The sequence below is a fragment of the Sander lucioperca genome, chromosome 15 (assembly GCF_008315115.2).
Source record: "Sander lucioperca isolate FBNREF2018 chromosome 15, SLUC_FBN_1.2, whole genome shotgun sequence".
Classification (NCBI taxonomy): Eukaryota; Metazoa; Chordata; class Actinopteri; order Perciformes; family Percidae; genus Sander; species Sander lucioperca.
The window spans coordinates 23,751,095-23,895,273 of record NC_050187.1 but is presented as its reverse complement, the minus strand read 5'-3'; the positions used below and the strand labels follow the sequence as shown (position 1 = coordinate 23,895,273).

Here is a 144,179-nt window from a genome sequence, read left to right as displayed (position 1 = left end):
ATGCGCATCTTTCTGTCTCAAAACCCCACTATGGCTCACCTCCCTCAATACCTTCATATTGTGTCCTCACCTTCTCATCCTTAGAGTTCAACCTGTCATGATAACTCAACCAGGGGCCAGAATGAAAAGGTGATGGGTCAGAAACAGGAAGTCTATGCCTTAATGGTTAATATAATATAACAATGGGGAAATTGGCTTCAAAATTGGACTTTAATCAGACTAACCACTTAGGGAAGATGGTGAAGTACATATTTGAAGACATCTTTGAATTAAAAAAGACTAATAGTCTATAGCTATGCTAGCAGCTCTGTGTGCTTTGAGTTTAAGCTAACATCTTCATGCGCGTGTTAGCATGAAGATGTTGTCACAATGACATTGCTAACATGCTGATATTTAGCAGGTATAACATTTACCATGTTCATTATTATACTTAAGTCTGTTAGCATGCTAAAATTTGCCAATTAGCACTAGTCATTAGTTTGGTAAATATCTGGTTATAAACCAAAATATTGGACAAAGATTTTGACCTGATGACGGTGCTCGATGAAAAGTCAGATGATCACCAAAGTGACCTTGAGGGGAACACAAATGCCTGTACCAAATTTTCATGGCAGTCCATCCAACAGTTGTTGAGATATTCAGTCTGGACCAAACTGGTGGGCTGACCAATAGACCAACAGACAGACAGTGCCACCTCTAGAGCCATGATGCTAGGATGGCTAAAAATTAAAGTGAAAAAAGTGAGAGTGACTATGACTTCATTAGATTGAGAACTATCTTACAAAAATACACATCTTGGAAGACTAGATAGGTATTGCAATAGTGTTTAACCTCATTAGCTTTTAAGGTAGTGACAGAAGTGACTGCCTAACTTGACCTCACCTTTATTTGGATCCACACTAGCTTACCCAACTAGCAGATAAATAGGTTACCAGTGTAATTTAATTAGCACAACCACAGTCCTGTTAGCCTAGCATTAGCAACGCTGTGGGCAGTTGTACAATAAGTAGGTCTTCAAACAGAATCACATGACATGTAAAAAAAACATTCAAGTCCATGTGACTGTGCTTTTAAACTCACCCTTTCAACTCCTTGCATCTTCAGTTAATCCTGACCGTCTCTGACATTGTCCTCAAGTTCATTAGCTGCAAAAAGGGGAAAGTATCGAAGACCATGAACCAACTAAGGCCAGGACAGTAAGTGTGTGCATCAAGCCTTGCCCAACCCAGTTCCACTACAAGTGGCAGCAGGGGTTACAGGCAGTTAATCAGACAAGCGATAATCTCGTTAGGAGATCAACAAATGAGCCTCTCAGTGCTGAAAAGCAGGACACAACCCCACAGACAATAGAGCAGGCCAATGCCATTGTCTACGAGAACAACAGGAGAGATGGCAAGGGAGTGTTATTGGAATAATTCAGATCAAAATGAGGGGCGAGTGTACAGCAGGAGCACTGTGCCTGCTGGTGGGAATTTCTACTGGGATAATTTGGACTAATAGTCATGGTGACTTTATGTCTCATGGCAGCATGTTTGAAGTTGTCTGAAAGTGACAAATTGTGAATGTGTTCATTTGTGTGAGTTAAAGCATAATATTTGACATTTTAGACATCTTAACAATATGAGTAAGGGCACTGGATGTGGTCTAGAACTACGACAACCACCTGTTCTTTGTAATTGGCAATGTCAAGAAATTGTACCTTTGCAAAGCGTCTGGCTGTGAAGGGTTATAAGGAGGTAAGTGGTGGCGGCTGGCAGCACGTATGACAAATCCAGTGACCACAGAAGGGCTTCAGGATTTTCCACACCTCTTTTGGTCTCCATGGAAACAAGGACAGGAGTGCTCAGGCACATGGGAGCCACGAATAGACAATCACAAGGGAAGAAAAAAAAATGCATCCAGCTACTGGCATTTCACAGACTCCAGTCCAGATGTTTTCAAACCCCCTGGAATCACAGTGTCGTTTATATGCTACTAATTCAGAGTAGGCCATCTCAGTGCACACCTGATGCCTCGTGTCTTTCACTGTTTGTCTTCTATACAAGCCTACAGCCGGATAAAAAATGTGTCAGACACAACTGTGTCTGACACATATTTATCTACTTTAGGGCGGTGCTGCCAGTCATTTTAATCCATTTTTAAGCCAACACAGATAAAAAGGGGTTCATAGTAATGCCCGTTTAAGCACATTTTGGCCTCAGCTAAGAAAATAAAATTGATTTTTTTTGTTTTTCTTCAGTTCCAAAACAGGATATAGATGCAGTCTGGTGATGACTCTGTGCTTATAACTGTAATATTTCCCATGAAGAAACTGTTATGCTTCCACGAAGAGCATCTGTAAACTTGTATAAACACACTAACACAGTGTTTGTTAAACTTACTGTAGCCGTTACAAAAGTGGGGGCTAAGAGGCTTTTGCTGTCAAGGACATGCAAACAGTGGCTGCTCTGCAACAACCAAGCGCCCGACCCTGGCTTAAATTCCAACGCATTAAATTAAAATGTGCAGTTTTAAATCTATTTTTAGAAAACAAACAGTTTTAACATAGTGATAAAGTATTTCATACCACATTTTGTACAAACATAGCTCATTTGTTTAATATAAGCTTTGTCTCACGCAGCCATATGCTGTTGCAGTTGCAGACACATAAGCTGATGAATGTTTTGGAAGGGAACAGATGATAAAGTATCACTGGCTGACCCAGACAGAGAAGGTGAGCGTCTGAGACAGGGGCACAGACAGATAGAGAGACAAAGACAGAGAGAGGTCTTTCCTCGTCAACAGCAGGAAACACCATTCTCTCAGCCTGACCTTTATCAGTGCTAATGCTATCTGCTGTACTTTAGAACCAACATACAACATTGGAACAGTAGAAATGGTAGAAATGCACATTTGCAGCCCAGATGGACACACACACACACACACACACACACACACACACACACACACACACACTGGGGGCCTTGTTAGGGTGTGCTTGCATGCAGGTTTCAGATGCCACATGCTGGGCTGAGTGGATGCTGGCTGTGCCTAAAGAGGAAATAGACATAGGACTCGGCATATTAACGCACACATTTCCACAACAGCTTTGTGAAGCACATACAAGTATGCACATAGTGATGCCCAGACAAACTAAGACCATTTTACATTCTGTCTCCAGCCTCTTACTCCCTCACCTCGTCTTCTACCTCTCTCTCTCTATCTCTTTCCTAGGCTGCCCAGTGATTGTCAGCAGGCAGAGAGTGACGGGAGCTTTGATGTTGAGACAGTGTGTGTGTGTGTGTGTGTGTGTGTGTGTGTGTGTGTGTGTGTGTGTGTGTGTGTGTGTGTGTGTTAGTATGTATGTGTGTGTGTGTGTGTGTGTGTGTGTGTGTGTTACTAGGCTTCAGTCAAAACTCTATCCTCCTTCAGGTTCCTTCCCATCACACTGAGGCAGCTGCGAGAAAACAAGGAGGCTGACAGTGAGGGAGGAAACTGAAGAAAAAAGAAAGAAGGCAGTGTGAGAGAGAGAGAGAGAGAGAGAGAGAGAGAGAGAGAGAGAGAGAGAGTCGTGCAGTGGGAGGCAGCAATTGTGAGGAGAAAAGCAGGTCAGATAGTGGATAATGTTTTATTGCACCGAGCCAGAGAGTGTAAACGCCTGAAGGTGGGAGGTTTCACTTTGGTTTGAGAGGCAGATAAACATGGGCAGATGGATGGATGGATGGATTGAAAAAATTGGTACAGTGTCATGAAGTACATGACTTGAAGATGTTGTTTAAAATAGATCCTTTTAAGCTACTTCTACTTAAAGACATCGACAGCATCACACAAATATTCTAATGCTGGGGCCTTAGAGCCCCAGGCTGTCACTCTTTTTCTTATGCTGAGAAATTGAAGCCTTCTAAAGTGTTCAAAGACAGAAAGAAAAAGCAGAGGATATTTCTTGAATTACCAATCTATTTCATTACATTTTCTGTCAGATAAACTACTGTTGAGTTTGTTCTTTTCACTCACAAGCTGCATGATTTTGTTTTCATTCTTTCTCCCTCCACACACACACTCTCTCTCTCTCTCTCTCTCTCTCTCTCTCTCTCTCTCTCTCTCTCTCTCTAATCATCTCTCTTAGAAATGTTGAGGTTGTGTCGTGCCTTTTTGAATGACACACTCAAATACAGATTATCAGCAGCTTGACAGCTCCAATTAGTTGGTATTATAGATGGAATAATAAGGTAAAGCCCCACTGTAGAATGTAGATCATTCCTCCTCTCCAATCTCATACCCGTTGACAGTGGAGAAAATCCCTTCAGAATTTCACATGAAACACTTCTCAGTAGGCTAATCTAACTACAAAGTTGGAAATGGGTATTTCATCTGAGAGAGCAACTCTCTGCTTTGGCTTCAAATGCCTCTGCCTTTTTTCCCTATTGTTTGCTGTGATTTATCAAACAGTTGAGTATAAACCCAGTTAGGTGCTGATTTTAAAAGTGGAGCAGAAGTCACGTTAACTTAATTTGCTTCTGTCTACCACACAGTCAGCCACATCCCTTCAGCTCTCAGCACATTACTCAGTCACAGGCCTATGTAGGGTCAATACTAATGCTGTCTTTAACCAATTTCAAACTGTGACTCTGCTGGTATAGCAGACAATTAGTTGCCAGTTTCAGTTAGGAAATAATATTTTCTCTGGAATTTATGGGACGTTTTAGCACACACTGAGGTCCGTTATTAAAATGATGCTAATCGTGTTGATGTTATTGAATTAAAATACCAGATTAAGAATTAAATACCAATATTTTATTAAATTCCAACAGTGTAGCAGTAATATGGAGGATGACACTTCTCAGAGATCACCTGATAGATGATGTGTGGATAATTGAAATATGCAGCTTGAAATGTCTTTCTAGCCATGCTTCTTTGGGTAAGTAATACATTTTTTTTTTAAATTTTGCCATCTGGACGACTCAAGTGGGGCACAAGGGAACCCTGGAGACACTTCAGTAGCCAGTTGCTCAAAAGGATGCCTCAAACGTCATGTCTTACATACAGGGATGTAGTCGAGCACAGTAAGTCAAGTCCGAGACTAGTTCACTGACTGAGCACAGCCGGGTAAAGGCACATTTAGACGAGAGGTGTTATAACAACAATCCTACAAGTTTATTACATGTCACACTGTGTGAGATGGGTCTAATAAAGTGTTGGTTGCAATCTGTGTCAGACTGCACGATATCGATTTTAAGGCATGTCAGGTGGTTCAATTATGCCTAGTAAATTATTGCACTACAATATAAACAGAAGAAGAAAAAAACAGATGCAAGCAGAAACATATCATCAACTCACATCATCAATGTGTGCCTCTCTTGTGTTTTGAAAATGTATAATAAACAAGCTTTTATGCATCCAAAAAGGAGAGTGTGAACGGAAGTGGAACGTGGAAAGTGGATATAGACTAGTTTGTAGTTAATAGCAGCAGTCACATTATGGGACTTGGAATGACATTTCTGACACAGGCAATCACTGCAGCTCTAAATCTGCAGTCGGTGGACTCAGATACTGTGTAAGATAATATAAGACCAGTGTTTTTGACTGAGTACCAAAATTTTATGTTTCTCTACAATTCTCAACTTTCGTCTGGGACAGCCCAAAATGGGCCCTAAGTCAAGAGTGAGACCAAATGGACCAAATACCAGTTAATACCAAGAGTCCTCTCTCAAAATCACGGTCAAACAGTTTGATCATTTTTAATTCTGTTATTTCAGAGTCAGTGTCAATGTAGCTTTACTTGTAAACACAAGATGATCTTCCTCCAATTCTAAGTCAGCATGCTGCACATGCCTGCCATCAACCACAGGAACTCACACCAAATCCCACCTTCATTTATCTGCCCAGATAATACATTTGGTATTCTATACTGAAGAATAAAAAATTAGCATGTAATCTTAGCCCACCTCGTCCACTTCCTTCTCCTCCCAAGTAAGGTGTTCAAACACTGAATTACATTGACATTTTAATGTTACTGACATGTGTAAGTGTTTAATATTAATATATTTTAGTACATTATGTGAATATGTTGTGTTTTAAAGAAGTATACTGGGACAAAGACAGCTAGGAAAGACACACCTCAAAATTGCCACTATAACAGAAGAAATATTAGAGATATTATTGCTCATATTATGCTCTTTTCAGGTTCATAATTGTATTCAGAGGTTGTACCAGAATAGGTTTATGTGGTTTAATTTTCAGACAACACCATATATTTGTTGTAATGCACATTGCTGCAGCTCCTCTTTTTACCCTGTGTGTTGAGCTCTCTGTTTTAGCTACAGAGTGAGGCATCGCACTTCTGTACCATCTTTGTTGGGAGTCGCACATGCGCAGTAAGTACTGCTAGCTAGTCAGTTGCAGAGTATGAGGGTGTGCCATGCTAGCAGCTAGGTGAACATTATAACGTGTGTTACAAAGTGACGCACGTTTGTCACAGAAGTAAAGGCTGGACTACAATAGAGCTGTTTGGAGCAGTTTGTGAACAGCGTTTTTTGTTGGAGATGGTAAATCCCTTTGGGGTGGACTTTGGGCTTTTTCACTTTTTAAACCTATAACATGCACAAAGATATATAACACAATAAAGGAAAGGGGAAAAGCCAAAAAGCATAATATGAGCACTTTAAAGAGATTTGTTTCTTCGCTATTGCACTTGTCTTTGGCTTGACAAACTCTACTCATGTTACCTTTCCGGCAGAATGACAAAAGGAGATTGTTGAGCTGTGGTCACTGATCAATAGATAATCATATCTTCCAGAGGACTCAAGAGGGTTGAGGCTTAAGTTAGTGATCCTGGGTTACATGTTTATATTACATTCTGACTCTTGTAAATCCAGGATGGTGTTAATTACTACAGATGCAAAGAAAAACAGATATTCTATCTCTGACGCTCAATTGTAAGTTCTGTCTCCGTCTTTGTTTCTGTGCCTTTTACATGCATCTGTAATAAAGAAACATTCAGACCCGCATACGCAAGCCATGACAAATAACATTATCAATCACAGTCACACTGAAACATAGGTCTTTCCAGAACCGCTCAATCCCTCTCTGTCTTGGCCAGCGAGGAGGATGTCTCCATTGTTTAATGACACTGAGGGAGGAAATGGTTTATCCTTGTTCCCTTACAACTCCATTACTGTCTGTATGGGTGTGCAGTACTGTATGGAGCTGACAAGTCTTTATCATTTAGTAATTGTGACTCAATTTTTCTTTTTTGGCGCTGTTCTTTTCTTCCCACTCGCTTTTATATAACACTCTCCTCTGCGACTGTATTAAAGAGGGCAGTGCTTTTTAGAATGGCATTTTATGTTTAATGTTAGAGGATTCAGGTGCTTGTACTGTAAAAAAGTCACCAAAAGCTCTGTATACATACATTGGCAATTTCTTGGCTTATTTAAATTTATAATTACTTACTTTGTCAGGTTCATCTATCTCCCTTTAAACAGTATTTTTCTGCTGTTCAAGCAGGTAATATTCAGTACTGGCGTTGTCCACATTGTTACATTTTCCCAGCGTACTTTATAAGTGTTTGAGTTCAATTTTGCTGGGTAATTGATGATGGATAAAGCAATCATAATGAATTATAAAGAGTCCCCATCTGGTAATTTACGACTTGGCTTATTCTCTGTGGGTAAACTAGGCCATCTGGGATAAGCTAAAACTATGAAAGCATACTGGTCCATGCTGGGCTAGACAGCAAGGAGATCTCAGCAGTGATATATTCATGACACAAGTGGGTGAAGATTTAGCTATCCTCTCTCCTCCCTGCTTCCTCAGCTCCCCCTTTTCCCAGCTGCCTCCTAGACATCATAACATCATCCTCACGTCCTCTCTGCTGTATCCCACCATACTGCCCACATGCCCCCTCCTTCCCTCCCTTCATTTTCTACCTACTCATATTAATCATGTGAAATCACCCAGAGTAATTCATTTTCACTCCCCCTGCAATATACTGAATGTGTATGAATAGACATTCGTGTGAGCGGAGACTATTTTAACTGCATGATCACATAATGTTTTTAAAAGCAGATATATTTAAATGTATTTATTCAAAACTTTGAAAGAATTCTTGCTTGAGAGGACTATTTGGGATAAATAACTTCCTGCACTCTCCGCTGTTGGGAGGCAGATTTGTTACATTTACCCCCTTTTATGTTAAGCTTAGCTAACTGGCTACTGCTTCCTATTTAATCAGAATCAGAATCAGAAATACTTTACTTTAATTCCCAGGGGGAAATTATTTTTGTTACCACTCCAGGTATACAAACAACATATACAAACAACATATATTATCCAGACTTTTAACATATATAATAAAAACAAATATACAGTAATAATAAATAAAATATGAAATGTACAGTGTTATGTGCAAATAGTGCAATAAAAAGAGAAAATGATTGTCTATGTCTAGGGGATTAGAGTGGTATCAATCTTCTCATTGAATTCTCGGCAAGAAAACAAACAAGCTTATTTTCCAAAACGTTGAGCTATTCCTTTACCTTAAAAGCAATATACTCTGAATTAGCTTTTATTACCAATTTTCTTTATGTTATTTCATTAAAATAGTTAGCAAGACCCATTTTAATTGAATTACTAGCACAATAATGTATCTGCAGCACTATCGTGATGTTTGGTAGGGCAGGTAATGACAGAATGGTTTCTGTATCACCTCTTGTAAAATGTCCAGGTTGTTACACACACACACACACACACACACACACACACAGATCCAGAGGGTATCTCATTAACAGGCTCACACCCTCACAGCTGAAGGTTGTCATGTTGTGTGTACTGTCACTGACCACAGGGCAGGAGAAACCCTGTGACTGTGAAGAAACCAATCGACACACCAGCTTCTGCAGATACAAGTTCCACAACCTGCACAAATACAAGTAAAACTAAATGCAAACACACACACACACACACACACACACACACACACACACACACACACACACACACATACACAAGCCACTCTGCACTGGGGCCTTGATCAATGATTTAAAAATCCATAATTTTTTTTCTGTTTCAGGTAACCATTCATACTAAAGTGGTCCTTTCCAATGCAAAATGTCAGAGTCATGAAGTTTCGATGGAGAAAACAGAGCTTTTCAAAATCGCTGATATGACTGTCAACCTTCACAGACGTAGTTGAGCACTCCCACGTAGCAGCTGTGATTTGAAGCCAACTTCCTGTCAAGGTTCTCAACACAGCTGCTAAGGAATTACTGTTAGTCGGTTAGCAGGAAGCATTTATCAACTTCAATTAAATCACTATCTAATGCTTGTGCCGTCACCTGAGGACAAAACAACTAAAATGTCAGTGACAACATCATTCTGTGTTCAGCCTTATTGAGACACAAAATAAGTTGTAGCTTGGGACAAGATAGTTACAATCCCAACTATCCTCGGGAATCAGAATCAGGATAGTGAAATTTGGCCCACTGGCATGCAGCTTTTTCATTTAATGGGCCATTACAGTCCTGTTGTTTGTACAGTGGATGTTGGTCAATCAGCAATAATGTCTTGGGATGTGTGTCGCTAAGGGAAGCAGCTGTTTTGGAAAAATGATGGAGCATATATTACCACTGCCGGTTCCTCATTAAAGTCAATGATGTGGGGAATGGATGTTGTGTTGGAGAGCGAAGAGGATGAGGTAAGAGGTACCCTGAAGGTTTTCAATATTAAAATTGTCTGATCATTAATAATTAAAGTATGCTTGTAGCATTAGACAAAGTAACTGGTTCAGAAAAAGACCACAAAGTCTCCGGCCAGATAAGTAGCAAGCAGACAGGCATCTTTTACTCCATCCCCGAGGAGCATGGCATATCATCAAATCAAAACCACATTGGTCTGTCTGCAACAGAAATTGAGTTATTAATACCAATATCAGGCAAATCCCATCTGTCTGGCTCCTCTACTCTGTAGCTGTGAGAGGAAAAGGAGAGAGAAAGGCAGAGTGTTACAGAAGAGAAGAGGTGAACATTTTTGTTCTTACACTGAAACCTGACAAATGTCATAGGGGAAACTGTACCGGTGCCATCGCTGTCACTGAAGCCTCTGGGAATGTGGATCTCATGCATGCCTTTAGGGATTTATTTTAGGTGTACACATGTGAGCATTCACTTGCATACATTTGTATACTCATCCACTTCTCCTTTAACTCCTCTCCTCTGACACTTTACTTTGCTTAACATCTCACAATCCCCTGTGGTTTGACCTGTCATGCTTCGCTCACTTGTAACTATGTGATTCTCCCAGACTTCTCCTGTCTCTCATCCATCATCATCCTCTGCCTTGCCTCTCCTTACCTACATATTCCTTTTAATCCTCTTCCCCAATGCTACTGTTCCATCTGGCTCAGGTGATGTTGCCTTGGGGCTTGCATTACGCTGCTGTCATCCCTAAACTGAAATCTAAAAAGGGGAGCATTTAACATGGTCCTCCCTGTCGGCATACCGCCCTACACCCCCGCACTTTTTCTCTGTTGCTGCTTCAAGATCCCCACCGATAGAGTTGTCCTTGTCTAAAGCTACCAGACAGCTTCGGAAAAAAAAACATAAAACCATGAACAAGGGAACCGTAACATTGCGGAACCCCTGCTGAAGCCTGACAGAAATCCTACTGTTTGTGAAAAATTAGGTTTTGGAACATATCAGTAAAATGATCAATGACATCAGATTTAAGTAGTTTCCCTGCAATTTCCGCTTTTGCAATACAATATCAGCTTGTAGCGATTAAAACATTATTTAACTTATTAACTTAATTTAAACTTTAAGTAAGTAAAGTAAGTAAAGTTTATTTGTATAGCACCTTTCACAGATAAATATCACAAAGTGATTCACAATAAAATGTAATACAATACAACAAATTGAAATACAAGAACATTTAAATACAAATAGAAAACATAACAAACAAAAAAAAAAACCTGACTAACTAAAAGCCTGCTTGAATAGCAGAGTCTTCAATTGCTTTTAAAAAGATTCGACACAATTCACACAACATAGAGAGGGAGGCAAGTCATTCCACAGCCTAGGAGCCACTGCTTGGAATGATCGATCCCCTCTAGTTTTAAAATGAGTGCAGGGAACCACTAATAGCCTCTGACCTAATGACCTCAGACTATGGGTGGGAGTATGAAGCTGTATCAAGTCAGAGATGTAGGGAGGAACTTGACCGTTTAATGGTTGTATTTGTAGGTATTCACGGCACGGTTAAGGGAAAGTCTTGTTTTATTATGAAAAAGGTCAACTAAGACGAAAAGCACAAGACACATGATCGATTGACTGATCTTTCCTGGGCCTTAAAGTGCTTTTGTTGCCTAAACCTAACCAAACACGGGACTTCTGATGTGAACCCCGTCTCCCCTGTGCTTTCTAACACACAATCCACTCTGACCACCTCCAGGCAGCAAGCATGTCCAGGCATCAAAATGTAACTAAAACAAATAAGTAGTATGTAAATGTAATTTCGAGGGGCCAGTGTTGGTTTGAAACATGCAAATCTAGACACTAACACTAGACCATGAAAAGCATCAATGAATTACTCAAAAGAAATACTGCTTAATACAGCATGTCTCCAGGATGTCTCCCTCACCTCACTCACCTGGATTTCCGGCAACAGTTTTGCATGAATAGTGCTGAATTGGCAAACTGCTACATTTCAAAACACAGACTCAGTTCTGTGGCGATCTGTCAGACAATTTGAATTTCAGAGGAAGCCAGATCCTGCTGTTAAGTGCATCTTCAAGCTGAGAGCCAGCAGAAGGGTCTAAACACATGACCTTTTTTGGGAGAGACTGCAGTTATCTCCTCTGCCTGGGATTACACAGTTCATTTTTCATTTCATTTACCTATTTTATTCTCAAGCAAGCTTTCATTCTTCATCCCATGGCGGAAGCAGGGGTGAGCCATCTGGCTTGGCTTCACTATGGATGTATTCCCAATCTCACAATACATGATCTGATTCAAATAAACAACACCTGAGAACCAAAGCAACAGTGACGGATGCAGACCCCCTTCTTTTCAGTTAATTCAATTGTAATTTAAGTTCTTTTAATTTCAGCAACATTGGGTTTCCTGTCACTGGCACCATTCAGGTCCTGGTAGGACTGCTCTGAAATCTGAAACTGAAATCTAGACTGTTTTCACCCACCACAGCTTGCTGTACGCATTTATTGTGAATAAACACAATCAGCCTGCACATCAAACATGAAAAACAGGAATTTACATCACGTGACAAGAAGTCTCTTGCCCGATGCTTTACTGTGGGGAATTAGTGTGGGAATAGTGTGATCTTTGTCAATTCTCACACAATAGTTTGGATGTTATATACTCCTTGCATCATGACCAAAGCATTATTAGCAACTCATACATCCATTTCTGTTGTGCAAATTTTTGGGGGAGAACAATTAACAGCCAGTGCTTCTGTGACTCAGTTAATTTAAGTATGGACTAAAAATAAATCAGTAAACTTTAACTGTTTGCATACTGTGTTTTTGTCAATTTTCATACAGTCACGAAAGCCACAGTAAAACCACTGATGTTAAATAATTGAGAAATCAGGTGAGACACCGCTGCGGTCACAACAAGGTCAGCAGACAACACAGTGAGCATAAACCACTGTTATTGCTTTTGGTACAGAACAAAAAGCTTTTGTTGTCGTGCTCTGTTGCATTTAACAGTTGCCATGGTGACACCGAGCCAGGAGAGGCTTAAGGAGGATCCCAAAGTCGATAAAAGGGGTTTCTAAATCTGACAGTGGAACTCTCGATTTCTCTTTTTCTCTCTTGTTTTCCATTACTTACTCGCACTGTGGAGTCTTTTAAAGAAGAGAGGAAAAAGAGGAGAAGAGGAATGGAAAGAGCACAACAGAGCGAGATGTAAAGAGCCTTCCGGACGGAGCTGTGGGAAACGGAAGAGGCTGCAGGGTTCAGGCAGCAGCGACTGCCAGCAGAGACAAATAGTATTGGGATATGAAGGCACACATTATAACATTGTAGACATCTCAAAGCCACTGCAGACTGGGTCACCAAGCAGCCAGGGTTGAAAATGTTAGGCTTCTTTGCATTCAAATTTGGGGGTGATTCAGCGATTTCATTCATATTAAATGGCTGTTTTTTTTGTAATTCTGTATTTTAATTAAAAGCACTTCCAAAATATTATTCAGCACTCTGGAAGTTTAATTTCCAGACTAAGGTATGACCTTTTCTTAATTACAAAGGGGTATCACATGTTTTAATAGACAGAAGCATTCCAATACCTGATAACAGCCCAACACTGGCTCTAGCTGTTTCTTAGGGTAGAGAAGCTCATTTTGAATTGCGCTGAGCTCTCACTGGTATTGATTAATTCTCGCCTACAGAACATAAAAAAAACTCACTAAGACATTTCTTCAAATTGCTTGCTGTTGTTGATGAGGGGGCGAGTTTGGGGGAATGGAAGAGTGGGGAGGCCTTGTTAGGCCTTTTTGTTGATTACGTCTGTTAGTTGGTCATGGCCTCTCTACTTCTGTGGTCTCTGTGAGCATGCACATTTCTGTTTGTGTGTACTGTGTACTTCATACCTAAGCCTGCTCGAGCGTATGAACACGTCATGACAACAGCTGCCTCAGCTTTGTATTCAGAAAACTGACTTGTGATTAAACCAGCGACCCATTAGCAAATCAGTCAAATTACTGGTTAGTAAGCAAGTGAACCAGTCAACCAGTGAGCCACACATTCATACAGGACTAATAAGGGTTGGGGTATGCTCAAAAGGTTTGTACAATGTGTCATTGGACCACATCAGAAGGCAAAATGTTTATAGCTGTTCAAAGGCAACACTCAAAGGTGTAGTGAAAAGCTGGCCGTCAAAGAGAGTGCTGAAACGCAATAAATATTTAAATATGGGGAAAATGATGCACATTCTCTCCTCAAAGACATTCAGGGTGTTGCATTCATCAGTACACACAAAAAGTGACAGAATTGTTGTGTAAAGAATGAAAAAGAAAGCTTAAGGGAGAAGTTCAAACCCTACTAACATTCTCACCTGAACGTACCTGGCCAACCAATGCGTAAAGTGGGCATGAATCAGAATGTCAGATTGTCTGTTTTGGAAAGCCCTCCCAATTTCGACGGAAAAGTGTTGAGGAAGGGGGTTTCTGAAGCTGTTAGTCCAACCGACAACCACCCCTGATTAGGCATACTGGCCCCACAAACCTCCCCTACAGCAGTCTCCAGAGTGACAGAGACAGAAACACTCCTCCTTCACACCTCCTCTGTCACTCCGCAGCTCACACCTCACTCGCACTTCTCTGTCTTCAGTCAGTCTTTTCAGCTCTCTCTATTTCACCTCTTTCTCTACCATCCATACCCCTCTCTCCCCTGGCTACTTGTCTTCTTCTTTACCTCATCCCTTTATCCCTCCCTCCCTCAGAAAGAAACAGAGACAGTTCATCTGAGAGTGATGGAGCTCTAACAGGCTGATCCCTCTGCCCTCTCCCCAGGGCGTGCAGCTGTGCCCGGGCTCTGTGACGCCTACCTCCCCAAACACACATCCACACAGAAACGGCAGGAATACACCCACCTACACACATGCATGCATACATTTATAAACCTACAGAGGGAGCACACATGTGCACTTGCTCACACCTCCACATTCTGAAGCAGCATGTGCATGTGTACAGTTTTAATATAAGCCATCTCATTTATATGGTGCACCCAGGATATGCTGCAGAAACAAGGAATGTCAAGGAGGTGATGTGATGGCGAATCCAGGTTACAGGATTTTTTGGGGCCCGATACCAAAATCAATATTTAAGTTCAATATTTTTTTCTTGTGTTCTATGTGTGTGTGCTACTGCAAAAGGTTGTGGAACAAGCTTGGCATCATACCCAAAACAAGTTAAATATAGTTCGACATTTATGGCCAGGGTCTCTTTTTGCACGCACATACATTAACGTGCCGGCCTACGTTGGGAAGCAACATACAGGAACTTTACTTGGGTGTTGAGGAGCTGCAGCAATTTTTTGTGGACAAACAGAAACATACAGTGTACATTAACTACCACCTAGTCCTGATTGCCAGACCTTCCTTCACAGCACTGCAGAGGAGTGTCAGGCTAGTCCACACAGCATTCCAGGATGGGAGAAAAACCTGCTGTGGTTTATTGGCATTTCTTGAAACCAATCACAATTGTCTTGGGCGGTGCTATCCGCCGCACGGAGCAACAGCGCAAAATAGCCTCGGGAAGGAACTTGATTGGGTGGAACGTGTACGTTCAAAGGTTGTTTTAGTCGTGCAAGAGAAAACTCAGATTGGACAGATAGTCTAGCTAGCTGTCTGGATTTACCCTGCAGAGATCTGAAGAGCAGTTAAGCATAGTCCTCATAAATCCACCGGAGTTTAAAATGCCAACACAAAGAAAGCGGAAGGTGAGGGACATCCGGTCAAAATAAATTTTCTGCCGGCACCTGAACAATCCCGGAAGTGGAACGTCGTGGATATAGACTAACTATCACCTGACAACTTTACTGCTAATTTCTTCTCTGCTCTGATCACCACCACCTGTCTGCCCTGAGCCATCCACCGTCGCTCTCTCTCTCTCTCTCTCTCTCTCTCTCTCGCTCGACAACACACACTTATTCCTTCAAAATAAGTCTTCGAAATTGACACGCAATGTAGCTGGTGAAGTTGATACAGTAACACGTGGGTGTGTGCACACTTTTTTTTATTGATGGTTATTGTTTAGAATTCGGTGAACTTCGACTGTCAAAGCAGTTGCAAGCAACTTTTCATATGTGTAGCTCTATCCAATCATACGCCAACCATACTAAAAATGGCAGATGGCCATGATTTGCCAACTATTTACCCACATCTGGCAGGTGCTAATTTCAGACCCTGTTTATGACATCTGAAAAGCTTTTTCATGTGTCATTTTGACATTTTGACATGATTAATTGGTTATCAAATGTTTTTGCCAATTATTTTTGTTTACTAATTGTTTCAGCGTTCTTTAGCAGTATACTGTATTTATTGTAATGTGTAATGCCCCCTAAAGCACACACATTTTCTCTACATACTCTCTCCCAAACTGCCCATGAAGCATTACCTACCCCTCTTAAGGATTTGTTCAGTGCCAAGTCCATTAGCCTAATCTGAAAAACAAAAGCAGCACTTTGTTTGCTCTCTCTTAGTCTCTCTCCACACACACATGCACTCACACGCACTTCACATCTTCCATCAGCACATTCACCAGTGCCCTGCTGTTATCTATGGGATGTGATGTGCCATTTCTCTTTGAAGGCACTATCACAGAACAGCTTATTTCACCAGTCCTCCAGACGCGGGGCTCTCCGTTTCTGGCAGGGTTTTTCCATCCAAGACAAAGAACAGAGCTGCCCAAGCCTGGCTGCCTGGTTGTCTCATTAGGAACAAGACAACAGAGGCAACACAAAAGAGACGTGTATACAGTCCAATGAAAAGATGAGGTAAATGAGGTAAAGTCATCGGTCCATTTTTGCTGCTGATTTATCTGTAGTACAATACAACATTTCAAATTAAACGTTCAGTTGGGGAGCAGCTGGCTCATAAAAGCTTCCATGTCACTTACAGCAAATATAAAGCAACAAGTGAATGAACTCTCCGTGTCGTTTTTAGCTGTTTTGTAAGTGTGAAATATACTGTGAGGAGTGGCAGCAGAATCTACTGACTGTGGAGAAATATGAACAGTGGCTTGTCTGATACCACATTTCTCAACTGTCTCCCTCCATCAGTATGTTTGACAAAAACACTAAAATCTGCTCTGCTTGGATTTTCCTGACGGACATCTTGCAGTTGAGGGCATCTTATTTTTGGAAGATAGAAACGTGGAAAAACAATGGTGCTTTTAAAGCTGTGTTTGTAAGCGGCTCTTACATAACTTACTTTGCTGAGAAAATGTATTTAGAAAAGACAGTGATGTGGGCAAACTGTACAGTTATCTTTGGCACTATCTCTCTCCATCTAAGTTTCATTTCAATCTAAATCTAAATCACAAACTCACACCAGATCCACAATAATCAACAACCTTATACTTCTCAGTTTATTTGCCTGCTCTTTATTGGGTATAGGCTTGTACATAAACATATTGAACAGTTAGATAAGTCTCTAGATCAGGGTGGATGATATTTATTTGTGACCTGATAGTATAACCCTTTTCTCTCTTCCTTTAGTCAAGCAGATGAATTTTGTTGAGCTTAGTTATAGTAATCAGGATTCTGGAAGTGAGATACTTCTCTACAAGTCCCCTGGGGCTCTTTTTTCTCCCTTATTGTGATCTTCTTTTGTGCTAGAAAACTTTCCTATGTCCAATTTAACTACACTAAAACCTAACAGAGCACAGCAAACCAGATGTCCAGAGACAAGAGTGTACTTCATGCACGCACAAACCCACACACGCTACAAATATTCAAGAAAAGAGTTTCTCTTGACCCAACAGCAGCTTCTGTGTGGTGGGAATATATACAACTGAATTCCTGTTAATACTATGTGTGTGTTTGTGTGTCTGCCTGTTATGTAAACCTCATTATCCCTATCGCTACATCAAATTCTTATCATTAAGCTTCTCTGAGATCATGGAGCATTTGAAGAAACATCAAAGTGCTACACAAACTCTCTATCAAATACAAATACACAGATGCTTGTCTTAAACACACTCACACACAAACACACACACACACACACACACACACACACACACACACTCACACACACACATACATAGATAAGCACAAAAAAGGCAAACACAATATGGTGTCTGGCGTTGATTTACGACCCTCGTCATAATAAGTCTGGGACCTTCAGTCAAAAGATGTTTGATTGTATCCTTGAGCTTCCCCCATCAGCAGCTGCCTCATGAAAAATATATTTCTGTTCTAGCCAGCAAGTTCACCAGTCCACCCCCTCTTCACTCTCTCTCTTTCTCACCTTCGACATCTTTCGCTCAGAGCAGAAACTAGTTGCCATAGCTACAATCATTAACACATCTGGCATAGATCTGGCAGGCACATGGCACTGAGTAAAGCACTCACACACACACACACACACACACACACACACACACACACACACACACATAACATTCATATTTAAAAAGGATTAATATGCATTGTTTTGCTTCGCTGTTTTCAGTTTCATTGCTGCACTCTGGAGCTTGTGTGGGAGAGATAACGGGCCAAGGCTGGTTGGGGAAAATACATCAACGGAGAACTTTTGGTCTCAGTGATAATCCTATTGGTGAATTTAACCCAATCTCCTTCCAATGGAAATGGAGTTGATGTTGAGAAGAATTGAGGTTTCATAATATTGGGATGTTCCAAACTAATGTTCTGCCTAAACATTATTCAAACTTACATGTCTCTGTGTAATGAAGAAGAGCCCAATCAATAATGGATTTCTGAGGCTTGATGTCGATACTTCGATAATACAATCTGAATGTTTTAATATCCAGTTTTTTTTGTGTAAATATCATTACTGTCAAATATAAATCTAAGCACGCTGTAAATACCGTCATGTCCACCAACCTCATGTATATGAAAGCAACCTGTTACATTAAGCATCCCATAATTATTCCAGCACCCGTTGCACTCTGCACCATTGCACTATTGTCTTACTGTCTACAAATACTATTGTTATTGATATATTATATTGGACCTTTGTCCAGCTTTGTTGTCCTAGCTTTTAGCTGTATGTCTATTTCTGTGCAAGTACATCGAGAGCATCAGAAAAACTGGAGTCAAATTACTATGTGTACACATCTGATTCTGATTGGCCAATATTCATCAATTTTTTCTTTCTTTCTTTCTTTCTTTCTTTCTTTCTTTCTTTCTTTAAAGCAGCCATATTATGGTCATTTTCAGGTTCATAATTGTATTTTAAGGTTGTACCAGAATAGGTTTACATGGTTTCATTTTCAAAAAACACCATATTTTTGTTGTACTGCAGTGCTCTCTCTCACTGCTGCAGCTCCTCTTTTCAGCTGGTCTCTGTTTTAGCTACAGAGTGAGACCTCTTTTCTTCTTCTTCTGTACTATCTTTGATTGCACTCGCACATGTGCAGTAGCTCAGATGTATATCATGTCAGCTAGCTAGCTCCATAGACAGTAAAAGAAAGGCTGTTTCTACAACTTCGATCAGTTACAAGGCAGGATTAGCTGGGAGACTTCTAAATGAGGGCGCACGTGTAAGTAGTTCTTTTGTAGATTATGGTGAACTTGTGTGTGTTGTAGCAGTGCTTTGCTATTGAGAACGAGGTAGCATGCTAACGCTAACGCTAGCATGCTAACGCTAACGCTACGAGCTAATGGTTGCGGTTAGCCTGCTCGTTTCAGCTTGTGACATCACAAGCCGTGCCGATTTTGAACAGCTCACCCAGAGACTGAAGGCAGGACACATTCAGAAACTGTATCTCACTCTAAACAGCATGGATGGATTTTTTTCAAAGTTTGTATGTGTGTGGAAGCACCAGACACAACATAACACCCCAAATCCCAGAAAAAGTGATTTTTTCATAATATGGGCACTTTAAAGTGGCTATATGTAACTTTCAGTTTGTGTTGATTCTAGCGGCCGCTATGGACAAAAGCGGTAGTGTTTTTACCACACCTGCTGTCGTAAAGGTCTTTTCTTTACGGTGCTGTATAGATTACTGAGTTAGCATTACCGAGAGGTCATATAGTCGCGATGAATATTTTGCTCTGACAGAGAAGAGAATGCGTTACAGATGCATCATTGCATTTCAAGTGTTACATATGATACTACTTTGGATGTATCTAAGTAGCTAAACCGGGTATCACTCTCACTGTGTCACGAGCCAAAGCATTAAGAGATTGTTATAGCAACCAATGTAGTAATAACTTATATAGCGCATTTCATTAAACCCATGGACGCTTTACACAAGTACAAGGGGACAAGGGAAAAGAAATAGTAGGCCAACACAAACATGGATTGAAAATAAATAAAACCAGGCACAAAATGGAAGGGGGGCGTAATTTAATGTTGGCTACTGACTAGAACCACATTGCGTATTGTAAAGTTATTTTATGAATGAAATAGACATATTACATACCTGAGGGCCAATTCTGGGACGTTTTTGAATCATTCACAATACCGTAATTGTCTCTATCTGTTGAAAGCCCGACCGAGATTGACTCGGGTTTCGCCCGTTGTCTTTCACTTTCCCTTTTAGCTTTTGGTTGTTCTTTGTTTAATTTCCTTCTATTCTGTGATGGTCCTGCCCCAGTATCAGCCGTAACTACAGCAGATAACTTCTAAAATCAAATTTAAATACAATTAGGCCAACATAAAGACATCTCCTGCTACCTTTTACCTGACTTGATACACTAACACAGGCATTTCCGGTGTTCAGCCAAAATCAGTGACCCTTCACGATGTGTGCTCTGTAGCACCGTCTACCTGCCGTAAATCATTTTGTGACTTCGCGGGAAAAATCGGACCCGGGCAGAGGCAATAATAAAAACTATATAAAATAGCGTTCTTTTCACTGTTAGTCTCGTTTGCTGTTACAGGTCATTTATGATCATTAGATGGAACATTACACAGTTTCAGAAACGTGTAAAAGTTACATATAGTCACTTTAACATAGACAAACATAGACACATAGACAAACATTGTACAGTGTAAAAATCAAGTTGTGAGTGCTCAAACTACGTATTAGACAGTTTATACAGTATATTTAAAATTAAACATCATTTCTGTAGTACCATTTTTTTGTTACTGTACTTATCGGCGACATTTAGGCTTATACGCAAAATAAGCTCATAATCCTTTTACATATTTTATTATTTGTATTTTAATCATACCGTTCAACTTTTTCTGTTCAACTTATGTACATTTCAACAGCCTTACCACCACTAACTGTGTGACAGTCTTTTGAGTCAACATTTCATTACTGAAGTCAATACTTTGAACATCTTGTCTTTTGCTGTCATTGAGGAACCAGGCTGACAGCTTCACCACTTAGGGTGACACATATCACAGCAGCTATAAATTATTTAATGGCAAACACAGAATCACTTTCTTTCTCAATGACTCTCTGCTTTGCTTTGGTCTTTCCTTTTCCAGCAAATCCCTGATCTCAAGGGCCACCTCGAAAGTAGCTCCAGCCCCATCTGAGCTCAAATGGTCTAGAAAATACTCTGTGTGTGTGTGTGTGTGTGTGTGTATATGAACGGGTGTATTTTGTGACATTGTTTGTGTATGATCAGTGGCTTTCAGCACAAAAACACATTTATCATAAGCTAGCCCCACTGACAGAACAGCATGGGAGGCACAGGAGCAGGCCAGAGACGTGCTTTAGTAATACTTATACCACAAACTTACATGCTAAAGGTGTTTAACTGTAAACCACAAGCTGAAAATCATATATAAGTATACACATGTGAGCACATGCACAGACACACACACACATTCCATTTCATAAGTCAAAACATGTTTCTGTGGCTCCAAACACCTTCAATTAAAAGCCATAATAACAACCAATTGCAACAACTCCTGAGGAAAACAACTAGAAAATGATGCATGTCTCAGACGCACACACACACACACACACACACACACACACATACACAGCTGTGGAGGAGTTTGACAGTAGAACAGATGCCTGTGCATTGTGTGCATTCAGCTGCCCCCACCCTAACCCCTGAGGACATCCCCTTGCCTACCATTATACACACTCTCTCTCCACTTTACATACCACTGCTCCCCCAGCCAATCACCCACAGCAAAACAACCAGACCGACCAGTCGCAACGTCAGGATTATAATAATAACTGGTGACTGACAGACGGCTTTTCAACGGGCTTAATTGCATTCCAGGTGAGGCTAAACAAATATTTCTTCCGCATGTCATAGACACTTGCAAGCTTGTGGAAGAAAGATGTTTAAAATAAAATAAAAACACTTGACAGAAAAACAACCAGGTGTACAGGCTGTGCTTTAAATAAATTGTCTCTTATATAATACAAACCCACTCAATCTGATATGTGCTGATAAATCAAGACTCGATCAGTATGAATAAAAACATGGTCAAACACGCCTTCAGTCACTTTGTAATGGGTTCATCAACCTCACACATTAATCTCACCTCATCCAACAACCTCTTACTTCCCTTACAAACACAAAAAAAAACATATTTTGCTGAATCTAAGCAACAACTAAGTAAAAAGCAAGCACACCAAGACAAAGAACGCTCTTCTTCTCGCATACCTTTTTGCCTTTCTTCTTGCGATGGGCTGCTTTCCCACCGCCTGCTTTCTCCTTAGCTTCCTCACTCATGTTCAGTGATCTCCCCCTGTACCTCTCCTCTCCTCACTTTTTTTTTTAATCCAGCATGTAGGAGCATGTGGAGTGGAGCGACAAGCAGCTGCTGTCTTCACTGTGAATCGTTGCCACAGAAATGTCCATTTAGAAGCTGTGAAGGAAGGATTGTTCCATGCAGAGTGGGAGTGCGCGTGAAGAGAGGAGAGACTGGGAGGACTGTGCTGATGCTCTCTCCCTCCTCCTCCTCTCCTTTTCCTTTCCACGTTCACAGACACACACTCACACACGCTTGCGAGCTAGTTCGCCGAGGTCCACTCCCACTTGCTGCCTTTGCCGTGCGCAATTGGCGACTCTCTCCAGCGCACTCAGAGGCAGGGTGTGGAGGCAGGAGGAGAGTAGAGAGATAGAGGTGGAAAATGAGAAGGTGGAGGAGGATGTTGATGTGTATGATGAAGGAAGGAAGAAAGAAAGAATAGAGAGACTGAAGGAGTGTATTCCCGGCTGGATGTGGAGCTGCCTACCTGAGGCTGAAGTGTGGAGACACTCTCCCAAAAGAGAAAGAGACAAAGACACAAAAAAATGGGAAGGGAGATAAAAACAAAGAGAGACAGAGTGAGAAAAGACAGAAAGAAAGTAAAAGAGGGAATAAGGGAAAAGAGTGTGAAATGGTGTTAGTGAAAGAGAGAAAGAGCGTAAGGCTGAGACAGAAGAGGGAGGCGTGATCCACACAGTCTCTTCACTCAGCCAGCTGGATTTCTGCTGTCGCTCCCTGCTCAGACGTTGTGATATGAAATGAGACTCTCCTGTAGAGAGACATAGACAGAGGGAAAAAGAGAGAGGGAGGAAGAGAGAGAGAGAGAGAGAGCGAGAGAGAGAGAGAGAGAGAGGATCATTAACATGATGCATCAGGTCCTTCCAGAAAAGGAAGTCTTCCACTAGCCTCTGCCAGCAGGATCAGCTTACTGGAAACTGGAACAGAACAGCACCCGGCACTGGCTGACTGACTGACTGACTGGGTTGATTGAGGTGTGTGTGTGTGTGTGTGTGTGTGTGTGTGTGTGTGTGTGTGTGTGTGTGTGACAGGCAGGCAGGCGTAGGGTAGAGAAGACGTGCACACAAGGTTGATAATATCCAAACAATATCCAACTATCTGACTCAACAGACAGAGAGAGACTTCAAAAAGACAGCAAGACAGCTCCCCACTGATGAAACATCTAGCTAATGAGGCAGGAGGAGAGCAAGTGGATCAGGGAAAAAAGGAGGAAATGGGAATGAAAAGCTCTGGGTGACACAGAGGGAGAGATCAGGAGGAGGGGTGTGAAACAGACAGGAGAGAGGAGATGGGAAGGAGTGAGGTAGATTGGACGAGAAGAAGACAATGTGATATCAGTGAAAAAGACAAACCAGGGAGGCATGGAGAGGATGAAAGAACAAATGAGAAGCAGACAGAGGCACAGAGAGGCAGGGTTTGTTGTGACTTCCCTCTAAACAACAGGTTCTTTATTCTGGGGGGTAAATTGCTGTTAACCACCCATCCCTCCTTCCCTCCCTCTCTCCCTCCCTCCTTCCCTCCCTCCTGCTCCTGACAAGCTGTATGCCATCACCACCATGCTGTTTGATGTCAATAAGGCCTTGGCCTCAAAACAGAGAGATAAAGGCCAGTATCTTTAGAAAAATATTTTTTTAATGGAAAGACACAAGCGGACACAAATAGATGCAAAGATGCACCAACTTATGTTCCAACTTAAGCAAAAAAACAGTGGCCTTGTAATGTCACAACTCCACTTCAAGAATGTACAAAAGACAAAACACAAAAAAATCCTGGTAAGTGCCGAGCTGAATCAAACACATACACAGACACACTCCCAAACACAGAGAGTTAGTTACTATTGATAGCTAGCTACAGCAAGTATCTGTATCACATTCATCTGCTGGTTATGGCCAATAAATACTGACTGCCAAAACACTCCAGCAGTCAAATTCACACAAATTAAACTGAAAATGTGCTTCATTTTCAGTCGAAACACACTTAAAATCCTGCAGCTGACATTGAATGACTTAAACAATGACAAATAGCGCTAGACCGATAAATCGGCCAGGCTGATAAATCGGCCAGGCTGATAAATCAGCCGATATTAGCTTGTTGCAGATAGCTTGTTATCAGCGTATTGTCTGCCGACAAATAGCAATACATTTCAGTACAAAAATGCTAAGAACATTTTTAACTTAGAGACATGGGGCCCTATCTTGCACCCAGCGCAATTGACTTTGTACACCAACGCATGTATCAGTGCTATTTTGCAGTTTCAGAAAACAATTCCGCCACAGACTAGGAAAAACCTAGTCTAAAGTCAGTGGCGTGTAATTCAGATGCTATTTAAAGGGCTGTATGTAAGCCGTAATGTAGAGTGTGGACACCACGCATACACTTTGTTTCTCTCATCTCACGGACACAGCAGTTCCCATTTTTGCAAACCATACATAAATAAAAGGAAAAATAGGACCTTGTTTTACACAACATTTCCATGAATCATGGATGTGTTGATGACATAAATGAGCAAATATTAGAGGCCTTAAGGAGATGTGATGTTGAACTGCATGTGCCGATGCCACTTAACCCAAATGCCCCAGCAGCAGCACGGGAGAGGAGAGACAGAAGAGCTGCATTGTCTATAGTGAGGTAATCTCGGTCTGATATAAATATCACCATGCATTCATAACCTCGTGATTTAGTGAGAGTGAGCCCAAAACATCGGAAAGTATGTTTTTGTGACATTTCTTTATTTACATTTTGTCAAAAAGAAAAATCAATAGCAAGCGTTGGTCTCCTGCCCATGGATGTATTAAGGGCGTGCGCCTAGCAAATCTGCCATTATAATAGCAATCTGCCATGGAACAAGCACGCCTGCTTTTAAAGGGAATGTGAGATAACGTTCTGATTGGTTTATTGCATGTTACGCCCAAACCACACCTATGAGTAATGTAGCTACTTCAGACCAACCCATTTTAGATTTGCGTCGGGCGCAAGAGTCATTGATCCCGCTGGTATAATAGCAACAGCACCCGAGATCCGCCCACAAAGCTACGTGCATTTGGCGTTTGATACTTGCGTTTCAGATCGTTAAAATAGGGCCCATGGTCTTTTATTACATAGATTGTCCAGTAGAGAGCACTGACAAGTTTATTTTTAAACTGTAAAATCAACTGACAGAAGCCTACACAGTCCACAAACACTACTGGCAGGGCACTTTCAAAATGAAATCAAATTAGAGACATGCTCAAATGAAGGATTGAGCATGAAGTATATTGAACATGAAGAATGAAGTATATTAGCACACACCCTTCGTAATGCCACGGAAAAAGGCTTTACTTTCTGAAATATTTATTAATCCATCCTTTACTTAAATAGGCAAGCTCCATTGAGATTTTCATTTCCTCTTCAACAAACCCTGGCTAAGAGACATAACTAGAAACAACAACTGTGATATTGGGACTATTTCCATGTGATGACTGGGTAAATGTTTGTAAGCTTGTCTGGTAGCAAACAGGAAACATCTCATTAGAGAAGGAAGATGGAGGGAGTGTGATGAATTTAGTTTTCTTCCCCATCACCACTGGCTTTGCTGCTGTTTGTGTACAGAAACACTGTTCTGACTCTGTTACTTTGCTGTCTGTCTGGCACATGCACAACTTCAAACCACTAAATGAAATCAGACTGAACAAGTACATCATAAATTACAACTAATGCATGAATCAAACTAGTTAAATGGGTGTTATTGAGGTTTTGTGTATGATCATTCTAAATGTAAAGCAGACAGTAAAGAAGACAATCAGGCATTTACAATCACCATATCGGGGTGTTGCCCAAATTTGATTTATTAGATTGCACTGTTGATGCCATACATTTTACTTGGCACCAACATATTATTATTGAATGAATAAATAAATGTGGAAAGAAACTGAGATTAGGCTGATTCACAAATTCCTTTAAGTGTAATATATGCACACATTAAATCAAAATATTGTACCAAAGTTGTCAAAGCTATCAATCTATTTGACTCCAGGATTTACCTTCTATAAAGTTAATCCCAACGCTGGGCTCTACCCAAGTGAAAGCTCACGACAGATTACCAGCTTTAGCACCAGTGACATATGATGTTCTCCAGTCGAGACCATCATGCTCCTCTCTGTCATCTTCTCTTCACTCCACCTTCCTCCATCTACAATAACCTCAGATTGAGAGGAGAGAAAGATTACCAACTGCTTCACACATTAATCTGCAGCTGGAAATGTCCTCTCTCTACTCCATTGTGTGTGACATGAAGTGTGCATGTACAGTATAGCTGATGGGGATGTGTGCACATGTTTGATTTTGTGGGTGCTTACAGCTGATGTTCGCTGTGCATGCATGTGTGTGTGTGTGTGTGTGTGTGTGTGTGTGTGTGTGTGTGTGTGTGTGTGTGTGTGTGTGTGTGTGTTTCAGGGTGTGGTTCCTCTGACTTAGTGCCAACAGCGGTTATTATTTATTGTGCCAGGAGGCAGCTCCATCAACCGGATGCTAATTAGGATTTATAAGCCTCACACCTCGCACTGGGATACACCACAAAGTCGTACAGAATTTAAAACCATTCACATCTGTTTATCTCCATTTATTAAAACATATTACTGCAACCATACCCCCAATCAGTCAATTCTTAATATAAACATTAACCTGGTGGATTATAAAAATATTTGAGGGTTGCTTCTTGCTTGTACTATTTACAGCATGAGAAACTCTTTTATATCCAAGAAAATTTGATATTATAACTGAAATGTTCTCACCTAATTCGAATTTAATCTAAAATGCAATCGAATCAGTACCTTGTGATTCTGAATCAAATCGATTCGGGAAATCATTGCCAATATCCAGCTCCTAAAATGTATGTTTATTTATCCCATTGCTTTGTATTTTCCTTATAAAATGTCAGCTATTACCTAACTGTGTTGTCTATTCTTAAGAGTCTGCATTACCCACTAAATAGTACCACTACTTTCAGCTTTATTTATCTTTGGACACACTTGGCTTGGCTTACTTGGTGGCTATAGCTGACAAAACTTATAAACATGTGCCCACACTATTCCTGCTACACTTTTCAGCGGGGGAGTTATATTTGGTGGGGATGTTGGATTTCCATATCAAAAGGAGTATTTCTCTCCTTGCAGTAATCCACTAAAGAAGCAGGGCATAGCGCCCCCAAACCATCCTAATCCCTGATAATATAGCATCAGGAAAGAGAGGGAGAGATACTGATAGTTATCTGACTGACAGATGAACAGAAAGAAAGAGACAAATATGTACAGTCAAATGTGTGTCATAGTTTCCTCTTTCTGCTCCTGTTTAGATACCAAACACTCTACTGAACCATTTTTATTTTTTGCCCAATCTGTTATTGCATTTTCTCTGGCTAAAACACACTTAGTAAACTCTAGCCAGTCAAACAAGCCCCATAACCTGTATGTAAGATTTACAGAATATATACCACATTCAGCTACTAAGCAGACCTAAGTGTAAATCTAAAAATGTCAACCTGTTTGGTGGCGCTAGAGGTAAAGTCAGGTGATCATAAAAATCACTAAGATACAAAATTTCACAGCAATCTATCCAATAGTTGTTGAGATATTAGATAATAGAGCCAGGCCACTAGCATGGCTACAAATATTGAAAGGTACATTGATCCAAGAAGCCACACTAACCGAAAACCTCCACTGAAATGGCTTTGCTAATGTACATGTAAATCTGGGAAGGATTCTCTGCCACGACTGTAACTCAGACATGTCAGCTACCCAGACTGTGACTAAAGCCACCCTATAAGCCTCCGCAGTGAAGTGTCTTCTCACATCCATCTTGCTGGGGATCGAACGTCCCTGATCAATGAGCTGTATGCAGAGGCCTAATAGGTCCTGACAGACAGCTCTACAGGGGGTTCCCATCCCAGGCTCCTGATGGGAGGGGCTCCATACAAATCCAGTGCCCCATCCACTAGAAATCAATCATCACATAAGATGAATGCTGCTCCCTCCATGAAAACAACCCTCCAATAAATCATACCAAGCTAAGCATCAATTCAATGACGGCCGTGCACAGAATAACAGCAGATGTACTTCTTTATCTCATTTCAATTTACATTTTGCAATTGACCGGTATGTTTACCTGCAACCAATAATTGCAAGTGCGGCCATTATTACCCCAATCAATTTGCCTATGACACCAGCTCTTGTTTTACTGCAGTAATCTATAGATAATTTGCCAAGTCAAGCTGCACCATGAAAATGTGTTTTTAACACCCTGCCAAGCAAATGTTTAAAACTGCATTTTCAATTAAAGATAAATATGTTTGGTCATAGCAGCATAGATGGATAGATTAGATGATTCAGCAAAGATTGACTAGAGAACTTGAGAAAAGCTTAGACACACCTAAAACAATGGTGTACTTCTACACTAACTCCAGCCAAGTCCTGAGTCACAAATGGCCCTGAAAAGAACTGAGCCCAGATCCAAATGGCCACTCAAATTCGCAAAACTACCCACATGCTGAGTCTCTAAAAGACAGAAATACAGGACCAACTATACTAGGGCTGGGCGATATGGAGAAAATCCAATATCCCGATATTTTTTACCAAATACCTCGATATTGATACCACAACGATATTTTAGTGTTGACTGGTGCTTTCACAAAATATTTACAAAATGAGATTTTTGATAAATAATCATCAGTAATGTGGATAGTGGGTAAAGGTAAATAATAGAACAGTTACAACAGTCTGGTAAGTTCAGAAAATGACATCACACATACAGTATAATGCAGCCTCTAAAACCAGGAAAAGACAACACTTATGCCATATTACGATATTACAATATCCAAAATCTAAGACAATATCTAGTCTCATATCACGATATCGATATAATATTGATATATTGCCGAGCTCTAACGTATACACATGCTCACAGTTTCTTTTTAACTGCACCCAGCCTGTTCAGAGAAGAGTGAGGGGCTCATTTTCAGCTGTGTCCTTTCATGTGTGACAATAATGAGGGTTGAATTCAGACCTACTTTCCTCTGTAATCAGGTCAGGTCCGGACAGGTGTTCCCCGACTGATAAAGAGCTCTGAGGGAGGAGGGCTCCATTTTTACTGTCGGTTTTATTCTAACATTTGGGGAGTCATTTGTATTACTGACCAATATTAACACAAACATGAGCATAACAAGCGACCCGATTATCTTCAGCAGGGCTACAATACATTGAATCTGATTCATACGCCTATTTATTTAGCTTTGATCATTTAGGATTTATTTAGATTTGAGGAGAGGAACAATTTAGTACATTTTCTCAAATTCTGTCAAACACTAGCTTCATTAATGTCCATCTGATCTTTTTCTTTTTAAGGACATTACATACATTTAAACTCTCCTTGTTAAAAGACTAAGCAAACCACAAAGCAAAAACTTTACAGTCTTCTTTATATCTGCACACCTTGTACAAATATTAGGAAGTACAACATACTTGACGCTGCACAATGAATCTTACATTGTTGAAATATTCATGAATATTTACGTCCATGAACTGAAAACAACAACTCCAACAAGTCCTCCAGATGAAATAACAAATACACCACATTCTCCAGAACGACACATGTAAGTGTTTTCTGATCAACGGCTGTTTAAGATGTTTGTCACCTTAACATAAACAAATGTTGTTTTTGGTTGATTTGCTGAAACGACTTAATGTTGCCGTTCTTTTCGGGTGGACAGTCACAAAATCAAGAAACACACTGAAATGCATCTTATAAACATACTCATGTTTGTATCCCTTCATAAAATTATTTTTGCTCGTTTCCCCATCTGTGGAACTGTATAACATTGAGATGCTTCCTTACAGTCGCTTAATCCACTCTGCAAATACTGTAAAGCCCATTCAAACACATCATCCTAGAGCAAATAAACATGATGTCTTTTAATTGGCAGAGGCGCATTCTGCTTTCCAGTGTGCAGTGTTCTAAAAAATCAATACTGTTGTATTGTATTATTCAGTGCACTGTTCCTGGTACCAAGCACTCCCATCACTACTGGCTACTTGTTGTGAAAATTAATGCAGCATGCTATGCAAACATGACAAAGAGCCGACTATTGATTTTTGCGTTTAGATTTTCCTCCTGAGGCATCTAGCAGTTTTATGGTCGGGGTGCTGGTGCAGAGGCTTTTCACACGTTTCAGAACATGCACTGGCAAATATCTGTATTCATCTGTGTGTGTGTGTGTGTGTGTGTGTGTGTGTGTGTGTGTGCGTGTGTGTCAGTGTCAGTGGGAGAAAGATGTGTATTTGTCCTATTGGCCTGTATCTAGTGAGCACAGTGTGAATGGTAGATGTGCTTAAAAGTCTTGCACTTGCCTTGCTGTTGCTGACATGGCAATGTCCAGAGGCTGCCTGATCTCTCTAGTCAATCCAGTATCACTGTGCTGGAGCTGCCAGAGAAAGCAAAGGAAGGGAGTTACTTAAAGTATGAGAACAGGCAGATAGCAGACTTACGCTCTTTCTTATTTCTTTTATTTCATGAAATAACTACTTTGACGTAAAAGTGACCACTACCTAAGCAAGGTAATAACAGTACAGTGATGATGAGACGGCACATAGAAACCCATATTCATCCTGAGATTTACAGTAAAGTGTAAGCAGGTGAGGTTTAGTGCCTTTAAATTTAAATGGAGAGAGGTTTAGGTTAGGTTAGGTTTTCATGTGATGAGAGTGATGTCTGAAAAACGTCATGAAAGAATCTACCAGAGAACTTTTTCTTTTTCTTTGACATGCTTCCTCGGACAGGTGATGAAACCTGACAAAAACCTGTTCTCCAGGTCAGGATTCACCTCAAAAACAGCCACAGATCACTGAAATGTTAAGTACAGCTGGAGGGCTTTGACAAACAACAAGAGCCTTTGTGATCAGTCGGTGCTCCCTTATGATTGATGATCTGTCTTCGGTCAACTGTTGCAGTAAAGAAAAAACTACTGAGGCTTCTGTTATGGAAGTCAGGTTCACTACAGTCTCAAAGTGTGGCTTTACATTGAGTAAATGTCTGTTCATGTAACGGCTCACTTCAGGTAATTTACAAGATTGTTATGGCAGCGGGTTTTTAAAATGTAGCTAAAATTCAAACATTCATCTCTACTCTTCTTCAGCCTAAACTTGTGTTTATCTTATCTAGCCTTACAGCTCAAATCAGTATGCCAAAAATACATACAATAACACTCTCTATCTAGGAGGCAAACAACAATTAACTGGTGGGTTAAAGTGCAGACCATTGTATGATAGTACTGATATGGCTTTGGTTTATTCCTATTATTGCATAGTCATATGCAATAATGCCTCTTCTCTGCCGCAGTTTTCGAGTCTAATCTTTTTTTCCTATCCAATGCAGCAAAAAACATCTCTGTAATCTTTAGATCAATCTGTGCTTAGAGTTCTGGCTTCATTTAAACATCTGTATTTACACTGGGCTACAAAAGAAAGCTCACTAGTTATATGTTATCACAGGGATGATTAAAGTCTAAACGATCATAATGATCATACTTTACTTTTAAAGACAACTTTTAAACCTCAAAAGATTCCATGTAATGTGAAACTCGTAACACAATACAACACAACACATCTGGTAACACAGTTACATATTCCACACATCCCTTACAAATAAAATGTTCAGCAGGCACTATACAGTTTGTGTTGTGATTGATATCTGCACAGTTTTTTTTCCAGAAGTAAATATTTAATACATTTAAAGTATTTTAAATCCTTTATATAACATTCCCAATTCTCACATGTGATAAAACTTGAGAATGCAAAGAGCGGAGACACATGGACTGTGCAACTGGGGGAAAAACAAACAAATTACAGTAGTTAGCGTTATTATTGTTCACTAGACGTGCTCTATGATCTGCAGTGTCACAGCTCTACTGTTATATGAGTACTCAACATGCTGGTTGTAAACAATGCTTACAATCAACACTGTTTTGTGATTTATTTGTTCTTGTTGACTCGTGGAATGACTGAACAAGATAGCATCTGGATGCCATTCTATCCTGGGAATTAGATAACTTATTCCAGTGAGTCAGCACACAGACAGAACCATTACCTACTATTACAGCTTGCCATAACTTTGTTTGAAACAGCATTAAATTACATTTACCTGCTTAAATGGGCCATTAATGTCTGGATGGCATTCCCAAAAGACAGAGAACCGGTATGAGAGATCTGTTTTTTTCTATGTAGGGCAGAGAGAGCAAAACCAAAGGCAGCACTCATGAATGAAGTGATGAGAGGAACAAAAGGGGAGGGGGTAGGTCTTGTCATTTAGGACCAAAATTGGCACCATACAAAGTGATTTAACTCACAGGACAGAATAAAGATTCAATATGTATCATTTTTGGATCGGAGAGGAGAAACACCATATTTTGTTTTTTATGGAAATACAATTATTAACCCATATCCCTTTGAATGACTCCTGTTTGGATATTGTAAATATTATATGTGCTTTATTATACTCAAAATGTGTATTAATATGAATATTATGTGTATAAAATGTAATTTGTTTCCCCCCGAGGCCATGCAACTACATCACTATGTCCTCATGTTGAAGTGGCATGTTGAGAAATATGATTATGCTAGAAGTCTGTTACCCCTCCAGCTCTAAACGTCACTCATTGTTGTCTTGGTTAATTTCATCATAATGTATTATGCTATGTTATCTCCCTAAGCAGCCCTTCAGCAAAGGAGTTCTTTTGCTGAGCTAAGTCGTCTACACATGCTCACTCTGGCAAACAGTGAAGTGAGGGCACAATAGAATCAAAGGCATTGCTTTTTTTTAAGAACAAATCACTTTAGGTAGGCTATCTGCTGAACATCTTGAGATTTTGCTTGACATGATGTTAGTTTTAAAAGGAAAACCCCAGTGTAATTGGAGGTTTGGATTGCAAAAAATGCCAATAAACCCCCAATGTATTGTTTTTGCCACAGTGTTGATCAGAGTGTTGATCAATGCATGGTGCAACGTCCATTGATGCTCTCTCTGTTTGTAAAAGACAAAGTGACATCATACAATTTGTATCCTGGAGCTGTCTCACCATTATCCCTTAATACTTATTTAATTTGTTACAGCTGTCAGTAGCTTATCTAACTTCTTACTATGTTGCTTTTTGAAATATTAGACATTTTGACTTGTCAAAGTATGAAAAGCACAGGTGTGGTGAATGGCGTTAATGATCACTGTAATTACACCTGGAGATTGCATGCTTTGACTTCAACTTCTTTTGATGTAGGCTACACACAGCGTTTCTTGGTATCTAATGTTATATGTTCACTTTTGCAGTGTAAACACTTAACCTAAAACATGTTAAGAAAAAGCGTTAATTAGATTTCAATCCCAAAGTCAAATTATAATGAGTAGTACCTCAAAATGACTTTAACTCCAAATAATGAGAAACTTTCTCAAAATATGTAATGACTTAGTATCTCAAAATAATGAGATAGTATCTCAAAATAATGAGAAACATTCTAAAAAAAAAAAGAGTTAATATCTCAAAATGAGTGTATGACCTAGTATATTTTGAGGAAGCTTCTCATTATTTTGAGATATTAACCTTATCTCATTATTTTTTAGAAAGTCTCATTATTTTGAGATACTATCTCATTATTTTGAGATACTACGCCATTATTTAAGTCATAATTTTGAGAAACCCAAGTCATTATTTTGAGAAACCAAGTCCTTATTTTGAGAAATTAAGTCAATATTTTGAGGTTTCTCATTATAATAATATTACAGCAATGGGCATTTAGCTTAATGGCAGATTAACATTAGCAAAAAGTAGAACCAATATTTCATGGTGGGAACTGGGAACAGGACTTGCGTGCTACCTTCAAGGACTTTGAACAAGTTGTGACACGTTTGGCTGGTTTATATCTGTCTTGCTGCTTTTGTTGTCTGGTTGTTGTCCTTCAACCTTCAACAAAACGTTGTCTTTTCTCTCGGTGGTACTGTTAGCAAACACCAAATCATGGCTAAACAGATAACGTTAGTCCCTGCACCTTGAGCCCTCTAACGTTAGAGTTTTTTTGTTTGTTTTTTTGCCCTCCAGAGGTTCATTACAAACACTTCAGCGCATTAACGTTACGTTTATGGAATGACAAGCTAACCCTGCTGTAACCATAGTCGAATGTTTCTATGTAATCGAACAGCCCAGGCGCAGCTAATAATAATGCGTTACATATAAAACATGTTATATATATATATATATATATATATATATATATATATATGAGCTAACCTAGCTAGCTAGCTCACTTGCAAACCCAACCCTCTTTTTGAGTTACCTTCTGTCTGTTAAAAGTAGCTAGGTCAAGCAGGCACAATAGGTTATTCAGCTTGGGACCTTATGCATTTTACTCCTCCTCCCCTTGTCTCCTGTCTGCAATCAAATGCAGGCAAAAATTGCAACAACCCCTCCCCCCAAATAAAAAAATAATTAATTAATAACAACCTGAAACTGTGATTCTATGTCTGTGTTAATCTAGTTGTTTAGTCCTTAGTTGGTTTTGAGAAAGACCTTATTAAGTGGTCTTAATGGGTTTAAAGCAGTAAAATAGCTTACTGTTTTTCTGTTTTTTAATCTTAAACTGTTTTTAAGGGGTCTGAAGTCTTAGTGTTAAGGTAGTCCAGGTTTATCAAGTCTAGGTAGTGTTTTTTTTTTTACTAGAACATTATCTGGATGGAGAAAACAGTGAAATAACTCATCTGTTTTCACAAATCTAAAAGTGGGTTTTAAACAGCCTTAAGGCATTTATTATGATGACTAATACTACTAATACTTTTCACTACTATAAGTGGTGGAAAATATCATTTAAACGTTTATCTTAACCCAAGCTCCAAATTGGAATCCAACTTCAGCATCTTGCAAGGGAAATGTAATCTCCTTGGGGCTAAAGTCAGACCTGATACGCAAAAACAACTTTAGAGAAAACCCTTATTTTGGCATTCTACCCAACTAAGTGTCATTCACTCATGTCTCATAAACACACACATGTCATGCTAAACAATGACTAACCGATCCTCCCCCCTACCATTTCCACCGCCTTCTAAAATTGCCATTAACACCTCTCCATCACCATGGCATCCAAAGCAAGAGTTTAATTTTAGTGATGTGGGTCACAACAGGTCAACGAAACAAAGTGGCAGATACAAAAGCTGTCCTTTTTGACTCAACACCTGCATTGTACCACATCATCATCATCAACTGTCGTGACTGCAACTCTGTGTGCAACTGCAAACTCGTGGCATTTGCAATAATTACTGCAGAATTCAACTGGATAATTAATGTGACCATATGCCATACTTTCTCTGACAAATACAAAAAATACTCTCAGGTACTGAGAATCAAATCCAGTGCATCTACATCTTAACTGCTTTCTGAAATTCCAGTTCTGTAGACATATCATTTGTTTCTGGTACAGTATTTAAGTCGCTGAAACAAACACCACTATTAACTATCAAACTAGATTTCCTGTAATTTTGTGTTGCTAAATGGGTTAGTTGTTAAGTTCCTCTGAAATCAGGCACTGGGAAAAATTTTCAAATGTACCCCTCAGACTCCTCATATCAATATCCCCCTTTTAAACGGTACATTCAAAGGAGAGGAAAAATTGGGCCAAGCCTTCCTATTGACATTTTAGCTTGAGTTGTTAAATGTTGCTTCGTTTTTCTGTGTTTCTATCTACAATCTGAATATGTGAGAATGTGAGAATTGTTTGCACTCTCTGCTTGTCACAACCTGTACCATCAATCAATGTTGAGCATGCCTATACTTCAATACAAGCGGTTTATTTTTATCCTCAGATTTGACAGGTCACGTAGTCACCCTCTGACTGGATAAAAGCTATGTTGCATGCAACGCTAGACAACCAAATTACCTTTCATTCTTAGATGAAAATATAATCTTTCCCTCTCTCTCTCTCTCTCTCTCTCTCTCTCTCTCTCTCTGTTTGTCTCCTGTATACCCACACATCCACACAAACACACTGAAACACATGGTTGATTCGGGACTGCTGTTCTGCCAGCAACATCATCACTCTCCTTCCCACCCTTGTCTCCATGGAGACAAGCTTCCAGAGCTGGCTGGTTCCAGACCGTCGTGAATCAGCACAGACTAAAAAGGGAAGGGGAGGGGGGGGGGGTCTCTTTTGTGTTTAAACATGACTTAAAGAACACTGTGAGCTCTGTGTTATCTTCTCCCCAACACTGAGGTGATCAAAGTGTCCAACCATTCATGCATGCAGGTATGAAAAGGAATCAGGAATGTTCTGATAAATGATGTCTGTGTTTGAGATTGTGTGTCATCAGTGCATCCCCATGGTAAAGGTGCCAGCATCTTTCTGTGCATATAGTGCACTGAATATTTCCACTTTGTCACCATTCATTCATCCATAACTACAGGATATAATTTTGATCTGGTGGCTGTTCATTTTCAGGCACATTTTTTTCTCATTCACTCAAACAGATGAAACAACATCATGAAATGCAACGAGTGAACATAGTTTTATTGTTGTTGTTTTTGGCATGATTACCCTTTAGTAAAGCTTATTGCATGGCTTTGTTAACAGTGTCAGGGACCAAGCATTGAGGCAATGAGGAAAACAGTTTTTGATTGAAAAAGAGGGTTTTTTATTTACCCAAGAAAATGTTAAACAATATAAATCCAGAACTAGGCCTATAAAAGAGGTCAACTAAATATAACTATACTCTAAATAGCAACAACAAAATAGAATGTGAATTAAACAAACTGACCTATGTGAATGAGACACAAGGGGATACTGGCTTGGCCAAACCAAAGGGTGTGTGGCTGATGGCAATCAAAGCTCTAACCTGTGTACTTAAAGGTCCAGTGTGTAACGTCTTTAGTTGTTCATTATCAAAATCTGTGTTGCCCGTCCCAGCCCCGGCAAGTTTGAAGAAGGAAACATGGAGGACCACACATATTCAAAATCCAAATTTCAGGAACAGGAGTCTTCTTCTTCGCCCAGAAAAAGAAAAAGGATATTGAAAAGAGCAAGATACTGGCTTTTTGAAGCGTGAAGGCTACGGTAGCTGCAATACATACTTTGAACTGCGTGGTGCGAGAGAGTTGATTGCGATATATGATCTCAACGCTAGATGGGAGAAATTCCTACACATTGGACCTTTAACAGATGAGGTGAAACAAACAGGATGTCGGAATTTTACCTTTTTCACATCCCTACCAAATAAACTTGATCTGTTTTTATGACATCAAAGTAAATCCCTTGCTTGCATATGCTCTTTTCCTTTACCATGGGACCAGGGGCGGAAACAACTTTGGACATCTATTAAAGACAACAGAACATATATTAACCATGCTAGCGACATAGAATGGCAATGTCGGTCTGTGGGTCGGTCAGACACTAAGTCTTTTGTTCACACTGAAATAGCTCAGCGACTGTTGGGTGGATTCCCATGAAATGTGGCACAATTTTGACATTCATGTTCCTGAATTTGTATCTAGTGCAATCATCAGGTCAAACATTTTATTTGTCCAATACTTTGGTTTATGACCACATAACCTGCAAAACTACTGCAAGCTACATGTAGTTCAGGCAGTCAACTTGGGTCCGCATGGCGTTCTCCTCTTACCGCAGCAGACAGCATTAACTATTGTATGTGTATGTCATTTGGAAGCAAGTGGTGACATTGATTGTGTCACCACTTGTCTGGTTGAATGTTGTTGTTAATGTTGTCACTGTTCATATAGCATTTCATAATTCTCACCTGCACTCCAGCATCTACCTGTAGGGTCTAAGTCTATGTTCACAGTGGGGGAACTTATTATCATCACTCCCAAATCCCTGCCCATGGTGAGCTTAGTCCTTGCGGGGAGTGACAACATCACGTATACGCCAAATATTAATGCTGTACATATTGCACATATTAGTGTGTTAGATGACTGAAATTAGTTGATTTTAGCCCTTTTTCTGTCTTTTAACTGTAGCGTACACCCCATAACGTAATACAACAACCATTCCAAAAGAATTGAGAATTTCTAAGAAGAACAATGGCCATTCTGACCCCTTTAAAAACCCATGTAGCTGATGTGCTCAGAGGCTGCAATGACTGGAATAGGATGTTGAGTCCATGCATTTTAGAAACAGGATGCCCAATTAGCACTACTTAAAAAGACTGATGGAGCACAAAAAACAGGTCGGGTAAGGTCATGAGTAGGCAGAGAGCAAAGGAGAGTGTAGAAAGAAGATGAGTCGGCTAAAAAATGTCTCTCTCCCAGTTGTTGAGTCAAGGAAGCATCTTCCTGCTGTGTGTCAGCAGTGCAGACAGACAACCAGAATCAGCTCCAAGCCTCGATGATAAATGCACTAACAGCTGGACCCTTTCACAGTCAGAACAATGTCGGAAGTATTTAGTGAAGTCGGTTTAAGACCGGATGTAATGGATCTGCTGAAGCGCGTGTGTGTATGTGTGTAAAGTTCACTTAGAGGAGCAATGGAAGAGAAAGCTTTCATCAGCTTAACACCTTCACCTTAACTAGAAGTCTGAATGGGTACTCTGTGTTCATCACATTTATAGACACACTCACACACATACCCATGCATAAAAATAAACGCACCCGTGCATGAAGTATGCGTTCATGCCATACCGTGTGTGTACAATTACAGAGGAAGTGAACCTTATTAAAGGTCAGAGGACACAGAGATCCTTGGGAGTGTATTGAGTGCCATACATGGGTACAGAAAGAGCAACGTATAGTTTATGAAGGAGGGAGAGAGCAAAAAAGGATGTTTCTACTCCTGTCAACATTCTGCACAATCAAGTTTTACTGTGAGTGTCTGTGGTGTATCAGAGTACCAGAACAGGAAATGGAGTGAAAAGGAGGGACAGTGAAAGAGTCTTAAGGCCAGATTGGCTCATTTTTTCAGATGAACTCTCCTCCAAAAACAATATTTTTTGTGACTTAGGCATCATCTCAAATAAATCTCCTCCTGGTCATTTCAGCACAAAGGTGGTCATCACATTTTTTTTCATAACATACAAATGCTGTTTATGTGGTCCCGATGGTGGAAGGACCACTACTCCTAAAGCTTTCATAATTTGTAGACACAAGGATGGGTATATGCTTGGGGTCAGTGACGGAAGATGGTCAAGAGTGATGGCTGCTTACTTCACAGTAATACTGATTAGAGAGTTTGGGCAGAGAGTGCTTTTTTTTGGAAATGCCAGGGTTGCAAATGACTGTTTTCCAAATGTGCATCTTGTGGGATTGTGGGTTTCTTATAATTGAGCTCAGGCAGGTCTAGGCGCAGATCTAGTGAGAGATGTCAACAAGCAAAAGGAAAGGGAAAAAAGAAAAACAAGTTGCCCATCCACAAGCTGTTATCATTGCTGAAAGATGAAAAACAGGTTGAAAAAACCCACAAATTCTAAAGTGAACCCAGCCAAGCCCTGATGATTAAAGAAGATTACTCTCCTTTTGACGTAACCGAAGCAAGCACAGACTAAACAGACCACAAGTGGCATACAGGAGCCAGCACACAATGGAAGTGAAATGCCAAACAGCTGAATGGCCTAAGGGCAGGTACATTGTTTTGGCCCATTAACTATAAAGTTCCTCTGAAAATGACTAGGGGAAAACATCAGTGGCCTTTGCCGCTCGCTCTCTGCCCTGAGAACGGGATGCAAACATTCACACACGTGCTGCACAGTGGACTTACGCACATACAAGTGGACACATGTGGACAGACAAACATGCAAGCACACACACACACAGCACATAAACAAATTATGTCACTATCTTAAAGCACACTAGCTTCAATATTATTACCATATCAGTGGGAGGCATTTGGCATTCTTGCCTTTCATACCTTTGGGCACACAAGTGAGATAGAAAAAAGAGATGCCATTGTTCTGAATTATTCTAATGTCGAACATGCAATGTCACAGTGAGAAAATCATTCAGCTGTTTTGGTATTTCTGCCAACCACTAAAACCGGATCAGCAATACCTAGATGTGTTTCTACAGAAGGCAATCCCTGAGGGCACTCCCATGGCCGCTAATGTTTTTTTTTAAAGCATTGGTGTACAGGAAGCATACAAATGATTACGCAGAAACATGATGAGAGCAGGAGGAAGGCTGTAATACGTAGGTCCCCATAGCAACCACACAAAACGGCATGCACTCACCATGGCAACAGAGCTGGCGAGGGAATATACCGACAGGGTTGGAGATGGTGCTGGCCTCTGGCTGTTTGAAGTGATACATGCAAGCCAGCAGCACAGCATCAGCAAGTAGGACACTCACACTGAAACATAAACACGAACATGTTACTTCTGTGAATAAATACTGATACTGATTTCAAAACATTGAAAATGATTGTACAGTGGACCTTAAAGCTACGTTATTCAATATTTTTAACAGTGTTAACATGTTTGGTGAAAAGAGACAAAGCCACAGAGAACTAACACCTAACTCTGCAGTTCCCTTTTTAGAAACGTTTCAGTTTTTTTCTTTATTATTGTGGTTCATTCTTAGAGTTGTCATCAACCGTGTTACTTCTTTGCAAAAAAAAAGCTCTAAAAACCCACTGTATACTACCTTCCCAGCACCAAATGGTAGACAGACAAAATTAGCAACTTGCTGGCAAACAGTGAAGCACCGAGCAGCTAAAGAGACAGATATTTGTCTCAGGATTCAGGGGAACAGAGCTTAGGAGAGGGAACATTGGAACGTGTCAGACATGTTTCCAAATGAATGACAACGTTGCTCCATGTCAGCTGTTGTTTATCATAACTTTGTACATGATAATGTCAGTGTTGTTTTAAGATCTTGTTCCACCCTTGGCAAGCCAATGCATTGTGCTTTAAAGGAGTAGTTCAACATTTTATGAAACAGGCTTAATTGCTGTCTGGCGGAGAGTTAGCCATCAGTTGGTTAGCTTAGCTTAGCATAAAGACTTGAAACAGGAGGAAACGGTTAGCCCAGCTGTGTCGGAGCGTAATCTGCATGCACCTCTAAAACCCACCAATTAGCATGTTATACCTTGTATGTTTAATCCGTAGAAAAACTGAAGTGTATAAACGACAATTAGCTGTTTCACGGTGGGTTGCGTGCCACACTATTTCTTGGTTGGGAGCAGTTTCTGTCTGACTTCAGGTCAAGAGCCAATAGTCCCAATAAATAGTCGGTTTTTGTACAGATTAAACAAACAAGATAGAACGTGTTAATAAGTGAGTTTAGAGGTGCTGGTAGGTAGGTGGATTTTGTTACCTTCCAACAGAGCCAGGCTGGCTGTTTCCCCCTATTTTTCCATCTTTATGCTAAGTAAAGCTAACTGGCTGCTGGCATAGCTTTGTATTTAACAGACACAGATGAGAGCAGTACAGTATCAATCTTCTCATCTAACTCTCAGCAAAAAGGGTTATAAGTGTATTTCCCAAAATGTTAAACCATCCCTTTAAGCTTTACCTCTACATTCTTCTCCTAAACCCATTTTAATTTAATTTATTTTTTATTTAACCTTTATTTAACCAGGTTAGTCTCATTGAGATATAAAATCTCTTTTTCAAGAGAGACCTGGCCAAGATAGCAGAACAAGTTTGTTACATATAAAAACAATTTACAATCACAAAACAATCACAAAAGAGGCAAAGACATCTCAAGTGCATTTCAATTAAATAAAAGTACCATTAGTTAAAACATTTGCACGTGTGGATGGACTCATGTTCTATGGTTTTAACATAACCTTTAAAATCATTTAAGGAAATTAGCCTAATTAGCCCTAAATAAGTCAAAAACTCAAACTTCTCCTCAAAAGGACAGAAGTACAGAAGCAGAAACACACACAGACATCCCCCCAGTTCCTATACAGTAGAGGTACATACAGTAGTTTATAGAGCTACAGACGGCTTACTGAAATGACAAATAGCTAGACACAACTGCTGCTTCAAGGGCACAGCTGGCTGTACTGTAAAAGAAAATGGTTTCCCCGCCAGACAAGGAGAAACCCCCAGAACATACATCATCATTCTGTTACTGTTGCTGATGATCCTGGTAAAACACAGGGAAATGGTACTATATTTCCACACAGTGGTTTAAATATAAAGACATGCTCGCTCACACATAAAGTCAAAATGAGACGTTCACTTATGTACAACCATCATGATACATAATTTAACCTAATTTTCTACATTAAATATGACTAAAACGACCTCCCAACGCTCCAAAAACAATCTAAATCATTACCTCCAAACAAGGCGTGATTAATGCTTCACATTAAGTGGGCATTTCACAAAAGAATCTCCCTAATGAGGTTGGTTGTCAGTAAAGTATTTTTTCTTTCATCAGTACCTTTAATTAAACACTGTAACACAAAGAGACACACAGATATTAATCACTCTGGTTTAAGCTGCTTTTCAATTCAGCAGCCATTAAAAGGTGCACTGCTTGACTGGGTTCAGCGTCAGCTGAGTCTGAATGGAAATATGTCACTGTGAACTCAGGAGACCTTTGAGTAAAATAAAAACATGTCTCTTGAGAGTCTATGGGAGTTCAGATGTGATTTCAAGTGCAACATAATGCAAGATGGAAAACATAGGCTGCTCAAACTATTGTTGTGCTTTGTGTTTCAGGGAATACTTGGCAAACCATATGCTTTTGGAATTCTTTGACTTGAAGATGTGCATAATTTCTCTAGATTGATATTCAGCCACCCTGGAGCGAGACGGCTGGAGCTGTCTGCTCTGTCGAATAATGGGAGCGGGTGGGTGTGGCAGAGGGCTAACCTCACTCACTGTCTCCATCTAGTGACGAAAGGAAACTTAACATTAACAACAACAGCGCAATCATGGTCATGTTGTTTTAAAAAGTATTTCTGTGGCCGGGTTAGCTCAGTGGGTAGAGCAGGCGCACATATACTGAGAGGTTTATGCCTCGACGCAGAGGTCCAGGGTTTGACTCTGACCTGTGACGATTTCCTGCATGTCTTCCCCCTCTTTCTCACCTAGCTGGCCTGTCAAATTAAAGGTGGAAAAACCCAAAAAATAATCCTTAAAAAAATTCTCAAATCTGTTATGGCATGGTTGGACTTTTTTTAATCTTGTATTGTCTAATGGTGTTTTATAGGCTGAACAATTTATACTTTCCACTGGGATAATGCAACCCTTTAAATGCCCATCAGCCACAAAGCAAATCTTGGTCAATATAATTATCTTTGCTGTAATATCTACTGACTTTTCCTGAAATACACAGATTACAGTGTGGAGGATTCCTTTAGCACCTAGAGATATGACAAATATTGTTCCATTTTTAGAGACATTTCTCTTGGTTTTAAATTAGTTATTATTACTTAAGAGTTTTTGTCCTTAGCATGCAATGTTCAGGAAATATAGGTGTTGCAATAATAAACTGAGGAATATTTCTACAGTGGGTATCTGGATTCCAATTTAAAGCCTAAAAAAACGAGACTCTCTAACAAAGCCCTTGGACAGACACTAAAAAAAGGCAAACTAAGACTAAAGAATAAGCATGATGGTCCTGTTGTATGTACACTGGTTTCTGCCTGACAGATCTCTTGTAGTCTTGGAGACAACAGACCACTCAAAAGAAAGTGGAAGAATACATCTGTAAAACAGTGGCAGCTGCTTTGGAGTTTAGGGAAAGTTGCTGGAAAATACTGTCCTCTAGCACAGTGGTTTCAATTATTGTTTTGGCTTATGACAGCTTAAACTAAGATGTATATTTGTGAGGTTCATGTCTCTCAGATGTTAGCAGTCTTCCCCCATCAAAAACTTCTCAAATTGATCAATTTGAACACTTGTTAGAGGCATTAAATGACAGAACTATCTATCATTTCACCCCCAGGAACAACTGCCATTGAAAATATAACTGACCTGAGTCAACGGAATTTATTTTCAAAAAGTAACTGTACTAAACAAGTTTTCCATTTTTTTTCTCCCTTTTAATTTTCCTTACATTGCTCATGTGTTGTGAGATACATTTTCTCTTGATACCAATGAACCCATGTCTTATCACGAGAGTGCCATCATGTGTTAACAACTAGTATCACCACAGCATAGTGATTCCCTGTATTGTATTGTATTGTCTTAAAGCTAGAATTTCACTCAAATTAGAAAGCTGTATTTTTAAACGTTTTTAAATAATAGCATCATTTCTGTTAATTATTATATTTGGCATTGGCTGCATGGGAAACATGTAGAGAATAATCTTCCAGCCCAACAGATGTTTACATTTCTTCCTCCACATTGAATATTAGAAGTTGGGGATGGTGGTATCAGAATAAAGAAATACTCATTATTAGCATGAAAGGTATTAGATTGCGATTAGTAAAACACTGTAGACTGTCATTTAAATACATGCTTGACATGATGAGTATCTTCTATGCGTTGCAAATAATTCCATCTGCAAGTTGATTTATTCCACAGATCAAATATGATTCATTACAGTTCATCAGAAAGTTGTCCATGCAACAACTCCCCCATCACACCCATATGTTATTATATCACTCTAAGAAATACATACACACAATGACAGGCTCATCTCAGTGGTCATATATTATCAATATTATTACTCACAAAATATAAAACTAGCATCTGTCTTTGACATCAATACATAGTGGCTGCAATGTTACTTCTCTTGCACAAAATGTTTTCATGTTTACAGTATATACATAAAGTAGTTACTATGCAGTGCATACTCTCCATACATGTATCTTGTCATGATATTGTATAATAAATATCATCTGTCTTTTAGGACTTGCTATAATCCAGACATGTGTGCTGGCAAAAAAAAAAAAAAACACTCAAACTCAGTTAGGACAGAATAAATAAAACCTTGAGGAGTGTGTTAATGAAATGATAAAACATGACCTCCTCCTCGAAGGGCTACTGTGCATGTGTGTAGGGGCACTCATGTCTGTAAATGTGATTATGTCATTAACAGAAAAAGGCGCCTCATAGACCCTGAGATAGCTGTCTGTCACCAACAATGTACTCGTAGAGTTACAAACGGAAGAAACGTTGCTCCTACAGTAGCTGTCAGTCAGTAACTGCTTTGCTAAAACATCTCAAGCAGGAAAGAGCTGAAGCCTGCTACTTCCATGAAACACTGCCAACATAAAGAAATAACAACCGTGTAATAAACTCATGGTAAAGTAGGTTATATTGCTCATGGAAATCATACATTCTGAAGTTGTAATCATGACCTCTGCAACTTCTTGTGGAGTTAAACATAAACCTCTAGCAGGTGCTGCATTCCTAATTTCACTCCTGTTGTCTCGGTAAAAAAGAAAATCAAAAATAATACTCATGAGCACACGGCTTAAAATCTAAGTCTTTTACTCTCTACTTACTATTATCCAATAGGAGATGAAAACCTGACAGATGACATAATGTTCTCTGATCCATTGTCTCAAAAACCTTGTGCCCCTTTTTCTTTATCTTTCTTCCTTGTCATACTTATCATCTGAAACCAGTTATGAGGGTCTAAGATACTGGTTACGTAGTAGCCATTTTGGAAGTAGAGCAGCAGTGCATGACAGTGTTTTTTTTTTTTTACAGCTATAAGTTGGTATCCCCGTGGAGAGGGTGTGTGGGATCTTAGCTGATGTGTGTGCTTAAGCATCAGTTTTGTTTTAAAAGAAATAACCCACTTTATATTTCCTCCACTGCACTGAAGACTCCTGTTTGGTTTCTATATATTTTCGATAGGGAACCCCTTGGAGTTAGAGGTCTAAGTCGTCCGCCTTAAGCAACGACACGTTTCACACCATGACGGCCATCAGAAAGCTATGACGCAAATGTCTTCCACTTTGTGCTTCACACCTCTTCATTAATCAGCCTGCTATCGGGCTCAGTTCAGGTTGAGGCAGCTGCTTCAGCAAGCAGTGACACAGACTTCACATTATCTGTACAAATTCTCCATCATTAACTGTCTTTCATTTTCTATCCCTTTTGCTTGTTGTTACTCCTGTTTTTTCTGTCTCTGTCCTCATTCACCTCTGTTGTTCTCACTGAGCTCTCTTTCAGTGTTGCAAGAGGAAGTTGGTTGCCATGTTGATGTCGTTGTTTGTAGCTCTGAGGGCCTCGAGGGCATCAGTCCTAGAAAAGCCCATTTCCACCAACAGTGCAACCTGAGGGACAAAAAGAAGAAAAAAAAAAACATCAGCTAAGACAGAAGCAGTAGACAAATCATCACTTGGGACTATATTTTTACAAGGGTGCCCTGCACAAACTAAGTTGTAGCGGAGGGCAAGATAATCAAATTTTGTTGAACAAGAGTTACTGTAGCATTCCTCTGTCTATGAAGATTTTGAGTCATCCAGGTCATAAAATATGTGAAATATTATATAGAAATTACACAAACAAATACTACCAGTGAAAAATGCATTGAAAAGAACAGGTTCACAGAGGTGAACACCAACCTGCTCCTCTGCGACAGGAGAGTTGTCCAATAGAGGTGACTGTGTGGATGGCTGTGGCTGAGCCTGGGGGCGGGCCTGCATCGGGGGTCGGTTCTGTCCTCTTTGTCTGAGGGAGGGGAACAACCTGGTCCACTGTAACAACCCAGACTACACACACACACACACACACACACACACACACACACACACACACACACACTTCTTTGTAAATATGTAGCTATTGTAAACTGCAATTACTGATGCTTGCAGTGATTAAGTTCTGACATTGTGTGTGTCCCTCTACCTGTGGCTGTTGTCTAGTGTTCCTCGTGGACTCGTTGTATTGGGCCAGCAGCAGCTGCTGATCGAGTATGTCCATCCTTTGCTGCCTCTGGATGTCCAGAGTGGCACCCATCCCCAGGGGCGTCTCACTGCTCGGTTGGGAGCCTTGATGACCACAGATGTTAACAACACATTAATAACAGGAAGACAAAAAAAAAAAACACACACACAGCCCTGTGTGAAAGTTGTGTTGTCAATTGTCAAAGTGTAACAAAGGGTGACAAAGACAAATTCTGTTTTTAAAAAGGATCCTCCTACGCATCTGCTTCTTATGAACACCATCTAGAATTCCTCATGGGGGCGAAATAAACTACGCACTATAGCTTTAATCCTAATTTTAAGTATAGCAAACATTAGTTTTACTTTTCCTCAAGTTTTCTTTTGTATTAAGGAGAATTAATAAATATGTAAGACAATTTAGCATACGTTAATGTTGTAAGTCATTCTGCATCATAGCACTGCACAGAGAGGAATAACAACTCCATGCCAGGCCCTGCAACACCGGTCACTATGCAAAAGGATTTGCACTGGATTTGTGTATGTGATTATTAACAGTTGGACTCACTTGAGAAGAGTGGCTCCAGAATATAACGCCCAATACAAGACACCCAGGCAGGTACAAAGAGGAGCTTCTGCAACCAGAGAACATTGGAGTGGTAGAGTCCGCCTGAGATCTGAAAAACACATTAATAAAAAAAAAAAAAAAGGTATATCATATTAAAGTCCCAAGCCAAACCTGTATTAAGCAATATTACAATGACTTAAATTACTTGAAATACGTGAAATGATAGCTCACAACCTACAGCAAATTAACACCAAAACCAGTACAATTCTGGGATACACAGTAGTAACAAGAAGAATTTGGCTACTCACCAGTCCACTGAGTGCAAGGAGCCACATGAAGGGACCAGAAGTCAACAGCTGCACCACAGAAGGAGGAAGAAGACAGAAACAATCGAGATCACACAAGTTGGAAAGCAATGTTTTCAAGAATTCATGAACAGTAAAAGAGAAAGAAAAATAGATACATACATCCCCACACTAGCATAACATGGGCTTACCTGCAAGCCTACTATGTAGACCAGAGACTTGTTGGTGATGTCAATGTAGCCCAGAACCTGGGTGACCGGCATCCTGGGGATCAACCGGTAGAAAGGCACAAATAGAGAGAAGACTGGTGCGAGCCTGTGAGAGGAGAAAGGGAAAAGTAAAGGATGGAGAAGACTGAAAATGAGACACGGACAGAATTTAAACAAAAATACCTGCATTTCAAACTTGAATTTTAAACGTGACAGTGTAATGTATTGGATTGTATTATGTGTGGCTTAATAATCACTGAATATTGAACGGTTCACCAGAGATTGGCATAAAAAAATGTTGTCAGCAGTACTAGTAATATTTCAGGAAATCCAGGAAAGACAATGTTAGGCTTTTGGAACTAGTTACTTTCTCTTAATAACAACAACTTATTATTTCACTGAGTTTGTCAAGCCATTTTCATTTCCCTGTTTTTTGTGGAGGTGGATTGTATGCAGCTGTCACAGTCCACCACCATCTAAATACCGTATACCCAAATATAGTGCATGCAGGGGATTAGGAAATGAAAATGAGGGATACTGCCCAAGGCTTACATGGTGATACATGGTGAAAAATGAAGATTTTCCACTTAAGTGACACATGATTTGAACATTGCTTTCACACAACATTAACCTAACTACCAGACAAATTATATTTTAATTGTAGGATCCTCAGTGTCCATAAAAGTGATTAAAAAAAAAGCTTTTCAAAGATGCAGTACATGCATTAGTGAAGCGTATTGTGTACTATGGCTACTAAAGTAATCAAGCTACTCACAGTCCTGCAGGCAGTTCCTCCACCTCATAGTCAAAGAGAAACTGGAAAGCCTGGGCCAGCAGGAAGTCCATCAGCGCAGAGAGACCCCAAGTGCCCAAAAGGAAGGACTAGAATTAAGAAGAGCACCATATATGATGATTAGAACAACACTAGAAAACAAAAGTCTTGTCCCTGTCTTCAAACATTTCACTACATTTCCACAAACACAAACAAACACAAAGTCAGTGTAAAATGCTAGTTATACAGCAAGTTAGTGAGAAGTTGATGTCAACTTCCCTAAAAGACGATACAGAGGTGAAGCTAATATTGATACTGATTGATGATCGTATATATAATCCTGTTACAAAATATCTTAACATTTTGCTTTTGTTTATGAAAGTAACTGGAGTGTGAAATGGCAATTCATCACATTAATTCCATCCATTCTAGATTTTGGGAGAATCTAGTTCAGCTAAGAATATCAGCAAGTTCATTAAATTTGTATCCATCTATGTTATCCTCTTTCAATGGCTTTTGGTACTTACGGCAAACTTCCTGGTGCCAAACCTCCTCTCAAAGACTCGAAAGTTGTAAATGAGCAGGCTGCTACAGAAGGAGTCCTTCACGTCTAGACAGACCAGCCTGCCACACAACAACCTCCAGACCTACACAAGCACGAAGGAGAACACATTTTTACACACAAACCTATACCTAATGTACAGGGGACGATGAACGACATTGCGTAATGATGCCTTTTCTGAATAACACAGCGTATATATACATATATATATATATATATAAGATATAAGATATATAATATATATTACATATCAGACCCACCATAAAGCACTACATTTCAAATATTTTTTTTAAACTGTTTGGCAAAATAATATCAAAATCAGAATCAGAAAGGGCTTTATTGCCAAGTATGTTGCACATACAAGGAATTTGTCATGGTGTTGTTGGAGCATGTCACATATTCAAATATAAGAAGGATAAAAAGAATATAAACAATATAAGTATAAACATATACACACAGTATGTATTAATAACAATAAAATAAATTTAAATAAATAGTAAAATAAGTTAAACAGTAGTAAAAAGGAACGCTACAGCAGAGTAGGTACAGTGGCATGAGGAGCCAGAGGAGTAGTTTGGAGAGAGTCAGGGTGGATTCCGGGCCTTGTTTAGAAGGCTAGTGGCGGAGGGGAAAAAACTGTTTATGTGGCGTGAGGTTTTGGTCCTGATGGACCTCATCCTCCTGCCAGAGGGGAGTGGCTCAAAGAGCTTGTGTCCGGGGTGGGAGGGGTCAGCCACAATCTTTCCAGCACGCTTCAGAGTCCTGGTGGCGTATAGGTCCTGGAGCGGCGGCAGATTGCAGCCAATCACCTTCTCAGCTGACCGAATGACACGCTGCAGCCTGTCCTTGTCCTTGGCAGTGGCAGCAGCGTACCAGATGGTGATGGAGGATGTGAGGACGGACTCAATGATGGCTGTGTAGAAGTGCACCATCATTGTCTTTGGCAGGTTGAATTTCTTCAGCTGCCGCAGGAAGTACATCCTCTGTTGTGCTTTCTTCACGAGGGAGCTGATGTTCAGTTCCCACTTGAGATCTTGGGAGATGATAGTTCCCAGGAAGCGGAAAGACTCCACAGTGTCAATTGTGGAGCAACAGAGGGTGATGGGGGCAAGTGAGGCTGGGTTCTTCCTGAAGTCCACAACCATCTCCACTGTCTTTAGAGCGTTGAGCTCTAGATTGTTTTGGTTGCACCAGGTCACCAGGTGGTCAGCCTCCCACCTGTAGGCGGACGCGTCTCCATCAGAGATGATTCCGATGAGGGAGGTGTCGGTGTCGGTGCTGATGGTCTGTGAGTCGGAGACATGTTTCCCCAGCTTCACATGCTGCTTCCTGTCAGACAGGAAGTCAGTGATCCACCTGCAGGTGGAGTCAGGCACGCCTAGCTGGGAGAGCTTCTCCTGAAGCAGAGCCGGGATGATGGTGTTGAAGGCAGAGCTGAAATCCACAAACAGGATCCTGGCGTAGGTTCCTGCGGAGTCCAGGTGCCGGAGGATGTAGTGGAGGGCCAAATTGACTGCATCATCTACAGACCTATTGGCTCTGTAGGCAAACTGCAGAGGGTCCAGGAGGGGGTCGGTGATGGCTTTGAGGTGTGAAAGCACAAGGCGCTCAAAGGACTTCATAACCACAGAGGTCAGGGCGACGGGTCTGAAGTCCTGTGGTCCTTGGCTTCTTGGGGACAGGGATTATGGTTGAGGTCTTGAAGCAGGCTGGCACGTGACATGTCTCCAGTGAGTTGTTAAAAATGTCTGAACACTGGAGACAGCTGGTCAGCACAGTGCTTCAAGCTGGATGGGGAGACAGCATCCGGTCCAGCAGCTTTCCTGGGATTCTGTCTCCTAAAGAGTCTGTTGACGTCCCTCTCGTGAATGGACAGAGTCATCACTGAGGTGGGAGGGGGGGTGGAGGTGGAGGGGACCTTTAAGGAGGGCATTGGTGGGGGGGGCCAGGACCCTGTTGAGGTGGGGGAGGTGGAGGTGATGCACAGTGGCTGTAGCTGTAGGGAGGTGTCGTGGGGGATGGTGTGTGGTGTCAGGACTGTCCTTTTGTATGAAGTCAAGGTCCACTTAATAGCTTTTTCAGAGCTTTCAACTGCATCTCATGGTCTTCATCGGCAAATGGAAGTGGCTCAACAGGTGGTTGTATAGGGCGGTAAGTGTTATCCCTGTCTTTGTTGTCAGATTTGAATGGATTTGATCTTTCTCCAGCCAAACACTGCCTTCTGGTCCATGACCTTTTGACTCCTTCCCCAGTGGATGCTGCCACCAGTTTTGGTCATCTCACAAACAGCTGATGTTGTCAGTTTCTTGTGTTCCTTCAGCCTTTTGTCCAAGGTCCTTGCAGTCTCACCGATGTAGTTCACACTACAATGCACCGAATCTTTTTCTGGTATCGTGCGATCAAAGTTTCTCAGGTTTCTTAGTTTTAAAAACTTGGGTTTTTTTTCTGAAATAATTGTTTCTTGTTGGACTGGGTCTATGCCAAAGTGAATCCTGGGGGTTTCAAAAACTCTTGTCCTGATGATGGTTAATGTATATGTGTCTATTAAAAATGAGCCAAGCACCCAGAGACACATACACACCATACTGGGTGTTTGTTTTTAGTCCCTCACTCACAAACACACATACTGGAGACATACCTGATGCTGCTGTGTGATAGCCTGCAGGTTGTATACGAACAGTTCTTGGTACTGTGGCAGCAGGGTGAGCATCACAGTCAGCCCGTTGAGAACCAGCAGGAGGCCTTTAGACAGGGGAGCCTTGTCTGTGCAGAACATACAACACATTTACGACGGGACAGTGACACTGTCGCCTTCTTTAGCGAGCAGCTTTGCATGTTACGGTTTATGCGGCAAAGGTTTTGTTGATGGAAGAGAGGGAAGCGACTAATGGGGGCAGGGGAGACACACAGTAACGTAAAATAAATGCAGCTGGCTATTTAGCTATTCAGAAGATGACATGTTCACAAATTCGATTAGTTTTAACGCACACCTTTGCTGAACCAACCGACTTACAGTTAAATGGAAAAGCTTTAATTAACTAAACGCAGCTGTAATAACTGATGGATACTGCCTCGAATAAATAAATTACAGCGCAATTATACCTTGTCGGTTGACTAAGCTAGCTAGCTAGCTGTCACCGTTGGAACTGACAGGAGAAGCGGCGAGAGGACTGCCACAGTCCGGCTGTCGTTTAACGGCGGATCCGGGATACTTACAAAGGCCCCGAGAGCCAGTGGAGGTGAACATTGTGTCCAGATGAGTTAACGAAATCCAGACGAAGACCGTTAATCGCAAAGCAACAGAAAACTAACACAAAAACATCGAAATAAAGTTGGAGGAAGGACCCATGGTGTGACTGTGAGGAGAAGAGACAGGGGAAGGGGATCTCCTACAGAAGCCCGACAAGCCCAAAAAGTGTTCATTCGCAGTCCGCTGACATTAGAATGAAACTGACCCGTTGAGGGCGCTGTTGCTCCGCGTTGAAAACGAGATGAGGCTCCCTAGATATTTTACTGATAATCTTATCTAAACAACTCATTCCCATTAAGGTCTTTAATACTGAGGGAATAACAGAGAATTAGAAATATCGATAAGTTATTTCTGTATGATCAAATGCTGAAGAAATGCAACTAAATAAAAAACAATTTTCACCTAATGTATATAATGTTTTTTTGCAAATGAAAGTACTTAGTACTATAATAGACAAAAAATAATGAATAAGATAAAAAAAGGAAAATTAATTTGTTTCTGCAGTTGTAAATTGCTACTACTACTACTACTACTACTACTACTACTACTGGGCTGCTACTACTACTACTACTACTACTACTACTAATAATAATAATAATAACAACAACAACAACAACAACAACAACAACAACAACAACAATAATAATAATAATAATAATAATGATTTTTTTAAAGCAAAGCAGCAAACAAAACAAACATGATCAAACACAAAATTAAATCTAAATAAAACAAGTAACATTAAACAAGAAATAGATAACAGTGCAGACTGCACCTTGGCCCATAAAAAAAACATAACCCCTCTTTCTCTAGCTCTTATTGTTTTTAAATGCAGCACTTAACACAGTAGCATATTTGCTGAAGTTGATGTACTTGCATGATTTTTGCAATTGTCACATGATTGAATGCACTTATTGTAAATGAATTTGGATAAAAGCATCGGCTAAATAAATGTAATTTATTATACTATTATTAATACTACTACTACATCACTACTACTACTACTACTAATACTAATAATAATACTACTAATAATAATAATAATAATTTATTTTCAAAGCAAAGTATAGAACTAAACAAGCAAGCAAACAAACAAAAAATAAAATATAAATGAATAAAATGAGTCAAAGTAAAAATAATGAAAACATACATATAAGAAATGAAAAGAACACCCTAAAAAGAAAATGTAGAGTAAAAAAATAAACCATGGGAGAGGTGAGGAGAGTACACTATTTTTTTTGGGCTTATCCACCTTTAATTTGACAGGACAGCTAGGTGAGAAAGGGGAGAGAGAGGGGGAAGACATGCAGGAAATTGTCACAGGTCGGATTCAAACCCTTGACCTCTGCGTCGAAGCATAAACCTCTCAGTACATGTGCGCCTGCTCTACCCACTGAGTCCACCCGGCCACACGGGAGAGTACACTATTTTAAGAAAACCTGTAAACATGTTTTATGACTGAGCATGGTCCCTGAACACCACATCACAGTGCATCCACACAGCGGTGAGAGCAGGGTCATCTCCATCTATACACACTTTCTCTGCGTAGTGACCACTAAGAGGTCCGTATCAACAGATTGGACGAAGGACAGTCTCCTTACCCACGATGCCATCCTGCTGTTATCTGATGCCCCTCAGACAGGGTAGTCCCAGGTCCTGAAGCACTGGTCTAATGTTTGATCTTTGTCATTTATGACCATTTGCTCAGTATGCAATATGTGTTTATTGGATATGCATAGAAGCAGCAGACAGGGAGTGCTTCATGTCTTGAAGCCATGTGGTCAGCTTTCTGACAGAGGTAACAGTGTTAATTATCCTTGGGGCCTTGAGCAGGATGTGGCTGCACAAAGTCCAGATTAATGGCTTTTTCGTATGTTCCTCTTGGCCTTATGCACACAGTGTCATATCTTGTCAAGGTCCAGACTTCCTTTGCAGAGTCCCTGCTTTGTCTAACACTACCGGCTGCCAGTTTTTCTTCACATCAAACCGTGTGTATACCTTCATGCCTGGCTGTGATTGCTCCTGAGCCAATTGATCCAATGCTTATGTTACGTCCAAGTACATTTGAAAAGATATGGCGAACATCTGTCTAATAGTGTTGCATTTCCCCATCATCCACAGATGCATTATGCGTGTTAGTTCCCATTGGTTAGTTCCCACCCATTAAGTCTATTTGGCTGCTTGTAGTCAGATGTGACTGCAAAGCAGAGCTCAGGAACAGCTTGCTAATTGTGTTTCAGACCTTCTCTGTCACTGATGTAGGAGTGAGGTCTAAAAAGGTTGCTTTGCCCCTGTTCTCAATCAAAGACAATCAGATTAAACAGTGCAGAGATGTGCAAATGTGTGTGTGTGTGTGTGTGTGTGTGTGTGTGTGTGCTTACCAATAAAGAGACTCCAGATTTGGAGACAGCCTTGACTCCTGCTGTTTGCTTTGTTCATTAAGAGGAGATGAGCAGATGGTTTGCTGGTCTGTTGTGCAGTACACACAAGCGGACACACACACACACACACACACACACACACACACGCAGAAACACACACATATGCAAATACACATACACACATGCATGCTCGGTCCTGTCACCTTAGCTTTATCCTCCATTTATCTTTTCCATTACACATCTCTCGGCAGGACAATGCGACTCTGTGAATTGTGAGGGATGCGTGTGTGTGTGTGTGAGAGAGAGATACAAGGGACTGTGAAAGAGTAGAGCGGTGAGCTGAATGAAGTCACAAACCTTTTTAGTCAAGACAGCCTCTGAGGTGGTCATCTGAAAAGCTGATGACTCATTCACACATTCATGTATGTGAATCATTGCTTTTCACTTGTCAGCCACTCTGTATTCAGGAAGAATTGCTTGTAACAGAGGTATTGTTTTAGTTCTGCATCACAGCTTATCTGCCTGTGTCCAGGAAATGGCACACTGCACATTTACACAAGGTTGCATGAGCAAAATCTGGCATACTTCAAGGATTTTTTGGCACAACAAATGGCTTCAAAACAATGTGAAATATGTTATTTAAGACTTTAGAAAACTTGAGCAAATCCTCAGCATCTTATGTAGAGGAAATTATCTGCTTAAAATATTTAAAAACATTATTATTATTATTATTATTATTACATACTTATTCAATTTCCCTCAGCATCTGTTGAGGATAACTTAAAGTTTATGATGCTTTCAAATATCTCTAATATGTATGCAGAAATACTTTTTTTTCAAATTCTAAATTACAAGTTGAGCAACAATTGATTTATATGCCCAGACAATTTCAGGGCCGCAATCCAAAACGTATCAAAAAAGGCCAGCAAAGACTATAAAAGAGCCACAAATTTTCACACAGCAAAAATGTCTCTATTTTTTTTCTTTACAAAATTCTAATCTAATCTAATTCTTGTCTCATTTTTCTATAAATTTACCAAATATCTCAACTCTTAACTATTAATTGACCCAAGTATAGCTTTTGAAGTCCCTCACCCCGCTTTATATTTTAAAGAAACATGACAAAAAAAACGAGTGCAGCCACAGAGAAAGAGAGTGCATCGTCATCATGTTTTACTGAAGGACAGCTTACATGTGACCCCGCTCACCCCCTTCCCTTCTGTCTGTCGATACTTACGTGTATGTTTTTGAAGATGGTGCAACAATCAATGTCACATCACTACTCACACGCTCACATATGTATAGACATGCAAGCACATGGACCTCCCCCTCCTCCACACCCACAAACAAATCTCAAGGGTTTACCATACCACAGAATGCAAAACTGTCACAAAAAACAACAAAACTATAATATAAATCCACATTTTCAGAGGTGTGATGTATTTTAGATAAACAAATAGTTATTCAACAGTTAAACAAAAGTTGCATTCAGAGACTGCACTTATGAAACAAAGAAAGAAGCACTGACACAATTTAATAAAAAGGATTTGTATTGTTTGTATTGTCAAACTGCACTACTGCATAACATACACAATACAAGTCATTTACTGACTGTACAACATGCCATTATGTTTGTCTGATAATAATAATAACAAAAAGGATGGCTATATATATGTACAGAACTCTGTTACAAGATATATTCATCACTTGTTGTATGATAAACAGCACTAACAAAAAAACAAAAACAACTATGGTCATCTTCATCTAGGATAAAAACCTTGTTTGAAAGAAACACAGTCAAACACATCTTTAGAATAAAGTACTGTTCCCACTACGGCCAAGATTCGGTGATAACTGCAATAAATTAAACAAGAGAACAAAGAAAAAGTTCAAATGTCACCCTTAAAATGTAGGGGAGTCCTCTCGAGGAGGCGGAGATGTGTATCTCAGATGCCATTGTGTGACCAAGCATGCCTGTTTTATTTCTCATAAACGAGGAATGTTCATCTCTCTATTCTTCCATTCATCTATCCATTCATCCATCCATCCTTCCACCTTGTCTTCAGTACATCCCAGTGGTCTGCAGGAACACTCTGCCCTCTGAAATCCAGAAAGAAATCCAGTCTAATAAAACACAATCAAAATTCTATAAGTTATAATGAATTTGGACACATTCTTAGACCACAGTGACTGTAACAGTAGGAGGACAAAATGATGTATGCTATTAATTCATTTGCATAAATATTGAACAAGGCCCCCTACAACCTTGACCAAAGACCATTAATAAAAGATCATTATTAAGTAAGGCTCAGTTGAAAGTGTTTTTTTCGGCCCCTGATCTCTGTTTTTGGCGATAAAACTTCCTGGCACAAAGGAACCACATCCTGCCCTACTGTCTGACAGACAATTCCCCTTTAAATGATTTATTACTGGGTGTTAATTATGCAAATTATGTCCAAACAAACTCGTCACGAGGACAATTAAGACAGCCGTTAATTAGTGGCCAGTTCTCTTCTTGCTTCACTGACATTCAATTAAAAATTGGCTTTGAACAAGCACGCTGTCTGGTACGGCGGTCCTGGCACGGCGCGGAGCAGAGGTGGGCTGGAACCATGCACTCTTTTGATGAGGCCGGGCTGGAGATCACGGCCATTTCTTTTTTCTGTCTATTTAAGACGTTGCATGTGGGACTTTCTCACATCTATCTTTGTGAAGACAATAATGTTGGCAAAATAAATATATTAAACGCCCATCTCCATTAAAATGGTAGCCCCAGTGAACTGCCTCATGCTTCATTTAATTTTTGTTCAACTTCTCAGGAGCGGTCTCCCTGTGAAATCTTTGAAAACCCTTCCAGTAGACTGGTCAGTTAAGCATCAAAAGCAGTGGGTAATAATACAATCTGTTGTCCCAGTTCAGTTGATAGGAGCAAGATAAACCCCCAGCAGCAGGTATATGACTGTTTATTCCACAATTCTTACACTGAAATGGCATTTTTCAGTCAATTTACCACTGTTAATAAGTAATTTATTACCACAAACTTGGTACCTTTACAAATATTGGTACACATATCTTTTCTTTTAAACAAATTCATTCATACTATTTTTAAGAACTAGATTGCCAAGAGAAGAAAAAATAAATAAATATACATATATATATATATATATATATATATATATATATATTTCAAAACTCTGTAATAAGATTGTTTGTTTTGTTTTAATTTCCTTTAAGGTGTCTGTTGGTGAGAGAACATTTTACCTGTGACAGCAGCTTTTCTACTTTAGTCTTTTCCGTCTAATAGTTGCACAACTATAACATTTCTACTGATCAGAATATGAAGCTGGTTTTTCACAGCAACACACTGAGGAAGCTGTATTAGTTATCTGGACACCTGTACCTTGTACTGTTGCCTTGGTGTCCAGCCTGTTGTCATCGTGATTGCTCCCATCCATGTCCTGGGTCACGGACTCTGTGTGAGGAGGGGCTGCTGATGATTGATGGCCTGTAGTTTGGTCAATAATTAATAAAGACATTTAATCAGAGGCAAATGAACAGTCGAGGCTATGTTGCAACAGAAGGCTTGGTGACATTTAATATGAAAATGAGAATTGCGTTGGTTGTGATAACTTTAGGCTCACAAAAGACTATTCTGAATGAATAAAATAATTCATTATGTCCAAAACAGTTTCTGTTGCTGTACCTGTGTGTGTGTTGGCAGTGTGCAACAGGGTGTGCTCTGCCTGATCACGCAGTTTGACCTCCTCCTCCAAGGCCTCCTGTAGTCTCCTCTTACTCCTCTTTTCCTTCTTCAGGCGCTTCTGGATCAGAACTGAATCGAGAGGAAGAAGAAATCAAGAAGAGGAGGAACGACAGATGACAACGGATGTCAAGTAAATGTGTTTAGCAAATCAAATTATGCAGAAGCTTCGTCTATATCTATGGACTTTGAAGGTATTGTGAGCTTGTTGTGGTTTCAGTGAGATTTTAATTTTTCGAGTAATAGTCTGTAAATGCTCCTGGTTTACAGTTTGCATGAAAATCAAATTGGATGCTTTCACAGAGGACGTTTGACAGCAGAACTGTCAGTGTTTAGATGTAAAAATTAACACCATGCCAGCGTTCAGAACAGAAAACATATGATAGTTTTGTGAGGGAATAAAACATCACTCCAATCAACACTTGCCAACCAAAATAATTTCCAGGTAAAAATCTTCATTTAACACTGTTGAGGGTTTACACTGCATTTTCTGCAAAGTCTACCTGAGTATCTACTCCCTAAGATACATTATGTGATGCTTGATATGGTGTGGCCTACCTCTGTTTTTCTGCTCCATGCTAAGCTGTCTCTCCAAGGTCTCTCTGAGCTCCCTCTCTCGGACCAGCTCCATCTTCAGCTCCGTCCTCTCCATCTGGTCCTGCTTCTCCTGCGCCCGGGCATTCTCTATGGCAACCCTCAGCAGACCCTGCTTGGAGACACACAGGAACACATCAACAGGTTACACACTGATCAGAAGCCAGGAGAGGCGTTTGTCTTCTTCAAAGACTTGCACCAGAGACAAAAAAACCCTTACTTCACCTAATTCTAAGTAAATATTTCTGTTTTTATAACACTTTAAACGAAGGCAGTCTGTTTTTAATGTAAAAAAAAAAGGAGCATGTAAATCATCTTACTGTTAAAATAAAAAGATTACAAAGAATTTGGCTCTTCCTAAGACAATGTTTCGTCTAATGTTTTAGTCAGGTGTATAATTCCTGGATTTACTCAAGCAGGAAAAGAAAAAAAGAAAAAAAAACAGATTTTAACCTCATGAAAGTCAACGCTGATCTTTTAACTACATGCTAACTGCCATCACATGAGGGTCAGATGAGGTTAAAGACATGTTTTTTTTTTCTTCCTGTGAAAACCCAGCCAGTCAGTGCTTTCATTGTGACACTGCTATAACAAAGACATGTAAAATCGGAGAAGCAGGTCAGCACACGCCCATCCCAATTACTGCACATCCTAAATGTCTGCCTCGTCTGCTATTTACCATTTCAGGAAATCCCAAAGAGTGTCTCATCTCCCTTCCTATTCATCTCAGAGTATAATAATAAGAAAGCCCCGGCAGAGCCTCACCTGGATGTTCGTGAGCAGGGTCTCTATGGAGGACAAGCCTTCCGGGAAGATGAAGGGAGTGTGGTGGAGACCTGCTGGGAGCTTCTGTCCTGCGGGGTAAGATACCCTCTCACAGCCTGATGGGGGTTTGTGGTAGACTTGTCTATCACAGCTCTCCCTGGTTGTCTGAGCGGCCAAGGAGCTATTATCTGGAGGGCAGAGAGACATTTGGATGTCTAGTCTGTTGAATCAATTTAACACAAAAGGCTTACAGTTTATTCTACTTTACCTTTGAAGACGTATTCTATATTTTTCTTCCCATGAAAAGACCAACAATGAATTGATCCTACCAGCAAGTATTTTGTGTGTAGCCAAAGCCTGGTGTAGCTGACTCTGTGCCATACACCTCCATTGTTGTCCAAAAAACTATTAATCAGTGAGCCACATTTTAGCTCTGGGTAACATCCCTTCATTACCCTGAACATGGACACTGTAGTTTATTTATAAGTCGTTCCCACATACACCATTCTGCTATTGTAAATAATCAGAAGTGCACCAAATCTGTGACTGAAAATAGTCTGCAACAAATGCACAGTTTACTCCTGTTTGAGTAACATCTGCTAAAAACTAGTGCCCAGGTGCTTTATGAAATAACTTGGCCGTTTAAAAAACAAACAAGAAAGTATATATTCATGAGCTGTTTTTTAAGATGTATGTCTTCAGTAGAAACAGATGGGCTTGGGGATGTGCACCAGGGTAGGGAAGTCAAAAAGTATTGGGAGATGGACTACACAGAAGAAGAAATATACAGAATACCTCCCAGCCTTATCCTTTAAACACTGATGTACAGTAGTTGACTTTACTTTCTTTTCTGAGATGAAGACACCTTCAAAATGAATATTTTTATAGTTTTAAATGTAAGTGTAAAGTGCATTTATAGTCACTATAGATGCAAATGAGGGATGATTGCTCCTCAACTTTAAAACAAAAGCCTTGTACGAAGTCTCAGAGATGCCAATTAATTAACAGTCACCTGTTTTCTTTGTCTTGGTCTTTTAATTTTATATTTTGTGCTTTTCACATTGTGCATCTTTATCTTTGCTCCCTCCTGTGAAGGCCTTTAAAAGTACTGTTTTGAAAAGTCTTTTCTTTTCCTGTGCCACTGACTAATTTACACCATCACCACCATCACCAACACCACCAACACACAAATTATTTCCTGTTCAATATATTGCTTCCAAGCATTCATGTGCCATGTTTGTTTCAAACCTGCAAACGGATCATCATTCCAGCACAATACATAATCAGGGTTGAATGCAAATTTCTATAATTTATAGCATACCAGTAAACATATCAAGCCCAACAGTAAATAGGTGTTTACACTAATTACTGTGTGTGTGTACGCATATGCAGAAGTTCTGGTTTTGGGTTTTGAAAATGTGATTAGCCTTTATTAGATGGCACTCTGCCTATTGATAATGCATCACAGCTTGACATCTCCCATAAAAACAGCTAAGAAGCTGCATTATGGATGACCATCTGTTTGTAAACCTGAGAACTGCGTGTTCCTGATTCGTGACAGTAGGGGAAATGAAGATTAGCAATTTTTTTCCACATCAGGCAGTTGCTCACTTTCTGCATTTACTGTCATCCGAGCCACTGAGGACGAAGACGTCCTGGGAGTCCGGCAGGTACTGGAGCAGAGACGAGTGTGAACGTGCGATGTGATATCTGGCACTTTTCTCTGTCTGTGACAAATGACAGTGTTTTCTCCACTTAGCTGACCACAGCATCTTCTGCTCCAAATCCACCCACCTCCCCTACTCTGCCTCGGTCTCACGTCTTGGCAACTGTCACATTCAAGGTGTTTCACAGATGAGAAGCAATACTCCCCCTCCTCCTCTTTCTCCCTCTTTCTTGCTAAAAGCATTGCTCTGTAGAGAAAGGTAATTAGCAGGTGCTGGCGAGCTCAGCGGAGGGCATCCAACTACACTCCCGTGGCTCACACACAGACACAGACACACACACACACACACACACACACACACACACACACACTCGTAGCCGGTGAAGTGCGTAGTCAGCAGCGTGGGCTCCCTAGGCTCCTTGGATGTGACTGATCCTTTATTGAGTTACTGTTTTACGCCTACTTTACTTCACACTCACACGTTTGGCATAAATACACACACACACGCACACACGCACACAACCACACACGCACACATGCACACACACGCACGCACGCACGCACACACGCACGCACGCACACACACACACACACACACACACACACACACACACACACACACACACACACACACACACTGCTGCCAGCTCGTTTGATCATTTACCCATCTCCCTAACCAAGGTCACTGTCTGTTTTTCTCTTTTCTCCCAAACTTCATCTCTCTTTTTCCCCTCTCTTATTCCTCTCCCACCCGTCCCCAGGGCTAATGAACTTCACCACGTGAAGACTGCCAGTCAGCGGAAGAGAACAGGAGGTAGGAAGGGAGGGAGGAAGAAAAGGAGAGAGACAGACAGAGAATAAAATTCTGCTGATGTTTGGTTAATGGGAGTGAGGTGTCAGGGATGGCCTCTGATCTTTGCTGCATGGATACGTTGTTCAAAGACCACTGAAACAGCACACACAGCCAAAACTGACTCACATACAGTAGCCTTCACACACACTCAGAGATTATCATACAATGGATTGGCAGAATGACAGCGCTGAAGTGCTCTTTGAAACAACAATCCATGATTGTGATGTTGTAGGTCGAATACAAAAGCCTGCAATCTAGCAAATGTACATGCGTTTCATTTGCATGCAGCAAAATCAATTTAAAATCAATTGCATAAATGCGATGTCTGATGCATGGCATTCACGTTGTTGGTGCCATCACTGCTTTGTCAATATGTTCACAGATACCTGACAGCATCTGAAACCTTACCTGGGAGGCCTTTGTGATTTTTAGATTCGATTACTGAATAATGTGATTCAGTATTAGAATACATTTACACAGGCGTGTGCACACACATACAAACTCTCAGTTTCTCCCTCTCTCTCTCTCTCTCTTGCACCGTAGATTTCTGCTGACTGTTTGTCCTTGAGCAGTCCTCATTAAGCTAATGCAAACCTCCCTGACAGAGAGAACCAAACAACTGACGTTGCAGCACCGTGGCAACGCGGGCCCTAACGACAGGGAGGCGGTCGTTATGCAGATGAGGTCCAGCTGAGAGCGCGGGAGGCCGCCTGGCTCGTTAGGCCGTGGCCCGGCAAATGGCTCGCTAATGTAACACTGCTTCCTGGTCTAATGGAGCCCTGTTTTGCAGAATTATTTGTCTTTGCTCTCTGCGGGAAAACAGGGGGGCCACCGACAGCGAGAAGGAGAGGAGGAAGAGGAAAGAAGCGATGAGACAGTGAATCCTTATCGACCTGTTACTGAGATATGTCTTTCTTGTCGCACTGTTAGAAACCCTTTCTTTTTTTAAATAAAATGTTTTAACTAAACCATGCCAAACACTTGCCACAAGTGTTTAAATACACAGAGTGTAAATGATGACACAGATGGATGGATTGGATTTGTTGTACTGTATTGACAGACTTTGTTCAAAGGCAATTGATTCGTCAGATAAATAATCATTACTGATTAATAATCAGTAAATGATTAATGACTGTAACAAGACATTCTCAGAAAACAGCAAGAACTTAAACTTTGAAGTGAAGCCGACATATCATTTGACAAATTTGAGTAATGTAAGACAATTCACATTACTTTTAAAATAAGACTAAAGACATACACATACAGCTATACATAAATAACAGTGTATCTTACCTCTGTCAGTGTGGCCCCTCTTGTTCTCCTTGCTGTACTCCACTGAGGTCCCATCTGTCTCTCTGGTCCCATGCACCACACCAGGGGAATGCCCCAACACATTGTGACTTGATGGCAAGCCATCATCATGTGGGTCTGAAACAAAAAAGTAAAAACAGATCATAACTTACAAATTCCTCACAGGGATTGTTATAACTAAAGCATCCTTCATTTCTGTGAGAATACTTTCCCACAGGTGAGTACGTACGTGTGCTTTCTGCAGTGCGTTCTGTGTGAGACGGTGAACTCGACACACTGCTGCTGTGATTGGATGACATCTGAGCTTCGTCCAATGAGGGAGAAGGGGAGGGGCTGTCACACACTCGCTCCTACCAAACCAAACCAAAAAAAAAAGAAGCTTATAGTGACAAAATCAGCTGACGATTATAGCTTATAAAGTACAAAACATTCAAAATAAACCACAAAACATGAATCACACTTTACTTTGGGAGCGATACTTTCCTAAAAACTGTGTAACACACAGAGTGTTTGTCATACTTTTTATGCTTCCATTTGATGCCTTTTGAGGCTGATTATTTTGCCGAAAAAATAGACAGATAGTAGATACTGAATTCTGGGTTGGATGATCTTAAGTCTAAAGTTTAAATCTAAAGAACCCCTCTGCCCCGTGCATTTTTGGCAATATATACTGTAATACTTCCAAACCTCCTTTAATTAGTCTTGAGAGTGAGTGAAACTACTGAAACTTAGGACTGTTTTTCAGCAAAGTGACCAACTTGGTTTTGGCTAAGAAGGCCAGCGTTTCTGTCTGTATGCAGGATATCTCAAGTATTTATAAATAGATATGTGATTGGCCTTAAGCCAAAGAACAAGAATTACATTCTGGTAGTGATCCAGAACTTGGATATCCACCAATAGACAATTACCGTTTTGTTAGCCATACCCATTGGATGAAAGAGAGATAGAAACTCGATTCTAAATTCTGCGCAAAAATGATCAAAAGATCTTCAATTCAAGGGTTACAAAAAATGTCTTTGGATGTTAAAAGCCAGTTATTTAATTTAGTGTTTTGAATTTTAAAACAACACTTCTATGTAATTAAAACTCTGATTTCATTTCAGGAGATCCCGGGTGTCACATCGACTCTGGCTGGTGGTCAGATCCACCGGGCTGATGGGCCTCTGAGTTCACCTTAATGACGGAGGTGGGAGCCCTGGCAGGGGGCTTGGCGTGGAGCTGCGCCACGTTGGCCATGCTAGCCAGCGTGCTCAGTCGGTTCATCTGGCCCATCGCCATTGAAACGGAGGCCGGCGCCAGGCTGGCAGGGATCAGAGGATGTGACATCATCATGAAGGGCAGCTGATCCAGAACTGGTGGGGGAGAATAGAATAAAACAGAATAAAAAAGAGAAGTATTGAAGGAGGTAGAGCACAGTAAGAGTATGTTGCTTCTCATAGAAGGTCAGACCAGCAGATATGTTTAAAGGCCATCAAAGCTGCACTATGCATGTACCCAACATGAAACACGTCTCGTTTCTCTCTTTTTTCATTTTTGCTTCAGTTGTATTCATTCATCACAACTTAAAGGCTCTGCTCAGTCCTGTGCTGCGTACTGAACTGAAAGCACACAGCGTCTCTGGTTCTCTGATGACAGGATTGAAACTGGACACCAATGTCATTCCTCTGTGATGTCAATATTACCTGGATGACTGCTCTGCTTCTAAACCACGACTCAAAAATATGTGTGTATTTGAGTGTCAGGGGTTTAGAGTGTGGAAAAAGATAAGAGCAGAAAAAAGGGGAGGGAGATGGAAGAGGACATGGCTAAGACACACTCGCCCCGGCTCATTACAACACAAAGATGTAAAACCAGTGATGGCCTAAATATGTTTTTGTGATGCTTAAAAATGCTTTCAATGAGTGTCACCTGCAAAAACACAAACACAGCCTCTCTGGAATTAAGAAAAAACGGATAACTTTTCTTTCAATGCCCCGATATTTTTGACGATAATTCAACACGTTTTCAGCGGTTCAAACCAAACTCTTATTATCTTGGCCAATCTGTTGTTCGCACTCCTCTCGTTACGACAAGCATCCACTATCTTTAAAGAAAATCCTTCCTCTCAACAGTACCCTAGTGGGTTGTTGCAGTCCCTCTATTCATGAAACAAACAATCCTGTTGGGGGGGGGGGGGGGGGAAAATGACATAAATATTTATCATTTAATAAAAGGAAAAACAAAAACAAAAGAAACACAGGGAGGAAGTGGAACAAAAGAAGCTGATGGCAGTCCTGGTGCTGGGCCAGCAATGCACGCTGGGTAATTATAAACACAAAGGAAAAAATCTTGGACTCTATTCCGCACAATTGTCACAAATAATAGAACGAGTGGATGAAAACAAAAAAAGGCTATCCAAAGAGGAGAGATGAAATAGAACAAATAATGGAGGGAAAGGAAAGAAAGAGAAAAAAAGAAAGAGAAAGTAAAGAAAAGGCAAACTTAGAAATAAAGAGTGAGGCGTTGACTTTATGAGTCGGGCTCGCTGGACATATGTGCAGTGCTTTGTGCATTTGGCAGATTAGTCTCTCACTTGCCCAGAGCAGAAACCAATCCAAACAAAAGATCTGTCTGAATGGAGCTAAATAACCAGATGCTCCGACAATCAACTAGCAGCCAACTCCAAATATTAAGCCTTGGTTAGAAACCAGTGCTCCACTTTTGTCACCCCCACCCCTCAAACCCCACCCTTCTCTATAGTTTCATTTTCACTTAACTCTGTTTTTTCCCCTCTCTTCACTTTCTTTGCCCTCCCATCACTCTCTCTTATGTTTCATTAAAAAACATCAAAAGTCAAAGTGCCTCTCTTATGTTTATCCAAACAAACCATTACTGTAAACAAACAGTTACTGTAAATTTCCCAGAAGATCTTGTTAAATGCAGAAATGGCTGCTCCCCACTCCTCCCCAGCCCATAAGGTGTCACACTCAGCATTTGTGAGTGTGTGCGTGTGTGTAATCTGAGATTGCCTTTGTAGTGGTTAAAGCTCTGGTAGGGGCCTATCCTTCCCATAAGGCCGTGGGTGGCGGTATGGAAAAAACACATCGTTCTTATGTGTGTATGTATGCCTGCGCTACGTGTTTGTGTGTGTGTGTGTGTGTGTGTGTGTGTGTATGTGTGTGTTTCCACTTGACTCTATCATTAACAGTGATTAAGCTTTACAGGTTTATAATAGCTGGTGGTAACCATGCCACCTAACTGCGCACAGATGCTGGCAGTTGTAACTGAGTGTATACAATGGTAAACAATGCTTAAGACTGGGAGTGTTTACAGACACGGGTAAAGAAAAAGACACATGCGCACACACACACACACACACACACACACACACACACACACACACACACACACACACACACACACATACACACACACACACACACACACACACACACACACACACACACACACACACATTTCTAAAAAACACAAGGACACTTTCTTCCTTTTCATTTCTGTCCTAAAGCCTTGCAGTATGCGCTACATGGTAAGTGTGTGTGTATGTGTGTCCCAGGTTGATAGCATATTCCACACAGACCCCCATAAGCCCTGTCATCTGTCTAAACACACTGATGTCGCTTTAACCTGTCGATAGCAGTGGGGACGGTGCGTCCCATTTGTTTTTGTGTGTGTGTTTGTGTTAGTGTGCGTGCAAGTGTGTGCGTGTGTCCGTTCCTCCATCGATTGTCCAGGATTTGTCGTTTGCATTCAGGATAGTGAATTACAGAGAAGACTATTGATTTGGCTTCAGCCTCTCATCTTATTCATCTCTCTATCTTCCCACTGCGCTTGCTGTCGTCCACCAGTGCTCCACTTTTGCTGGCTACCCTCCTTTACTGCAAAGCCGGGGGTCAGTGCAGTAAAAGTTTTTGATATCATATGACTAAATTTTATACCTGCACAAGTAGCCAAAGGGATGAGAACACACTGCTTACTTATCTTTGAAAAGTAAAGACTTTTCTTTCCAGTAAATTCTGATCTAATGTTCGACTTAATACGACAGACCAATGCCATGTTGAGCATGAGTAACAGAGCTGGTTTGGGTCCACGCTCTCTTGATGTGATGACTAAGATGTACTAATGATTTGCCGGCAGCATTTTGGGGCCACAGAGCGGATGACCAACTGTGTTTTTCAGGATACGTTTCCTGAATCTCATCAAATCCCACAAGTATGCAAACAAATCCAAGCTGAAGGAAATATTCACCCGTACAGGCATTTATCACAGCCTGAAAACAATGGAATAAAACCTACAAAACTGGTGATAAAACATACATCTCCTCATGGTCCTTATGTTGTGATGGTTTGGATTACCTAACCTAGATGTTTATTTCTAATTTCATCTGAAGAACTGACTCACTGCTGCTGTAGTTTGTTTTCCATTCACAGCCTCTTAGAGGAAACATACCGGCAGCAGATATGGTGTCACATCCTGGTTTTAATCAGCTTGCTTCAGCGGCCGCACATAAACACAGCTGCTCAAGTCATATTGACTTGGGATCGTAGATGCGTAGAGACAACAACCGTGCGATGTGTTATATGACCGTAATTACAAATTTCGCACAGACGCATATGTGTGTGTGTGTGTGTGTGTGTGTGTGTGTGGATGGATGGATGGACAAACAGATAACACTCACCCAGTCCGTGGTTGGGGTCACCGTTCTCTCCGTTTGGCCCGCCATGGTTATGGTTGCTGTGGTAACTGGCCATCGCCTCCAGCTTGATCTTCTTGGCCAGGGCAGACAGATCTGAGAGGGAGACAGATATATAGAGAGGAAGAAAAAGAAGGACAGAAAGAAAGAAGAAGAATCAATAAGAGCCAGATCAATGGCCCCGGTGGAGGATTAGAGCAGTGGGTAGGCAGGAGGTTGTCATGGGAAGACAGAGGCCAGCCATTCACTCTGACTGCACCGCTGCACTGGCCATTTAGCCTGCCAGGGAATCAGCAGTGATAGGAACAAGCCAAGACATTCATCTCTCCCACACAGGGACATCACATCCCACAGCACAGCACACACTCAGCGGCGGCAGCAACTCCACCTTTTTGCCCGACAGTACTTCTTTATCAGTATAAATTAGAAGCATTACAAAAAAAGTGATACTTTTAGATAAAAGATACTTTTTAATAGGGGTTGTGAACTTTGGGATAATACGAAATGGAGAGTGACAAAATGTGGCAGGAGGGCTGAGCCACATTTTAATTTGTGTCTTGAACCTCAGAAGGTAGTTTGACCCCCCAGATCAACCTTTAAAACTCTCTTATGCCACAGAAAATTAAATATCTCTCGTACTAATACAGACAAACACAGCGAATTATTAAAGTTGGACAAGCCATGCAACTGTGCAAACAAGCCATAAGTCTTAATTTCCTGATCTTGGATACATATAAACATTTGCTGCAAACTACAAACTGCTGAGTGTTTTTTCTTTGTTACACAAATGGTTTTCTAAGATGAATGTCTGCCCAAGACGTAGACAACCACAACAAATTGTTCCTTTTCTTCTCATCTTCTCTCCTTCCTTTTCCTGCCCTCTTCCCTGCTCTCCTCCCATCCCCTCTCCTTACTTTACCTTTTCAAATGTCAGCATCACAGCGGGACATAAGCCACCGTGTTGCGTGTGTGTATGTGTGAGTGCACGAGGGAGAGAAAAAGAGACTAAGGAGGATCACATCAAAGATTTCCCCTGCCTTTTACGCTCAAATGTCCTCCCTCTCTCTGTCTCTTTCTCGCCTCTCATGTGGCCAGCTCTAATCAGTAGCGTTGACATTGCTGCCGTGCCCTCTCCTTTGGTGGAAAAAGACTCTTTTCCCACTGAGAAAGATGCTCTTGAACACTCACGCATGCACAACACACACATATACACACACACACACTCAAGCAGCTTTGAACAGTGAGAGGAAGCGGAGCTAACAGAAAATGGCTTCTTTTGAGGCGCGGAATGAAAAGATCAGGTTGCAGTGAAGAGCACAAAGCCAAGGGCAACTTTGAGAGCAGTGAGGTGCCAACAATTACTTCTCTCCCTTTCTCTTTGCCACACACACACACACACACACACACACACACACACACACACACACACACACACACACACACAAACGCACAACTGTTTGTGACAAGAACAAGCAGCACTATGGCCTTTAGCAGGCAGTTGACTGAGACTGTTCAAAAATATAAAACAGATTCTGACATTACAAATAACAGAATGTCCTTCAGATATTTTTGCTCATCTTTTCACCTGCCACTACATTCAAAATTGTTTAATTACCCTAAAACTTAATTTCATACTTGAAGAGACAATTAATGGGCTAGAGTGTCATACACAAGAAGAATGGTACATTTTCTAGTAAAAAAACAACAAACAAATTAAACATATTTTAATTCCTATTTATGTTTTTAAGCAGGAGTTCTTACGGAAATTATACAATTGATTTCAAAGAGGTTTCAGAGGCCTCAACATTATGAATCTTGCTCAACTTAACAGAGGACTTTGTGTACTTATAATTCAAGAAAAAAGGCCAAATTGCAAAATATGAGTTGTTTCTCGCTTGTCAGCAGTTTGTATGCTAATTGTATTAATCAACACACAGGTCGCCTCTCTCTGAACCCCTCCTCCTCACCCCATTGATGATGGGTGAAATGTGTCATTATGGGGTTCTGCAGGAAAAGTAGAAAACACATCCTCTGCCTATTCTGCATAAGCAGCCTGCACTTTTCTTTAAACTGATGGAAGTAACTCAGCTGGCTACTAGGTCATATTTTCCGACAGCTGAAAAGAGAACAACATTTGAACTTTGCCAGCAGCTCCTCTGAGGGCTGAATCTACATTGTGTCACTAATTCACTGTTTAAAGCAGCTCACGGCGCCAAAAGAGGGATTTCTAATGTGACTTCTGTACAGTTCTGAAGACTTACAAACCTTGACCTTATGAAAAAGGAAAAAGGGGGATTTAGAGAGTCAGAGAGGCCTACCCTTTTTAATGGCTGACTGATACAGCATACACCGGCAGGTGAATTGAATGGATTTGGCCATGTTTAATGCCAAATGACTGAAGTCTTTTACAATATTGTCAAATGTTGTATGGTGTCTCCCAAATAGTATAGATATCAATTATACATTTTATTAATGAATGCATTTATATTTGAGTCAAAAGAGTACCTTTTTCTTATATATATATATATATATATATATATAAGAAATAAATACATAGTTATATAAATAATAAAGCAGATAACTTCTGTGTGATTCAGTACACTGATGTCTGTATTACTGCTGCACATCTTCTCCCTGAAAATGTTCTTAATAATATTCAGAGTGAAGACACAAGTTACTGAACGGACTGTAGCGAGCCTGATCGAGAATATTTTTGTGACTTATGATTGTGGAGCAAATAATTATGAAGGCATCAGAAAATAGGGAACACGAATCTGTCAAAATTGAAGGTTATTAATTTGCCCATCAAACAAGGCAAATAGGAGAATGAAAAAAAAGTGAAATTGTGAAATCTAACAAAACAATACAACTGTAATTGGTGAAAAAAAAAAACCCACTAATAAAATATGTAAAACCTTTTTGGAAAGTGCAAATTCTGTAACTTGAATATGATGCCAGACTAGTCAATGTAAGATGCACACTGGACATCATCATTATATGGTGTCAATCATTCCCCTAAAACAGTGGTAGTTTATTATGTCTGTGTGCCTGTGTGATATTATTTCTACAGTACACGTGTGCACATGGGTACATATGTACTGTATGTGCGTGGTGAGGCCTGGGTGGTCACCTGCAGGAGGTATGATCCCAGCGTGCATCAGACCGCTGTGGGACAGCATGTGGTGAGTCCCACCCTCTGTCACACTCTGCAGCCTCTTGGGCGGTCGTCCCGGCCTCGAACTGCAGGCAGAAAAACACAAGTTAACATTCGTTATTAGTCAGTTTAATACTTAATACTTCCTCAGTCAGTCTGTTTTTCATGCTGAGACTGAGATGGGTGGCCTGGTTAGAAAACTGCCTTTCAGTCTGTAACCCTCTGATCCTGCTGAAGTGTCAACAAGCAAAACACTGAAACCTGACCGGTTCCAGGAAGGCTGCTGTACAGCAAATCTGACCTCCCTGTGGATGCGAGCAAGCAAAAAAGGAGTTTCCCTATATGGCATCAATAAAGCACCTCATTACTGTTCAGCTTACTCATTTGTTTGCTTATTAAATGTGTTTGCTCACCTTCTTCCCTCCCCATCCTTTCTTCATTGGTCATTCATTCCCTTTTTTCCCGCCATGTCACACATTTCCTTAATAAAGGCTGCGACTACAAGCAGATTCACATGGTTTGATTGAGCAGGGCATGCTCAATCAAACCTTAAGGAGGTATGTGAAAAGCTGTCAGCCATCACTTTGGCTCTGACTAAACGTTGTGAATGTCCTGACAGGGGAAATGACACGGGCCACATCAGGCTTAATGACAACCAGCGCAGCTCATCTCCTTTTATACCAGACTGACATTGGATAACATGAGTCTGTGGGCGAGTGCATGTGTCTGCGAAGTGTGTGTCTGTGATATTAAAAGACAGAGTAAATAAAAGAGGGAAAGAAGAAGGTGTGACAGAGCAACGTAACAACACAAAGATGAAAAAGGGAGATGGATGGAAAGATGAGGAGATGTAAAGTAAAGAGAAGTAAAGAGGAGAAGAAGAGAAGAAACATATCGAGGGAGAATCCAAGAGAGTGAGAAAAGGTGGGAAAGAGTAAAAAAGAGAGAGGGAGGGATAGACTAGCAGCAGCAGCAGCTTCCTAGCGTGGGGTGTCTTTGAGCAGATTTTAATTAGAATCTAATCCAGCCGTCATTAAGGCCCCATAAACGAAGCTGTCAGTCAGGAGATTAATGGCGCCTCATTTGCATATTGCATATAATTCATCAATTACCCAGCAGAAAGGACCAATCCCCTGTTGACACACCCACTGGCTGAGATGGGGTGGGGGGTGGGGGGTGGAGAGAGACAAAAAGACAGAGAGACAGATTGTGTAGTCACTAACTGTGGGAGAAAAACAGGTAGCTTGAGTGCGTGTGTGTGCGAGCATGTGTGTGATGATGTCTGGTATGCGTGTGGTGTGTGTGTGTACGAAGTGTTCAAAGGTTAATTTGATGAGCCGATGAGCTCCACAGTTCCTGCCCTCAGTTTTAATGAGTTGTTATTATTGTCTCTTATTATGGGCCCAGACCGACTGGGATGTGACAGCTGACATCAGATATATCTCTCTCTCTCACACACACACACACACACACAGGCACACAGGCACACAGGCACGTAGACAGTGAAAGACACACACTCAGGTAGACATACACATATTCACACCCACACCCTGACAGACAGACAGCAGGAATGTACAAGAGGGATGAAGTTGTGAATGTGTGCGTGTTGGTTTTTCGGAGGCAAGGGTGTATTCACATCACACAACATGTTTTGCAGTGCATATAGAGCAGCATACTGTGCTTAACAAAAGCAGGAAATATATTTTTAGGTCTCAAGTTTAAAGGTAAAGCAACACAGTTGAAACACATTAAATACACAGAGACCAAAGACCGTGGTTGGTTTTTACAGCAGCCGCTTCCCTTTCCCTTACTACTGTTTATTTGCACACACTAATTAATGGCCTGTGTGTATTGTGTGTATCGTGTGTGTGTGTGTGTGTGTGTGTGTGTGTTGGTGGGTGGGTGGATGTGTTGTGCCTTTGTATATGTTGCATTTAATTTCGTAAAGAAATGGAACCTAATTTTGTGTTTAGTCTGCAAGTGTGTTGATACATCAAAGTGACCCGTAGAGGGAGATCTATGTGTGTGTGTTGTGCATGCAAGTGTGTGTGTGTGTGTGTGTGTGTGTGTGTGTGTGTGTGTGCGCGTGTGTGCGTGTGTGTGTGTGTGTGTGTGTGTGTGTGTGTGTGTGTGTGTGTGTGTGTGTGTGTGTGTGTAGGTGTGTGTATGTGTGTGTAGGTGTGTGTGTGAGGTTGGAGAGCACCGGTTCCCTGAGGTAGGATTAATGAAAAAGCCTTTCATGGAAAAGTCATCAAGCTGAGGGGATGGAATGAGAGAGAGGAGGGGGGAGAGAGAAAACAGTTCATTGTGTGTGTATAAGGTGTGTGTGTGTGTGTGTGTGTGTGTGTGTGTGTGTGTGTGTGTGTGTGTGTGTGTGTGTGTGTGTGTGTGTGTGTGTGTGTGTGTGTGTGTGTGTGTGTGTGTGTGTGTGTGTGTGTGTGTATGTAGAGGAGGGGGTGTATGGCTTATGACCTCTTTGTCTCAAACTTTAATTAAAATCTCACCAAGACGTCCTCCCTCATGCCAACACTCTGGCCACACACACACATTTAAAAAAAAAAAAAAGGTACTCTGTACATTGAGTTCTGCCCTCCAAGCTTAAGCTTAGTGTGTGTGTGTGTTACCTGAAACATGAAACGCCAAACATGGCAGCTGGAGCTTAACACAGGTGGAACAGAAACAAAACATAACAAAGATGACAGATCTCGCTCTTCCTCGCTAACACACACACACACACACACACACACACACACACACACTCTGAGGGAAAAGAGAAAAGTAATGAAAGAAGAGGAAGTATTACAGTCAAAACAGTGGAACAGCTACTGGCTTGGAGGGACTGAGGTGCTGATAGGTAGCAGCTGTGTGTGTGTTTACGAACAGTGTGTGTAGGACAACTAGCTCAAACAAGATTTTGTTTGGAATATATTAGGGGCGGTTTACAGCTCCCATGCTCCCATCCTTTCAATCTGTGTTTATCACACGGGTTTGTATTTGCCGTCACGGTCCGGTTTGATAAATCATATCGTCGCTGCTGTGCGCAGGAAGACTTATGCTGCTGGTCAGAGAAGGCAGGAAAAGATTGATGTTGTGATCTTCCTCTCAAATTGAGAGCTGAAAAAAAAGCTTTATGCGCCATTGTTATTAGGAAAGCATGTGTGATGATGTCATGAAAGAAGCAGGCAGGACAGGACAGGACAGCACACACACACACACACACACACACACACACACACACACACGTTTGATCATGGCAAAAATCTGATCTCCTAAACTGATACTGCCTTGCATTCCTCTCCCACATTCCAGGGTCAAGACGATGTCAAGACCGTGTGTGTGTGTGTGTGTGTGTGTGTGCTCTTATGTGTACTCCATTAAAACCTGTCATAGTAGAAGACACGGAGGCCCTCTCTTTCTCATTGTGCTCTTCTCTATAAAACATCAAAAGAGTGCGGAGGTTAAAGTTGAGCTAATCACCCCACCCTAACACACATCAACACACACACACACACACACACACACACACACACACACACACACACACACACACACACACACACACACACACACACACACACACACACACAGCCCTCCTCCCCTTCATCCTAACGCTGCTGACTTTGACAGTGAGTTATGGCATGGCAGTGGGGCTCGGCTTTGAGGAGTCTACCTTCCCACACATACACACAACACCAGTTTGCTGCTGCCAACTTGGTTTGCCACAGAGAAACACAAAGAGCGGGCTTTTGTTGCACTCTGCGGGCTGCTTCATCTCATTTATCATTTGTTTCATTTAACTAACTTTTATTTGCCCAATGTTTATTCTACAACTGCTTCATATTTGATTTCAGAAGTAAACATATCTTCTCTTTTACCTGTGGTGGTATCTAGCCACCCCGGCTTTAAGGTGCAGATGTTTTGAGTTTTCTGCTTCAACCCCAATACAATGAAGGTGAAGAGAAATTTGTTTGTGGTACTCATACCATTTAAAATTTATATTTTCAGCAACATCTTTTTCCAAAAATGATGTCCTGTCCTGTATAGACAATGTCAACAGTTTTCATGGGGACTATTTCTGCAGAAGCCTAAAGAAGAACTTAGTCCTCTGAAAACTGTTATCAGTAACATGGACACTGTTTCTGGAAAGGAACTTATACCACCAAAAACAAAATATCATTCACCTCCATTTCATTGGGCTGGAAGCAGGAATCTCAGAGACATATATTTCAAAATGAGGGCAAACAAAACCAAAAACTATATGAATGGTAGACATCAAGTGGCAAATGATAAAATATATTTATGTAATTTAGATGAACTAACCCTTTAAAGTAGCATTGCTTAGGAAACGCATGTTTTATGCAACTTTTGAGGTCTTTGTGTGGTCTTTGTGTTGTTATTAACACATGCTTTGTTAAAAAGTAACAAGAGATCTTATTACCTCGCCATATTACATTACTTTTATATAATATATGGGGGGCAGAGGACATTTGTTTACTCTACATAAAGTATACATATGTACAATATATGCACAGGCATACACACACACACACACACACACACACACACACACACACACACACACACACACACACACACAGTTTGACCTGACAGAGCTGTTTGTTCCTAACCTAGAATGAAACTGTTCCTTTGTGAGGGAGAAAGAAAAGGACGGAGGATCAGGTTGCCTCCTACACGACATGTTCTCTCTGTGGAACTAATGTTATTTAGCAGCAAAGCCAGCAAACACACAGGCGTGACCGTGTGAGTTTGTGTGTTAGGAGATGACAGAGAAAGTGCGTGTTTGTGTGCCACCTATGCATGAATTATAACTCAGCTTTGACTGAGGGTGAAGTCAGCCCTTCTTCATGGTTTGATGAGTCAGTGGTCAGGGTGTGTGTGAGAGTGTGTTTGTGCACAGCAGGAGTAAAAGAGTGAGACAAAGAGAATGAAAGACAATGATAAACAGAGGGCATTTTTTTATAACCTTGTTTCATTACAATCTTAAAAAAAAAGAAACAATGAAGAGCCAAAAGAATAAAAAGCAGGAATCCATGTAGGATTCTGTTAGTCATGTTAAACTATCAGACAAGGCTGTGATTTCCCCTGCAGCCTGTCTGACTGTACTGGACTGGAAAATAATAAGTGATGGCTGTCTTAATCAGTAACAAAAACCTCACTGAGCCCTGACGCTGTCAGAGAGCCGTAACATCATGTTCTTGGAGATGAACTTTTAGGTTTAGTTGGCCAGCCTTCGCCGCTTTAACAATAAGCATCTGGAGTCTCACTTTTTACCTGCTACTGTATGTTGCTCCATCCACACCAGGGATTACTTAGAAACGTATACTGCAGGGGGTTGATACTAATGGCCACCACAGCACATTTGAAGCCTTCAGACAAAGAATCACGGAAGTCGTTTGAAGATTTCAGACGAGTGATGTTTTCAGATCTCATTAACTAAAGGCTGTTTGAGTGTTGTGTGGATAATTAGAGACGGCGGAGGCTATGTATTTTCAGCGGTTGTATAACAACGTTCCCATTAACATCTGACATAGAAAAAATCCCAAAGCAGTCAGAAGATGCATCTGGATTTTGTCTTGGTTGGAGGGCCTCAGATGCTTCAGCGCAGGTGTTAATCCATGCACATGGAGCTGGAAGCTGATTGCCATAATGTTTTAGTTTTTTTGTGTTTCTGGTTTTGCTCAACAAGTCAAAGTTTGTATCAGAGCTTAAAGATAAAAGTAAAGCCATACTGAAGCGCCTGAAGATTTGACCTACACCCAAGAAACATAAAAAAAAGTTAATACATTGCAAAATAAAAAAAATGTTGGTGTCTATCTGTACACATCTTGATGCATCCTCTTTCTGTATTTAATGGCAGGTGTAAATTGGATCATTCATGCTCTAAGGAGCAGGGATTAACTATCAAAGAATATAAATTCCCTAAACTAAGGCTAATCCACACTTCTCTGGATTCAAACCCATGCTGTTACGAGCATGTGGTCTGCACAACAGCAGACTGAGGGACCAGGAAACCACAAATCCCAGCCAATTTATAGCCCCTTTATCCAAACATCTCTGTGGCGCAATGGATTGATGACCCATGTAGTTGGTCACCATCAGAGTTGTGCAAAACAGCTAATTTACATAATCACATCATAAATACCGAGAATTCATTTAATCATCTCCTCTGTTCTAATGCTCAGGGCTAAAGAGTGTTGATATGATAAGACAGCGAGTTATTAAGGAAGGAGAGAGAGGGAGAGGGAGAGAGGGAGCCGGAGAGAAGGAGAGAGAGAGCAAAGGGATCAGTGAGTGAGTGAGTGAGCTTGTCCTGATTTAAGCTGCCGCTTGGGGCCAAATGAAAATTAATTAATTTCTGTGAAGAATCAATTTCTCAGAATGACAGTGTCAGATTCAATGTGTGTATGTATGTGTGTGTGTGTGTGTGTGTGTGTGTGTGTGTGTGTGTGTGTGTGTGTGTGTGTGTGTGTCAGAGAGAGACTGTGTGTGTGCATGTCAGAGAGAGGAGAGATGATAGCCTGTGATACAGCTGCAAACTTTTAAAGATTTTTTTTTATCAGGATTACTAAAATTCATTATCGTCACCACCATCATTACCATCACAGTCACTAATGGTAATTGGTGACAGGCTTAGCAGCAGTGAGGTGGTAAACAAAAAGGGGTTAACATGGACCTCCAGTCATCCAATACAAACAAAAGCAAATCATATTTTTAGATAAATTAATTTATGGAATGCTCCCTTTCCCCATGTTTACATGTTTAAGATGTCTAAAAGACTCTATTAGCCTTTAATTTAAAGGAATCTTTTGCAGATATCAGAGTAAACCTATAGCCAAATCTTGCAATATTACATAAATATTAGGGAACCTGATATAAAACATAACACCATAAGGTATTTGCAAACACATTATTAGGCCTAATTATCACTGACACGCAATTTGCAATATTATTTAGATTTTTGGGATGGATCCTGGAATGTCATGACCTGCAGACTGATGTCATATAGTATAAAGATGGAGGTAGAAGTCCCAAAAATCCTATTTTCACTGCCCTTTAACCTGCTTTAGCTAACCCCACCTGCAGCACCCCCCCTCAAACATAAACCGGGTAGGCTAACCCTAACCGCAACACATCATCGGGTCACACTCCCGCCTCCCCTCTCCTATCCCCCACACTCGCCTCACCTTGCGTTGGTACAGTCGCTGTAGAGCGTCTCGAAGTCCTGCCTGGAGATAAGTTTGCACCGGTTCACCCCGGGCTGTATGGCCCCAAGCCCCCGCAGCACCCGAACCTGCTCTACGTTGCACACCACTGGGGCAATGTCCAGCCGTTTCAGCTTAGTGTATACGGTGTGGAGCCCGCCGACCAGGTGCTTGAGAAACACATCGAAAGCCTGGGGCAGGCAGATGAGCTCCGTATCTTTCACCGTGAACGAGGCCAGCTTGGCACCTTTCACCTCCACCAGTTTGCACTCGTTGTTCTGCGGCGTGCTCTCCACGGGCGACGGGGTGGCGTACACTGGCTTAGCGCTGCTGGACAACGAAGCTCCTCCGGTTTTTAACGGGGTCCCGTTCGCTAGTAAGAGGTCCGCCCTAAACTGGTGAAGCAGCGCCGGGTGAGCCACTGGAGGAGCCGGGGAGGAAGCGGCGGAGGTGGCCGCAGGTGGCGGAGAGTTGGTGGCCGGAGAGACGGAACTCGGCGCCGGGTGGTGCCCGAGTGTAGCGGCGGGGAGCAGAGCTGGAGCAGCCGGAGTTGCCATGGTAGTCATGTCCGAGAATTTGAAACACAAAAAGTAAACTTCAAAGTCAACTATTTTAAGAAAGTAACTTCGCCGAACAAATGCGGTTGCTTTGTGAGAGGGAGCTGCGCATTGAGTGTGCCGACGAGGAGAGAGGGATAACAGGAGAGGAGAGGAGACAGGGTCCGTGTGTGGAAAAACAGATCACATAGTTGAATGAGAAAGAGAGGAGGCTTGTCTCCGAGCTGGAGATGCTACTGTCACATTATCATAAGGAGGTGGAGCCTGGGTATATTCTTAGAGAGTGAGAGACACATTTACAGAGAGGGAGAGAGAGGAGAGGGAGACAGCAAAGATTAGCCTACATAAACTTTGGATAAGCCTATTTATGAACGCCTAACGACACTTTAATATTAATGCTTTTTCAATCAATCCGTCTTCTTTAAACCTTCATGGTATCACTGTAATCGTTTGTGACTAATAGTTCTGTAATTGCATTATCTTTGAAAAAATATGGGTTGATTAGCCTACTGTATTATGTATTATATTATTATTTGTCTTGAAAGCAAATATTCTATATTTTTAATGCTAATGTGGATACCACTAGAGAGACTTGAATGAATAGGCTATAAACAAAATATAAAAGCACATCAGTTTGCAGAACTGTTATAAACTCTGAGGCATGTCAGGGTGAGATACTTATAACTGATATAAAGGCTTGGGAAGGAAAAATAGGCTATGTGTCCTTTGTAATGACTACCATTTTTTGTTTAATGCAAGCATAATGAAATATCGGTGAAAAACACCTGCCAAATTACTAGTAGGCTACATCCATGTTTAATTTAATGACACTACAGCTGGATAAGCAAAAAGCCTTAAAGATGTTTTGCCTTTGTTCAAGTAATTTATGTTGTACCTCATTTGCCATTGTTTTGTCATTATTTTAACTATTGTTTGCACTCCATACCATCATGATGTTAAATCAACAAATCTGAATCTGAATTTGAATCAAAACGATCCAAAATGACTCAAACCAGAGAGATGAGAGACTGTACAAAATCTCATATGGGTAATAACCTTGTCTTGACAAATTGACCCCTTTACCTGTTCCCTGTACTGTTTCCTCATCCAGCCCCCAACCCCACACACACACACACACACACACACACACACACACACACACACACACACACCATTTACATATGGAGCTTGCAGTTCTTTCAAAGTGGCTTTCACGGAACATTGTGCTGATAATGATCTTGGTCGTGAGGGAGAGAGAGACACAGATCTCCAGAGACTATCTCACCATAAGACAAGGGGGAAGAGGATAAAACTCAGACTGTACTCCAACTCAAAGGACTTTAACACTCTTTTCCTCCCAACCCCCTCTCTCTCTCCAATAAGCCCTCTTGTGTTTTTTAATTGGCAGAAATTAATCTTTAGGATGTAGATGGTAGATTTACATTCATTAAAAGTCAAGAGAGGAAGCCAGGCTTGATGCTAATCAAATCTGCTTAATTATGCTTAACATGAGTATCTCCAGGGGAAGAGAGAGAGAGAGAGAGGGAGAGAGAGAGATAGCTAACTCGAACTTTTTACTTTTTGCCTTTGATAACTCCTGCTGAGTATGGCCTTTTCCGTGCCAAAAAGAAATGTCACGACTCTCTTTCTCCATCTGTAGAAAATACACCGATAAAGCCATCAGTGTTAAGCAGAGCTGATTCATGTAGTAAATTCCCACCTTTAAGTGTTTAATATAGTGAAACGTTCAGTTTTAACCCCCTGCTGCAGTGTACTGCAACTTTTTAGGGTTGTGTCGACATCTGATAATATATTTTGTGATATATTATGAGCCTACAAAAGGTGGCATAAACAAGGACCTGATGAGTAATATGTCAGCCGGAATAAATTATTTGTGATAATAACCTTAGATGCTATAGCTTTTGTTTAATTTTTTATTTTTTTAGGTTCATCCACGGTCTGCTAAGCAACCACAGTGTTTTAAGAGAACCCCGTTAGCATTAGATTGCAGGATGCTCTGTTGGGAAGTGACTTTGTCTCACAACAGGAAGGTCACAGGTTTAATTCCTACAGCAGCTATTGTGTTTAAACTCCCATGAAATGAAACAATGAACCGATACTTACTGCAAAATCTCCAGTTACTGAAGTATAGAATTACAGCGTACTATACAGAGGAGAAGAAAGAAACTAATTCATACTTAAACTGTGATATCAAAGTAAAACTGTTAAGTCTGATAAAGTTCTCAATAGATGTCACTTGAGTCAACAGCAGCTTGAACTGAAGACTAGATTAAACTTTATTGTCATTGTGCAGAGTACAAAGACGAAAAACGAAATGCAGTTTGCGTCCAACCAAAGTGCAAAAAAAGCAGAACAGTGCAATTTGATATTCAAGTATAGACAGGTGGTGCATACAAGTTTGAAATGAAAAAAACAAAATGTCATTAATTTTTTTATTATTTATTTTTAAGATTTGTTTTGGCTTTTATTTCATGGGACAGCTGAAGACAGGAAAGGGGGAGAGAGAGAGAGGGGGGATTACATGCAGCAAAGGGCCGCAGGTCGGACTCGAACCGGGGCCACTGCAGTAACGGCTGAGCCTTATTACAGGGAGAGCACGCTCAACCTGGTTAGGTACTAGGGAGCCCCTCTTGAATCTGACAATGTTGTAGAGTTTAATGCTAAACTCTACTAGTACTTTAGGTTTCTCTTCTTCAGACTTTGCAGGCCTATCTATCATGACTGAGCCAGATTTTGTCCTGTGCAAGATACAGTCATGAAACTTTACGTATGTGTATTTGACGAGTTTAAAGATGACTGTGGTCTGAAGCTAGGTCGCCGTAATGTCCCTGGCACAAGGTTTGCGTGCCAAAGAATGACGTCATCACGCCTTTCGCGTCCAGCGCGAAGGCTCCAAAAGTTGCACCCCTGAATTTTTGTAACTAGGCCTGCGCTGTGCTTTACATTTCAACATGGATAGCTGAGAAGACTGGCAGAGCAAGTTCGCCTGTAACAACATCTGATTCTTCATGTAGAGACCACAGGGACAGTCAAATGGCCTTAAAGGTCCAATGTGTAGGAATTTCTCCCATCTAGCGTTGAGATCATATATCGCAATCAACTCTCTTGCGCCACGCAGTTCAAAGTACGTATTACAGCTACGGTAGCCTTCACGCTTCAAAAAGCCGGTCTCTTGCTCTTTTCAATATCCTTTTTCTTTTTCTGGGCAAAGAAGAAGACTCCTGTTCCTGAAATTTGGATTTTGAATATGTGTGGTCCTCCATGTTTCCTTCTTCAAACTTGCCGGGGCTGGGAAGCTATGATACCCATTAGCAGCATTAGCAGCACCTGTGAGTTTATCATGTGACAGCGAAAACGTGAAAGGCGGAGCAGTATGTCCTGTATGTCCCTTACCGGCTAACGTATTTCAAGATGGCGCATGAATATGGAGCGTCTACCCCAGTTCATGCGAATGCAAATGTAAAATTTCAAGCCAAAAGGAATACTGGGAATTGATGGTGGAGGTAAATATTCATGAAAAAGGACAAGTTTGTGAACGGGCAACACAGATTTTGATAATGAACAACTAAACACGTTACACACTGGACCTTTAAATACGTGGCCTGCACCACGGTGTCGTGTGCGAGTATAAACAAAGCTTGAGCAAGGGCGCTACAGGAAGGTGGGTAGGAAGTAGGAAAGCCCCCCCACCCCCCACATACTTTACGCCCGTGGCCAAATTTGGCATTGTGGCTGGTGTGAGCCCATCGCAAGATAGTCTCTAGTTTATAATTTCTTTGATTGCTATTATTGCTCCAATACAGTGTGATTTCTGTCTTGATTCATGTTATTGTATCATACGTATAGTCTATTAGTTTGTTGTTTGAATGTTTTTGGAGGAAATAGATGAGACCTGTGTTTGCCATTTTTTGTATGTTTCGATCTCAGGTAGACTTACTGATTAAATTAAAGATTCAACAGTCAGATCCCAAGGGAGTCGCCCCGCCCCTGTTTAGACACCCTTACCATTTTTACTGTCTGAGAAAAATACACCCAGCCTCCTTAAAGAAACTAAATCTAGCTACAGTTTTTCTGTTTTAACAGTTCATATTCATCTTGCCATAGTGCCTTCATGAGCCAAAGAGACAAAGATAATGCTCATGTTGTGTTGCTTGTTTGTAAGCCAAGCTTTGGTCCTTTCCACATGTCTGTTTTGGCCAGTGAGCAGCAGAAGCATGAGGGAAATGTGTAGGTGGTTAGATCAGCCGATGAAGTGTAAATACCACTCAATCTGTTCTTATTAGAGGAGTAAAACATACGAATCCCTTCGCCTCTATTAAAAATGCCCCAGGGTCCTGGTTAAGAGCGTGTGTGCGTGTGGTTGTATATGTGGCTGTGTCAGATAGAAGGAGGGGGTGACAGAATGATGTTTTGGCATTTGTGTCTGCAGAGGGGATCTGAAATGCCACCACCATCAACGCTGCTTAATTCTCAGAAACACACTCTTAATCTGAACAGACAATCCGTTCCGACAGCCACTGCTATGGTTCAAATCAACTTGGAGTGAAGGGTGTGTGTGTGCTCTTGTGAGTGAGAGTGTATGTCATTGTGTTTTGGTATGTGATTAGGTGTCTGTGTGTGTGTGCTCATCTCTGAATGTGTGTGTATGACCAAGATATCACACATCCATTCTACATTCCCCTATGATAATGTGGATTGATTATGGATATGATAATGAGAGGCCGGCGCGGCGTCGCGACCTTCACAAGGTCTAATTGAAACAAGCGTTGGTCCTCCGAAGCACTTATCAAGTCACACAGCACATCATTAATCATGGAGAATACAAGCTGTCACTGTGACACACATGCATGCACACACACATAGTCACACATTCTCTATTTTTCTGTTTTTCTAACATACACACACACACACACACACGCTCTCTCTCTCTCTCTTTCTCTTAAACACACACACACACACACACACACACACACGCACACACAATGCAAGCTGTCACTACAATATGCCTGGCATTGTCTTCTTTTAAGGAGACTGGACAGCTAGTCCACCCTCCATCTCTATTTTCTACACGAAAAGTTAAAGAACAAACAGGCTGTTGGAGTTAAACCTTAAAAAACAAACAGAAAAAAAACAAGAGAGGGAATATTAAAACAATTCAACAAACACGAACAGCTGTTCACTTCACCCAAACTCGCCTGAATTAACTCAAGTTGTTTTACTACCTGCTTTTATTGGAAGACAATTTAACAACCAAATATGATTCCAATGTCTGATTAAGGCAGCATATGGTGCCTACCTGTTAAACACAACATGTTCAACACCCGCTTTATGCCTCAGTGAGCCACTCGAATAAACTAATAAGACCAATATCATATTAGTCATTACATAGTCCAACACACAAAATTCCAATCTGATAAAAAGGTGGTTTCATTATCATCATAGGGAAAACACAAGGGAGTTTGCACGCGCTGCGTCGATACCATCACCAACTTTGTTAATTGTTATTCAATTAACTGCTTTTGTTAATGAAACCAATTAATACTTAAAAACAAGCAGGGAGATATATGATTATTATGCATCTATGCAGAAGACAGCTAATTACAACTGTAAATCAATCAATTCTACATTAATCAGCTTGGAAAATGTCCAAAAATAACAAAGTCACTAAAAGACTTTGGAAGTTTTTATCTTTTTTAACATATTTTGATTGCCAAGCCATTATCCTGTCTAATGATTGTTAACGATCCTTTAAAGAGTTTATGATCCAATTTCCTTGCTGTGAATTTAATTGGGACCTAAATAGTATATCTTACGGTGTTAAAGTGTGGCCTCTGTATGTGATCAAGGTTGGTGTATCGGAGTAAGATCCAACAAGGTCACAGAACTCTTCTCAGGGCAAATACATTCAGTGAAGCTTTACATTGCTGAAGGATAAGGGCCAGACAGGCTCGATCAGTTACAGAAATATTAATAAATCAATCACTTCAGTGCCAGAATACAGACCTGTATTAAGTATGATCTCTTCAGGATATACACTGCTCTAGGTGGGTGTCAATCATTTGGTTTCAGGGGATTGAGACAAAGCTTGATTGAGAATATGCTGCTATATATTTAGTTAGTTATGTCATTTATTGTCAGATTCTTCACATAAGTAAAAGTAGAAATACCACAATGTAAAAGTAGTCCATTTAAGTAAAATTCCTGCCTTCAAAATTGAGTAGTATGAAAGATGAAATAACACAAAATTCCCTTACAATTACAAAAATACAAAAAATACAAAGCTGCATGGTCTGTTCAAGTTCAAGCTCAAGTTAAAGCTGTTAAAGTTAAAGCTGGCCGTTGTGGAGCTAATTCCACCTATTTTATATACTGTGGTTTATTATAACGATGCATCACGTTACATGCATGTTATAGTGTTTTATAGCAAAATAACTAAAGCTGTCAGATAAATGTAGTGGAGTAAACGGTAATAGATTCTGCTCTGAAATACAATGGAGTAGAAGTATAAAATAGCATACAATTAAAATACTGAAGTAGGAGTAAATATTCTTTGTGTGTCACGCACATACAACTCTGCACAGCAAACATGGGTTTATAAGACACCAAAAATACCGTTGCAGGGGTGAAACATTTCTCGGTCAAGAATATAACTTGTCTACAAATAAAATCTGCTGCAAAAAGGTCAACTCAAAGTTGTTTAAAAAAGAAATCATCCAACCAGAAGAACTCAGCAGAAATAAAGTCTTGTAACTTGAAATTCTAGTCCTGAAATTATCATATAATAAGAAATAAAACATGAAATGGACATAACAAACAACGCCTCTGCAGGGAGACCATTAAACCTACCTGTTTATGGCTAATGGTAATTAGTAACCTAAATATAACTGTGCACATAGAGATCTTTGACTTTTGGCTAAACTCTACTTCTACTCTTCACCGTAATTGTTTTCATGAGACATTGTAATTTAGGTTTGTACAAACATCAACAGACCATCTTTCCTTATGCATAAAGAACTTCTAATCAGTCCAGTCTAATTATTTTTCACAATATCCATCGTGCACACCTGAACTGTAATCTTTCACTTTTAAATGAGACTGCCCTCATTTATCAGAAAAATAATCCTCAACCCGGATAATTATCAGACATACAAACATAAACACCTTTAGAAGTTCAGATGTGAGGACCTGCTTGCCTCTTAAGTTTATACAGTCATTTGACCTGACCAGTGGCCTAGTTGTACACCTCTTAGATGTTTATGCATATATGGACGCTAATCTCTCAGTCAGGACTATGGGATTTGAGAATATTTTGTTTTATAAAGATCAAAGTAGCTGGCTAAGATCAGGAGAAACCTTTCAAACACATCAAACAGAGAGCAATGCATCCTGAATCCCACGCCCACAGTAGCCAATCAAGCCATGCATAACTCTTTGTAAAAGAAAAAGGATTCTCAATGTGGGTCTCCCTCCATCAACATCTCCCACAGCTCACCCCCCACGGAGGCCAAGGGTTTGTTCAGGCTCATGAGCTATCAAGGAGAGCCACTGCACCATAGTATCTGTATGCCCCTCATACTTGGCTAACACGATGCTGGTATTGAGGAACAGAGAGATACTGTGTTAAGAGATCAAAGCAGCGGTACAGAGATTTAGACTCACAGCCTGTCAGTCAAGATGGCGAGACAAAGCAGAAGAAGACAGAAATGCTTACACACACACACACACTCTCCTGCTCACTCGCTGGGTTTCTCTGTGGTGTGCCTGTAAGGGGTGAGGCGTGACTGTCAGATGGCTTAGGGGCTACTCATTTGTAGACATCTACAGCGCTGCATGAACACCTCAACTCACACACACACACACACAAAGCTACTGATTCAAGCCCTTTCAGATGAGAGGTCGCTTCTAGCCTGTATATTGGCCTGTGGAGGAATGTTCTGTGCTCTCAGCATTTTCCCTCGTCTCGAAGATGAATAGAGCTATTTCACAGACGGTGGAGAAGCAAAACAATGCTCTATGTGCTTAGACACATGATGTAGGGGCTTCATTTCTGGTTGATCAAAGACGGGTTTTTTGTCACGTTCGCAATAAATCTTAAATACCTTTTTTTGTGGATAGAGTACGGACATAAAGGCAGTAAGATAACAGTTCAACAGGAAGTCCTGCTGTAAAGAATGACCCTTGTTCATGTCTTTTGTACATGTTGATGTGATCACCCCTGCATGGTCTGTGTTTGTATCGTTGTCCCTTTCACCTAGTGTGACCGGAAACATAATTTCCTTTGTAAAATCCTTCAAAAAAACATCAGGTCGTATTTGGAGTGTAAGAATTATATCACTCGGGAAAAATACTTTGCTATGTTCTGCAATGGGATCAAGACGACATAGAAAAAGAGAGCAAGCCATGGTAAATAAAAAGGGAAAATGTGATTTAAAAAGTACCTGATAAAATCACTTGCACAGTTAGATACCTATGCCTCAGATAAGAATAACAATGACACAACACCACCTTGTGGCCGTTGACTGTAACATTTTAATTTAGACTTTGTTCCATCATTGATGGTTACATGGACAATGGAAATGACAAAAGGATTAAGCTGTAAATAAGCATTATGCTTACAAAAAATTAAAAACAATTCATAACAAATGAGATATTTCAAAACATCATAAAAAACATTTTCTCATGAAAAGTGCAACACTAATCGACTATCAGAAATTTGAAGAATGCTCTTAAATTAAGGCAGGATGTCAATGCTAATACCACTATGAACTTCCACTTTACAAAAGGACAAACTGCAAGCAAATCCGAGGCTGAACGGCTGAGCATGCCCCCTTGCCAGAAGACTTGTGTTTAGGAAGAGGACTGAGGTTGATACCTCCACACAAAACCTCAAACACAAGTCAAAAGCACAGGACAGGAACAGTTAGTCACAGAGGAGGCGCAGAGGACAGAGGTGACGATGCACATGCAGGTCTGATTGGTTGGAGAGCCCATGGTAGGTACAGATCCAGGAACGGGGCATGATCCTATTAAAGTTCAAACTGAGGTGATCAGCCTGCAACTTCAGTTAGTGCAGTTTTCAGAAGCCTGAAAGAAAAAAGTAGTGATGTATTATCACGATTAATTAGGAGATCAGATCACTATAACATGTTCTTTCTTGTAATAATTACCCCTGCTTTATGAGCGAGCTACATGTGCACAGGACACAATTCTGAAATATGTGAATATTTTACTTATTTTTTAGACTCTCTGTTATGACAACTTTCCCTTTTGCCTGGATGACAAGACATTTTCCAGTTCCATTACCAGTTGTCCTCAATAGTTACAGAAGTATTCCACTCATGATTTAGTCATTCAGAAGATGTTATATTTTTTTATATTACAAATACTAACTTGCCATTTTGTTTAGCACAAAAACTGATTTTTTTAAAGTGCATATACTCATGGAAAACATTGACAGATGGTGACATGAAAAAGGTGGCCAAATTCAACAGTCCAAACTGAACAAAAGTTGAGAAAAATGATACCATGTTAGGAGAAGGAGACAGACAACTGCAATGTTTGTGCAACTGTATATTGTGTGCTATAATAGCCAACCTTTTCTGGAAAATCAGCAATCTGTTTATGGATAAAATAGTCGGAAATTGTCTACTGTTTGGATAATCGACCACTAATAATGGCATGGCAGAATGGCTGACGGACAGACACATTTTTATTGTCTCATTATATTAACATATCACCTAACCCTGTCCCACGTCACCGGAAACACTCACATCTAATGGCTTTGTTAACAGTTTTCCATTTCAGAAGATCTAGGTTGCGATACCAGAAACCATGAGCTGCAGTCATCTCAACTCTGTCTGACACTATACTAGTTTTCAGTGCATGTGTAGGCTGTTGTATTGATACAAAATGAACATCTGAAGAAGTGCTGAAACTATTGGTCGAATAATTGATTAGCTGATCAACAGAAAATGCACGATTTTAATACTATCGTATTGTATATCATATAACCTAAGTAAGTAATTTATTCAATAAAAATACCAAACACAACACACTGGTAACAGATTCTAAAATGTGAGGGGATTCTGCTTTTATCCTCCGTTATATTATTGCAAATTGAGGAAGCTTTAAACTGTTGGTTCGACATTGTAATCTTCACAAAATATCCTAGCAACCAAAAGAAAAAAAGAATATGTGGTCATCGTTCCACAGGTGAGGTTGAGACAGAGATGCATTTTCTACTACAATGTAAAACATTTAATGAAACAAGGAACATGTATTTATTTATTTATTTAAGTTCAACTCTGTAATCTCAGATTTCAAAGAGCTGAATGACCACTCAACAATTAAAAATACTCCTGGGAGAAGGAAAAATGGCATATCTTGTTGCCCAATAAGTATTAACATGAATAACACGAATGTTGGTAAACTGGATTTACCCTACTACACAAACATAATTCTTCAATACAATATGAAAAAGTTAGCTCTTTGGGAGCCTGTTTCGGTACCTTGAGGGTTTCAGAAGCTTTACGCAGTTCTTTGATGACTGCAGACAAAGCTTCTGGGTTGATGCCCTGCTCACACAGTCTCACACATATGGACAGAGACTCCATGTCCAAACCTGTGTTCAGCAACCTGGAGATCTCCAGCAACACTGTTGGGAGGAAGAAGGTGAAGTTAAACTAGTTACCGAATCATCATCTAGTGACAAGACAGGTCCTTTGCAATTTGTTATTAGCTAAGTTTAACAAGATTACAAACAAGAGGGGTTAGCAGAAGAAAAGAAAAAAACACTTTATTTGCAACTAAACTTGATGTTATTTTACAAATACATACATGCTGCATGTTCATTAAATATATATTTACCGTCCATAGTCTCCCGGACTGCGTTTAGGTTTGTATTTGCTGCACTTGCCATGATGTAAACTGAATATTATTAGCCAACGCTTGCTAGCAGGTGGCTAACAAATTTCACTTGAAGGGGTCGCTGACGCGATACAAGATTTTTTTTTTTACAGTTCAGCCAGACATTAAACGTTTCATTTTCATTTTAGATACAATCTCCAAAAATATCACACGCACAATCATAAAGGGACACTATTAGCAGCTTGTTAGCTACCTTGCCTGCTAAGCTAGCTAACTCACACGAAACCGGAGGAGGAAGTGACGACTTGCATCCTTGATTGGTTCCCTAGAACTTCCTGCAAATATTCTATTGGCCAACGGGTCTTATGGGCGAAATTGAAATAAACGTTTGAACCCTCTCGCTGCTGATTGTTTGCCGATTGAAGATTGTTTTTAGCTGTATGTTCAAAGTACGGGCTCATTAACAGCTGTAAGTACCAACGGCAGAACGTTATATAGCTAGCAAATATTTAAATGTACCTTTCTTCTTTTAAGTAAAGTGTTGTGTTAAGAAAGAGGGCAGAATGTAACGTTAAGGCTAACGTTACTTAACGCTATAGAAACAGGGAACGTAACGTTACCGTAGCTAACGTAAACGTACCAAACTAAAAAAATGACTGAAGTAAATGCACTCGAGTGGATTATGCCTTGTCAATTTTATGTCTGAAAAACCCTTTTCCTTTATGCTGACTAGACTATTTCAGCTAAAATGGGGGACCATGTTGAGCTACAGATCACTCCAGAGACTCCAGGCAGGCCGTCAATAAGAAACCCCTTTGAAAGTCCCAATGACTACCACCACCTTCGGGAACCCCTGGTGCCAAGCCCATCTGTCTTCAAGTCCAAGCCTTGTAAAGCTGTACGTTTGAACACACCTCAAAACTTTTACACCTACTACTATGTGTCATATCTCTACCTGCAAATATCTACATGTTGCATTATGTCAACACGTTTTGCTTTGCTGATATGAAGTTTTTTTATTTAATTCCTCATCTGTCTCTCCCTCAGACTCCACCCAAGTTTAACTGGTCTATTGACGAAATGGCCTGTCTTCTCCCAGTGCACATAGACCCAGAGGAGATCCAGCGACAGTCTTTTTACCTCAGCCAGACAAGGTATGTACTGAAACACTGTAGTAGTAGTAGTAGTAGTAGTAGAGTAACCTATATGTAGGTTATAAGAATGACATTGTGACATCAATGAAATTGCTTAATGGTGGGTAAAAACAAACGTAGAGCCCATCCTGACATGAAATGCAGAGAGCATGTTAAAGAAGGCAGGGAGTTTAAGTAATATATAAAGGCAATTAGGACAGCACTCCAATTCATACTTTTTATTGCCACTTGAACATTTCTGGCAAAAGGCCCTTCACCGTGTTTCTCTGGCAATCTCAAACAATATAGCTAAGTTTAAGTAACAAATCTTTTTTCTACCAAACATCTAGGATGGATTCTGACATTGAGGAAAAGCGTCAGAATGCTATTGAGCAGGTGTGTGCCTCTAATAAAACCTAATCATATTGTTTATTGATAGAGAAGTTAATATATTGATGATTTATTGATTTATTTTGTAATTAAGCCATTTGTCTGTCTCCCAAAGTTTTTCACCAAAGGAGCCATCGTGCCCTCGCCCTGGGCAGCACCAGACACCCGTAAAGGCCCTCAGATGTATATGAAAAGTATGTTTATCTTATTGTTTAAATTACTTTTTAACGTTATGCCCTGTATTTGGTTTTGTACATTATATAAGCATTTCATGTTCATGTTACTGTATTGTGTCTTTGCACTTGTAGGTTCTAAGTCTGCAATGATTGTAGAGGAGCCAGAAAAAGTCTCAGGTTGGTGTCTTCTTTGAGATTGTTTGACTTAACTTTCTACAAACAGTGCCCCATCTCTTCTTCTTTCCTGCTCTATCTACTAACTTGTTTTTGTATCTGTCTTTATTATGTTTTTTTTTTTTTTGTTTTTTTTTTTACAGTTGCTTGTCAGACAACTCTTTCGTTACCTTTGGCTTTTGATTTGGAGAAAGTACTAGGTAAGCCTCTAATAAATGCCTACACAATCAAATCAGTATTTTTACCATCAAGTCATCATCATTGTTTCTCTGTTTCTTCCCTACCAGGGGATTATTACCACTACGAGGAAGCATGTGATGCTGTCCAGGAGAGTCTCAGTTCCTCCTCCTTAAGACGAAAACTCTTCCTTGATGGCCAGGGCACTTACAGCAGCTCTGACAGCTCCAGCCCACCAAGCCCAGAGAGAAGCCATGCCAGGAACGAGAGGCTTTCTCTAAACCGAGGAGAGGGAGCTTTAGGACAGTTTGCAGAGGGAGACGCTGTATTGTCTATCTTTTCCTCCCCTTTGTCCTGTGGCGCGTTGGCTCCGACTCCCTCTACGGTGAGTGGAGACGTGTGCGGGTTGATTATTTTGACATACTCTTGGTATGTCAATTTTACCGCCCAAACTGTTTACTTGAGTTGAATTAACACTAACACTGTTAAACAAAAATGTATTTGCATTGTTTTAACTATAGGGTCAGTTCTCGTCCAGTCCCATCCGTCATGGCTGCTTCCGGGACTGCAGCCTCGGCAGCATCACCAGTCCTCTGGTTCCTGATCGGTCGTCTCCTGCTGGCCTGGCGTCCCCCACAATTTCTCCTATTGTTGCACATGCAGCACGCACACCCATCTGCTCAGGTAGGTATTTGTTTTGTAACTCATAGCAAAATGTGTAATATCCAAAACATTCTCTTCCAACTGAATTTGAATTTGTGTTCTTTCTTTAGCTGAGAGGAAGCAGCTGAGCAATTTGACTCCACATGGTGTTCCCCTGGACATAAATGTCAGTCCCTTCAATGAGAGTCCATTTGTCGAGGGTTGCTCTCCCATTCGTAGCTGCTCCCCACGCCAGCTCCATTGCCACAATGAGCCCCATCACAATGCCAGACCCAAGCCCCGGCCCAGAGTCCGCTGCTGGGCCTCCCCTCCCCTCATCTCCCCAATCCTCAACCCTAAGTTCCAAGACAATCCAGAGGCTGAGGACCAACTCCCCTTCTCATCCCCCTCTTCGTCCTCCTCTTCTCTCCCCCCTATGGAGTTAGATCCATCTTCACCCCTGGCCCGCGGCGCTCACCTCACTGACACTGAGAGAGTTACCCTGGATCCTATGGAACCTGTGAAAATGGAGGAAGGCAAGGAGACAGAGATAGAAGGAAGGTTGGAGGATGAAGAGGAGGAAGGTGAAGGGCTTTCGGGACAGCTGACCAGCTCTCGTATGGGCAATGTGTCAGCAACAGAAAGCTCTCGTATGTTTTTATCTCTCCTGGCAGAGGGAAGCAGCATACGCTGTGATTCCAGCATGCAGGTTTGTGTGATCCATTTCATTCAGAGAACTAAGAGCTGCTTTGTTCTTTTCTTATTTCACTGTATGTTTAACTTACTCATGTATGAATCATGTCTTGTTTGTCTTATTAAATATTTGTAACGGATTGCTTTTTGTGTATGTTCAGGTGGACAGTGGGTACAACACTACCTCAGCAGGCACCGCCAGTCTTATAGATGGCCTCAGCTCCGACTGTCACAGCAAAGAGTCCTTAAGTTCAAACCTGGCAGAAGAAGCTTTCCAACTCACTCGGCACACTAAAGTAAAGGTAAGTTAACCCTTCACACACACACAGTCTTGTGGATATGTGAGTTTGCGCTTTTAGATCTAATGCAGTATCAGCACTTTCAAAATACACTACTGGAATTACCTTACAGACTTCACTAACAATGTTGTGCATACTGCAAGGAGTTATAAGTGTCTTTAGTTACTTTTTAATTTGACTAAAATGAAGTTTATTGTTTTCCAGGCATTTTATCCTCACCACTGAGCCATCTGATAGATGCATTCAAAGGGACACCTCTTCCAGTGGAAGCTTAAAGATGATTATTTTGCAATCAAATACAACATGTACACTATGTTTTGAAGCATTTATGTTGCATTAATTTGGTTAGGGTGAATTGGGTTAACTGTTTAATGCAGTATGAGCTGAGGGGTTTCACAAGTGGTCATTAGTTCTTTTTAAGGTTTGAAGTTCAAGTTGTCAGACTGAAAGCAAATGCTTTACCATAGTATGTTTTTTTTTTATCACAGGTTAGAAGGGAGAAAGACTCTATCTTAGTCCCACTGTAAGACACATAAAAGCTATAATTCTAATTCAACAGTTCTTTTGGACCCAGTATTCTATACTGGTGTGGGACGGGTCAATTCTGTATCAAACTTGCACAACAATAACCTCCTTTGATGCTGTATTGATGCTTTTCAATTTTATTTGGTGCCGACATGATCGACTTGATAGATCCTGACTTTCAGATGACATCACATTTGTACTGTATTTATCTTTTTATAAAACAGTGTATCATGTTTTTTTTATGATAAAAAGATTTGTTTTTTGAATTAATAACAATTGTTAAAATTCAGGTTACTTGTGGATGGTTTGTTGAATATTAATATATTCCCGAATAAGACACAATCAATGATGCCACTAGTGAATTAAAAGCAGATTGAGCCATTTTTATTTTATTTGATATACTTAAAAGCAATGGGCTGGATCACTGTCACATTAAATTAACTTGAATTCTTTGCCTGGCTTGTGAAGACTTTATTTTTGAGTTTTGTATTTCTACAATGTATTCTATGTATTTTGACTTTATGGTCCAGAAGTAAGACATATTTGGGGTCGAGCTCCCAATAATTGAATAACATTTATTATCACTCATTGTAATTATATTGTGACAATTCTTGAGATTGGGATTCACAATTCTGTTCTAAATGTGGTAAGAATTTAAATATTTGAGAATATACTTTTTCAAAATGATAGGCTTTTGATGATGACTAAATCATTTAATGTAGAATACTTAAAATGTAATTCATTTGTACATGATTGGGGCTAGCAAACAAGACTGTGGACAACGACTTGTTTCTGTCAGTTTTATAGGCTATATTTTGCAAAAGTACTTTTACAGATCAAGATTCACGTTGGGCTTACATAACACACAGAAACAAATTAATAAAAAAAGGAAACACTTTAATTGAATTACCTAATACATTGACAAGTTTCACTGCATTTATGATCGCTGTCCTCTATGTACCAACAAGTGTTTCATATATAAAAAGAGCAGAGTGGTGTTGGAGCAGTGTAGCTTCACGGTGCTAGATTTATTAAAATGTAAAACAGGTAATTGTGTCCAAACTGGTTCTTTCATAGACTTTTACGACTTGTTGATCTGAAGGATCAGCTGGTGGTTCAGGTGAATTGCTGTGCTGCTGCCTGCGTCAGTGGTCCAGTTTCGGTTTCTTGGCCTGTGGTTCAACCTCTGGGGCTGGAACACTCACACCAGGGATCTGAAATAAAGACAAGTAACTGGTACTTTTAAGTAAATTGAACAAATTCTTCTATTAGTACTTTCTTAATCAAAGCTAAATACTGCTGGTTGAGAGGAAACATCTCTTGAACTAACAGAGATGTAGGTAGCCATTAGTGTGTACCACTGGTCGTCTGATAGTGAAACCCATGTTCAGTTTAGTGAGCCCTTACCACAGGGTCGATCAGAGACATGCGGATCTTCTGGTGCTGAATATTGGAGGCGTCCAGGCTGATGGTGACCTTCACCTTGTCAAATATGCGGAAGGTGTGCTGCTCTACGTTCAGAGTGGGACCCTAAACACATAAAAGACATCTTTTAAGCACAGCATCCTCTGATGGTTTTAGGTTATAAAAACCTAAACTAAACTTGTGTTTATACCTCTTCATCAAAAACAAGTTTTGGGCCCGCCTTGTCTTTAGCGTCAAAGAACACCGTTCCCTCCAGGCCAAACTTTGGGATGAGTACGATGATTGCGTTCTTCCTCACAAACAGAACGAATCCCTCTTCGTTCAGTATGCCCCGGCTCTTGAAGAACAACTGGAAAGAGATCATTTGCATTAAAAGCATGAATGTGCAGTGACTTAAGTCTTATAGCGTGGGGTCTGTTTGATTCTCCTTTACTCAAACCAAGTGTTCATGGGGTTAAAAAAGGACATTATGCTGATTCTTTATCATGATGGTTCAGGAATGTTTTTTACGTGAAATCAAACTAGTGTGTTCATATGTGTTTACCTGTGTGTGGAAGGCCACAGATGCTCTCTGTGCATACTGAGACATTTTATGTCTGTAGTTGAGGTTGTTGGCGAGAGCTGACTGCTTTTGTTTGTCCATCAAATCTGGGTAGGTGCTGTCTGCTGCTATGGCCACTGCCAGCAGGCGGTGTACTATAATATCTGCGTACCTGTGCAGAAGCGCAGATGAACAGGGTGGAGGGGGAGGAGGTAAAGGTTTAGATGGAGAGGAAAAAGGGAAGAATATGGATGACATAAGGAGGTTAGAAAGAATGGTGCTGTGTTATTTTGTCAATTGTGCACGTTATAAAAAGGCCCGACCCAACATATTTAGTCAAGCTGTGTAGAACATCTGTTTTCATACCTCCTAATAGGTGACGTGAAGTGTGTATAAATGGGTGAAGCAAGGCCGTAGTGGTGGAAATCGCTGTCCATGCCAGAACAAAAATAGACAGCCTGCATCATGCAGCGAGTGGCCAAGATGCGCAGGAGCGTGTTAAAGTATGGGAAGCCATCCACTCTGGCCACGTCAAGGGAGTCAGCCAGTGCCTTGGCCGTATCTGTGTGGATCTCAACACCCTGGGGAGAAAGGGAAACAACGTGTTGACACCTTCAAATGTATTTATAGTAGAAATCATGAGCGTGGTTGTTTTTATTTATGGAGGCCACGAAAAAAAAACTTGCCTGTTTGCAGCAACCTTGACCTTGGCTTCTGACATTTGCCACAAGAGATAGTTAAAAAGCATAAAATAGTTCATAAAAAAGTTCCCCCTTAAATGTCGCCTGATAAGCAGACCATATTGCGATTTTCATTCACTTCTGTTTAAGTCATTGAACAGAGATGTGGGCAGCGATTCAAGGTTTGGGGAACCTTTTTCACATTTTGGATATTTTTTTGTGATCAACAATTTTTTATTTATTTTTAACACAACACACAAAACATACAATTTGCAACATGAAAATACCCCCCCTCTCCCTCGTCATCACCACCCAGACAACAATTAAGAAAAGATGAAACAGTCTCTACAATATTTAAGACCATACAATGAAATAATAACAAAAAATAGACACACTACAAACCAAATAAACATATGTATAAATGACAACACCATAAATCATACACGTCTCTCCTCAGCACAAAGCTTCTTAGGAGCCCTCCAGAAAGCTCAAGTATCTTCCCCATTTTCCAGTGTAGACATCCGATCTGGCGAAACGTTTGTGTGACATCTTTTCAAACGCCGGCGCCACCCTAGCCATCTCACAAGCCCAGCACATTTTGGCTATTTAAAGCTATTGCCAATTAATGGAAATCCTCAATTCATAACCAGGTAAATTGATTAAAGTAGCTCAAGAAGCAAGCATATAACTTGAAAACCAGAGCACATTTTCTGCATGACCGTCTCCGCTCACCTTGGACTTTGCAGCCTTGAGCAGGATGTCGTAGTTCGATGGAGGTGGTGCTGGATGTTTCCTCAGCATGGCACAGTCCGGAAATTCGTCGTAAATCTTCTGGGCAACTGAAATGTTGGCTAGCAACATGAACTCCTCTACCATGGAGTTTGTCTCCCTAAAAACCAAGAGATGGATTTATTTACATCTGTCCAAAACACACTGCCTGACACACTGAAAAAAGCATTTTCTCTTCTGGAGAAAAGGATTTCAAAAAGGATTCCGCAGAATGCTCCTTTCTGAAGTTACCTACATGAGTTCTTTTGTCTGGAGGTCAATGGGGTCGTGGGTTTCACTGTCTATGTGGAAACGGACCTCTAAGGATGACAGCGTCAGCGCCCTAAAGGATATCAAATGCACCATAAAACACAATTCATGTTCAATACAGCCAGCTTCAATATATAGCGGTAACTAAATTCCTGAGTTCCTGATGTTGGAGGCAAATGAGCCATGTATAGACCAAAAGAAAAATCAAACCAATAGCATTTTCTGCCCACACCATTAGAATGTACCATTCAACATTTTGTAAATATATATTCTTCTGCCTCTACTATACCTAACTCTAAGTGCTTACCCTTTCTGTATTCTCTGCCTCTTGAGGATTTTGGCAAGTTTGTTGAGACCTCGCAGGCTCTTGGTGATATCATCATTCTTGGTGGTGTCATCAATCCTCATTTGGGCCTCAGCGTAGGTCAAAGATGCCTGTAAAACAAGGAAACATAAAAAAACATGCTTGGAAATATCTTGACCCTGTAATTTTGTGTCTTACAATAGATAATGAAAGCAGTATCACTTGCAGTGCATTTGATTCACACATCACTTCAAAAACATTGAGTATATTTTCTCTCATGGTACATTGTGTGTTGGTACCATACCTTGGAGTTAATGACACTTTTTGTAAACCGGGTCTTAAGAATTTCAGCCTCGTGGTTCATCTCCCAGATACATGAGAAGGCCAGCCTGGTAAAAAAAAATAAATAAAAAAAAATAGAATCAGAGATAAACATTTCAACTACATTCAGTTAAAATCAATTAGCTGCAATGGCAAAAAAAAACTACGATCTATTTATTTTCAGAAATATCTTTTTAAAAGAAGGCGCATTGATGTTATTGATTATTATGTATGTGTGTGTATGTTATGTATGTATCTTTTGTCCTCACCTTTCCACATTGGAGCGTAGAGAACAAAGATTGGAGCTGAGCAGCTCAGGAACCATATCTATCCTCTGATGAACACATCATTAAAATAATGTTAGTTTTTTGGAGTCAAGCTATCGTTTTACGGATCAACAGAATTCTAAAATCAACTATAGTGGTCAAGGAAAGCATATTAGTTAGTCACAATATCCAACATTTCCATATAACCCAAATATTCCTTCCCAAAAACCTGGACTGGATTCATAAATAGATTTTATAAACACTCAATGCTGTCACCAAGTGCGTTTGGCACCTCCAGAGGGCATATATTCAGAGCTAAAAGATGAATGGAATCGTGAAAAGAGACGTTAGTGTAATTAAGCTGCAATCTGGCCCATAATGGTGAACTGTGCCAGCATGCAAAAAATCCGAGTCAAATAGCTGAAAACATGGCAAAGGTGTCAAATTGTCTACTACATTGTAAACACAAACTATAAACAACATCTTCCAACTATAAAATGTGCTGTGAAATTTAATGTTGATAGGGATTTTCAAATTCTGATGTGAAAACACTTGCAACACTTGCGATGCAAGTGTGAGTGTGTGTGTGTGTGTGTGTGTGTGTGTGTGCGTTTTTCCTTACTTTGCCACACAAGTAGACAGTGGTGCCACGGTTCGCAGCCTCTCTGTCCATAGCGTTGCCAGGTCTGATGAAGTGACTGACATCAGCAATGTGGACGCCCACCTACAAAAAAACTAAATTAAATACTGTGGGCTCATATGAAATATAAAATGCAAATATGTCTGTACTTTATAATTTGTGTGTCCAGCATGTGTACCTCAAGGTTTCCATTGTTCAGCTCTCTACAGTGTAGGGCATCATCAATGTCTGTACATCCCGGAGGATCCACACTGCACACTGTCAGATTCCTCAGGTCCTCTCTCCTCGCCATGTCCTGGTCCACAAACATCCACATTAATGTACACACACACCTATACATAGGGCTGGGTATTGCTTCCATACAGATACCGTGAGTTTGATACCGATTCCTAAACTATACTTTTTCGATACCAATTTTATAAAACAAAAAGAAATGACGTTACACATTACGGCACAAATATTTTTCTTCATTTTTCAGCTCCTACAACGTGAGCCCCATCTCTGTGCGTAACGTAGAGTTTTTCCTGTGTGTCTCTATGACATGTAACGTTAGACAGCCAATCACAAACATTCCTAGATCTTGGTAGAAGCATGCTCCATGCTTATTGGCTCACTGACGCTGATGAGATTTACTCCTTAGGTATTGAAATTGGGTATTAAATGACGAGGCATTTTTCGATTCTCCATACTTTAGAGGTAATTTAGTCGGTGTATTGAATTCGGTACCCAGCCCTACCTATACATATGTGCTTTCAAATCATAGGGCGAGAGACCCACTGATAAGTTATCAACCAAACTGTTACTAGAATACTGCTCAGTGTAGCTCAAGAAAAAGCAGTCATTACCTCTGGTGTGATGGTCCACGGCATCTTGGGAAGGAAACTGAGCACGGCCTGAGAAAAGTCCTGGTGGGGGACGTCATGCTCCAGCAGCAGCACCTCCTGCTCCGTGTCCTTCTCCCCTGCATTTCCCAGACTGCGCACAAAGTGACCCTAACAAAGAAGAAAAGATGTATCTCCATGGACAGACTCTGTTTTTTGTGCATGTTATTACGTGTCATGCTAGAGAAGTGTGGCTTCATATATATAGAAAACATAGACAATTCAATCGTGTCAAACTTTGGCAAGTGGAGATGTAGGCTATCTAAGTTCCAAAGATTTGACAGTCTGACGAGGTTCCAACTCACATTCGGATATCTGGAGTGTTTGGGCCAGCCATCGATGGCCACCATGATCCTCTGGCCTGCCAGTGTGGATGCCTGACGCGTTTCAATGCGAATGCGTGGGATACGGCGGTCTGCCGGGGTGAAAAGATGGCGGGTTGACTGTACGAAAAAGAAGAGAAAAGAGATGGTCAATGCTGAGGGACAAGGAAGTGCTAGACAGTTTGTGAAGTATACAGAGATGTATTCATTTAAGTAAAGCATGCATACCAATTTTGAAGACAGCTTCAAATTTTCAAGCCAAGCTAAAATAAACTGTGTATAACATGTAATATTACAGAACAGTCTAGACTTACCTCTTTAATTTGGGAGATATTGAGCATACCACAAAACGGCCTCCAGTTCCTTTTGATTATTCCCACTACTTTGCCTGTGGGCTTCCTGGCTGCTTCAGCTGCTGATATCCTCAACTGCTCAGACACACAGGAACACAGAGGCCATTAAGATACTGAAGCTACAAAGGCCAAATTGGGGTTGCTATCAATTGCAAGTCTCTTTTTGTGTGGCACAGCACCCAGATACTGTTCACACACACACACACACACACCAATAAAAACCCTAATGAATTGCATTCCGACTAGAAGACTATGTGAAACAGCATACACCTCCTCAGCCAGTCTAACAACTCTTCCTTTCAGTTAAACACAAATTCACCGCTTTCTCCTCGTCCTCCTCTTTCTCCTCCTCATTATCGTCCTTTGCTGCCCCTTCATCCTGCAACACGACTGACGAGGGCGCCACCCACTGATTCTGTGGTAACAGCTGCACAGCAACCACATCCTGGTACACTGCTCTGTTGAGATTCTGAAGACCCTGGATGAGAATCTGAAAGCAAGCCGAAGGGACAGTACAGAGCCTTTAACATTTGCATGCACTTAGCTATATTTGACAGTCAATTAACCTTGTAGTAATTCCTTTAACTGGAAAGTCAACATGACAAAATCTCACCCAAACCCAGATGAGGTCTACTAAGAGAGTCTTACATTTCTAGATTCTGGATAATCGTTCAGACAAACTTTGTACATTCACAGACAAAAGCGCACACACACACACACACACACACACACACACACACACACACACACACACACACACACACACACACACACACACACACACACACACACACACACACACACACACACACACACACACACACACACACACACACACACACACACACACACACACACCTCTGTGCTTTCTTCCCCATCTCCCTGGACAAAGACTGTGGCCTCCAGATAGTTGTCCCTGCTGGCCCTAAAGGTGCCCTGGACGAAAGCACCACTCTTAATTCCTGCTTGGATCCTGGACAGAGGGAGGTGCTCTGGGAATAACACCTTACTGCTAGTGATGTCATGCTGAAAGAGGAAAGAAAAAGAGATCAATGGAAGGAGAAAAACACAAAGAAAAGGCAGCGGCATAAACAGGAGCTACAGATACAAATTATACATACGGAAATAGCTTTTATTTCTATATTTAAATAGTACAAATTGTTTACCTTGTCATCATTGGACAAAGCCAGACGATCCACAAGCTCAGGGTTCCCTATCAGACTCTTGATGTACTCCTCACCTAGAACGTATATGAAAAAATGCTTGTGACAAAGTGGTAAATACAGCTGATGCTGTTTGAAAGCATGGTAGTATCCAACAGAAAATAGTGAGGAGGCTTTAGGTGACTTCTGCTTGCTAAAACATGGATGGTGCTTCAATCAGAATGACTGTTAATCCCGTCTGCAAGTTGTGGTAGAATTTTACAACAATGTTTTTTGGGAGCTGTATTCTTGCCATGCCGAGCATTTTAAACTCATTTCAAACAAATTGCTACTGTGCCCCTTAATATATTCTTTCTCTGAAGAAATACCGCCTACATTTGTACACCAGCAGGCCGCTCTCCTCTGCCTTTTGCTTGTTCCCTTGATCATTGGTAAGGAGGACCACCTTGAGTCCGTCTGCGTCGGACTCAGACGTCTTCAGGTGCTGGCTGTACCATTGTGCCGCCACACGGATTGCACGGTCGTTACGGTCATTGGCGCTTTCCCCCGGTTCACGTTCAATAAATGTCTCTCTGGAAAAATAGAAATTATAAAGGAGGATAAATGTGAAAAAAGGGTGACAAAACAGAAAACCTTCTGTCATGCTTTTCACAAGCAAATGTATATCATATCTTATATATGAATATGAGTAGAAACTTTGTGAGCAACTGGCCAATGTACATTGTTATTGTATCATTGATTACTTTTACTTTTTACATATTACTACTAATATTATATTTTATTTATATAGCGCTTTAAAAATGTACTCAAAGGCACTTTACATGACAATAAAAACAATGACAGAAGCAGAAAAAGCAATAACAGTATAAAAACAGCTACAACAATAAAAATAAAAATAAAATAAGGTAGGTTTGAGTGCGGTTTTGAAAGAGGGGAGTGCAATTAAGATGTTGTGATGCAGTATAAAGGTCAGTGGTGTCTTTGTGTACCTGTGGTGTTCGTTGGTAAAAGCGTAGAAGAATTTCTCTTTCTCATGTATCATGTCCTTCAGGCGTTTATAGACTGGTGCACTGCGGTGGCGAACCTCCTGCAGCACAGTCTGAAGGATTATCACATTACGAATCACAGGGTCTTCCAACACGTCAATCTGCAGGACACAGAAAGTATAAACATAAGGTTAAAGAGAATCGGAGCTGTTCAGAATCAGGTGCAAATGTTGTATGTGTGTGCGAATTTAAAAAAGTGAAGTTATAATGGACTAGAAGCAAGGAATCACCATCACCTAAATGTACAGTATGGCCTTCACTGCAATGCACATGCAATTGGTAAACATACTGATATGTCAGTCATGTAAAGACACAACGAAGATTATACAGCGGTGTGAAAAGGACAATATTACCCTTACAATAACCTAAAGATGTGCTATTCATTCATAAATAAATCAAGTCAGCACCCGTTTTTGCAGTATCTTATAATGCATGCGATAGTACATGATGTATTATGTAGTATTATTATCACAATAAATGAAGCAAAAACTGGGGCTACAAGTCTGTATGGAAAATGGCATGTCAAAAGGCCCTTTTTTATTTAAGCACAAATAAAATGAGATATCCATGGGAAGGGGGAGACGCTTTTTACCTGATGCAGCACCACATTCGTGTCAGGGATCACATAATGTGGATAAGAGCACAAGTTGCTCTCAATACATGCGTCTCTCTGCAACACCGTGGACTCCTGTTTGCATTCAGCGCAAACTTCGCTTCCGCACCAAATATCATCTCTCAGATAATGCTCGCGAACTATCTTCATCACTCCACCCGACCGGGTCTTCCTCACAAAGGTTTTAGATTTCAACATGATGAAGTTGAACGCCTCAAAAGATCAAATCCCGATGTTTTTAACCTACCATTTGATGACAAGCATAAGAGTTAGCTCATGAGTTAGCTGCCCATGTGTAAACTAACTCAGTGGGCCGACAAAACCTTACCAGAGGTTTGATCAACACGAAGTGGGATATCAGATGTTCTTTTTCAATCGTGTATGTTAATCTCTATTTAGAAACCTTGTCGGAAAATAATACACATGTTGTGCATAAAGTCGACAACGACATTTCACGGTTTTTATGTAAAACAATTTTAAAGTCTGTGTTTAGTTTTGGTTGTCCATCTAATAGTTGTACAATGAAAACAAAGCAGAAGAAGGCAGAAGAGAGGCTGGTTGGCCGGCTTAAACAAGTAGCTAGTTAATTGTATAGCGACCCTTACGGTTATTAGTAGGTACTGTATGCTCTGTGCATTGTAACGAATGACAGATGAGTGGACGTTGATTATATTGCTGTGCATTACCGCAGAGGGCGCTGTATTCAACGCCACCTACAACATCGTCGTCAAGCCGTTGGCGGTTAGCAGGCGGCTCGGAGCGGGACCCTTAAAAACAACTCATCGAGTGCTCTTGTAAGCTCCGGGGTGTCACTTTAACGCTATATTGGGGTGTATATCTTATTTTCTTGACTGGGAGTAACGTTACATTGGTAGCGTTAGTCTGTTTAAAACTATATACTAGACTGGTGCTCGGTCGGGATTTGTTTGTGGTTGTCATTGCTGCAAACTAACGTTAAAGTATCACATATCGCGATGTCCCTTAACTCGATTAACACATTTTTCTAATCTCACGTAATCTTTGCTACAGTGACTGGCTCACTCGCCTTGTTAGTTAACGTTTGCTAGCATAAAACAAGAGGATCAAAACAATACAAGATGCCTCCCAAGAAGCAACAGCTGAGGCCGACAGCAGCCAACGTCTCCAGCTCCCTGGACCTGGAGTCGGAGGACATCAGCCTGGAGACAACCGTGCCTACCACCGAGGATATCTCCTCGTCCGACGAGCAGCGGGACGGCTCCCAGAAGGTGACCCGCCAGCTGATCGAGAGGAAGGAGCTGCTGCACAATGTCCAGCTGCTGAAAATCGAGCTGTCTCAGAAAAACCTAATCATAGACAACATGAAGGCCGACCATATGTCCAAGGTAGAAGGGAGGAAAGATGCTCTTTGTTTATATGAATATGTGGGTGTAACTTATCCCCAGTTTGTGCCTCTCATTATTCTCAAATGATTAGAGGCACGAGTTAAAGCTACATTATGCCCACCTGACAAAGACAGAGGGATGCAGTAACTACCATTTTACTGAATTATCTTTGTTGCAGTAATAGTCCCGTGAATGTTTCCATGCATGTGTTTCATATTGCCAGACTGAGGAGCTGGAGGAGAGGCTGAATGACGCTCTACATCAGAAACAGGTTTTGGCCCTGAGACTGGATAGCCATCTGAAACTTACCCAAGAGGAGAATAGGTGAGGAAAAGTGAAGGTGGTGATGGACAGTGAAATGTGCTGTAGGAAACTTCCATGCCATTGTTATTGTTGATGTATATGTTTTTTTTTTTTCTTCAGAAAGTTGGTATACCCATGAAGATATAATAGTATCTTTGTATTTTTTTTAAATATATGAATATTAAAAAAAAGAAAAGTTATCATCTCCAACTCTTGCAAAAGGATGAAAGGGCAGACAAATTGACAAATTTGTACACAGTTTGAACAATTTATACTTGCCGGCTGTTTGTCATTTAAAATATTTTCTATTTTCAAGAATTTTCTACAGCCATACAGTTGTGGTGTTTTGATAGTCATCTTATCTAGACACATTTAACACACATCTTACTGAGTACCAAGTAAACCCCAATTAGGAACACACACACACACACACACACACACACACACACAAACACACATGCTGAGGAAGGCAGAGCCTGAAATGTCTGTGTGTAAGTGAACTGTTACTAATGATCTACTTAAAAGAACAATGTATGAAGAAAATGTGTGAGTGGTTGCCCTGCTTTTATGCCAATTAGGACAATCTAGAAATTATAAAAAAAAAAGCATGAAAAGGGTTTAACCAGGATAACTCTACCTGTGTTATCTATCCCATTATTTAGCTGGTAAGCACAAATGTAAACTGTGCTAACAAAGACTGTCATCACCAGGAAGCAGCAAGCTCTGCGTAAGCAAGAGATGGAGGCCATCCTGCTCAGACAGCAGCAGCTAGAGGAGACCAACCGGCAGCTGTGTGAGAAGGCTGGAGAGCTGCGGAGGTCGCTCCGGGATCTGGACATCTCCCAGGACAGGTACCAGGAGCTCCGCGACCTCCCTGACGACAAAATCTCCATACAGGAATATGTAGCTGTAAGTATGGGTGGGGGCTCTTCCTAATCTCTACACCACCTTGTTGAACCAGAGAGACAAGATATGATACAGTACATTATGGGGATCGACCGATACTGGTTTTTCAAGGCCGATGCCGATTATTAGTAGTTAATGAAAGCGATAACCGATATTTGGAACTGATATGCATTTACAGTGAAAATGAAAATCTTTAAGTCAAAATTAAGATTTTTGGAACGTTACAAACTCCAACGCAAAACTTTGTTTAAATACTTTAGGCAATTATTTAATAAATTAGAAACTAAACATTAAGTCAGACTCAGTGGCGAGTGAAACCGAAGCAGAGGTACAGACGCAGAGCTGTAGCGGAGCCAAAGTAGCGCACTTTTTAATTGATTAACTTTATCGGTTATCAGGCAAATAAAACTAGCCAGGGCCGATAATCGGTCTATCACTGGTACACGATGAAGCTAACAGGGTGACCTTTTTTCTTTGCTGTATGTTTAGATGCGTTTCTATGAGGTGGTGACTCCTCTGCGGGCTCAGCTGGCTGAGCTCAGTGTGAAGAGAGGCAGTTTGACTGAAGACCTGGATACACACAGAACCCAAATGAAGGCTTTGATGGAGGTACAGCACACATACACAAGCTTGCACTACACCTCTATGTTGCGTTCTCTCATCTTTCCATATGAGTTCACATGTTTTGAAGTTGCACACATTTTAGACAATCTTAGACATTATTGTATTCTTCATGTTTTATCACCATTTTTTGTAGCCTAGAAATCTAGATGAACCCTAGTGGCAGCAAATGTAATTTGCAGCCAGGGGGTCTAGCAACTCTCCGTTGGCTTGCGAGCTGGAAAAACCAAACGGTGGGCGGGCTTATGGCTGCTGCTGCTGGAAACAGCGGCCTTTCGAATCGGCTTTGGCCACAACTCTGGAAGACTTGGAGTTAAGCTTTTCTTTGAGAAAAGAACAAAGAACGGCACTGAAGTCATTCTTAAAAAAGGAAGATGTGTTTGGAGTTTTGCCGACCGGATACGGCAAAAGTTTAATCTATCAACTAGCTCTGTTACCTTCTTCGTTGCTCTGCCTGGTTGTAGCGCTATCCTATTGCGTGCAGAGAGAATTTGAAAGACAACCGTTTATCCCACCCCTCGGATTGAGCCCTGTCAATGGTGAGTTCCCAGACCCAACATCTTGTTGTGGGTCTGGCTTGTCAGGCTACATTTTTTGTTTATTTCTCTTTCATTTCTGTTTAAATCATATACTTTGCACAGTGTAAAATTCAAATAAATAGGTTTAAATAGAATAGCAACCAGCTGCATTTTTGCTTTTTATTTGCTTTCTTTAAACGCTCAAGAACAACGCACTTTAAACAATTCACTCCTCCAGGCTTTGAGTCACATATTTGGAAAACATAGATATGAGGAATGCAGAAAGGGTCAAAAAGCTTTTTTTCCCCGTTTAAACTAAATGTGAAAAAGCAGAAGACACACAAGCCACCTAAAAAATGCGCTCTTTAACGCTAGACGTGTCAGTTACAGCGTCCCAGAAATGGTCATTTTCACAGCCTGCAGTGTTTAGAATGAAATATAACAGAAAAAATTATAGAAAAAAGCCATCCAGTTAATCTAGTCAGCCTCGCCCTGTAGGCATAAATGACACGTTGACGAGATAATGATGCAGCATGCTGAAGGCAGGGTTAAGAATTTGGCAAAAGAAAATAACATGACAATGGCAATCATGAGACCCTTTGAGACTGAATGAGCATTTTTTGAATGCCACAGAGTATCTAGACATTGATACTGAACAGGTGCTTGCCTTTGTTGTCACAATGTCTTTTCTTTCACTTAGATACGCCCAGCAGGGAAATTACTCATCAGCTCTACATGGTCCCAGAAAAAGGATGTGATGTTCACTGCATGAATTTGCTATTAGAGAATTGGCAGGAACTGTATGACAATGTCAAAACGGCAGGGGTTCTTGCTGAATTCCTGTCTGAAAAATGAATGGTGTTCAGGAAGTACAATCCTGCCTATTGCATAGTGTATCTAAAAATAAGAATACTCCCTTTAATGAAAATGTTGTCTGTTCTGTGTATCCACAGAGCTACGAGGAGGAGCGGCGGCTACGTACTGAGCTGGAGTTGAGGAGCCAGAGATTGACCCTAGAACTGGCCGATACCAAACAGCAGATCCAAGAAGGAGACTATCGCCGAGACAACTACCCTACCATCAAACGGTGTGTGTGCGACGTGTGTGTGTGTGTGTGTGTGTGTGGGGGTGTGTGTGTGTGTGTGTGCGCGCGTGTGAGGGGGTGCGTGTGTGTGTGTGTGTGGGGGTGTGTGTGTGTGGGGGTGTGTGTATGTGTGACAGATCAAGATCAAGAGAGGTGACTGCTCTGTAGACCTGCTTATTTGATGAGGAGGGGTCATCCATTTGAAGGCTACAAGTACAGTTTTGTAGGCTGTGTCTTTTGAGGCAAGCGGCAGCCAAAAGCATTTGTGTATGGGTTATGAGGAAGAATCAGGAGTCGGTTTGAGCAGACGTTCTTGCAGGTTGTGTGTATCATTACTTTAGTACATATTATATATATATATATACACATATTGCATATTGGTTAAGTCCGTACGTTTGGATTGATTATTTTTACATCCTCAAAACTCCAGAACACTTTTAGTCTTGTCTTGTCCCCCCATATTTACATTCTGGATATGTAAGTTCAAATGTATGCTAACCTTTTACACTGTGGTTTATAGTGAGTGTGACAACTTTGAGGCAGAACTAAAGGAGTTAAAGAGAAGATTTGAGACACTCGACCTGACTCACACCGCAGTGACCAGAGAAAGGAACGCACTCAGCAAGGAGGTGCTTCACACACACACACACACACACACACACACACACACACACACACACACACACACACACACACATACACATACACATACACATACACACACACATACACATACACATTCACAATATATTTTGTCTTCATAATACTCATTGAAGTCTCTTTGGGTGTACTGTGTTCTGTAATAGTTTTTTTATTTTTCTCTTCTTGCCCTCCAGGTGGCGACATTGCAGCAGTCAGTGACTCTCCTGCAGAAGGACAAGGAGTACCTACACAGGCAGAACATGGAAATGAGTGTCCGCTGTGCACATGAAGAAGACCGCCTGGAGAGGCTCCAGGTCCATACATTTGATTAGCTAGGAGGCTCATCTAATACAACAGACATTCAACAACAGGAAGGGGTGTTCTAACATACTCTCACTTTTTGATTCTGTGGTCTAGGTACAATTAGAAGACACTAAGAAGGCAAGAGAGGACGCCTACGAAAAATATGTAGCATCCAGGTTAGGCGCTGCTGTTTTACACCAATCACCAGCAGCCAATATTCTAGTGTTATTAATGTTGGAGACCTAAGCTGTGCCAAAACACTGACATTGATGGTTTCATCTGCCAGCGACATTAGGATACAGTCCGTTAATTCTTATCTTTTATTTTTCATTTTTCCACTACAGAGACCACTATAAGTCAGAGTATGAGACCAAGTTGAGAGATGAGTTGGAGAACATTAGGCTGAAAACCAGTCAGGAGATAGACAATCTGCAGAGAACCTCCAGGGAGATGTATGAGAGGGAGAACAGGTATCAGTCTTTTTTATATAACTCTTAAGAAACGGTATGTATGTATATAATGTATGTATGTATGTATGTATACAAACTATGAACAAATATTGGGCTATTCAACCAGAGGAAATTGCACATTTTAGTAAAATGCCATATCCATTATTTTTAGCTAACCAATTTTCAGATAACACAACACTGGTGTTGTGTATCCAAAAACAGAAGTAATTTCATAATGTTCTTTCTCAATAATCAAGTGCAGGTGTAGCCTGTAATGTTATAGCAGGAAGCTGTGTCTTCATTCTCATTTATAAATTGGAGCAATGTGTTAGGAATTGGATGAATTGTGCACCCACCAGAATTAGTAGACAATGACAATGTCTAAACTGTGTTTTTGTTTTCACCCATTCATCTAGTATACAGTACAGCATAAGTCAGCAACTGAAATATGAATGCACATGCAAAAAAATGAGAAAAGGAAGAGTTATCACCACAGATACATTAGCGTCAAAATAAAAGGAAATGCCAACGTAACTTCAAAAGAATGAAGGCTTTTTTTATTATGTACAACATAACAGAACATGCTGATTCCTTTCTACTGTGGGCGTGTATTTGACCAGGAACTTGCGTGAGGCCCGAGACAATGCGGTGCTGGAGAAGGACCGAGCAGCGGCTGCTGAGAGAGACACCCAGTCCAGATATGACCAACTGCTGGAACAGTGAGTTTTACCATCCATCACACACAGAAATATTTCCATACAGTATATATCAAACACTGTTGATATACATTGAACATTGGCATGAGCTGGGTGATATGGAAAAAAATCTAATATCCCAATATTTTTGACCAAATATCTCAATATCAATATTGTGGCGATATTGTAGGGTTGACAAGTGGTGCTTACAAAAAAATATTTACACAATGAGATTTTTGATAAATAATCATCATTAATGTGTATATAATATCTAAGTGGGTAAAGGCAAATAAAAGCTAGAACAGTCTGGTAAGTTAAAAAAATGACATCACTTTACTGTAATCCAGCCATTAAAACCAGGGACAGATAACACTTGTGTCATATCACAATATTACGATAACTAAAATCTAAGACGATATCCAGTCTCATATCACGATATCGATATAATATTGATATATTGCCCAGCCCTAATTGGCAGACAGGTTTATTTAGTTTTACTTTTTTCCTGCTTTTTATTTTAGTACAACTCATACAGTGAAGTTTGAAGCATCAGTCAAAGGGTTGGTTCCCCCGATTTACAACAAACAACAACAGAACAGACAGACATATTTGCACACTCACTTCTAGCGTTATCGAGCCATGCAGATGAATTAGAATGAAATAAAATTCTAATGCGCTCCTTTATCTTTGGACAAAGGCAGAAAACAAAAAAACTTGGTCAAATAAAACCAAACCTGTCATAGTTAGATACCACTACAAGGAAGGAAGAAAGTAGTTTTTTCTGCAGTTTGGGTGAACTAACCCTTTAATATGATTTAAAGTGGGAGCCAGTAAACCATATATAGTAAAAGCTGCTTTATGACTAACATACAGTTCATTTTTTAAATAAAATTGTTTCAATTTACAAAATGATCCGGTTCTATTTCTCAGTTTTCACCATTTCTCAAATCTTCAGCAGTTATCTGGAGACCAAGTTTACTTTAATGAATAAATAATTAAGACATGATGATGCTGCATTTTAGCTAACATCATCCTGTTGGACAGCTCCCGTGGCCTTTTTAGAAGTGAAACACTACAACTGCTGCACTTAAATGTAGGTCACTTCCTGGATGCACTCTAAATAGGCTGTATATCACCGAAGGTTAATGAACGTCACCTGAAGGCAACTGTTAAACTGGAACAGAACCTGGACAAGTTAGTACAGTTTTTAGTTGTCAACCATCTATACATTTGAAACATGACATGGTTAACCACATTCCTCATCTTGTATAGTGTTAGCTTGTGTGTGGGGGTGGCCAAGGCCAAACACTGTGATTTTATAAAGAAGACATATTTTATTGATCCCTAATGGAAAATTACATTTCCCTCTGTTGTTAGTTTTACACATTACCCACACACAGGCCCGAATTACACACACATGCACAAACAGGACCTATAAACGTGCATTAACGGAGAGATGTCCGAGCTAGGGGGCTACCCATGGACTGTGCCTCCAGCAGTTTGGGGTTTGGTGCCTTGCTCAAGGGCACCTCAGCAGTGCCCAGGAGGCAAACTGGCACCTCTCCAGCAGCTAGAGGTTCATGCTCCGTACTAGGTCCGTACGGGTACTTGAAGCAGGCATCATTGCTGTGCTTATTGGGTCTAAATGTGTTATTTATTATTATTATTACACCATATGGTTATGTTCAGCTTGAATTCCTCTGTATTTCAATGAAAGCTGTGAGTTTCTTTTTGCTCTGATGCTGATGTGTGAGCCAGCAGCAGTCTGTCATTAGCGCATGTTGTGGGAGCGACAGGACTTAGGTGGCAGTGGTTCACCGTCTCTTACTAAAGATCACATGAACCCTTTGCTGTAGCTGTGAGGTCAGAAGGTGACATGGAAGTCAGAGTTCACAGAAGGTCAGTCTAGTAGTAACTGGTGTCATTGGCCCAGCTGCCTGCCTCTGCCGCAAAGTGAGAGACAGGAGACTGTGTAGTACTGAAGACCCTTGATGCTGACAAAGCTGTTGCCTTGACAGGAACAGCTTTGCTAAAGCCTTATTGTTTTGTCTGGTTCTGCACAACATATTGTAATTTAAAGTGCTCATATTATGCTAATTTTCAGGTTCATAATTGTATTTAGAGGTTATATCAGAATAGGTTTACATGGTTTCATTTTCAAAAAACACCATATTTTTGTTTTACTACACATTGCTGCAGCTCCTGTGTGTGTTGAGCTCTTTGTTTTAGCTACAGAGTGAGGCATCACACTTCTATTCCATCTTTGTTGGGAGTCGCACATGTGCAGTAGCTAGGTAAGGACTACTACCCAGTCAGAAGCAGAGTATGAGGGAGTGCCATACTAGCAGCTAGGCAAGCATTATAACGTGTGTTACAAAGTGACGCACGTTCGTCATGGAAGTAAAGGCTGGACTAGAATAGAGCTGTTTGGAGCAGTTTGTGAACGGTGTTTTCTGTTGGAGATGGTAAGTCCCTTTGGGGTGGACTTTGAGCATTTTCATTTTGTAAACCTATAACGTCCACAAAAAAATATATATATATAACACAATAAAGGAAAGGGGAAAAGCCAAAAAGCATAATATGAGCACTTTAATGTTTCTTTTTAGTAGGGGTGGGAATCACCAGAGGCCTCGCAATACAATATCATCACGGTACTTATGTCACAATACGATATTATTGTGATTTTGAAACATATTGCAATATTAGGGCTGAACGATTAATTGCATTTGCGATAATATCGCGATATGTTAAAACGTGATTTCCTAATCGCAAAGTCTGCGATTTGGTCACATGACTCGCGAGAGCAAATCAGTCTGCACTCCGCAGAGAAAGCATCAACTAGCACGCTAACGGTACGCCGTACCTTTAGCTGATTTCTGTCATTCAAACAACTCTGAGTTGTAGTTTAAAACTTTTACTGCCATTTTAATAAAATGAAGGGTTTTATTCGGGCTTGAGTCTATATATGCAGTTAATGGATACAGGCACACAGAACTGAAGGCTCGGTTGGCAACGATTAGCTCTGATTAGCGGTTAGCTCCGGTTAGCGGTTAGCTCCAGTTAGCGGTTAGCTCCGTTATAAAGATATGGAGTGGAGGAGCTGCCACTGAGAGGGGTAACAACCAGACTCTGATAAATGACGTTCGGGGAGCTTTCACAGCAGCGTGGCCGCGGTGTTTCAACAGTTTTATTAGGACAGTTAATCCCACGGCAAGAACACCAACAACTAGCTAACGCAACGATAGCCTCTCTGAGCAAGTGCACACGGCAGCACGCAACTTCACGAGAGGGAGGGGCTGGAGGCAGCTCCTCTCTGAGCACTGTAAAAAAAATACCCTTTTCATGCTTTTTTTTTATAATTTCTAGATTGTCCTAATTGGCATAAAAGCAGGGCAACCACTCACACATTTTCTTCATACATTGTTCTTTAAAGTAGATCATTAGTAACAGTTCACTTACACACAGACATTTCAGGCTCTGCCTTCCACAGCATGTGTGTGTGTGTGTGTGTGTGTGTGTGTGTGTGTGTGTGTGTGTGTGTGTGTGTGTGTGTGTGTGTGTGTGTGTGTGTGTGTGTGTGTGTGTATAAATATATACTATATTTTTACTTATTTAACTGTCTAGTGTGTAATTGTGTGTTCATACTATAAAATGATTTATTGTTTGTCTTTGTTGAATAATACAGAAGACAAAGAGCTTAAAAAAATAATCGAATATCGAATCGCAATATTTGGGAAAAAAATCGCAATTAGATTATTTTCAAAAATCGTTCAGCCCTATGCAATATTCTGCAATATATTGCATTTTCACAATTTGAATGAATGAATGTCCCCAAAAGGAAACTGTCAACATCTGTTTTATCTAAAAAGATACATTTCTCCGTTTGTTCATCTCACTTTAATTGTATTGCTGCAAAATGGGATTGTCAAGCAGACAAACTGACCAACACATATATATATTAATAGATCGATACTTGGCGTCTGTGTATCGATATAGTATTGCCACAGAAAATATTGCGATACTATGCTGTATCAATTTCTTCCCCCACCCCTACTTTTTAGTCATTTCCCATTTCCAAACATCCTCTTAGTGATTTGTTTCCAAGTTGCGACTTACTATTTCTGCCCCAGGCAACAATGCCTATCTCAGTACAGGTGCCTCTGGGTCATGGCCTTGTAGGTTGTTTCAAATATTGCATGGAAATTGCAATAGATACATTGTGAGCCCTTCTGCACGTGTACACACACACACACACACACACACACACAAGCATTTTTCTTTTTATTGGAGGAGGTATTTCAGTCAGCCTCCTGAACAACATGTCCTGTTTTTTTGCTGTATTTGAACAACACTATGAACAAATGATGTGTGTTTGCATCAGATTTTTCCAGTCACACACATTTTGTAAACATGTTTTAGGTATTGATAGGAATTATGTAGAAAAATATCTTAGTTTGCACTTTCAAGCATTTTTTTATTTTAAACTTTGTTTTACAATATTGCATCTGCAACAGACAGACAGACAGAGATGCACACAGCAGCAGCAGCAGCAGCAGCAGCAGCAGCAGCAGCAGCAGCAGCAGCAGTAGTGTCCCTGTCCTGGGTTACTACTACATACCAGTCATTTTTCTAGATCATACCACCAGCTGTTGGTCTTTCCATGCAAACACTTTACTCTCCCTTTTCCTCCCTCTCTGCTGCGAACACATTCCCTCTCCGCGTCGCATCGCAAGCCAGCAACGACAGATGCTAGCCCCAAGCCCTTAACCCCTAACCCCACACATACCTCTATTTTTGGGGCAAAGAATGAGACTGACAAACTTGAAATGGTGTCAGGTGATTGTAGCATAGAGGACCAGCTTGAATCTCAGCACTCTATTTCAGAATGCTGGCTAACAAGCTAGTTACGGTGGTCAACTAGTCCAAAACAAAGACAAAGTATTGAGTATGGTTTACCATTTTCACCTCTCCAGCAGACCCAGACTTGCTGTTGTCCAGAGACAGGTGCATTTACCTATAGCTGTAAATATTGGCATTAAAAATTTATATTTAAAACTACGAAGAAAGGCCTTGGCCCACTGCACTCCTCTGGTAAAGTAAGGTACAATTTCTTAGGAACATTTTTCTTCCTTGCATCTAGATAGCAGCCGCCATTAATAAAAGAAGGCTTGAAATGTCGACCATGTGTACATGTCTGTCACTGTGAGCACACAGCTCAGGCCTGCGCTCTATGGATGATGAAATCCTATCAGGCCAGGCTGTAATCGAGAGTTATTAATATTATCCAACCAACCCCCATGGTTTAGTAGAGTCCGTGTGTTGGTGCTTTAAAGCTGCCTGTGAAAGAACACTGGGCTCAAAAAGTCTTTGCTTTACTTTTTTATGGCGGCAACAAGTGATTATTCTTTCTGTTGATCTGTTGATTAGTTTTTCAATGAATTGTTTAGTCTATACAATATCTGTAAATAATGAAACACTGCCTACATAATTTCCCAGAGCATAGAGTGATTTTTATCCAACCAACAGTCGAAAACCAGATGATACTTAAATTTAAGATGATCTAAAACAGAGCAAAGCGGAACATTCCCATATTGGGGAAGGTTGAATACATGTTAATTAATGTTTTTCTGCCTGATAAATGACTTAAAAGATTAATCTATTATCAAAATTATTAACCGCCTATCTGTAGCCTGTGCTGTTTGCGGTTTTGTTGATTTGTGCACATAGAAGCCGTATTAATATATATATATATATATATATATATATATATGCATATATATGCAAAGTGCTTTTAACTGTCTCTATGTTGTGTGCAAGCTTTCTCATCCACCCACAATTATCTAACAGTACTTGTGTCATCTGAAAACAGAAACTATAGAATACCTCTGTCTCTTTTCTAATTACTAAAAACTTAAGTTGAAACACGTTTGTGTAGCTGCCAACTAGAAAAATTAAAGATCAAACAAAACCAAACATTGCTGCGAGCGTCATTGAGAAATACTCTTCTGCCTGCAAATGGTTTAAGACCTGCTTTCCGGCTTGGTGGCTTATAGTTTAGGTGCCACAGAACACTCAACATAACAAGTCAAATTAGTTTGTTGCGCAAGACACGCTAAATAGCCATTTCCTTGCCAATTTCCAAACAAACATGTTATCATGAAAAATTATCACCAGAAGTGAATGTATCTATTTTAAGGAATACATTGCAACTTTTGTTTATAACCACCAGGCAGGCCCAAGCTCAACCAGGGGCCCAGAACTGAGTTTACCATCTGTATCTGTCTGCACCAAAACACATAATCTCCCTTTTTTTAACACACCTACTCACATTCATATTTAGTGAGGTGTGCGTCTACTGTCTATGATCCACCTGTGTGTCTCCGTCTATGCAGGTTTCGTCAGCTCCAGCTAGGTACTGACAGCCGGGTTGCAGAACTGTCCAACCATGCCAAGCTGCACTCCTTCGAAGCTGAGCGCGCTCAGATGGTCAAGGAAGAGACAGCTAAGGCCCTGGCCCAGTGCCAGGTGGAGTGTGAGAAACAGCAGAAGAAACTGGAGGTACTCTAAACATAAAGACAATCTATCATAGTGCACTCTTAATTCTGTGTGCCTCTCCCTCTCATGATTTGATTTTAGCCAATTAACATTACTCATTATGCTTGGTTTGAAGTTTAGATAGATATTAATAATAAATAAACACTTTATATGTGTGCATAATATGCCATTAACAGATTCAGAAATCCTCCCTTTGTTAATTCAAATTCAACATTTTCAACAGTAAGCAATAGTCTACTTAACTGCTCAGATTTACAAATTGTCACCTTGACTGTTTCTTAAATGAAAGTAATGTTATACATTACTCCTCATTAAGATTGTGAAAGCTAAGAAAGACAGTAATAATTGCTTACCTGCTGCAAACATCACATGAATGAATAAAACCAAAAATGCACGACTGATGCGTAAATCATTGTTGTCTTCATTTAGGGAGGAGTCCATCCATAGTACTTAAATATTAATGTTCCACTCAAAGGAATATGTCTATCCAGCCTTTGTATGTCGGCACCGTAGCTCCATTCTTATCTCTGTCCACTGTAGCACACCCATTTATACAAGAAGTTAATTGAGTGCAGATTGTTCTTGATGTCTGGCTGCACTTAGCTAAGGTCCACCTCTTCACCTGTATTTGTATAGGTTTTGACTTTGGAGCTTGTTATTTAGCTTTGATTTTGTTTCAGTTCTTTATAAAAGTGAGGTTTAAAGCTATTTTGGGGATAAAAGTCCTTTCATTTAGATTTTCTTTTCTCCTTTTTTTTCTTTCACTTCTCTCTCTTTGTGAACGCTTTTGCCAATGCTTGTAAATGTGGGAAAATGAGGAATGGTGAATAGTAAGGGTAAACATTTTTTAGTAAATGTACACATCTATACTTTTTACATTTATCATGACAACACCTCTGAAAGACTAATAACAGGAGTTTCAGTGTGAATAACATTAAATACATTTTAATCTTACAAATTGAAAACATAATTTCATTTCAGCTAATCAATATTGTTTTTTTCCTTCATTTTGTTAACTTTAAAAAACAATATAACACAATTCGATGCTTGCAGCACAAGAATATGGCACCAGTGATGATATGATTCCACCATCATTTTATTAGTCTGACATAATGTAACATTCACATTATCATTATTCCTCAGGGACATCATTTTGTACAATTTCAAAAAACATTTTTAATTGGCCCACAACAGAAAACATTGCTGTAATTTTGTCATTTGCTCCCTATCACCGCCTACTCCTCTCCTTCTTTTCTCTCTCTCCTGTCCTCCTGTTTCTCAGCTCCTGACCCAGGAGTTTTACAGGCTGCAGACGTCATCAGAGAAGCGGTTGGCCGAGCTGCATGCCCAGAATGCCGAGCAGGCATCTCGGCTGGAGACGTATGAAAAGCTCGAGCTAGAGTTGGACCAAGTCACCATGCAGGCTGCCGAAAGTAAGAACCGTACTCATTACATTACACACATTACTATGAGGTCAGAAAGATAAGAGCACAAACAGACAAGCTCTGGTTCCCTTAAATGCCTTGGTCTGGCATCAGAGAAAGTGTGTAACAATATTAACAGATAGCATCATATTGGATTAAGAAGTAGGGGACAATAATGTAAAAAAAAAAAAAAAATCAGTAACTGCTGTTGTCGCGCTGTAATAGATGGCTTTGTGACAGTGGATGGAACAGAAGTTAAGGACAATAGAAAGATGTGCAACACAACCGAATGTTACTACAGGTTGTCTCTGCCACATATCATAATGGGCCTGGAGATGTATTGACAGATTTGTGTTTATGTCTGTTGCCAGTTGAGAATGAAGAGGAGGCAGAGAGAGTTCTGTTCTCATACGGCTACGGAGCCAATGTTCCCACAACGGCCAAAAGACGACTAAAACAGAGGTACAGCACAGGATACACGTGACTTTTCAAGGATAGGAGACTTTGTGAGAGATTGCACTAAACAAACACTAGAATTTACTCATACTCGTACTACATTGCTACTGTGTGTGCTTTTTCCTAAATATACTGTATTCATTAAGAAATCAGCATGCAGGGCTCCCTGATAGCTCACCTGGTTGAGCGTTTGCCCCATGTACTAAGGCTGGCGACCCGCGGCCCTTTGCTGCATGTCATTCCCCTCTCTCTCTTCCTCCTTTTCGTGTCTTCAGCTGTCCTATCCATTAAAAACCTAAAAAAAAGCCCCAAAAAAATCAAAAAAGAAAAAGAAAATCGGCATACTTCTATAGTATGGGTTAAATTGATATGTTGGTTTGCTGATATATCAGGCATTGGATTTGTGCCAACAATTATTTTGTTGTAGTTTTTGTTTTTGTTTTCTTCTTAAAATGCACACTATATACACTTGCATTTTACTTCACACTTCTTTGATTTGAAGCATGCACGTGTAGCCAAAAACTCAAATGAATCCCAACTGTTGTAGTTACATAAACTGTAGGGTAAACAACGTGGATTTGTTGGTGTTGTCATGTTTTTGAATTTCCAAAACTGTGTTTGTGTTTGTGTTTGTGCGTCGTACAGCGTTCACCTGGCCCGCAGGGTGCTGCAGCTTGAGAGGCAGAACACGTCACTGAGGAGAGAGCTGGAGAGACACAAATCACAGACAGGACATATATCTGAAGAGGTAAACACACACACACACACACACACACACACACACTGCATTCATGTATGTGCCTGCCTGGGGACCATCATTCATGGGATTAAGTTTAATTTAATGTTAAAAAAAGCACTGCAAGTCAGTACCTGCAACACACATGTTTCCCATTATCACAAACTCAGATTATGGTTATTTCACAGCTTCTATCAAAGCCATATGATTTATTTCAGCTGGTTTTTATCTCTCTCTAATGACATAACACAGTCATTATCACAGAGCCAAGATCGGTGGCTCCTTTCTCATCACCCACCATTTACCTCCTCACACCATCGCACGACACTCTGCTGTGAAAGTCAATGGCCAAAGCTGATCTAATCACTCTCTTAAAGACACACACTCAAAAAAAAGATTTTAGCAGCTTGTGAGGTCGGTCACCACATATATCATCAAACACACCTCAGGATTCTTAATGAGAGTGTCTGCTTTTTTTTCCCTAAACCTTTGGTCCAAGTTTAACAATGGTCCCATCAATTCTCAGAATATACTTTAAAATCTACTTTTAAAGTGAGGTTGTTTGAAAGGAGACAGCGAGAAGTTTGTCTTAGTACCTGTCACACTTGTTGACACAGTGGGAAAGACTGCCAAAAACCATGACGGCCACGCTCTTCACTCTTTCTAAAACTCACCATGCCAATCATTGAGGCTTTTGTTGTGTTTGGCACGACATGTGCTTGTGTGTGCAACGCTGAAACTTTAATTTTGGGTGTGTATTTTGTCTGTGCATGACTCTGTGTGAAAGTCACATGTCTACTACTCGTGCCCTGATGTTTAAAATCATCCAATGAGGTTTGAAATAATGAGAACGACAGCTCTGGCAACCAGTGTGCTTGCTTCTTTCTTAGTTCTAATTTTAATCTCAATGAGAGGAGAGATTGTGCAAGATATAATAGAGAGGCTGGTCAGGTTTGAGAATAAATAAGCCATCTTTTTAACTGTCAGTTGTGACTGACTGGCACGTCTGGAATGCCTCATAATTCATTGACAATGAAAGGAAAGGGTAAAAAAAATATATACTTAATATTCACTAGAAAGGGTGTTAACCACTTAACCACCCACACAGATGCTCTGACTAATAACTATTGTCCTTACTTTCCCATCCAGTCATACTCACTACTGACTGTAAAAGTGGTTTAATGTGTACCTTTATCTATTGTTTTGCAGATTTTAAGCATGATACTGACTATAGTATTAATGTTTTACGCTCAGTACATTCAGACTCTTATATGAGGGATCATCAAAACACTATAAAGGTGCTTTTCTGACAGTAATTCCAAGAACACAGTTGTTGAGATAATGAATAATTATTATGATTATTTCTGCTTTATCTCTTCATACTTCTACTTTTAATAAGAAGGACACGACTTTGATACACCTTTTATAAAAACTCACATTTATGGGCACTCAAGCCACCCCTGATGACATCAGAGATAAGGAAGTCTTGGCCGTGATTGTTGCTCAAGAGTCATTCACAAATTTCAGACAGAATTGCTCTATTTTATAATATTAACCACATGTAAAGTTTGTTTTAAAGTGGAAATATTCCTTTACTAAGTCATGTTCAGTATAATGAACTTTACAATGACAGACGTTTAGGTCTTGTTGCATCATAGATGACTCTGAATTATGAAGTAGGGGGGGGGGATCAACCCTGACATTGTGTAGGTGAAATAATTGTTTTTATAATTGCTCCAGTGTGCACATATGCATGTTGTTCCTCAGTTGTTGGCAGCCAACCAGCTGTTACAGCAGACGCAGCAGCCCTATAGCTACCTGATTGAGACGGTGAGACAAAGGGATACCCAGATCAGCACCCTGAAGGAGCGTCTCACCTCGCTTGAGGACGATGTCAGGTACACGTACACAACACACCTCCACAAAGAGGAAACACATCTCTCGATAAGTCAACACGCGTGACCTTTTTTTCTTTTCTTAAATTGTAATTAGAGTGTTCTGTCTTGCTTGCCAAACTCTTTTGTTCTTAATTTTATGAGTTACATTTTGTATCTTGTAAATTACCCATCATAGCAGCAGGCCATACCTCCCCACCCTTGGGCGTCTATGCTTTATCCCTAGCTCCCTTTGTCCTGATCTGTCCCTCTCATACTTAGCTAATTCTGTCTTTGTGCAAAGTTGCACGAGTGCATGCGTTTGTCTATGCCCAATAAGTGAGTGTTTCACATCAGCACACATTTAGCTTCCTGGCACTGACCTAAATCTCCCCTGCCCCCCTCTGTATTATAACCTGAGAAATATGCAAACTGAAAGACTGCAGGTTTTCTCTTGCTGCTCACTACCACTGAGCGCTCAACTGGGGCAAGCAGCAGAGTGAAAAAAAAATTCTTTAAAATCCCCATAAGCTTTTCAAACCTCCCCATCTGACAGATATATTGAAGTCTTCCTGTGGCTATGCAGTGCTATCTGTGTAACAGCAGAGACACAGATTCTCACTTTATGTACTACAGTCTTTCTGTCTTAAGTAATAATTGTATTCACACAGATTATTTGGTAATATTTAAAATGGACTCCGCTCAAATCAGCTAACAACAGTGTTTCAGCAGAGGCAGATCTCAGGCAATAATACCCATACCTTTAAAAATCTTTTGTCTAGAGTTCTCAGTGAACAATGGTGAAGCTACCCAGCCGCTGTTTCAAGATTTGCATGATCATTTGCTTTAAAGCGCCCCCATCACAATCCCTCGCTTGTATGTTTCACAGCCCCAGGAAAGAACACTTGGACAGTACTGCAGAGAGTTTTTCTCACAAGATAGAAGCCTAACGATCTTGTAAAAAAAAAAAAAGAAGCGTTTATATATTTATTATTCTTTGTATATTTTTGAAATTCATAACTTGTGTGTTTAATTTATTGCTTGGCTGTTGACGGTTTTGTACCATTGATATATACTCACATAACTCACTTAACTGCTGCTGTTTAGACAGACTTGTTTATAGTCCAGCATTGTGTTGTTTTTTCCCCCTTAAACTAACCTTAAGTACACAGTCACACAAATGAGGCAACATACCACGCCTCCACACCTGACCCTGTGTTACCCCTAACCTGACCCCACCCTAAAGTTTGTAAAATAAAACTCATTCTAATTAATATTGGACATCTAACACACAGTATATAATGCTACTTCTCAAATCTTACAATAAAGTGTATTTTATTCTATTCTATGATCTGACAATATCATGCCTTAAAGAATCTCATAAACCATCAATCAGTGATACACATGACTTGCTTGTTTAACAAGTCTCATATGGCCCTATAAGTAACTTGAATAACTTGCAGTAATGTTTTTCTGTTAATTCAAGATCTGCTCTCGCTCTCTTTGTCTGTTTTTGGGTGTAACCCTAGTTCTCTGAGGAAAGAACGGGCTGCACTGCAACAGGTGAAAAACAACATGGCTGCCGATCTGGAGAGACTCCTCAACCATCGAGAGGTACACATGGTGACGATTTCTTTTATGTTAGCTATTCGTTTTTTTTCCCCACTATGATGATATGTAGTGGTGACAACTGCGTTCAGTGCCTCCCATTCTATTCCAGTATATTTGGCTGTTTCAAAATGGTGAGATACCAGCAAAACCTTCCTTTGAAAGTAAAGATTCATGAGTCAGACCAGCATGTTGTAAGCACATGGCCGTCACGAGTCCTGCCGTTGATGCTGCCTGCCAACCTATGCTTCTATGGAAACACACAAATTCAACCAGTAATTCCAAACTGTAGAAACGTTTGGAAACCTTTTTTATTATGGCTGCAACTGATGCCTACCATACTGTACACTAGAAGACTATGAAAAGACTAAATTCTGACATCTAAAGACAAATATGTCATAATGTCTCTGAGTTTTTAGTCACAGACTATATGATTTTGCAATGCCTAGGGAACACAATTTGCAAGATTACAACTAGATTCTTTTTGAAAAATGTAACCAAGCTAGCTAGCAACTTAAGGGAAGGTTTGCCGATTTTATGTTCTGTCATACATGCAGATGAATGGCGGCAGTACCTAGAGCTCCGCGTTTGATTATTTTTTTGTTTTGATTTTGACATACTTTATTAATCCCGCAAGGGAAATAAAATCTTTTTCACTCTGTTGCACACAGGCCTGAAATACACACATGTACAATGCTCAGGACCTATACATGCACAAATGGAGAGATGTTAAGTGTGATGGGGCTGCGGCTGTCCATGGACAGCTGCCTCGAGCAGTTGGGGGTTTGGTGCCTTGCTCAAGGGCACCCTGGCAATGCCCAGGAGATGAACTGGCACCTCTCCAGCAGCTAACAGTCCCAGTTCCCAACCCAACTCTTTACAGACTGAGCTACTGCCACTTTTACTGTTTACACGCAGGTAAAGCTTAGCGCACCCATTGGTTGTTGACTGGTGGTTGTGATTTAACTTCACTACCAAGACTTAAAACTTACGATAATATCAAACTATTGTCGGAACGTCAATACGGGAAAAAGACTGACTCGGACTGAGTTTTATGACCACCTTACACCAAAGGATTGAGACGACGGGAGTGTGCCCCAACTTCAGCAAGACTCTCATGATTTCATTCCAATATTGAATTTAGTCTGCGACAGTGGAATCGCTTGAAAAGTGGTTTGGTGTAAGGTCAGTATAAAGATCATTTGCATCATTAATTCATCTCTCAGTTCTTTGTTTGGTCTATAATCATATATCAGAAAAAGATCCATCACAATTTCCTAGAGCCCAAAGTGATGTCTTCAAATGTCTTCCTGGTCCAATTGACATCCCAAAACCTAAAAATATAAAATTATAATTTAAGACAAGAAAAAGCAACAAATTCTCAGATTTGTGAATGTGAAACCATTAGACCAAACACTTGCTGATTAATTTTCCGTCGATCAACTAATCGATAAATCAACTAATAGTTGCAGCTCTAAAATAAACTTGATAACTCTTGATATCCAGACAGTGCACAGTGTTGCAATGCTTCCTTCAAGATTGCGTGTGCTTGTATGTGTGTGCGCGTGGGAGTGTGTCCCCCAAGCCAGCTGTATGAAGTATGTGCCCTGTCATAGACAGCTGTTCCTCAGCTTGGCTGTTTGGGATGCCGTGTGTGTGTGTGTGTGTGTGTGTGTGTGTGTGTGTGTGTGTGTGTGTGTGTGTGTGTGTGTGTGTGTGTGTGTGTGTGTGTGTGTGTGTGTGTGTGTGTGTGTGTGTGTGTGTGTGTGTGTGTGTGTGTGTGTGTGTGTGTGTGTGTGTGTGTGTGTGTGTGTGTGTGTGTGACATGCCAGGGCTCATGTCCTCAGGAGTGATAAATAGAACCGTGAAATGGCCCAGAGTCCTCCCCTCTGCCCTGCTGCCACCCCACAGACCCTTGAGCTTGTTGAGCTTATTGCAAGGCGTCCCATAGTTGTCATCAGAAAGCAGCAACGAATTCCCCGAAAACCTAAGTTTTTAAGCAAATGTTTTACAAAATGAAAAAGCAAGTAGGTATACTCTTAAAAGATGGTGATTGATTGCTGGCCTTTTGGACACTACACTACCAGTTATTTCTCTCATGGCCCTGACAGACCAACCCGATAAGCGGTCGTCGGACAGTCTGGCGAGGTCGGTGACTCGAGTCTGTTCGGTGTGTTCCATGCCATCGTCCGTTGGAGGAGCTGTCGGCCTTCATTTTGGCCGACCTGACTTGCTGGGTCGGAGGCCGGGCAGAGTGCTAACCCGGAAATAACGAACAGGATGAGTGACGAACGCCTCTCAAAATCTGACGAAAATCTTTTAAACTGACCTTTGTCGATCTGAAATGAAGACAGATTCAGCAATTGTATGGCCTATTTCTCGCTTAAAATGTTTTCAGAAACACGTTTCAGTGAACTATTTTCGTAAAATACGAGATCGTATTTCGAACAAGCCGCCATTACTATCTGCTGGAGAAGCCAGACCCACGTGACTTGTTGTAATTTCCGGTTTTAATTTTTTGTATTACGTCTCACGCACGCGCAGAACGTACGCTCAAGACGGCGTCGCTTCGGTGTGTTCCAAGGCACTTTTTGAACCTCGGGGAGCCGACTGGTCAGTCCAACTGCCTTTTCTGCCGACGGTCAGCCGTCAGGTTGGTGTGTCAGGGGCTTTAACGATTCCAGTTTATTGTTTTACCGTTGTTTTCACATCCCTATTTTCATGAACCATGTGAATCTCCAGGAGTTAGCGGTGATGAAGCAGGTCCTGATCAGTATGCGGTCCAGACAGGGAGACGCTCTAAACCTGTTGGAAACAGATTCAACTGCCATCAGGACCTCTGGTGCAGGAAAACACCAGTCCAAACGTATTGGCAGGACCACAGAAGAAGAGTCACCAAACAAACCCAAACCCACCGTGTTTGTAAGTGTCTGACTCTGCAACACCTTTTTATGAGTCACACCACCTAAACCTGCCTGGACAGAAGTTGAGACAAAGGAGTATCATGATACATTTTCATTTTAATTTGAGCTTTTCACTGAAGTCAGCTGAGCAAAGATATGCTGTTGTATTAACCCTTGAATCATGAGAAAGTCAAATAGGTGAAAATATCTTACGAACCCAAAAAAGAGCTGCGCACTTCGTACTTTTCTAACCATCGTTTTCCCTCTTTGTTTCTTTCATTTGCAGACCAATAAAGAAGTTCCTGATTGGTACCAAAAGAAGAAACAGAAACCTAAATGAGCATGATGTTCTGTTACTACTAGTGCTATTAATTGTCACTCAGGGCTTTAACAATATTATTATTTTATTAAGGCTTTTCAAATCTCAACATCTTTTGAAATACAAAAGTAGAAACATTTACTGGTGCCTGAGTGTTTTGTTTTCTCATCCTTGGTTACATATTGTTTAGAGAGGATAAATTCCCTGCCTACTGGTCCAAAACCAGAAGTAAAGGTATTACCTTCCACAGGGTACACATTCCGAGCCAACCGACTGCCCAAAAATTCCTCTTTCTTGGCAGTGGTCTATTTTATTAGGTCTGTCTATCATTATTTCCTCATCTTTTCCAGGTTTGCAGATACTGGTGGCTGATATACACGAGCAGAGGCTCCTTTGGCTTTAAATATAGACATAGTAGGCATACCTTTATCATTTCAGACCATGTTCTGATCGGTGTCATATTAAACTCGACCAGAGGACTGCTTTAAAGCTGTTTTTGTCCCTTTTTTATAAGCCTACAATACTTCACAATACACTACTTTATTTCCCTGTTTTGTGAAATAGTTAGAACATGCAATACATTAGAATTTGCTTAAAAAACAATGTGCATCACTTGTATGACCTATCAATTTTTGTACCAACTAAAATGTGAGTCTGAGTTGCCATAGCAGATGGTATTTTTCACAATAAACTGTGTGATAAAGTGTGATTTTAAACACATTCCAAGGATGTCCTGTTAAAAGAAAACATTTAAAATCTCTCAGCATCAGATATTAAAGGGGCACTCCACCAATTTGCAATGCATATGAAATTCAGTTAACTTGTCACCAGAAGTGCTGCTTAACCAGTGAGAAATGATGAATAATGTCTTATGTGGAGGAGCTTACAAATGGGTGATCTCAGCTCAGGCTTAATAGTCTGCATCACATGCTGAAAGTGTGGGGTTCGATTTTGTCCATTCTTTTAATGTGTCTCTTTTGCGACTCCCAGCTTTATGAAAGTGGCATACATTGCTGGAATATGCCTTTAAATGTTTACAGTAGACAAGGAGGTACTTAGATGTTGTGACATGGCAAATGTAACTCAGTTAAGCAAAAACAAAATTAAATTTTAAGAATTGACACACACACACACACACATACACATATATATATATATATATATATATATATATAGAGATATATATATATATATATATATATATATATATATATATAGAGAGAGAGAGATATATATATATATATAGAGAGAGAGAGATATATATATATATATATAGAGAGAGAGATATATATATATATATATAGAGAGAGATATATATATATATATATAGAGATATATATATATATATATATATATATATATATATATATATATATATATATATATAGAGAGAGAGAGATATATATATATATATATATATATATATATATATATAGAGATATATATATATATATAGAGATATATATATATATATATATATATATATATATATAGAGAGAGAGAGATATATAGATATAGAGATATATATCTATCTATCTATATATATATATATATATATAAACTTAACACACTGGAGGGAAAAAATAATATCACAATACATGTTTGAAAAGGCTGGTTTAACCAACACCTTTATGGCTGAATGCGGTCGGGCTGGTTCTGTGTAGGCTACACTTTACTACCCTGTTGTCAATGTATTTAGATGTAAGCGTAGGGCGGTGGCCAGTGAATGAATGATCAAAGCCTTTTTAAAGGTTTGGTGGGCGGTGCATGTGCAGTATTTACACTGTGCCGCTCCGCCCTACAGCAGGAGATAGAAAACTGTCTGTGGGCCGGTGGAGGGATGAAACAAGTGGAAGGAGATGTACCAAACGGGCACACAGTAATAACTCCACCACACGCACTACACCTCGTCGGCTCCACTTCTTTCACCCTAGGACGCTGTAGCATCCTCCTTTTTGCATAACAGGACGAGCGGTCATTTGCGGTGCTGAATCGGAGCTTCATGGCCGCGACACTCGCGATGAGCGGCGGCGGGCAGGAGGATCCCTTTTACCCGCTGCAGAAGGCGACTCTGCCCGCTGGATTCGCTCTGGAGGACTCGGCGTTGTTCGGCTTGGACTGCAAGATCACAGAAACGGACAAGACTGGACATAATGACTACACACAGGTAAACCGGTTAGAAATCCAAACGACTTTACACATTAGTGATGTATTTCATTGAATGGGCGTGGCAGATTGGTTGTAGATCCAGGTTGTTTTTTTTTTGCTGGCCTCTTAATTTCATTCGGTTTATCTGCGTGATGTTAATCACCACTCTGTTTTGCACACATTGCGAGAATAAGCGAGCAGACTGCGACCAGCTGGACGCGAAACCGAGCTGCTCCGGCTGCAAACGCATTCACCGCATGTTTTCTATGCCAGCCAGTTGGCCACCAGTTGTTGGTCCCTTCTCCCCCTCTCACCATCATACCACGCTGACAACAACTGACTCCAGCTTCGGACAGAAAGCTCCCAGCAACTCTGTCCCCAGTTAGCAGGAAACTTGTGCATCAGAGGAAAGAGTGCAATATAGCAGCTGGTATGATCAGGAGCCTAGAAATAGCAGCCCATCCCCAGACTGCTGCTGCTTCTGCTACTGCAGCGGAGCGGATAGGGAGGCATGGGTGTTTCCCCATTCCCTTTCATGTTGCTTTTCATCCTCTGCTGCTGCAGGGCTTCTCCAACTTTTATACCTGACTTCAGATTCACAGGAATTAGACCACAAGGCATTGTTTCCTGTGATGCCAGTTTGATCAATAGGCTGTCTTTAGTCTGTTGTTATAACTACAGTTGTGCAAATGTCTTAATGTTTTGTATAAAAAGTATAAGATCTGATTTCCGTGGCATGCCTGATCCTCAACTGTTGGCCTCACAGCTGGTGGGTTTTTGAGTTCAGCCTTGCAGCCAGAGAGGGAATGTGGCAACTGCCTATTGATGACTACTTGATAAATGTTTTAGCGGTGACTGTCCTATCAAACCTTTGTCTTCTCAAAATAGCGCCTCAGAATAGTTTCATGGTGGCTCACGAAAAACAAGTCCGATCTGGATACATTTCATTTAAGTGTACGTAGAGATTTTAAAATGAGATATTTCTCAACCAGACTTTTTGTTTGTGTTTGTTTTTTTTATTCAACAGGCAAAGTATGAGATGGACAGGTATCTCTCCCCTCAGTCTCTTCCCCTTCCACCTCATGCAGACAGCCAGCAGAAGTCCCAGAGAGACAGTGCGTCAGCGCTGGATCAGTTCTTCACTGATCACACTGGGTCTCCCTACACCCTCAACATGAATCTTTACCTCCCTGACACGGCCTACCTGAGGATGGGCTTGTGCCAGCAGGTGCGGCCCCCTCAGCACCAGAACCACACAGGTCTCACTCAAATCAAAACAGAATCTGCCTCCCCGTGTTTCTCCACCAACATACAGCTGCACTGCCCCAACACGACGCCCACTAGTCGCTGCAGCACATCTGGGCATGGCCCTGGCAACATTGCCATGGAAACCTCAGCCATAAACATGTTAACAGGGTTACCGGACTTCACCAGTGTTTTCAACCAGCCGGGAGGCAGCCACGGTGACGATTCAGTTCCACAAGTTTTCATCAAACAGGAAATGTCATCGCAGTTCGAGCAGCATCCTCTCCACCACCATGACAACAGTGGCTCGCTGTTTCAGCTATTAAACTCTGGCTTGGACCATCACCATGACAATGGTATGGAAGCTCAGCAGCATCATCATCACCATCATCATCAGCAGCAGCAACAGATACAACACACTTCCACTTCCACAATCCACACGCCTTTCCATGATTTGCCGGTAGCTTCTTCTGCATCTCAACAAGAGCAGACAGCCAAGCCTGCCTACTGCCGCCTGGGTGGTGGGACATACACACATTCTCATGCTCAGGCACATCCCCATTTCCTCCAGCAGCAGGTGCCTTACCTGCCTCCCTCCCCGCCGAGCTCAGAGCCAGGCAGCCCTGACAGGCAGAAGGAGCTGCTCCACACCATGTCCCCTCCTCCCTCATATGCAGCCACCATCGCCTCCAAGTTGGCAGGTAGCACCCCTGGACTCGGACCTGGCCCGGGACCAGGCAGCTTAGCCCTGCCCCTAACTACAGGTCCCATGCCGGACCCAGGCCAAGCCGCAGGCCTTCCCCAAGTACCTGCAACAACCCCAGCCCCAGCCCCAGCTCAGACCACCGTGCCTGCCCGCTATAACCGGAGGAACAACCCAGACTTGGAGAAACGACGGATCCACCACTGTGATTACCCAGGTTAGAACAATAACACAGCCATTGTATATGCATGCTGATTCTTGTCACTGTTGTGTGTGTGTGTGTGTGTGTGTGTGTGTGTGTGTGTGTGTGTGTGTGTGTGTGTGTGTGTGTTTATTTTTACATAATAATAATAATTTAATTTTTACCTTTCATGTTGCTGTTTCATCCTCTGCTGCAGGGCTTCTCTGACTTTTATACCTGACTTCAGATTCACAGGAATTAGACCACAAAGCATGAACAAGGCATTGTTTGACATAACTTTGTTCACCTGTGATGTCAGTTTGATCAATAGGCATCTTCTTTAATCTGTTGGTTCCCTGTGGTCAAGTGAATGTCTGGTCTCTCACAAAGGTCCCCTTAAGGAAAACCAGCTTTATTTTAAGACACCTGGGCATTTAAAAAAAATAAAATGTTGTGTGTGGAATGACTTTCCCAGGCTTATGAGTCACAATATGTTTCGACAGCCTCAGCAGAGCTTGTGCTGCACTGGAATTAAAATATTTTGGCTATGGAGAATATCTATCACTGCCTTTCAATTAACCGTCTGGTTTAAAAACTTTATTATCTCACCTCAAACAGCTCAGGCATTCTCAGCCATTAGCTCTAACACATTGTTGTGGCTTTAAAGTCACTGGGATATTTGTGGAATGAATGTGTGGGTGTGTTAATTAGATAGATGTTCTCCTTAAGTCATTTGATCTTCTTTCCCAACACATAATTTGCATAAAGTCACACTTTAGATTTTTGTCTTAGATTGGAGTTTTACGATATGCAGCTACTTGTAGGACATGTAATGTCAACTAGCCTGTGGCAGCGTGTAAAATAGGCTTAAGCAGAGCCTCCTGCAGCATGTTACCACATGTCTAACTTCTTTAAAGTCAGATGAGGCAGATTCATCATATCCACACATGGACGCATTCACACCAAGTGTATATTAGTCACACTGCTGCAGCTGCTCATCTTCTCACATCTTTGCAATACATGATATTTAATCATGGCCTTATTTAAAGTCAGAATTAATGTGAAGAATATGTTTCTAAATCATTCAAAATATGACCTTTTTCACATTGTACTGTGTATAACATAATGTGCAAAAAGTTTCGTAATCCTGAACTTAAAATATCCCGGCTTCGATGTCAAACTAACAGGTGTAGAGAACCGACGTTTTCAACAAAGCCGTATTCTGTGAGATTAGTGCCATTAATGGTATGCATTTTCTTTGTAAATACACAAAATCTAAACAGTTTTAATACCAATTCAGACTGTGTGGGCCACATTTAAACAGTCACATGTCCTTTTTGAAAATCAGAATAACAAAAACAACATTTACTATATCTCATTCCAAAATCCGCTTCTGTTCTTCATTATTTCACATTTCTAGCATGCCACAGCTCAGTTTATTGGGTAAATACATATCTGACAAGTGAATGATTTGCATTTGGATTAAGCCTTCTGTTTGTGTTTATCTCCTGTCGTCAGGTTGCAAGAAAGTCTACACCAAGTCGTCCCATCTAAAAGCCCACCTCAGGACTCACACAGGTAAGACATTCCTCCAATTAATGCAGCTTTTTTTAAACGGGGACAAGTAGAAAAAAACAACGCTGCCCACACAACTCGTATTTCGGTATCTGCACTGGCACCATGTTGCTAGGCAGAGTGTTGTGTTCCTGGCATGTGTGTGTGTAAATGTATCCTACCCCCATCCTCTGCCCAATATACTATTCCATCAAAACAGGTGGAAGTGACATACTTCTGCCAGGGGATGACTCTCCGACTATGTGGTTAGCACTAGACGTGCGGTGCCATCTCTCTTAGTATACTGTTCAGACATCAATGTTTAAATGCTTTAATATGCTTGTGTGGCTTGTTTGCAACTATAAATATACACAAGATTCATCTGTGCAGATACAAAAATATCTTAGATCATCTTGTGTGATCTATCTCCACTTTAATCATCACTGTGTCCATTTTCCTTTTTCTTTCTTTCCCTTTTTTCTCATCTTTCTTTCTATATGTCTGACTTCTTTCACATTTAAATTTGAACTATTAGTTTTGGTTGAGCAAAGTCAACAATCAAGCACTTAGGTGTTGGGCTCCACCTCACTCTCCAGCTAACAAAACAAAGCTTCTGTTGATATCTACGCATTCCTCACTCATCTGGATACACACACACACACACACACACACACACACACACACACACACACACACACACAGAAACTTTAGGTTAACGTAACCCCAGTTCTTTGATAACAGAGTGAGGTGTTTCACTATGGGAATCGCCTTGGCGTGACCAACTATGGAAGCTCCAATGACACCACGTCTGTCCGTGACAGACAGGTCAAACTGTGCTAGGGCCACGCCCCCTCATATAATCACAGTCGACCAGCTCCTTACAAATCATTCCAGATAGGTTTCTTTCTGTGTCTCTGCAAGGAGGGACGTTTTGGTGAAACACCTCACTCTGTTATCAAAGAACTGGGGTTACGTTAAGTGATTCCCATAGTGAAACAAACAAAGTTAGAAAAAGAACACACAAAACTCACTCTTACTCTTACCACTACGATCCAGAGTTTTGTTCCTCTCATTAATCTGAACTGCTTGTACAGAACATCGTTGTGGGTGTGCGTGCCTCACATTTCAGTTTTTGGGAACATGACCCCGACAATTAGATCTGGCGTCATTCATGCTGCAGGCTGATTGTGGTTATTGCAGTTATTATAGACCACAAGATGAGAACACAACATGTAAAGAGGGATGTAGCAGCAACTTCCTTATCCTCTCTGCTTTTGTCAGTCTCGCTTAGTTATTTTCTCTCCTTTTTTGTATTGCTTTCATCCATCTAATCATCCTCTTCTCTTCTTTGTGCCATCCTTCCAGCTTCAACCCCCCCTCCATTTCTATCTTTGTCTGTTACTCATTCTACTTCTCTTATTCAGCTGCTTCAATGCACGCTTACGCACTCACACACACACACACACACACACACACACACACACACACACACACACACACACACACCTGTCAGTAATCTGTATGAGATGATTCCTAATGCGTTTGGGTCCCCTCGGGAGTTCCCACTCTAATCTCCATCAACATCCATTACCCTGATTGTGTGTGTGTGTGTGTGTGTGTGTGTGTGTGTGTGTGTGTGTGTGTGTGTGTGTGTGTGTGTGTGTGTGTGTGTGTGTGTGTGTGTGTGTGTGTGTGTGTGTGTGTGTGTGTGTGTGTGTGAACACTCCCAGTTCACTCTTCTCCGTCTTTTCGTTGTCTCTCCTCATTGTGTTCAGTTTCAGGTGTGTGTTTCTGTGTTTGGTGACGATGTGGTTAATTTGTGTTTTAGCAACGCTGCAGAACTTGCTGTGCTTGTTTAAAGGGTTGGTTCACTTAATGACCAGTGTTTTTTTACTTACATGTAGTGGTATCCAGCATACAGATAGTTTAAGATTAAATTTGTCCAGGTTTGAAAAAGAAAATAACATTTAAACATGTTTTAGTAGTTCCAATGGAAACTGTTCATAGCAAGGTGTGTGGACTATCCAGAGTTATAGGGACATTGTTATGGAAAGACACACTGTTGTTGAATTATTATTTGAGATTTTCAGGTGAATTACAAATGGTATGCATTGGCTATGCATTCTCACACAGTTGTTGATCATTAGAAATAAATAAATGTTAAAAAGAAGGAGGAGAAGAAGAGATACATTTTCAACCAGAAAGCACAGTTTCCATTAGATTCCATTATACAGTACTTTTCTCTTACAGCACTGTGCTCACTTTTAAGGCACTTTTCAATCAATTACATGGAGAAGCATATTTTTTAAGTGATTTAGCTAAACAAGAATCAAGTTCCTTACCAACTGGCCATGTTTCTTAAGCATCCATTGTTACCAGACAGAGCTAAGTACATAGAGCTGGTAGAAATGCCAATATGCACAAGTTAAATAATTGTTTTTCTTGTATAGTCTTGTCTTGGGGTGTAATGTACAACTGTATGTTGTTTGATTATTTTAATGTCACAAATGAAATTTCATTCACCTCCGTTTTGGCAGGAATGTCCTAGGCAGATATTTCAAAACATGGACCAATAAAACCAAAAATATCTGCATGAATAGATACCACTGGGTGAACAAATGTTAAAGCCCACCTTTGGGCTACTGGACCTGGGTTGGTGGTTGTGCATCACAGGTTGGGCGGTTGGGCCTAAGACGGAGCCAAGAATAAAGGAGAGAGAACACAGCTGGGGCTGTAGCTGAACAGTATTGGAATGACAAAAAACAAACATACCGCAACTGTCAAAGAGAAATGCACAGAGGCAAAGGCAGACAATACAGACGAGTCGGCCGTGGGAAACTTGTGCAGCCTTACTGCTGGATAAATGCTTGTGACCGCATTATGACTGTATATGTTGTTAGACAACTGGACTTTTCGGTAAAGCCTGTTTTCCCAGTTCCTCCACCCAACTGTATGAATCATGTAACTCAGGGAACTTATGTCTGTTTTATTAATAAATAGTGTCATCAGTTCTTATAATCACATATTGATACACCTTCAGAGAGCAGCGCACTCACTCAGAATTTCTCTTTTCTCTTCCGTCCGGCAGGTGAGAAGCCGTACAGGTGCACGTGGGACAGCTGCGACTGGCGTTTTGCTCGTTCGGATGAGCTGACGCGTCATTTCCGGAAGCACACGGGTGCCAAACCCTTCCAGTGCGCCGTCTGCTCCCGCTCCTTTTCCCGATCTGACCACCTCGCCTTGCACATGAAGAGACACCAGAACTAGCAGCGTTTGCACATGCACACACACACACACACACACACACACACACACACACACACACACACACACACACAGACATACACTACAAATACACAAGCACTATCTTGACACGCATAAAGCTCTCACTCAATCTCCCACAACAACGTTACAAGCTGCCTGATGACACTACAGCTGCTATCATGTGCTGAAATGGTACGACAGCCTAACAAACGTGTTGGTCTTAACCCAGAGTTAGGTGATTCGGAGGCTGTAAAGTAGAAACATAATGGCCAGATGAAGTTCCTGGTCCCTTAACCTTCAGCTATACTTGGTATAGATTTATTTAGATGAATACAAGGAAAAAAATAAAACAAAAAGAAAATGGTAGTTCCAAATGTTTCCAGTCTATTTAGACTCTTTTGTGTGACTGGGATGAAAGCACTTACCACTCAAAACTTGTAAATTTTTTGTCTCTGTCCTAACATAGAACTGGCTTTATATTGTTGTTGTTTTTTTTTTATAAAGGGGAAGCTTTGTTTGCAAAACTAGTCAAGCCAAATCTTTATTTACTCATTGGTTTGTTAGTTTGTTTATATAACTTGAATATCCAGTTTTGAGATATATATATATATATATATATATATATATATATATATAATTTTTTTTTTTTTTAACCAAATCCTTTGGTTTGCACTAGAAATTGTAATCTAAGTCTAAGCCTTTTTGGCCCATGCATCTCATTCACCACTGGAACGATCTTTATCACTACTGGACTGAATCTATGTGAACACCACACAAATTATTGCTGTTCAGATATTAAAAATTGAAGGCATTTATACTCTGGAGAGGGGGAAGATAGTGCAGGAAAAAACGAGGGAGGGGTGGAGATGAAGAGAGAGAGACAGATTTTTGTTTTTAGAGAGAGGAAATCTGAGGATGACTGAGAAACAGAGGAAGGTGGATGGTTGCTAAAGAGCAGCAATTAGGTGATGAATTATTCATGTTGTCTTTTCTAACCAGAGAAATGTAAGCAGAACCCATAAACATATTAGAATTCATTCAGTTAAAACATAATTGACGATTTGATGCACAAGCTTCAATTAAGCGTCTTCAAAATACAATTATTGTACATCTATCTCATCCAGCCTTTATTTTAAAAACAATCTTTAAAATGTTTTAACCAAAGTATCATCTTCATCACCAACACCTTATTAAGTGCCTCCTTCTCTGATTTATGTTTTTGTTCAGTGGTAGTAGAGCTATGATCAATGTAGACAGTCCTTTTAAACACACACGGTGCTGTTTTTATTTCTTAATCTATTGAAATCTCTAGAAATAAAGGACTTTCTTTTTAAATTGCAAGGTTTAATCAATCATTCAATGTGATTTAACAGCTCGGCTCAGGCCACTTCACAAACTTTTTTTTATTAAAATGACAGTCAGTCCTTTCTCTGAGGGTTTTCACTCTGTACACAACTAACTTGCAATTTGGCTCTATCAGTCAATCGAACATGGACATACGTTGTGTTAAAGGATAAGTTCACATTTTTTCAGGTCTTTCTTAAAACAAAATGCCCATAAGTGCAATTCGAGAGTTATTGGTTGATGCAAGTGTTCCTCAAGCGATCCCTGCTTAAAACATTTTCAAAAAGACAGTAACTTTTAGTATTAGCTTATAGTAACTTTGGTTGAACTCATTAAGAAGTAGAAGTAGCCACCCATTGGTTTGTGGATTACTGTTTTGAAGCCTCGAGTTTGGCATTTTGGCCATCACCATCTTGGTTTGTTGGAGCTAGAAGTGATCATATTTGGATGAGAGGGTGGAGCCAAGTTATCAGCTAGTGCTAGCTAGGCAGCTTGGTTAGCTAGGTGCATCCATAATTCATGTAAGTGTGATATTAATTGGGATGTTAATTTAGGCTTAGTGTCTTTTAGTAATAGTATTAATAATAATAATACATGCAGGGGTTAAAGGCATTGGCTTCTCTTTTCAGGCCCGGATGTTATGTACATTTCTTTTATGCAGTCTATGGTTGAACTTTAGAATACATTTTTCCACAGAACAGGGATTTTGTCCTGCATCGCTTGCATTGAAATCGTTCTTGGAACGGATCTTGTCACTGTCAGTATGGACGAGAGGAACAATCGCATCCTTTAAAAACTCCTTTAGTATACATATTGACATGAGAGTAGGCCTACTGTTTTAAGACAGACTTGAAAAATGTGATGTACACTTAAATGTCCATTTTGATGGTGTGATTTAGCTTGTGTCTATAACTGTATTTGTTCATTCACTGCAGGTAGCATCAAGATAATATAGCACTGTAATGTATCATGGTAAATCTGACTATTTATTTGATTGTGTAGAAGTGGGGGTTGTATTAGATCAACCGTCTTTCTCCCCAGCAAAAATGCCTTAATGTAAATATATGCACTGTAAATAACTGTTGATTTTTCTTCCTCTTTTGTTATTATTTTGTAAACAAAAGGGTAAAAAGAGGAAAATGCCCTGCATCCAAAAATATTTGAGCCTTTTTTTTCCTTAAGTTTTGTTTTCTTGTCAAAGATATTTTGATGCCATTGTTTTATATATTGTCCTTCCAACAACTTATTTTGTAGATTTGATTTCTTCCTAGGTAAACGTTCCAAAGACAAAAGTTGTTTTTTCTTCAACTGAGTGAAACCGATCCTAATAAAGTCAACTGACACTTTTACAGACGTGCACTTGTGCTGAAGTTAATGGGAAGATTTCTTCTTTTACCTGCTAACAATTACTGAATTTCAGGGATTATAGATGTGATCAAAGTATATGGTACATTTAGTTTTTTGTCCATGAGGTTTTTATTAAAGCAATTGTTTAAAGAGAAAGCCATGCTGTGCTGATAGAGAGTGGTGTCTGTGGTACATTAAAACAAGCCTTTTCAAGGCCTAAATAAAACAAATGAGACATAACCACATCTCTTAAAATCTAGACATGGTTTCTGTGGAAGTGCTGATCCTGTGTGTCTGGGATTTGAACATGCTTAAAAGTTAAGTTTCACCAAAAGGAGATAAGAAGGGAAGATGTGGAGGAGAGGCCAAGTGTTCTCGTCCGGGACCTGCAAGTAACCTGCAGCACCCTTGCTGATCAACAAACAATAGTCCTTTGATGTCCCAGCAAGAGACAATGGACAAGAAAATAAATTTGACCACCACTCGGGGACCAGAGGGGAATCCCACTGCATTGAAATGGACATACAAACGCGCGCGCGCACACACACACACACACACACACACACACACACACACACACACACCATATGTTCTTGATTTAAGTCATAAATGTGACCCAGGGTCTCTGTTGTAATCTACCTCAGATGTCAGAAAAGGAGGGGAGAGAGTGAAAGAAGTGAAATGCAGAACAATCTAAACAAAAGAATCTCTGGGGGGACCCAATCAACCACTTCCGTCCTCCTACATCTCCTCTCATTCTCCTCCTCCGCTCTTCTGATTTAATTTCATTTTCTCTCTTTGTCTTTCCATGCACCGTATCCCCCCTCTCCTCCCCGGTGGAAAGTATTGTATGAAAGTCCAGGGGCGCAGCTCCATGGGTCAGAGTGGAGACTGTTCTCATAACTTGCTCCGCTCCTCCTTTTTTAATCATGCACCTCGTCTCCCTTTAGTCCTCCGTGCTCCCATATTTTCCTCTACCTAAAACTCAAGAGGGGGATTTTGTTCTCTCTTATTTCTTATCTTATCTTGATTCCCTCTCTTGCCAAGTCTTCCACATTATACAAAATGTGTGAAAATGTAGACTTGCAGGTGTATTTCTGAGTGTAAGAATATTAAAAAACTTAGGATGAATATTACACACACACACACACACACACACACACATACACACACACACACACACACACACACACACACACACACACACACACACACACACAGTGGTGATGAGTGAGTGGGAGCTACCGGTTCATGTTTTGGATCAACTAAATTAATGTCACACATCTGGAAGAAGGCTCCTGCCTGCTCCACCCTCTGCTGTGCTGCGTTGGTGTGATTCCCAGTTTCCCTTTGTGTGTGCATGTGTTTGTGTGTGTGTATGTAGGTATAATGTTTCCAGTGCTCCTCTCTTGGAACAGACCACCCACTCAGAAGACCAATAGAAGGACTACGGGGAGCCCGGACACACACACACACACACACACACACACACACACACACACACACGCAACTCCCTCCAAAGTCAACCATTCCTAATATTCTCAGAATAGAACATGTTGTTATCAGAGATTATAGAGATACCACAACAGCTGACATGCTATCAAAAAGTTAAAAAGATAATATCAAAAATTGAGGAGGGTTTCATTCCAAGACGCTACATTCATTTTTAAAAATGTAGCCTCAGGTGAACTCAGTAGTTGGAAAATGTTAAAGGTTTGAAATCAAATATCAGAGCCTCATCCCTATGGCTGCTGTAACGGACTATAACGTTCTCTATAGGGGACTGTACCTTGAAGTCCTCCACAGAGAACCGCTATAGGGGAGTTGCTGCAAGAACAAACACTGGAGGGTAACCCAGAGCTCCATCAGTGACATTTTGGGCGGCTGTGGCTCAGCAGGTTTGTCCACTGTTCTCAGAGTTGGCAGTTTGATCTCTGGCTCCTCCTGCCCACATGCCGAAGTGTCCTTGAGCAAAACACTGAACCCCATGATGTTGAGGCCATGCTTCCACATAAACTAAGGTCTGCTACAACAGTGTCTTATATTATATTTAAATAATTAAGCCAATTGTGTGTGTGTGTGTGTGTGTGTGTGTGTGTGTGTGTGTGTGTGTGTGTGTGTGTGTGTGTGTGTGTGTGTGTTTGTGAATGGGTGAATTAGAGGAAGTAGTAAAGCACTTTGGATAAAAGCGCTACATAAATCCAGCAGTTCACTCAGCTCAACATTAGCCTCAACTAAAGATGAATTATTTACTCTACAAGTGGGGCAACTGGAACCAGGGCCCCAGACCCCCAGGGACCCCAGAGGCCCCAGGATCAATTAGTTTGTATTTTGATTAATTGCTGATTTGTTTGAAAGTTTGCACCACTAAACCAAATATATAGTAAAATGATGAGGATCTTAAGGTTTGCTTGTTGAAATCTAGTTTTACTGTAACCCCTTGTTGGACTGGTCATTACAAATTGACACTGTGTGTTTTCTTAAATCCAAGGCGATTTTCTTTTTTGGGACACAAGAAAAGCAACCTTCATCTTCATAATTTTTCGAAAGCACGGCTTATTATTATTTTTTTTATTCTAGTAGAGATCCTAAAGTTTACATAGATACCAAACATGTCAGGATACATTTTAGGTCTTGGGCTTTTACCCAGTGTAAACATCATATATATGATACAGTCACAGACAGTGGAAGAAGGGGATTTTTTTCCTACATTAAAGTGATGGGAAAAAAAGAGGAAAACTATGTTACAGAGAACCTTTATTATTTCAGTTGATATTATGCTCACATGGTTCATATTTCCTTCTATACATGTGTTGATATTACAACAAACTAACTGGCACACAGCAATCCTCATTGGGTCAGGTTGCATTCCAGGAGTACTGCTTGGTTTGTGGGTCTCAAACAATCAAATGAAGCTGGCTCATGTAGTCTGCCATATGCTCTGTACCTGATGAGTACTTAAAAACAACAGGATACGTTTACATAATTTACAGAGAGTGGGATGAAGGTATCTTAGTTCTAGATACTCTAGATCACTACATTTTTTCAGGGATTTTTGGTCCTGTCTTGTGCTCGTTGATGGCTATTTCCCCAGTTAGAAAAAAAAGGGGCCCATGGTTCATTTCTGTAATCCAGCAGGTTGATCCCTCCCTGACATCAACATCATTATGTAGAGGTGACAGCTGATAATCAATACAGAGTCAGCACCAAGCTATCGCACAGATGCAAAGAGGTCAGCAAGAAATTCCTCAGCTGAAATACACTCAGCAAAATAAAGATTTCATAATCTCTCATTTCAAAATGAAATACTTAACATCACTCTGCAGTGACTAGTAAGAAAAAGATGACAAATCTTGCAAACCATAAATCAAGATAATAGTCTTAGTCACAGTTCCTGATAAAGCGAACATTCTGGTAATAATTGAACTACTTGTGTGTGTAACTCTTGCAGAAATATGTTATGATACCCTTGAGCCAACCAAAGATACATAACAGTTACTCCTTGGGAAGGTTCCTCTGCATGTAAAGTGAGTTCAAAGGACAAACCCATTAGGCTTCCCTCCAAATCAGGCAAATCTTTGCACCTGCTAAACACCCAGGGTGACACCCTGCATTAGCCCTTACTGTAAGAGGATACAACAAAACCCTTTTGCTTTCACACATGAAGTGTGGAAGTGGAGGCCTTTTTGTGAGTTCTTATCATGATTTGTAAGAAGAGAAAAGGGTCAGCAGGCTATATATCGTCCATATATACATACACTTTATCAAAGCTGTTTGCTTACAGTTAACTTCTTGAGTACTGGACTGTGCTGAACGCCTCCCTGACCCAACAGCTGATAGTTTCCTCTTGTCTTTTCACATGTTTTATAGTTTCATGGTGGCCGGTGATGAAGCACATGTGGTCGCTGTTTGGTTAGTCATACTGTCTTATTACTGGAAGCACACAGATTCAGTCTAAGATGACAGTGAGCTGTGAGACTCAATCACTCAAATTAACAGTTACAAATCTTGACTGAAATGTAACTCTCTACTGCATTCATTCTGTTTTTTGTGGGTGGATGATTTGGGTTTTGTGATCATGGAAACAAGCAACATACGGTATGCATTGGATATGCATATGGTCCCTTGTTTCTTTATGTAATAGTTCTGTATTTTTTTTCCAAATATATTTTATAAACCACAGTCTTCATTTTCTGATTTTTTAATTCCATGTTGAACCTTAGTACGCAGATGCTTTTGGTCATGAAACAGAGATGGAAATCACATTTTTCTCCTATTCTGTAACTGCACAACATTGCCTTGAGGCAACAAATGGAAAAATCACAGTTTAGGAATATATAGGCTATGAAAATAAGATTTGTCTCAAAACCATCAGTTATGCTTCGTTTGGGATCCATGCACATGGTTGTCTTGATTTGAAAGTCTAATTGATCTCAACCTTTTCAGGCACAGCGCCACATGTGGCTCTGCTTTATCCCTGAAGTGTTCCCACCACAAAATGCCACATTACACCCACTACACCTCCTCATTTGATTAATCAGAACCATGTCATCAGCCATCACATAGTATGAAGCATCAAATATTTATAAGTTGGAGAGTGTGAGGGTCAAAAACACTTTCTGTTGACTGAGGGAAATGATATACAGTTGAGGGTCAATGACTTTTCATGACACTGATGACTTAAACCTGGGGCTTAAGCACCTGATTGTGCGTTCTTGTGTTATTCAAGGAATCAATTAGTTCTGTTTCAAAATAAATCTTCATGGAGAAACCTTTAGTTATTGTTGTAACAAAAACCCATAGTACAGACACTTATAAAATACAATAGCGTCATTGTTAAGTATTTATAATACTGATCGCTCAATCTTTGGAAGATAAACTCCAAAATTTAAAGTCCCAACGAGACTATCTGACATACGTACCTTGATGTATTTCTATTGAAACATTATGCTCAGGCAGGACATAAATCAGACAGTATTTACAATTATGCACCAGTGGAAAACTGAGGTAGTTATGTTCCAGGAGAGGTGGAGGGTCAGGACTTGTGATGGTTTTATTGCTGGGAGTTTTTCATTCTCAGAATTGACCCATTGTTTTCCAGGAAGTAGAAAGCAATGACATTTTGTTACACGAAAACTACAAAGCAATAAAAAAAAGAA

At 40.6% G+C, this 144,179-nt stretch overlaps 8 protein-coding genes across 15 annotated transcripts in view; 3 read left to right on the top strand and 5 right to left on the bottom strand.

Annotated features, from left to right (window-relative positions):
- LOC116055816 (ankyrin-3-like) overlaps positions 1-23,101 on the bottom strand; it is a 135,125-nt gene extending 112,024 nt beyond the window's left edge. The window contains exon 1 of one of the 2 annotated variants that reach the window (XM_035992329.1): positions 22,262-23,101. In XM_035992329.1, the coding sequence (XP_035848222.1) occupies positions 22,262-22,330 (69 nt within the window). In that variant the 5' untranslated portion in view covers positions 22,331-23,101. Of the gene's footprint in view, positions 1-1,080; positions 1,210-22,261 lie in introns of those variants that run through there. The other variant, XM_035992337.1, reaches the window with a different exon arrangement.
- A 21,731-nt stretch (positions 23,102-44,832) lies between these two features.
- Positions 44,833-53,020, bottom strand: ubac2 (UBA domain containing 2). 2 transcript variants are annotated; one of them, XM_031307853.2, is made up of 10 exons: positions 52,800-53,020; positions 52,222-52,346; positions 49,549-49,668; positions 49,025-49,131; positions 48,232-48,355; positions 48,044-48,091; positions 47,736-47,844; positions 47,133-47,275; positions 46,850-46,996; positions 44,833-46,558 (listed from the first exon to the last, which is right to left on the bottom strand). In XM_031307853.2, exons 1-10 carry the CDS (start codon positions 52,828-52,830, stop codon positions 46,451-46,453), a joined length of 1,062 nt encoding a protein of 353 aa, XP_031163713.1. In that variant the 5' UTR covers positions 52,831-53,020; the 3' UTR covers positions 44,833-46,450. The 2 variants fall into 2 exon arrangements, with proteins under 2 accessions (XP_031163713.1, XP_035848331.1); XM_035992438.1 differs by having other exon boundaries at positions 46,850-46,981.
- A 3,723-nt stretch (positions 53,021-56,743) lies between these two features.
- Positions 56,744-80,016, bottom strand: dachc (dachshund c). 3 transcript variants are annotated; one of them, XM_031307838.2, is made up of 11 exons: positions 79,210-80,016; positions 71,981-72,090; positions 68,836-68,946; positions 65,334-65,512; positions 64,390-64,510; positions 64,143-64,277; positions 60,331-60,518; positions 59,530-59,677; positions 58,915-59,043; positions 58,612-58,716; positions 56,744-57,335 (listed from the first exon to the last, which is right to left on the bottom strand). In XM_031307838.2, the coding sequence occupies exons 1-11, from the start codon at positions 79,791-79,793 to the stop codon at positions 57,274-57,276; spliced, it is 1,872 nt and encodes a 623-aa protein (XP_031163698.1). In that variant the 5' UTR covers positions 79,794-80,016; the 3' UTR covers positions 56,744-57,273. The 3 variants fall into 3 exon arrangements, with proteins under 3 accessions (XP_031163698.1, XP_031163690.1, XP_031163706.1); XM_031307830.2 differs by having other exon boundaries at positions 59,530-59,680; positions 79,210-79,793; XM_031307846.2 differs by having other exon boundaries at positions 56,744-57,311; positions 59,530-59,680; positions 79,210-79,793.
- Positions 80,017-88,314: 8,298 nt separating this feature from the next.
- Positions 88,315-90,986, bottom strand: mzt1 (mitotic spindle organizing protein 1). Of its 2 annotated transcripts, none has more exons than XM_031307808.2 (3): positions 90,642-90,986; positions 90,314-90,459; positions 88,315-88,889 (listed from the first exon to the last, which is right to left on the bottom strand). In XM_031307808.2, the coding sequence occupies exons 1-3, from the start codon at positions 90,721-90,723 to the stop codon at positions 88,866-88,868; spliced, it is 252 nt and encodes an 83-aa protein (XP_031163668.1). In that variant the 5' UTR covers positions 90,724-90,986; the 3' UTR covers positions 88,315-88,865. The 2 variants fall into 2 exon arrangements, with proteins under 2 accessions (XP_031163668.1, XP_031163677.1); XM_031307817.2 differs by having other exon boundaries at positions 90,672-90,986.
- Positions 90,987-91,018: 32 nt separating this feature from the next.
- On the top strand, positions 91,019-95,334 carry bora (bora aurora kinase A activator). Its single transcript, XM_031307796.2, has 12 exons — positions 91,019-91,140; positions 91,405-91,569; positions 91,719-91,825; positions 92,155-92,200; positions 92,310-92,388; positions 92,503-92,547; positions 92,688-92,744; positions 92,832-93,106; positions 93,243-93,405; positions 93,495-94,072; positions 94,218-94,358; positions 94,560-95,334. Exons 2-12 carry the CDS (start codon positions 91,420-91,422, stop codon positions 94,578-94,580), a joined length of 1,662 nt encoding a protein of 553 aa, XP_031163656.1. The 5' UTR covers positions 91,019-91,140; positions 91,405-91,419; the 3' UTR covers positions 94,581-95,334.
- A 426-nt stretch (positions 95,335-95,760) lies between these two features.
- dis3 (DIS3 exosome endoribonuclease and 3'-5' exoribonuclease) lies at positions 95,761-104,937 on the bottom strand. The gene is made up of 21 exons (XM_031307785.2): positions 104,454-104,937; positions 103,805-103,962; positions 103,191-103,387; positions 102,819-102,892; positions 102,511-102,678; positions 101,972-102,142; positions 101,614-101,727; positions 101,282-101,419; positions 100,941-101,087; positions 100,274-100,390; positions 100,078-100,179; positions 99,459-99,523; positions 99,173-99,257; positions 98,872-98,999; positions 98,551-98,637; positions 98,259-98,415; positions 97,213-97,427; positions 96,850-97,018; positions 96,496-96,654; positions 96,288-96,410; positions 95,761-96,094 (listed from the first exon to the last, which is right to left on the bottom strand). The coding sequence occupies exons 1-21, from the start codon at positions 104,670-104,672 to the stop codon at positions 96,026-96,028; spliced, it is 2,862 nt and encodes a 953-aa protein (XP_031163645.1). The 5' UTR covers positions 104,673-104,937; the 3' UTR covers positions 95,761-96,025.
- pibf1 (progesterone immunomodulatory binding factor 1) lies at positions 97,180-127,723 on the top strand. Of its 2 annotated transcripts, XM_035992133.1 has the most exons (19): positions 97,180-97,191; positions 105,207-105,838; positions 106,062-106,162; positions 106,852-107,050; positions 107,537-107,656; positions 109,140-109,273; positions 109,791-109,899; positions 110,107-110,226; positions 110,330-110,391; positions 110,560-110,685; positions 111,285-111,383; positions 117,752-117,917; positions 119,197-119,347; positions 119,710-119,800; positions 120,440-120,542; positions 122,298-122,428; positions 123,934-124,018; positions 126,755-126,934; positions 127,202-127,723. In XM_035992133.1, exons 2-19 carry the CDS (start codon positions 105,572-105,574, stop codon positions 127,253-127,255), a joined length of 2,298 nt encoding a protein of 765 aa, XP_035848026.1. In that variant the 5' UTR covers positions 97,180-97,191; positions 105,207-105,571; the 3' UTR covers positions 127,256-127,723. The 2 variants fall into 2 exon arrangements, with proteins under 2 accessions (XP_035848026.1, XP_031163648.1); XM_031307788.2 differs by lacking the exon at positions 97,180-97,191 and having other exon boundaries at positions 105,138-105,838.
- A 1,239-nt stretch (positions 127,724-128,962) lies between these two features.
- On the top strand, positions 128,963-139,026 carry klf5a (Kruppel-like factor 5a). Of its 2 annotated transcripts, XM_031307775.2 has the most exons (4): positions 128,974-129,401; positions 130,410-131,547; positions 133,030-133,089; positions 136,154-139,026. In XM_031307775.2, exons 1-4 carry the CDS (start codon positions 129,237-129,239, stop codon positions 136,330-136,332), a joined length of 1,542 nt encoding a protein of 513 aa, XP_031163635.1. In that variant the 5' UTR covers positions 128,974-129,236; the 3' UTR covers positions 136,333-139,026. The 2 variants fall into 2 exon arrangements, with proteins under 2 accessions (XP_035848360.1, XP_031163635.1); XM_035992467.1 differs by lacking the exons at positions 133,030-133,089; positions 136,154-139,026 and adding an exon at positions 131,767-131,891 and having other exon boundaries at positions 128,963-129,401.
- Positions 139,027-144,179: the final 5,153 nt, after the last annotated feature.

Bases quoted from the DNA above. Each gene is read 5' to 3' on its own strand.
- ubac2 (XM_031307853.2), bottom strand. From the start codon at position 52,830: ATGTTCACCTCCACTGGCTCTCGGGGCCTTT. The intron at 49,132-49,548 runs GTAAGTACCAAA...TCTTAATTCTAG, and splicing joins TTGGCACCAGGAAGTTTGCC to TCCTTCCTTTTGGGCACTTG. The intron at 47,845-48,043 runs GTGAGTAGCCAA...TGTGTTTTTCAG, and splicing joins TCCTTGCACTCAGTGGACTG to ATCTCAGGCGGACTCTACCA.
- dachc (XM_031307830.2), bottom strand. From the start codon at position 79,793: ATGACTACCATGGCAACTCCGGCTGCTCCAGCTCTGCTCCCCGCCGCT. The intron at 72,091-79,209 runs GTGAGGCGAGTG...TTCTGCCTGCAG, and splicing joins AGCGACTGTACCAACGCAAG to TTCGAGGCCGGGACGACCGC. The intron at 68,947-71,980 runs GTGACCACCCAG...TCTCCCTCTCAG, and splicing joins TGGGATCATACCTCCTGCAG to ATCTGTCTGCCCTGGCCAAG.
- mzt1 (XM_031307808.2), bottom strand. From the start codon at position 90,723: ATGGCAAGTGCAGCAAATACAAACCTAAACGCAGTCCGGGAGACTATG. The intron at 90,460-90,641 runs GTATGTATTTGT...TCCTCCCAACAG, and splicing joins ATTTAATGAACATGCAGCAT to TGTTGCTGGAGATCTCCAGG. The intron at 88,890-90,313 runs GTACCGAAACAG...TTTTTCTTTCAG, and splicing joins AAGCTTCTGAAACCCTCAAG to GCTTCTGAAAACTGCACTAA.
- bora (XM_031307796.2), top strand. From the start codon at position 91,420: ATGGGGGACCATGTTGAGCTACAGATCACTCCAGAGACTCCAGGCAGG. The intron at 92,201-92,309 runs GTGTGTGCCTCT...TGTCTCCCAAAG, and splicing joins GTCAGAATGCTATTGAGCAG to TTTTTCACCAAAGGAGCCAT. The intron at 92,389-92,502 runs GTATGTTTATCT...TTGCACTTGTAG, and splicing joins CCCTCAGATGTATATGAAAA to GTTCTAAGTCTGCAATGATT.
- dis3 (XM_031307785.2), bottom strand. From the start codon at position 104,672: ATGTTGAAATCTAAAACCTTTGTGAGGAAGACCCGGTCGGGTGGAGTG. The intron at 102,143-102,510 runs GTGTGTGTGTGT...GCTTGCTTTCAG, and splicing joins ATGGGGAAGAAAGCACAGAG to ATTCTCATCCAGGGTCTTCA. The intron at 97,428-98,258 runs GTGAGCGGAGAC...CTTTCTCCCCAG, and splicing joins TCAAGGCTGCAAAGTCCAAG to GGTGTTGAGATCCACACAGA.
- pibf1 (XM_035992133.1), top strand. From the start codon at position 105,572: ATGCCTCCCAAGAAGCAACAGCTGAGGCCGACAGCAGCCAACGTCTCC. The intron at 117,918-119,196 runs GTACTCTAAACA...CCTGTTTCTCAG, and splicing joins AACAGCAGAAGAAACTGGAG to CTCCTGACCCAGGAGTTTTA. The intron at 124,019-126,754 runs GTACACATGGTG...GTGAATCTCCAG, and splicing joins GACTCCTCAACCATCGAGAG to GAGTTAGCGGTGATGAAGCA.
- klf5a (XM_031307775.2), top strand. From the start codon at position 129,237: ATGGCCGCGACACTCGCGATGAGCGGCGGCGGGCAGGAGGATCCCTTT. The intron at 129,402-130,409 runs GTAAACCGGTTA...TTTATTCAACAG, and splicing joins GACATAATGACTACACACAG to GCAAAGTATGAGATGGACAG. The intron at 131,548-133,029 runs GTTAGAACAATA...TCCTGTCGTCAG, and splicing joins CCACCACTGTGATTACCCAG to GTTGCAAGAAAGTCTACACC.